The following is a 144179-nucleotide window of genomic DNA, read 5'->3' as shown; positions in this document are numbered from 1 at the left end:
TGGGCAGAAGCAGAGAGAAGGACTGGAGCTCATCCCATCACATGGCACTCAGGTTTCAAACCTGGGCTACCAACTTTCCATCCAACAAGCCCAGTATCTTAACCGCTGAGCCACTGAGTTGTAAATACATGTCTTCTGTCTTTTTATGTGATGTTGAATAATTCCTAAAGTTTGTAAAATCAGCTGTGTGACAATCAACTGTGCCTGATTGTCTGTGAAGTTCCTACTTGTTGCAGGGGCCATTTTGTGTGAAGTCCAACTGCTTTTACATTGCGTGTGAGTCAGTTTTGCAGCTTTTGTGTTATTTTTGTGTAAAGTGTGATAGTTGGTTTTTGAGCTCTCTGTGACTCTGTGAGGTTCTTGCTTGTTGCAGGGGACATTTTGTCCAGGTGCTTTACATTGTGTGTGAGTCAGTTGTGCAGCCACGCCTGTCGGTCACATGACCACCAAGCCATGCCCATCCGGTCATGTGACCATGAAGCCATGCCCATGACCACCATGCCCACCAAGCCACGCCCACCAAGCCATGCCCACAGAATCAGTAGGGAAAAGTTTTGAATTTCACCACTGAATAAAATAAATAAACTTGTGGGGGGGGAATTGTCTATTTACTGCACCTATGTATGTTTGCAAGCCCTATTTAGTAAAGAAAAAAATACATCACTTTTCAATATTTGTATGTGTGCTTGACTTGGGACAGGAGGGTTTATCTCAAAGTATTGCTCTATGTAAAAATGTTCAACAAATCTAATTATTACACATTTAACTTAAATAACTTTTCTACAGGGCTTGATTTTATATCCCTTAAACTTGTAGATCAAGAGTATTCCTGAATACCAATCATGCCTATTTCTTGACCTTACAGTATCTCAAAGGGCTGACAGGAGCCTTACTGCCTACCATACTGTTAATATATAGGAGAAGTATTCTGGCATTTGTTCTGCTTTACTGATCCAATTAGGATATACTTAAAGAAAGCAGTTTCAAGTTAAAGAACACCGTTGTCCAGTACATTCACATTTGTTAATCTGCTAAGCTGTATTTTATCTTTGTGTGCCATGCAAATTGCCTTCTGCCAGCAATTTGCTTCAAGATCACTAAGGAGAGTGTTTGACATGTAGAATTTGGTTCAGCTGCTGACATCTCTCTTTTTGTACATTTGCGGTCATAGATTGAGGTGTCTCGTAACGTAACTAATTGGCTTGGCATGTAGGTGTCAAAAGGCAAGTAAAGCCAAGGACCCTTGTTAGAAATAAAAGGTTTACTTTTAGAATAATAGCTACATGAAGTGTGCATAAGTTTGCTGTACTTTATTTATTTTCCTTTTTTTTTACTAGACTTTCATTTTGGGTATTTAAGTGATGAATTTAAGCATGGCAGCCTAGAGATGTGCATACTGATGAGAAGACACCAATGTTGTTAATTAAAGCTTTGCTATGTATCCAGACATGAATAGAAGAAAATGAATTAACAAGGATATTCTTTATATTGTACTTTAAACCTCAACGATTGCCAGAGAATGCTTCACGATACATGAAGAGCAAGCATAACATTCTGAAGAATATCTTATTAGCATCCTTAACATGCCAGACCTCACAGAGTTATACAAACTTTAGATCCCATCAATTATACACACAGTGTGTCACACTCTTCCTCTAAAAGCTCAATGACTGTATCCCATTGTTTTATTCTTAAAACAACAATATTTGGTAGAATAGGTAAAGAGTGATTGGCTCATTCAAAGCTATCCAAAGGTATACACCTTCTAGAAAAATACCCAGAGATTGCAATGTGGAAATAGGCTGCTAAGAACTGTAGGGTAGAGAGATCATATTATTTCTTTATTGAAAGAACTGTACGTATCTCCTATGTACAATGGAAGAAGTTGATTTTTATATCTAAAAACCTTAACAGCTTATGATCTAAGAGACTGATCCCTGATCAGCAAGAGAAGCTTTTCTGAAGATTTTCTTACTTGTCAGAAGCCTGACCATCTAGTAAATAGGGCAGGTCCTTGTCTTATAAGGTTCCACAACAATGAATTGCTTAGGTTAATTGCAATGCACAGTTCCTACTTTTCCAGAATTTCAAAAATCAGCAAAACAAGAAGGAGCTTTAATTTTCATTGATTTGAATGATACTGGTTTTAATTTTACATGGGATTTTTTTCTCTTTGTGTTCTACATTTTCAATTTTGTTTCAACTATTGATAGCTCCTTTGAGAGCTTTTTGAAGCATAAAGGTGAAATATATCCCTTAGCTAAAAAGACTAGGGAATTTCTGGAAGTTTGACCTTGAGTCAAATTATACATCAACAGACACATACTATATCGCTAACCCATAATTACATACCATTCAAAAGAGACAATAAAAAGCTAATGAAACAAAAAGACCACAACGTATCATCTCCAGCAACTCACACTGAGAAAACGAGGGTTTACACTAGACAAAGAATCAAGGAGAAAACAATACTCCAAGCAAGAAACTACTAAAGAGAAAAACCCCACCAGCACTAGTAGGACAAACCTTGGAGTCTTCTTTCATTGGGGGTATCACTTGGAACCGTGACATTAGTTACTGTATATAAACAGGGTGTGAAGTTCCCAGAAGATGACCTAATTAATTTACGAGCCTCAAGACAAAGTTCAAAAGAAATCCATTCATTTATTAGGATCAACATTCTGGCATGTACTCCTGCGGAGCCAAAACTGGCTTCAGCTTAATTGCATTTGAACTTTACCCTTCTATCTCCTCCCTTCTGTCATGCGCCATAGATCATATTCATGAACTAGGTTGTAGAAATATGAGATCCAACTCTGGCCGAAGGTATGCATGGAATCCTCCTTTGAATGCCAATCTGATAATAATCATGGCAACGCTTTGCAAGTTGATACAGGGAACAAACCTTACATTCACTAGTACTGATATTACCTAGTTGGGTAATGAAATTTTTACAAGCAAATAGCTAAACTCAGAGATTATAAAGGCCTTCCACAGCTTAACCCCAAGTTACATATGTTCTTTTCTACTGAAATATACATTTCATAAAAACAAATATTAAGAACTGTGAGTCCCATCAGAGCATTCAATACAGGTCATACTCATCAGAGGGAGATCCAGGTTCAACTACACAGCCAGTTATGGAACTGATTGGGCAACATTTTCTTCTTCTTTCTGTCCCTCTTTCTGATCCACATTGGTTGCTATAGTTTGTCTGAGAAAATATCTGGAGAAGCAAGTCCTATTCACTCACCTTCAGTTCTTGACAGAAATATAAAACTAACAAAGTAGAAAATAAAATTAGCCCTTATATCTCATAGAATGAATCCAGCTGTATTGATGCATTTTTGAAAGTGATTGTCAGGCTTGGAAGCCATCTTTTACAATCAGCCTCAAGCCTGCCACATATACTATTGTGGGAAACTGGGAGGGGGGATTGTATGGAGCATGGGAGGTATGTAGTCAAAATAACATTCTTTCTAAGTGAGTCAAGGTCAACTTGCCCCTGTACCTTGAGTGGAGTGACTGGGAGGAATCTTTCTTTGGACAGTGACTGATTGAACCATGTGATGGATGTATGGGTGATGGAGCAGGATCTTGAACTTTCAACTGGGTGGGGAAAACCTGGAAGCTTTCAGATTCGGGTTTCCCCAGATGTGCCAACATGGCTCTTCTAATAAATTGGAACTAGCCTCAGATTCTTATTTCATGGAGGATGGTATTTAGAACCCTAACAGTGTTGACTTCAACATGCAAGAGGGAGTCCAATTCAGTAGTGTTTCTTTGGAATCTTTTAATCCTTCTTCTGGTAGCTATAGTCAATGGCTTCCATTCAAGTTTACAAATCTGTTCTGACCCCCACCTTGCCCGTTCAGAAACCACAGCCACACAAAGCTTGCAAAGGAATGTTTTAATCAGTCCCAGTCCCAGCTCTTGCTGGCTGCAAGCCCAAAATAAACAGAGATAAATTCTCTGGCAAAAGTAAACTACAGCAAAACAGGTTTATATAAAGCAAATCATTTATCCAAGTGCTTCTTCTCAATGATTGCAAACAAACAGAGACTTGACTAGGACAGGCATGGAACGGAATGGAACGAACGTTGACTTCTGCAACTAGGGCGTGGCACCATCAGTCTTTTATCTGCAGGAAGAGATCCTAATGAGCCACAGCTGCTCATTATCCTTTCCTGTGAGTCGGTCAGCCCTGCCTCCCGAAACAACTCACAGGAGGTTTGTGCTGAGTCACAACACAAATCCATACATTAAAATGCATGCATATGTTTCTCCCCCTGGAGATCTTTGAGAAATTTTATGTATTTAATGAGTGACATAACAGTTTTAGAATTGTGAATCGGGTAATTTCATATCAAAATTTTTTTCATTTCTTATGTACCCCTGTTGAAAAACAGAAGCTAGAGTCTATTATCAAGTCAAAGATACCCTTCCTTGCTTTAAATTGTGTTTATTAATTTGCTTTGCATTCCACCTTTTTCTAGGAAAAAGCAATTTCCACAAGGATCTATCTTCAGTTTAACTCTATAACAACATCCCTGAGAAATGCATTAGACTGAAAAAAAGATTCATGGTCCCAAATTACTCAATAGATCCATGGTTGAGAATAGATTCTCCCCAGTTCTCAAACCACAAAACTGTACTGCCTTTAAGATCCATGCATATTTCAAAAGTAATGTAACTAAACTAATCACTACAAATATCCCCAAAGTATGTCAAGCAATAGTAAACACCCATTAAAATCCTATGGCAATTTCAGATTTCAAGTCATAGAAACCAAAAAAAGCAGCAAGTGAACAAATAAAATGCTTTTCATTCCAATAGTTTTACTGACCTTTAAAAAGCAAATTTAAAAAATCATGGCTCTGTAAATTAAGGGAAAGAACAGTATGTGGCCACAAACCAAAAGTACAATGAACTTCAATCCTCCAATCAACATTTCCTGATGGTAAATGCTGATGCACAGTTATCTGCTGAAGCTGTCAGTATTTGGTGCCTCTGTTTTTGTTCAACAAGACTTCTGTTATGATGATTAATAAAGTAGAAAGTCCAAAACATCTGCTTTTAATCTACATCATTCACTTTTCCTTATTATTCATAGAGCTTTCTAAACATCATTGAGGGTTTTCTTTTTGTTGTAATTAAAAGTAATATTACTAAGCCTGTTTTAGCACCTATTTTATTTTCTGAAAACAAAAAATCGTAGGCATAATTCCAGATATTGAACATGATCCATAGACCATCCTGATTTAGGAACTTTAATTTTATGTTAGTAAAAGTAATGCTAAATAGTGTACCAAATCAGGAGCCTGTATTGTATTGTATAGTATAGTATTGTATTGTATTGTATTGTATTGCATTGCATTGCATTGCATTGCATTGCATTGCATTGCATTGCATTGCATTGCTGTGCTGTGCTGTGCTGTGCTGTGCTGTGCTGTGCTGTGCTGTGCTGTGCTGTGCTATGCTATGCTATGCTATGCTATGCTATGCTATGCTATGCTATGTTATGTTATGCTGGCAAAACTTGGACTGTGAGAAAGGCAGATAGGAGAAAGGTAGACACTTTTGAACTATAGAGATGGAGGTATCCCATAAACTGCAAAAATAACAAACAAATAAGTGCTAGACTGAACCTTACCAAAATATCACTTGAAATCCAGATTGTCCAACAGAGGTTATCACTCTTTGGTCATGTCATGAGAGCTGGTTCATGCCAGTATAGTGTGCAATATTATTATTATTATTATTATTATTATTATTATTATTATTATTATATGTTGCATTTGTGCTGATAAATAAATAAAGGGAGATTACTATAGATCTATTTCAAGCTATTTAGCTCTCAACAGCTAGCCATACCCTTACTGGGATTTGAACCTGTGCTGTATTACATATTAGGCAGTTGTGTTAGTCACTCAGCCACAGGCTCTCCTCCTTTATCAGCTAAGCCAGGGAAATAGGTATGTATTATGTTACAACCCCTGGTATGCCCAAATATGGGAGGAAGTTCACTGCTTCCTTTCTCTGTCTATCGGCTCAACACAAGAGACCATCCAGACAGAAAGCCATTATTTTTACTGTTGCCTTAGTTACATTTGTGTTGCATTTGTGCTGATAAATAAATAAAGGGAGACTAGTATAGATCTATTTCAAGCTATTTAGCTCTCATCAGCTAGCCATACCCTTACTGGGATTAGAACCTGCGCTGTATTACATATTAGGCAGTTGGGTTAGTCACTCAGCCACAGGCTCTCCTCCTTTATCAGCTAAGCCAGGGAAATAGGTATGTATTATGTTACAACCCCTGGTATGCACAAATGCAACACAAATGTAACAAAGGCAATAGTAAAAATAATGGCTTTCTGTCTGGATTGTCTCTTGTGATGAGCCAAAAGACATATATATGCATGCATGCATGCATGCATGCATGCATACATACATACATACATACATACATACATATTAATACACCAGAGTAATATACATGCTTCACAGAATATGATGTACATATGGAAACGTACAACTAGGTCGTCCCCCCCCCTAACTACTTGTATAAGGATTATTCTTTATATTATTCATGTTGTCTTGTATTCTTGTATGGACTGCACCAGTAGAGGCGAAACCAATTTCATTGACATGATGTACAATGACAATAAAGGCTTTGAACTTGAACTTGAAAAGTGAATCATACTAAGAATGATCAGTGAAAAATGGAGAAAGGGCTGCCCTAGTACTTTCTGGCTGGACACTGGACAGCATTAAACCATATCATGTGTTCATAAGTCTTAAAAGCTTATAGCTGATAGGAAGAGAGCCCTAGGCCATGGTGAACATGTAAATAGCATTGAAAATATACTCATTGCTACATAGATATTTAATAAAACAATACAGGTGTCAGGCCTGCAATCATATTCCTTTTAGGATCTTTGGCCTGCCTCCCTCCCCTCCCTCCCCCCCTCTCTTCCTTTATTATGCTGTTTCATTAGTGGGGAATTGGGAGGGGGTAGAATGTGTTTGTTTTCAAAATTAAAAAAAATCCTTTCTAGAAATCAAGGTCATTCTTTCTCTGCACCTCTGCATCTGACCGGAACTAGATGGGTGGAAATGCCATCATGGCAGAGGAAGATTGGACCATGTGATGGGCTTGTGGGTGTGGGGACAAGTTCATAGAACTTTAAACTGGGTGGGAACCCTAGGAAGCCTTCAGATTCGGGTTTCCACAGATGTGCCAACATGTCTGTCTTATTAAATTGGAACTTTGATGAAAGTTATGTCTTGAACTCTGATTTAATTCTGGATGATATTTGGAATGCTGACAACAGGCATTTATTCTTATTCATTTTTTTACTTCTACTTTCATATTAACCTGTTCTATATAAATAGCTGGAACAAATGGGAAGGAAATGAAAGATCCAATACAGGTTTTTTTTTTGTTATTAGACTAATAAATACTTTAATTCAACAGAAGAAAAGACCAGAGAACACTGATTGAATGTTGAGTCCACTGCCCTATGATAGCTGACTATCAATTTCCCAATTTCTACAGAAGAAAAAATACAGAACAAATGTTGAACAATCATTGGACATTTTGGCCAGGGATTTAAAGTACTTGAAAGAAAATATCAAATACACAATGTGCAAGCAATCTCAAGGGGAACTCAGTGTTCTCCATTGTTACTCCTGAATTACTACCAACTTCATCACTAAGAAAGGAGAGGTTGAAGAGTAAGGCAGCCATGACCAGGTTCCTGTAATAGCATTTAGATGGAATTCTCCTGTCAAAGAAAAAGTAACAAAGGAAGTAGCTGAATGAGAGAAATTCAAAGTGAGGGTTTCTGTAACAGAGCAGTAATAACACTTTTCCAATGGGGTTGCCATAACAGAAAATGCCTCCCAGAGAATTTTAGAAGCCAATGGAATCAAGGGTAACTTTTTCAAATGAGAAAATATACTAGGGTGGACAAAAGGGTTAGAGTTGAAACTACAAATATACAGTAGGAGATCGACACAAAGGAAGCAAAAGTAATCCAAAGATATTTTTAGGAATCCATGTTCACAAATTTCATTTGAGCAAGAATGAAAAAACAGAAAGAAAGCTGGGTGCATGTAGTTCTGCTAAGATATAGGTCCACATCAAATTCTAGTTCTAATAGAACTTCCAAGCAATATCTAGAAATCTTGCCTGCAATACAGGACAGTTCAAGAATGGTTGGAAGGGACAGCTTGTTGTTGGTGGGGGGTGGGATACAGCAAAGTATTGATTGACCTTAGATTGTCTTCCTAGTCAGATAAGCCAAGTGACCTGTTTATAACACAGATAGATAGCATAACTACATACTCTGAATGAACATTTATTTAACCTTCAAATCGTATACACTACATGTTTTGAGAAACTGAATTACTGGCTGAAAACAGTTGTGTCCAAAATAATGGACTATTAGTCAGATCTTATAAGTAACTTTCCCAAAGGATTTTTTTCTTCTAAACTGCCTTTTCCCCTCCTTTTGAGGATACAAGAAAGAGATCTAATTAAAGTCTACTAGACAATAAGTTGTTTTAAGGAAAACAATCCCTAGGATGGACTTGGAACACAGTTTGTTGTATTCCTCCTTGGTCCCTTTTTCCAAATGGAGTTTTTTTTTTAAATGACTGCTTTTCAGCCCTTAAGTATAGAGGCTAATTTTGATTACAACTGAATTTCTTAAGGAACTGTAGTTACCATCTGGATGCAGTCAATTAGTTATAACTAATTTCTAAAAGGCAATTATTGCTGGCACACTCTTGGCCAGAAGGCAACTTGCCCTTGCCTTTTATACTGTTGAAAACATGTACAACATACATGTATAACACCTTGGGAGGATGTACCCTGTTGTTATTCTCCCTTGAATATTGTTATCTGTCTTATGTGTTGGAATTTATAACATGTATACACTATCGAAACAGTGACATCTACACTGGCTTGGGCATGTCATGAGAATGGCTGATGATCGGATTCCGAAAGATCTCCTGTATGGAGAATTAGTGCAGGGAAAGTGCCCCAGAGAGAGACCACAGCTGTGATATAAGGATATCTGCAGAGGGATATGAAGGCCTTGGGGATGGACATTGACAGTTGGGAAACCTTGACCTCTGATCGTTCTGCTTGGAGGCTAAAGACACAGCCTGGCCTTCTCCAAATCAAAGAGACACTTGTTCGACAGGCTGAGTCAAAGAGGCAGTCCTGGAACCAGTGAAATCTGGGGGCTGGGCAGGGGACAGAATGTATCTGCCCTCAGTGTGGAAGGGATTGCCACTCTCGCATTGGTCTTTTTAGCACCTTCAGATGCTGCTTTAGGACCTCTTTCCAGAGCACGATACCATAGTCTTTTGAGCCTGCAGGATGCCAATGACTTACCCCTTTCAAACTGTTTGCTTATCTAACTATCTTTTTAGACAATAATAGACACACTTGCACACTCAGTTCCCCAAAAGTGGCAATGAATGAAGGAGTTGTTTTCCTTACCCCTACTACCACTTTTCTACTGCCCTATGTCTGTCCGGGAGGCAGGAAACCAAGGCAAAAAGAATAATAAATAGTCACTGCAGCCATTCTTCCTTTTGGTCACATTTTAAGATCAATATCACTCAGAATTAAGGGAAAGTTGGGTTCTGTTGTTTAAACCAACCACTAAAACCAGTGTAGTTTAGATCATTAGAATTATCCATTATAGTTCCTTTAGCATTTTTGTAATGAATGCATTTGTTTTTTTTAAACAAAGTTTCCAAAGCATTTCTTATCATACTTTGTGAAAATTTATATTCTTTTACAATTTTTGTAGCATTGATATTGTCCTTATATAGAAAACTTGGATGACCTGAGCTTTTTCTGAGCCAGCCAGCAAACAATATTCAGCACTTTTTTAAAAAAGAAAATGCTCATAAATAAAACAACTGATTTTGTGAATTTCAAAGTCATCCAAATATAATTAAATTACTACTCACCCCATCAAGCAGTAAAGAAATCAAGAATCGTTCAATTTGAATGAACATTACTTGATTTCAGAGTGACAAAAGCAAAGTCAGAAGAAGTTAGAATAAGAAAAAAAGATGCTGATTTGGTGTTAAACATTTAATGAAATTATTATTTGACAATATTGTACATGAATGCTGGAAATATTACAAGTTTAAAGGATATTGTTGAAGTGAAATTATTGTTTAACTTCTAAAACAATACAATTTACTGTCAAAAAGACATCTTGTTGAAAAAACATTGAAGCAGAACAACTGCATCACAACAGAAAAAATGCAGTAACTGGCACTATGGATTAAAACAGAGAAGGAAAAGCTGTAGCCTTGGATACAATATATAATCCTCATACTTTTTTTTTTGATAAAGAGAAAAGTGATTCTAATTGCTTCTATATTTTTACCAATAAAAGCAGAAGGTTCCTTAAAGGATAAATAATATCTCCTTTTCTTTTAACTTTCTTCCTCTTTTAAAGATAGGTATTGATAAAGCTTAAAGAGCATTATCTCTTCCATTTATGAGTATCAGAAATTTTTTAAAGGGTTCTATGGTCATTTCACCCTTCTCTAAGATGACCTGATTTTGAAAAGCAGAAACACTGGTAGCCCTTTACTTCCTCGTATCAAGTCATCTCAATGGCTTAAGCAGATAGAGAGGAACACAGAAGAATTCTTTGCTGCCTTCAAAAGTCTTCCTTGTGGGCATATAAATAGTGATCACTAACCAAAAAGGGAATTTAACAGCTTACAAAATTGTTTTGTGTAAGACACAAGGAAGTAGTTTTTTGAGTGATGGGGGCTCAGAATTGCATTCTTAGTCTGTGCACCAAAGGCCACCACAGTAAAAAAAAATGGACAGAGCCAAAATGAGAAAAGAGTAAAAGCAGTTTTTTAAAAAAGAGATATATATTATTAATATTTAATGAATTAAATATATGAGTAAATAAAATAAACTTTCTGTCCTAGCAGGGTGTATCTAGATGGGGTATAAATATATACCAACATAATATATAAAGGCAGAGCAGCCTAGCTTCATGTATAACATATCTGAGTCAAAGTCATATACTAGTGACTTTTTGGAGATGTTCATGCAGTTTTCTGCCTACCCAGTTTGTTCCAGCAGACTGGATACATTCCAGGTCTCTGCCATTAAACATTGCCATATTATGGGACCAAAGAAGCATGACCTGTCTGTTGTAGACACTACTGTCTGGAACAGGATTCCCAGAGATAAGGATGGTGCCCTTTCATTAAGGGTTAACAGAATAACAGAGTTGGAAGGGACCTTGGAAGTCTTCTAGTCCAACTGCCTACTCAAGCAGGAGACCCTATATCATTTCAGACAATTGGTTGTCAATCTCTCGTCTTCAAAATATCCAGTGATGGAGCATCCAGAATTTCTGGAGGCAAGTTATTCCACTGATTAATTGTTCTAACAGTTAGAAAATTTCTTCTTAGTTCTGGATTGGTTGGCTCCTTGATTAGTTTATATCAATTACTTCTTGTCCTGCCTTAAGCTACTTTGGAGAATAGGTTGACTCCCTTTTCTTTGTGACAGCCCATGAGATATTGGAATACTGCTATCATGTCATTCTTTTCATCAAATTAGACATACCTAATTCCAGCCATTGTTTTTTATATGTTTTAGCCTCTAATCCCCTAATCTGTCACACTTTCTAGATTCTCAATATCTTTTTTTATATTGTGGGACCAAAATAGATTCAATATTCCAAGTGTGGTCTTATCAGGGAATTATAAAGTGGTACTAATACGTCATGTGATCTTGATTCTATCCCTCTATTAATGCAGCCCTGGACTGTGTTGGCTTTTTTTGTGGTTGTAGTACCCTGCTGGCTCATATTTAAGTGATTGTCAGCTAGGATTACAAGATCGTTTCCGGCTTCTGGAAAGTCTTGAAAATCTGGCTTTCCCAACCTGGGGATGATGTTTAGAATTTGTTCAATGGTTCCTGTTTTATTCTGTTCTTTTTGCTGTCTAGTAGATTATTTTAATCTGGCCTGTCAGTGTGATTCAATGTGTTTAGCTGTTTTTATATTTTCCTTAATTTTGTATACCATCCAGAGTCTACTGAACTTGAGGTGCCAATAAATCAACTATATGAAACTAATTTATCATGTCCTTCTTTCATGTAGGTATTGGCTAGGTGCTATATTCTTCCTATTATTGGCCAATTTCCCCTTTAAACAGAGCTGTTTTAAATCACTCATTTTAAAGCACTTAAATGTCTGTCTTATTTTCTCTTTAAGCAAGGCATCTGGAAGAAATGAGGGGTAGAATTTTTTAAACTATATTAAATCTATTCTATTCCATTCTGAATATTGTGATTTTTTTAAAATAATCAATCTAATTTATTCATCTCTGACCTCATTTTTTCAGGTAGCTAGAGATAATGTCCTAGTTGGGGCAAATGAGAATGGGGTACCAGGGGAGATCTTTCAACTTCAGTGGCAGATTGAATAAGGGGGCCTAGGGACGTGCATCAAAGATATGAAGAATATACATTTGGTTTGCAGTTTATCATGCACTGCAAAAGTATCTATTGTATGAAAAGTCATAGCCTAAATCTTTGGTTCAGCCACATAAATATGGAGTAAGAGTCTTCTACTTGGATTTTGTTGTCAAACAGAAGACCTACCTCTAAATGTCAAAGAGAATAGATTCTGCTTCTAATCATGGCTATTATAATTAGAATAACAGGGTTGTTGGACCAATTGAACTTAAGCCAATGTCCAATGTTTTATTCCAGTGGTGACACTAGCATAACAAGATGCATTTCAACAATAGTTGCACTGATTTATTGAATCAAATTCCCAATACAATCCTTTAATACACTTCTTAATTTTTCCTCAAGCTGCTTGAAGATATTCACAGTTCAACACACAGCTTTCTCAGCAGGATAAACAGTATGTTTTCTGTTCTGTTCTTGTTCTAGGGAGGCTGCGTGTTACTACAGAGATTGAGCACAAAAAATCAATTTGGAGTGACAAATACTTAAAAATTACTTCATCTCGTCAATCTCCCTCCATATTGTGTTTCTCCTGTCCTCCACATAATAATTTGCCATCAGTGGGGCAATCCATAGGACTGTCACAAGCAATCCTGCCCATTGACTATTATACTGCAAAGCCAAGGCCAAAAAGCCACTACTGATACCAAAGCAGAACTGCAGTAGACCCTCTGATACCCCCAAACTCAGCATACTATACAAAATCTGTGTTAAAATTCTAACATCCAACATTTACTGATCCCTCAATCTCATTGACCATTATAAAGAGTCTAATTCCCTGGTTCTCATTTCTCCTGCTTACACTCATGCTTTACATTCTTCATTCACACCAGCAATGTACAACTTATAAAACTTTTGCTTGAGTAACATTTTTTACTTACAAGTCATTAAATCTATAATCATAAATTCTCTGCAAGTTTGGACTCCAGTATGATTAAACTATCAGTATCTATAAGGTAATTCAACCTTATGTTCACGCATAAGAAGACTTGGCAACAAGTCAAAGTCCCTTTCTGTTGAGTTGAAGGCTAGTGGGAAGATATTAGGAACTGGAGTATATCACTGGAAAGAATTTAGAATGTGGAGCTAGATGAAGAACTCAACTACTGGTAATTAGTCCCTTTACCTCCTTTTTAATATACAGTACCAGAAGAACCAGTATCTACTCAGCCTTAGCTTAAAGTTGGTCCTGGACTGGATCTTTTTTATTCTTTCATTAGTCATGTCTGCAAATGAATGGATAATTCTGTTTTAATTTTTTACTAAACTGATTGTCAGTGTTCCAAATATCATCCAAAATTAAATCAGAGTCCAAGGCAGAGCTTTCCTCAAACTTCCAATTTATTAAGAGAGACATGTTGGCACATCTGTGGAAACCCGAATCTGAAAACTTCCTGGGGTTCCCACCCAGTTGAAAGTTCATGATCTTACCCCCACACCCACAAGTCCATCACATAGTCCAATCTTCCACTGCCACCCTGGCATTTCCACCCATCTAGTTCCAATGTGGTGCAGAGGTTCCGAGTCAAAGAATGACCTTGGGCTTCTAGAAAAGAATGTTTTATTTTGACAACAACACATTCTACTCCTTAGTATTCCCCCTCCCAATTACCCCACTAATGAAACAGCATAGTAAAATAATAGAGAGTGTGGCAGGCTAAAGATCCTAAAAGAAATATGACTGCAGGCCTGACACTGATTCTTAGTCATGGTCTTAAACAATAACTTAATAAAGTTATTTTTTTTTGTCTCAGATATGGTTCCTTTCTCGTGCTTGTTCAGGCTCTGTATGCCCTTCCATATTTTGTTTAATAATCCAAAGCCCAATCAAACCATGCCCACAAACACCCCATAATAATGGATGGATACATTTTATTTTATTATTCTATTTTATTTTGCTTTAAATTAGTTTTGATTTCTATGGCTGCCCATCTTCGAGTACAATGTTGAAAGTGTCAGATATGTCCTCTGGCATCTCCAGATGTTCTACTAGTCTGAAACCGTGAAGAGGTCGTGTTCTCTAGTGCAGTTATAGATAACATTGACATGCAAAAAGAATCTTCTTCTGATTCAAGTCATGGATGCTGTATATGGGACCCAAGAGGCCAGTATAAAATGTCGTTTAAACATTTTTATTTAAATGGTGGCTTTATAATGGTAATGCCACTTTTCACCTATATGGTTTATAATGTTCTTTTAGAACTGATAAAAATGTGATATATCAAGTAGTTAATACAGATTGTAATTCATTGGTTTTGGCTTCATTTTACTTCAATCAAAACTACGACAATATCCTGGGTTTTTCAAAGCAACTGAAATAATCCACTGTGCAACATATACATAAAGAATGCCTATTTATCAAATCTGCAACCTCTGCAGTGCAATATCCCCCAAATATGTGGATCAGGGCAATTATTTCATCATAGACATTGACTCCTAGTTTCTCTGCAATGCTTCCTTATCCATTCACAAACTTCCTTGCACTCTCCTATTGCTTTATTTTTTCAAGGCTCTGATTCTATGCCTTACCTTCATTCTCCAGGGGGAAAAAAAACTAAAAAAAACCCTTCTTCAATCAAATACTTCTGTAGGAAGTTAGCATCCAACCAGCTCCTAGAAGAATGAAACATTCTGGGAAATATTAAAAAGACAGAATACTATATTTCCCTGGATGAGAAAAGAAGAAACATTTTTTAAGCAAAGCAGCATCCTGCAGCTCCCTGCCCCTTCTTCAGCTCCAGGATGATGGGATTAAGATATGGCCCTCAGGACATGATAGGCCTTCTACCCATCTCACCACCTCATTACATCACCCAGCAAGGCTCAACCAAGCCTGGGACTCAGGACAGCCTACAGAGTTGCCCCAAAAGCCCAGACAGGGGATAAAACTCAGGTGCTTTCAGCATCTCTGCCCTTTTTTTTCTTCACCCTACATCTTCAAGGCATTAAATGCTGTCCAGCATTAAAACCATCTTTCCAAACAACCACCATGTTTCTAGTGTCTTTCTCCCCACTTGGAACTGAACCCAGAAGGATATTTTTTCCAACACTTCCTTTCACTAGAAGAGAATATTTGCAGATCGAGGCTAAACTGTGGAGTCTTCGGTTTTCTGTGAGCTTGGATGTTTGCTTGCACACCTCTCATTACCCAACATCAGCAGTGTTAGGCCTGATGATGTTACCTAGTTGTGTAATAAAACATCTGCAAGAAGACAAACTCAGAGAGCACCAAGGACTCCACTTCCTTCTACTATCCCAGATTTTCAAGTAGCCTCCCTTATTATCAATGGAGCTTCTTTTAAGGATCCACTCCTGTGCTCGGGAACATTTTCCATAGAGTTCCTGGTAGGAAGGGAGAGAAGGAACATTGTTATTAAACACTGCCAATCCTGGTGGGGAAAAAGGGATTATTTTAAAACCATACCACATATGGGTGAAAGTGAGTGAATGCAGAATACATGAAAGAAAATACATTAAGTTCTGGCCAGTTGAAGTCTGAAAATAAATAGAATGTGTGTGCATATGAAAGAGAAAGGGAATACACATGGAATCATGATGATACATCAATAATCAAGTAACTCCACCTAATTTGAGTTGAAGTCACACCCATCCTCTTTAACTGTTCAAACAAACCTGCATTTTGTTTCAAAAGACATGTTGCTCTATCACAACACATAGATGCCCGTTCAATTTTTTAGTATTTTTCCCTAAAGTAACAGTTGAGTTTGTACAAGTCTCATGAGAAAAATTCTAATGAGTTCCGACTTCATCGTTGCTATAGTTACAAGCAGAAGTTAGTGAAGACTTTTGCCCTGTATTGCAACAAATATCTGGGAAAGCTAAAAAACCAATTAAATTACAGCTAATAAATATCTTGCACAATGAGCAGGGCAGGGAGATGGCATAAAGGTTTTCAACAGTAAGTTTCATTTTCTTACTGCTGTCATCATTGAAAAGGGAAGATTTTCTGAAGTACACAATCCATTACTAATTGATGCATTTACTTTTAGGGTCAGAACTAATATCTCCTGCATGGAAACTTTTGTAAGGGCGATTTCACTTTGGAGAAAGAGAGCTTTGCAGAAGAAAAATGGAGTTCACAAAGTGCATAAGTAGACACAATCAGTGCTTGAGCTTCAAGCTCATTCAAATATAATGTGATATTTGTCATTTATCTAACACAGCATGAAACAAAGTCTATTGGGATATAGTAGCAGGATCCTTGAAGGTTGTTATTAGATCAGCAAAGATTTCTGCAAACCAATCATATAAAATAGCTTTAAAGACTTGCATTATGTTTCAGGTATGGTGGGGAGTACAGGATATGGTGGCATAAGGTAGAAAATGATTATAATCAGGAGTGGGATTCTACCAGTTTGGACCAGCTTGGGTGAACCAGTAGCTCTGACTATCATCTGGGAGCAAACCAATTCGCCCCTACTTTGAAGTGGGCCTGCTCACCTGCCCGTCCCTGCGCTATACTCACCTGTATTTCCTTTTCCGAAGCCCAGCTGATCGGTGCGGCAGAGTGCTGCATCTCAGCTGTTTTCCTCACCAGCTGTAATCCTGAAGGTGAGTTTTCTGTAAACTATGTGAGTGCAAACATGAACTCAGCGAACTGGTTGTTAAACTGGTTGGATCCCACCCCTGATTATAATGTGAAAGAACATTTGACTTTGTGTCTAATAGTGATCTTAAATTCCTTAAACTGTTTCTATGTTCAGAGAGGCTTTATTTACAGTTTCATTCTAGATTTATAGGAAAAATCAGAACCAATGCTCAGTCATATTACAGAACATGTTTCAGAAAGGTTTCATAATATCTTAAATTAACCCAATCAGATTTAATACACACATTAAAAAAACCTACATAATCATCACTGGATTGTAGTACTATGCAAATAAAACAATTAAAGTTGTATTGTTCTTGCTGTAATTGATTTAGCACATATTTTTATTTAATTATAGTTTTATGAAAGAAGAATAAAGAAGTATAACACAAGTGAACAGAATATTAATGAGACAAAGTTGGAACTGAGGGAATACACACACACACACAAACACACACACACACACACACTCTTTGCTCCAATCTGGCACAAAAACTTTCTATATTTTGGTCCAGCTATTAACTAGATTTCATCCTTCTTAGCAGGCAATTGAGCCCCATTGCTTTGCAAACATGTTCTCTTGCATGAATTGGAAACTGACAATGATACTGATATTACAGTGAATTGCAGCACTCTTTCAGATAAAAACAGGTTTGATCATGAAACAGTGTTTATGATATACTGTGAATTAAACTCACAATAATTGAATTGGGATACATCTCATGAAGTTTAATGTGAAAAAAACATTTCCCTTTTTCCAAAAGATTGCTTTAACAGAATAACAGAGTTGGAAAGGACCTTGGAGATCTTCTAGTCCAACCCCCTGCTCAGGCAGGGGAGCCTATATCATTTCAGAGAAATGGTAATCCAATCTCTTCTTAAAATCTTCCAGTGTTGGAGTGCTCCCAACTTCTGGAGGCAAATTCTTCCATTGATTAATTGTTCTATTAGGAAATTTTTCCTTAGTTCTATGTTGCTTCTCTCCTTGATTAGTTTCTATCCATTGCTTCTTGTCCTGCTCTCCAGTGCTTTGGAGAATAGCTTGACTCCCTCTTCTTTGTGGCAGCCCCTGAGATATTGGAACACTGCTATCATGTCACCCCTAGTTCTTCTCTTTATTAAACTAAACATACCCAATTCATTCTTTGTATGTTTTAGTTTCCAGTCCCCAAATAATCTTTGTTCTTCTTCTCTGTACTCTTTCTAGAGTCTCAACAGATTTTTTTTTAAATTTTGGCAACAAAACCGGATGCAGTATTCCAAGTGTGGTCTAACCAAGGCATTATAAAGTCTTAACTACAGCAGAATTGTTGAGTTCTTCTAACCATCCAATGTTGTTAGGTGAGAAAAATAATGAGAATGATTAGTGGACATCGTTCACTCTCATTTCATCTGCAAAGTCTCAAAAAGATTACGTTCTTTTGATGATATTATCTAGTTTTGGTAATGAAACATCTGCAAGAAAACAAGCTCAGTGAGCACCAGGGACCACTTAGAATATGTTCTTCACATATTTAAGTGATTAGCAATGACAGTTTGACTATAGACATAATGATGCCTAGCTATTGTCTATTCACCTTACTGAAACTATACGTTATGGTGTTGCTGAGTAGCTCTTCTTCAAACAGAACTAACATCATTGCAAAATCTGCAATTGAGCTGAATATGTATTAGAAGATTTGTGAAGATTAGGTCGAGATCTAAAGCACACTATAGTATTTATGCACATTTTAGGGGTACTGTCAAAATAGTAATTGGTAGGAAATTGGTATCAAAATCACAATTACTGTTAAGGTGTTACATAGTGAGAATCTCATATCCATTGAATTACAGTACAACAAACTATAGATGCCTGGACATTTAAAAATGCATTGAACTAGAAACACTTGCAAAAGAAAGAAAAAGTCCCTAGCCTATAATTTTGCTTATCAGTAATAAGAATGGAAGAGAATAAATTCACAAAGACTGTAATCTAAGAATATAGAATATAGTGTCTTCATTGCAGCAAATTAGCAATTGCTGTTAAAGAGAATTAGACCTAGTCTTTCTCAGGAATGGAATTGGAGAATGGTGTTACACATAGAAGCCGTTTGAATGTAGAACTATTGCATTATGGAAAAATTCACAACCAACAATTATTTTCTATGCAGGGAGGTTAAAAACAAAATGCCCCATAACACTGGTAATGAACACCTATTCCAGTGTAATTTCTTCCTAAGAATTTTAAATGCTTATTATATTTTCAATTTTTCTGGCAGGTTCAGCATTAAGGGGTTAAAATTAAAGAGCAAAAATCAAAGTGTTTGAACTTAGGTGTAAAATGTGACTTATAATGTGGAATCCCACTTGTGAAGAAGGCTGAAGATCTCAATTTTCATTTTTACACATGCCATCCCTGAAGGTAATGGAAAACAACAGATAACAATTGTAGATTTAGGGCTCAATTGGACCTGCTGTGAAATATGTCATTTGAAGTGCTAGCTGTCAGGGGATAATAGCTACCATTGTGGGTTAGTTTGTCAGGCCGATAGCAGGGAGAGAGACCTTCTCACCTTGCAGCATGTTGCTGATGAAAATTGTCCTGTCCACAGCAACAACTTTAGCAGAGAATTGCAGTAATTCAGTGATGTATTTAGTACCATATTTGGTGTGGCTTTTAGTTTTTAGAAAATACAGCTCAAACTGGGTGCAATTTGTATGTATACTCCTTTTATTCACTCTCCCCAGTGGACCTGAATCTCTTGGTTATCGGATTGGGAGTTATTCTTCCAATTGTTGTTATTCAGGAAAGTCCACTGAACATTAGTATCCATTAGTATTGTGACTAATTAGTATTATGACTGGATGACTGAGAATCGCCATAGACATCATGCCTAATTTGAATTCATAATGATGGAGAAATTTGATGTGGTTGACTTGAATCTTGTGCATTTATAAATGGGATACAGAAAATGATCTGTCATAAAATGAACTATATTAGAGAAATGCATGTATGAAAATCTTTTAAAATCAATGATTTTTTAAATTCTATTTTCCATTTTTACAATTACAGAATGATATTCAGTTATGACAGTGTCTGAATGTTACAGACACTACTATACATGATAATTATTCTAATGTTTTCCCAACATGCCACTGAATTGCCAAATAGAACCAGAGGTAGTATTCATCAGGTTCTGACCAGTTCTGGAGAACCGGAAGCAGAAATTTTGAGTAGTTCAGTGAACCAATAAATACCACTTCTGACTGGCCCTGCCCCCATCTATTCTCTGCCTCCTGAGTCCTAGCTGATCAGGAGGAATAGCAATAGCAATAGGAGTTAAACTTATATACCGCTTCATAGGGCTTTCAGCCCTCTCTAAGCGGTTTACAGAGTCAGCATATTGCCCCCAACAATCCGGGTCCTCATTTTACCCACCTCGGAAGGATGGAAGGTTGAGTCAACCTTGAGCCGGTTAGATTTGAACAGCCGAACTGCAGAACTGCAGTCAGCTGAAGTAGCCTGCAGTGCTGCACTCTAACACTGCGCCAGCTGTGGGGATTTTGCAGTATCCTTCCCCTAGAGTGGGAAGGGAATTAAGATTTTACAGTATCCTTCCCGCCACACCCACCAAGCCACACCCACCAAGCCACACTATGTGCACCATGTCACGCCCACAGAACTGGTAGTAAAAAATTTTGAATCCCACCACTGACCAGAATTATGCTGATGTTACCTAATTTCCATTCACTATATGGGGTGGGGGGATGAACATTGCTGGAAGAAAAGAAACCCCACACAACTTTAGCAAAGGAGCATAGTAGAAGCATTATCCACATAAGTGGACCTATATGGTGCTTCTATACCATAAAATCCCCACTTAGATTGAGTTGCTCTGTAACACAGCCATGTAGACAGCATGCAAAGGACAGGAATGGGTTTCCACTTATGCAGACAATATTTCGTTTTGTCTAGAATGCAGATAGAAAATCAGCCAAAATATGTCCATAAAAGGTAGCTTAATTCTTGAGGCTTAGTTTTTAGTCAGGTGGTTTATAAAATGCAACCCAATCATCAAGCTTGGCAAAATCTGTGCAAATATTAGAAGCATAATTTATCATGGTCAAATAATATTCAATTTAGATACATGTCAAATATGGAATCAGTGTAAATATCTTCTCTTCCAACTAATCCAGTAGCATTTGTCTAAAGAAACAAGTCCTGAACAAGTAGGACCCAATTGTGTAATATTATAGACTATAACCCAGTTATTCCAGTGGTATTGATATAAGTGTTTGGAATGAAAAGAAGGAAATAGAAAATGCTTGCAGGAGAGGATGTAATTTGTTACATGCGTATTTGAATAACCTTGAGTTAAAGCCCTAACCCAGAATCCTTAGAAAATTGGGCTAGTATTTTTCAGAATTCATATTGGCTAAGAATTATGGTATTTGCCATTTAAAGGATATTATGTCAATATTTCTAGAATATACAAACTTCCCCCTTCCTAACTGATTTCATTTATATGGCTTTTATATGATTTACATATTCTCAAATTGTAAATTTGACTGGTTCTTTCCTTAATCCAACTTTTCTATATAGGCACAATTGTAGAAATATTATGATGCAGAAATACCTTTTAGGGAATAAAATCAGTTTCTTTTCTTTTCTTTTGAAACAGTAAAATATTCATAAGCAAAAAGTTATAACATAAGGTCCAATTAACAAAAGACCCCCAATCTCCCAACTGCATATAAGACATAAAATCTTCAAACATCAAACTAGTCAATGATTTATTCCAAACCGAAAACAAGAGCTAAATAAACCCTACCTCTGAGCCAGATGAAACCACCTCTTTAGAGCTATCCCAGAGGAAAAACTCTTCAGAGAGAATTCCCTAAATGAGCAACCAGCCCTGAAAATACTCTGTTGTGCATTCTTGTCAGTTTAATGATATCTAAGTTAGACTGGGGTAGGGAATCTGATTTATAAGAATGCTTGACAACAGTCTTTGAATTTGACTCAGAAGCAAACAGGCAATCCAGTTCAGCTCATCTAATATCAAGGAGAGAAGCAACTTAGAACTAAGGAGAAATTTCTTGACAGTTAGAAACAATTAATCATTGGAACAACTTGCCCCAGACATTGTGAATCCTCCACTGGAAGTTTTAAGAAGATGTTGGATAACCATTTGTCTGAAGTGGTGTAGGGTTTCCTGCCTAAGCAGTCGGTTGGAATACATGACCTTTGAGGTCCCTTCACTCCACTCCATTCCATTCATATTTTTCTTGACTGTATGATATTAATGACTCCTTGAGACAGTGAAGAAGGTGTGCTTTGAGATAAATATATCCCAAAGATGACATTTCAGGCCTTTTTAATGACCTTTGATGCTTCATCTCTATATATCTTAATACTTATAAGTAAACCAAAATTATGGATTAGGAGCTCCTGTAAGAACATTTGCTGCTGGGAGAAGAAACTCAATGCTTAATAGGTTTTCAGCTCCAAAAAGAGTGCTAGAATTCCATCTGAGGACATCTTCAATATCAAAGATCAATACTTAGCCATCATTCTAAGCCCACCTTTTTCCATGTAAGAGGTTACAGGAAATACTAAGTAAAATAATTTGCTTTCAGACTATTACTGTACCTTGTCTAAGATATAAAGAGGGGGAAATTGCATTAAGAATGTATTAGGAAGCTCTTTTAGTCACATCATCCTATTGCCTGATTGCTTCTGATGGGTTTCCTAAATGACAGAGGCTGATATCATCTTTTCTTTTAGTACACTGAGATATTACTCATTTACTTTGAGCAAAAAAATAACCACATAAAAAGTAAGTTTCTCTCTTTCTCCTCCTCCTTCCTTAATGCATTTTCATCCTGTCACTTTTTTAAAAAAATTTAAAGTAAAGATAAAGATTTCCCCATTCAGTCATGTCCAACTCTAGGGGGAGGTGCTCATCTCCATTTCTTAGCCGAGAGAGCCAGTGTTGTCCACAGACATTTTCTTGTTCTTGTTGCTAGCATGTCTATATGCCAAGGCCCACAGAGTGCTGTTACCTTCCCACCAAAGTGGTACCTATTTAACAACATACATTTGCATGCTATTGAACTGCTAGGTTGGCAGGAGCTGAGGCAAGTAATGGGAGCTCACTCCATTCTGTGGTGCTCGGGTCTTGAACCTGGGCTGTTCAGCTTTTCAGCTGAAATGTTCAGCATCTCTGATCGCTGAGCCATCATCTCTGCCCTTTTTTATTATTTTATTTTATTTATTCCATCTTATTTATCTGAGCAAAACTAAATCAAATGGAGAATGATGGATTCAGTCTATACTTCTTTTAAGTTTCTATATTCTCCATATTATTACTACATCTTAATAGAGCTGATTATTTTCTGCAGAAAACCATGTATCCAGAATTGCTATAAATCACACATATAATTTAGATATATTCAAAATAGGACTTATTAAGGAAACACAAATCATCATTTCAATGATATTTGCTTATTTAAACAGAGTAACCACAGGTGGGGGCAAGTGAGATATTTGACTTCCTACTGACTTTCCCACTGACTTTGCTTGTGGGAGCTTACAATGGAGAAGTCGGCAAGGAAGGTTGCAAGTCGCTCTGGTAACATGCACCTTCCCCCAGTCCCTTTGTGCTGGTCCTACAACCAGCCATTTGTCCATCTCTTCATACCTTCCCCAACCTGTACCAGACATTTTCTATATATCATGCTCATCTCTTCTTGAGTAGATTTTTAATGTTTGCTTTCTATCTCACATTCTAGTAGATAAAGCCATTTTCAGAAGGAGACAGTTTGGAGAAGAACTTGGTATGGACCTCAGACATTTAATTGGAATAAAAGATAAAATGAGTATCGGCTGCAAGTCACATGGTGCTTGTTTGGCTGCTGATTACTGAAAAGGCTTCAGATGTCCACATTGCCTTTTATGGTGTGGGGTTTTTAAAAATTAAAAACCAGCTTACTAAAGTTGGGGAAATTTGTCTTGTTAACCAACCACTTCAGAATTTTTTGCATATTATTATGAGGTTGGCAGGAGAACAAGGTGAGAGAATTGTCAAATAGCCAGATGAATGAGCAGAACTCACATTCTGCACTCTGAGGCTTCATAATGGCTGTTTTATCATCTATTTTCTAAGGGAGATTTGTTTAGATATCAGCCTTTCTGTCACTTGCATCCTTATCCATACAATCTGGGAATTCTGGACACCACAATCAAGTGGTGGGATATGACCGGTACGCCCTGGTATGGGCGTACCAGTGCCTGCTGGGAGCACCAGGTACCATTCCTGTATGGTGCTCCGGAAGGCCCACCCACCCGCCCGTCCTCCTTAATGGTATTTGAGCTGATCGGGACTTCTGCGCATGTGCACGGAGCATATGGCTCCTGCGAGACACTGCGCCGAGAAGCTGGAGCATCACAGAGCACCGCGAATGGTAAGTATGCATGCATGTGCTCCATGCGTGCTGCATGTGTGCATGTGGCAGATGCTCGACCCCATTGCACCGTACTGGTGCACTGGGATCCGGAACTCACCACTGCTGCAATCCAATAAATTAAGAGGATGGCAAGTTAGGGACATTCTGTGGACTCTATGTATAACAGAACCCATAAGTGCCAAGCTTCAAACTTGCAATTTCTACCCCGATGTAACCTTTTTTGAACCATTCATAGCCTTTCAGCCATCTCAAAAATTTAACATCAATAGTTTTTAATTATCAAATTCTGTCATGAAAATAAAATGACAAAAGGGAAACTTACTCACTGTAACTCTTTGTTACTAGTAACCTATGCACAGAAAAATAATTCAACACATAATAAATTAATCTACTGAAGGAGTAGCTGTTCTTTTTAGGCATACCTGTCACAAGCCATCCTTAATCGTAGCAGCAAATCCTTTACATATTATATGACCATATCCCACATGTCATGTAATCAATTAGAAGTTTTGTTTGAGATTGCAAGTGGCCTAAATAATGCAGGAATAGTAGAAAGATCATACTTTTATAATGCCATATAGTTAGACTTTAAAACTATTTTAGGCAATGCCAGATAAGCTGGGAATTAACTAATTACATCAGGAACATTTATATGTTATAGAGCCTGTTGGTCTAATGAGTAAGGCACCAGAACAGAAAGTGGGAGACCAGGAGTTCTAGTCCCGCCTTATGCATGGAAGCCAGCTTGGTGATCTTGTCACTGTCTCAGCCCAATTCAACTCACAGGGTTGTTGTGTGGAGGAAGCTGTGCTGGATATATTCATCACCTCCAGTTATATTTGTAAAAATAATAAAGGCAGGATACAAATAAAAAATAAAAAAAATATTAATCCCTCAGACATTAAGGCACCAATAAGAAATCAATAGCTAATTTTCCCCAGGGCCAGTAGAATAGACCACCTTAGACAATCTTGATAGGCATTATTAGGAACAGTTGGGTATGGTTAACCTCACTTTTCTAATCAAGGCTGTTTTCTTTCTTTTTCCTCCTTGTCTTTTATCAGATTACTAGGAATGGGTGAGGTTATAGCTAATCCAACCTCCCTTTTTTTGACCACATCAAAGTCATGGAAATGGGAAAAGCATAAATTTTGTTCCTCATCTCACCCCGGCTGTTGGAATAGTTTCTCCATACCCACTCCTGTATTGAGAATAGATACTCCACCTATTTTTAACCTCTCCCAAAAAGTTTGCCTCCCTGCTTATTTTAAATTCACCCAGCTCAGAATGTCAAGCTCCTTTAAACAAATTCATAACAGTCCATGTCTTATTAATAGAAAAGAAACAGCTCATAATCCTCTACCTCATCTTTGTAGTCTTTGGGATATAGCAGAAAGCACTTTATTGAACCAGTGATGTATGAGGCAAATAGTACCATTCAGTGGTGGGTTGCAGGTGGTACGCCCTTGTATGGGCGTACCGGAGCCAGCCCGGAGCACTGGATACCATTCCGGTACGGTGCTCCGGAGGGCCCACCTGCACGGCCAAGCGCCTTACCTGTGTTTTAAAGCTTCTCCACTGCCGCTCATGTGCATGGTGTATAGAGCACCTGTGTGACACTCTGCGGAGCAGTTGGAGCATCGCGAACCATCGCGGAGGTGCTAAGACGCATGTGTGCACTGCATGCGTCTATGAGGATGCCACCGGCTCCGTTCCAACCATACCAGTTGGAACGGGATTTGAAACCCACCACTGGTACCGTTCCAAATATATAAGTATATTTTCCATCACACCCTAAAATCATAAATGTTTTGGATCAATTACAATGATGAGTTACATGCCAGAACCAATATCTTTCCAGACTGCCCATATATTGCAGACTCCTGCAAGAACACAATCTAATTTTTTCAACAAATATTCTTTGACTGCAGGATTCAAGAAAACATATGTAATTATATTATTCTATCAGTGTCTGTAGAGATTCTCAGTCATCCAGATCATGGTTTTCCCAAAGGTGCTTTTTCTAGAGACAACTGAACTTCCTTGTTTTTTTTTCCTTTGAAGATGTTTTGCTGCTCATTCAAGAAGCTTCTTCAGCTCTGACAGGATAGTGGGGAATGGAAGAATTTATATTCCTTGAAGACAGCTGGTCATTTGCATCATTTTAGATGATCATTAAAGCACTTGGAGGTTTCTCTGTGTCCTCAGGGTCACCTGAGTAGTGCTAATGGTTCCTGTAGTCTGCACTTTTTCCCCTGGAAATCCATTCCTAGTCCCACACCATTCAAAGGATGTTCATCCCAAATTGTATAATATTAATACATGAATAAATTGCACATAAACACATAAATAGCAGGAACAAAGTGATGTTCACTCCAGCCATGGGAATAATAACACCATGTGAAAGGTTTCAAAAGAGTCTACAAGAGCTTTGCAATATGTGGAAGGAAAGTCTTGCAGGGCCCAGCAAAAATTCTGCTTTTCCTTTGTTTTCTCCTCTGGGACACTGAGGCAACCTGAAGAAAATTGCACCACACCTGATTTATAATATAACAGGAAAACACAGATAAGTGCCTGAACGTGGGTGGGTGTTGGAGGCTGATTTGTGTTGTGTGGGTGAGCAGAGATGAAGAATTTGCAATTGAGAGAGTAGAGCAGCAGAAGAACATATCTGGACTTCAGCAAATCAACAGCAGACAAACTGAAAGTAGCAGAGCTCAGCAGAGACACGGAGAGCCTACAACCAGACAGCAGCTGGTCAAGCTATTTTCTTTCCCACCCTACCCCAGACTAACAAACTGCAAAGCCAACAGAAAGTAACAAAAGCCATCTGACTAAGGCTGAAGTTTTTTGTTGCAAAATCGTGGGGGGGGAGGGAGAACATAAATCTTTAAAATTCCACAATTATTGAGGAATTAAATATTAAACTGCAAACTAGACCAATTCTTGAATATAGCTCATCTCTCTGGAACCCGCACTGCATATCAGACATAAATACAATCAAACAAGTCCAGAGATATTTCACGAGAAGAGTCATCCACTCCTCTGTTAACAACAGAGTACCTTATGCCACCAGACTTGAAATTTTGGTCTTAGACAACTTAGAACTTCACCGTCTTTGATCTGACCTAAGCGAGTTACATAAAATTATCTGCTACAATGTCTTACCACTCAATGAATACTTCAGCTTCAACCACAACAGCATACAAACACACAATAGATACAAACCCATGATAAACAGCTCCAAACTTGATTGCAGAAAATATGACTTCAGCAACAAAGTGGTCAATGCATGGAATGCACTACCTGACACTGTGGTTTCATCCCCAAACCCCCATAACTTTAACATTAGACTGTCTACTGTTGACCTCACCCCATTCCTAAGAGGTCTTTAAGGGGGTGCATAACAAGTGCACCAATGTGCCTATCATCTCTGTCCTAATGTTCCCTTTTATTCGTATGTATTTCACGTATTCAGAATCATGTTTATACTTATATCTGTTATCTAATTCATGCTTGATGAAATAAATAAAAAATAAAAATAAAGAAATACAAATAAATGAACATATAGAAATAGGTGTGCAGGTAATTATATATACTTACACTAATATAAGTACAGTTTAGTACAGCATAGGTTTAATGATAAATTTTGAGTTAGAGGTTAGGAAAGTTTTTTTCTGTAATAAAAGCTTTCTTGGAAATACGGGGAAGATAAAACAGCCTCTTTGCTGATGGTCTGCACCATTTCCCCAAAGAATCCCTTCAAATAGTGACCTGAGTTGATTCATGACTTTAAAGAAGGCTTCTCTACCCACCCAGCCTGTTTCAGTTCCAAATCTGCTTTGATGGGGTGATTTCAGCAAAGCTTAGTTGAATCAAAGTATCCCTTTGAAACTGATTTCTTTCCCCCCTTTTTTTCTCTATAAAACATTCAATTTTAAATATGTATGTAGCTGAGAGTCCCTTTCAAGGCTGAAAATGGGACTAATAGGCTTCCCTTGAAGATTCAGACATGTATATGGACATGAGAGCCAACTGGAAAGGCTATTAATCTGCCTACTTCCGCTCTCTTTTCCCACTGTGGCCAACCAAAGACCTCTTGGAAGCCCACATCTTATAATAGCATTCCAACTATGAGAATAATAGCCTTTTTACTGCCTCTGTTACTGGAGGTAATATAGAGCATTATGTCAAGTAGTCATCCTTTCCCATAACTTCAATTTTAATGGATGTGAATAGGTTAGCATATTCTATTCTGGTTGGGCATCAGCTAGGTCATACTGTTTTAATAAGAGTTTTATTAGAATTTTTATATTCTCAACATGTCTCTGAGAACAATCTGTTAACTAATTATAGCTTTCAGTCTAGCTCTTTGGGTGGGGGAATCAGAAAGTTGCCCATTTGGCTAGGATTTGTAATTTGTATAGTTTGTGGAAGATTGGGAAGAGATCTTGGGACAAAATGAAGTTTAGATCAGAGAATATTTCAGAATCATAATTTTCTCCAAAAGTAGAGGGAGATCACAAATCTTAGAAAGGGGAACACTTCTGTTCCTATAAGCCTTGGTGAAGTATTCCCTGAAGGAATGAGACAGGAGGCTCCTAAGTTAAGTCAACAGCAGTTTATTAGAACAGATCTGTACAGTAGACAGGTTAGCGATAGACAGGGACCCACCCTGCTTGACAGCTATTTATACGGAGCTATCAAGCAGGGAGGCCAATAAGTATGTGTCTGACAGCCCACTCTCAGCCATGCCGCGCCTTAGCCAATCAGGCGCGACCTGGCTGTTGCTGACTGTCAGTCGTAGTGATGAGGACTAAACACTTGGGGTACAGCTTTCGCCAAGGTCAGAAATGTTCAAAAGTAAAGCAAAGCAGGCTACAGATTAAGGAGATGAAACATTTCTACCTTCCTTAAGTAGAAAGTGAAAGAGATTTGAGGAACTTAAGGCAAAACAAATCTACGGTTGTGAACAGATTTCACTTAAAGCAAAGAACAGCTGTTTGTTGATATCAAATGTAAAATAGTCAGGTCAAACCTCAAGAAGACCTCAAGAAGACCTCAAGTTCTACAGAGGAATTATTGAGTCTGTCATCTGCACCTCTATGACTGTCTGGTTTGGTTCTGCAACTCAACAAGACAGACACAGACTTCAGAGGATAAGCAGAACTACAGAAAAAATAATTACTGCCTTCCACCGAGGACCTGAATACTGCACGAGTCAAAAAGAGGGCCGTGAAAATATTTACAGACCCCTGTGCATAAATTATTTCAACTCCTACCCTCAAAATGACACTATAGAGCACTGCACACCGGAACACCTACACATTAGGACAGTTTTTCCCTGAATGTCATCACTTTGCTAAACAATTCCCTCACCACTGTCAAGCCATTCACTAAGGCTGCATTACTATTACTATTAGTCTTCTCATCGTTCCTATCCTCCATTTCCTCCCACTTATGACTGCAGGACTGTAACTTTGTGGCTTGTATCCTTACGATTTATATTGAAATTGATTGTTTCCTGATTGTTTATTTGTACCCCATGGCTATCATTAAATGTTGTACCTTATGATTCTTGACGAATGTATCTTGTCTTTTTATGTACATTGAGAGCCTATGCACCAAAGACAAATTCCTTGTGTGCCCAATTACATTTGGCCAAAAGAGAACTCTATTCTATTCTATAAGTAGTGATGGCCAAAATATGATCCCAAATAAATGCTTGTTGTCGAAAACATGAAATCCAGCAATTTTAAGGCACCAGATAGAAAGAATTTGATGTGAGTTCTGAATCTGTTTTTGTTTTTGTTTTTTTGAGGCACAAGATGAGGTGTGAGATTGATTGTACAGACACAGGTTGTAGACCTCCCTGTCCTGAGCCTCTGATTGTGATGTGAAATAAATATTTGTATTCTGATCAAGACAGGAGGGATTTCCTCTTTGCCAACAGTACCTCATGAACAGAAGAGGCCTGTCATTTCAGGCTTCCTGCAGGAGAGTGAAAAATGACTCTGATGCCAATCAGGAAGATGGCTGCTCCTTCACTTTCCAGAGCAGAAGAGAAAGAAATAGATTTGTGCTGTTCAACAAACTGAGAGGGACACTGCAACACAGAGAGCAAAGTGCAAGAAAGAGCACAAATGGGCCTTGCACGATCTTGCCTGCACTTGCCGCAGGGAAAGCACTCATAAAGAAAACACTCCTGGAGGCTGAACAAATTGATTCACATTTTTTTCTTTACCCAAGAGAGGAGCTTCCAATAAGTACAGAGTCCTGGACAGATTTCTCATTTTCTGTCACCAATAACTATGTCCTCTCAAGGCTACCATACCAATAATCTATGAAATGTTCTTTCTATTGCCAGGAGGTTTCTGGAAAAGTAGCGCATCAGGAAGGTATATGTGTTTCCTCCACCTTACAAGGTCCCTGCAAATGATAAAATTGAACTCACAAATGGTTGTTTGAATCAGTAGTACAATGTTTTCAGAAAGACCAATTCACTTGGCTTTTCTCCCAACTAATCTAAACCTCTGGAGAATGCTCTAATTACCTACACGTTTCGTGTAAGTTCCTTTTTCCGGAGGCACTTGGATTTTCATCAATTGCAACATATTTAATATAGAAACTAGGTCTTTCCCCTCAAGGTTTCACTATTCTGACACCAACTCTTTTTTTTTTTTTAGAAAAACAGTGCAGCAGCCAACAGTAGAAAGTATCAGAAAAAACATTATATATATATAAAAAAATCACCTGCTTCCCTATTTCATCCGAGAGATCAATTGTTAAATTTATTTTCTCATACAATGTATTGATCGGCTATATACAAAGAGCTCAAAACATTGCAAGGAGTAGAAATATAGTCCAGTTACTTTAAATATACATCTAAGTAGATTTGAATTAATTGCACAGCATATGTAGTAGGAAGCAAAAGGGAGGAATTGTTATTGAGAATTTCATGCAAGCTGCCAATCTCTTTCAGAATCTGAAAATGCATGCTGGGGGTTCTCAGGAGTTGGAGAATCTCTAGCTAAGATTCTGTGCAGTTTGGAGAACCCCCAAATCACACTCCTGGCTGGCCCTGCCTACCCCTCCCCTTCCAGGAGTCCCCATGAGGCCCGTTTTGGATGCAGGTAAGTGCAGGGCATGAACAGAGGCTCAGGGAAGGTGAAAAATGGGCCTACTGGAAATTCAGGCCTCCAGATGGCCTCTGGAGAATAGGCCATTTTCACCCTCCCAAAGACTTGAGAAAAGTTTCCGGAGCCCAGGGAGGGCAAAAATGCCCCCCACTGTAGTGTAGGAGGCCGACTAGGCCATGCCCACCAGCAACCAGGCAGAGAATGTCTTGCTAACATTTTTGAATCCCACCCCTGAGAATACTCTATCTGGCAGGTTTTCCCAGTCTTGCCAATTTAAGTGTGGACTTTAACTCTCAGAATTCACCAACCAGCCATGCTGCCATATTTGTATAACATGACCCCCAATCTTGCCACCACCGTGCTTCACTGGGGGTATGGTGTACTTTTGACGAAGCACAGTTTTGTTATTGCACCAAACACATTGTTTTTGGAATTATGGCCAGAGTTGAACCTTGGTATCATCAGGCCATAATACATTTTCCCACATGCTTTTGTCAGACATGATGTAAGTTTTTGCAAAATGTAGTTGGACTTAGATGTTTTCTTTGTAAGAAAAGGCTTCCATCTTACCACTCTATCCATAGCCCAGACACAACCAATGCCTGTCAGAAATTCCTGCAGCTCTTTTAATGTTGCTGAAGGCCCTTGGCAGCCTCTCTGACCAGTTTTCTTCCTTTATTTTCATCAATTTTGGAGAGACATCCAGTTCCATGGTGGGATTCAATTTTTTTACTACTGGTTCTGTGGGTGTGGCTTGGTAGGCATAGCATGGCTTGGTGGGCATGGCAAGGGAAGGATACTGTAAAATCCCCATTTCCTCCCTATCAGCTAGGACTCAGGAGGCAGAGAATAGATGGGGGCAGGGCCAGTCAGAGGTAGTATTTATTGGTTCACTGAAATACTCAAAATTTCTGCTACCAGTTCTCCAGAACTGGTCAGAACCTGCTGAATTCCACCTCTGATCCAGTCCTTGGAAATTTTACTGCTGCACCATATTTTCTACACTTGTTGACTGCCTTCACTGTGTTCCATGGTATATTCAATGCCTTGGAAATTTTTTCACACCCTTCTACTGATGGATAACTTCCAACAATGAGATCCCTTTGATGTAAGCATTTTGAAGACCATGGCTTTTGCTGTAACAGGAAGTTTTGTAAATATTGGACAAGTCCTATTAGAACTGCTGAACTTTATGTGGGCTTGATCAGAGTCACTTTAATTGATGGCAGGTATGTACTGACTGCTATTTAACATTTGTTTGAATGGATTAATTCTGAACACAGTGACAGCATGAGATAAATGAGTGGACACACTATGTTATTGTATGTGTTTTTTTATTTTTTATTGCTATTTTTCCCCTAAAAGATTTGAGTTTATTTTTCAATTAAATAGTACAACTTGTATCTATATTAAAGGTAGAAGTGATTTACCTTAGTCTGACTTTTTTACATCTTAAAAAAAACTGGCCTTTTAACAAGGGGTGTGGACTTTCTATATCCATTGTACATGTCATGGCCTTCTTGGCTTTTGGATTGTCCACCCCATGCCATGAACTCCCCTGCCCAGAGATCTCTCAAATTGTCCTGCTTGAAGTCAACAAATCACCAACTAGTAATGGAGAATTTCCACCTGTTTTCTAAAGGAAAACTAAGAAAAGAAAATGTTCTACATCTTCAGATCAGCCAAATCAAAAGAAAATACAATTAGACAAGCAAATGGACAAAAAAAATGTTCTGCCATACCCACATGGCATCATAACATCATTCTCAATCATGTGATAGCTGAAAGAACCTCTCTAAAGGTGAAGGTTCTGGCTACCCATAAGCCATAATCTCTTCTATTCATCACTACCACGATTTCTGCCTTTTTCACCATTCGGCATTCTGCAAATATTGAGCATACTCTATTTCAGCAATGGCGAATCTGACATGCATGTCACAGTTTTGTTGACACATTAGGACTACAGACTCTCTGGAAGTTGCATGAGAAGGTTTGCATTCACACAACCACTGCAGTGTGTGGAAATCATGAAAGCCTTCTCCTGCAGTTTGGTGGAGCTCCAGAAGACCCATTAGAGTATGATCCTCTAGTGCAACTTCCAGAAAACCTGGAGAGTAGAGTCCAGAGCTCCAGAACTCTATAGAGGCATCTTTTGTCCTCTGTGTGTGTGTGAGTGTGAAATACCTGAAGAGTCAAGGTAGGCAGTTTCTGAATTTTTGAGATGCCAAGCCCAAAAGGCTCACCATCACTGCTTTATCCTCATTATTTTGTTTCTTACGATAATCCTCTTTACTTTCCCATCCCACTACTTGGAGAAGTCAGCTGATGCTTCCAGCTGATCTTTCCTTCTCCTATGCTGCTCATTACACAAAGTTCTGCACTTGAGATATTGAAAGGTGCTTCTTACCTGATGACTGCATTTTGTACTAGAAAGGCAGCAGTTGCAATGCTTTGATCTAAATAGAGGTGGCCCAATATTTATTTGGTGTACTTTATTTTTATCTATGACAACTCTTATTACATTTTTGGGTCACTTTGCTCTCATTCATTCTGGATGGCTCACAGATCAAAACACATGTAACAATAAAATGCAATGGTAAAAGCAAAGAAGGAGAGATAACACACACTGGACAACAACCATAACCCACAGTACTCAGAAGGGACTTTAATACACATTTGCAAAAATAAATAATGAGCACCAGTGTTGTTGTATTGCCAGTTTTCTATCACTAAAGTGCTGTCTCTTGATTAACAGTCCTGAGATTCCTTTTTTTTAATTTACAGGTTTTGTAGCTGATAAAACTTTGAAAATCCCTGTTCGAGGCAGGAATTTATAATACTCCATGGGACCTTGATATACTAGGAGAGATCTGTAAGTCATTTCTTGCTTGGGGAACATTATTTTTATCCCACTGCCTACTCAGAGCATCCCTGTATGGTTCTTACAAGCACTGATAATGTGCAAGAGAAGTGAGAAGGACAACAAGCCAGGACACAACCTATTTTTTTTTTAAAAAAGATCATTTCTGTTATGTCAATATTTCATACTGAATTCTAGTGGGAGAAATAACTATCCACCAGACATGCAGACAATCCTGGGAAAACCATCATAGTTAACTTTTCTGATATATTTCCTATTGATTACAAAAAGAATGTTGTCGCCAAAGTGTAGGTCACAACTGTCACAAGAAGTTATTTTATTTCTGAGTAATATTCCTCTAAAGGTTAAAGCTAGCTTGTCAAAGGACTCCAATATAATGGTATACCATTGGTAACTGCTAAATAATTAATTTTAAGATACAGGCCAATGTCATGTATTGTAATATTTTTTCACTGTATTCTTATAAAGTGCACAAAAACAGACAAATCACAGCAGTTCCATTTCTTTGGGGAGAGGTGAGGTATCATTATTCTCCATATATGTTTGGAGTTTGCTATGGAGAATGATTGAGATATTTAGATGTTAGCCCCACTCCCACACCAATGTATTCAGATTACTCTCTTGTGGATTTTCATGGTTTGGCTTCACTTTTCATTTCTAAAATGCTGTCCTAGTAAAATAAATGCCAAAACAGTTATAGGAGGGAGCCAATCAGAGGGAAGCAAGATTTCCAGGGAAGTAATAGCAGAGTGAAGCAGATGGCTCAAAATGCAGAGACCATGATTACAGCAGAATAAAGAACTGGTGAATAGAATTGATCCTTAATATTTCCTCTCTGGACAAGAAGAGAATTTAAGATCACCTACAAGTACTCCAGATAGTTGTTCACAAGAGGTGGCCACAAGGCCAAAGTCTCCAGTAGATTTAGTCCTCTGGCATATGAAGAAATAACCAACTTGCTCAAACCACAGTCCATTCTTTTGACAGGACACTAAGTTTGCATATTTCCTTTTTAAATCAGTTTCAGAAATTGCTAGTTAACTGCTTTTCAGCTATTAGGAACCTTTGTATCATCAAATCTGAAAATGCTGGATACGTTTCTTTCAGTCTTTAGCAAAAGAAGTTTTAATTACAAGCTTAGAGCCGAGGTGGTGCAGTGGTTAAATGCAGCACTGCAGGCTACTTCAGCTGACTGCAGTTCTGCAGTTCGGCTGTTCAAATCTCACCGGCTCAGGGTTGACTCAGCCTTCCATCCTTCCGAGGTGGGTAAAATGAGGACCCGGATTGTTGTTGGGGGCAATATGGTGACTCTGTAAACTGCTTAGAGAGGGCTGAAAGCCCTATGAAGTGGTATATAAGTCTAACTGCTATTGCTATTGCTTAAGTACTTAATTCTTTTTAATAAACATCAGAAGGGTGATTAAAACTTTGATTTTAAAAAGTTACTAATGGACTAGAGGTCCATATAAATTTGAAATAAGATTTTGGGATTGACCAAAGAATAATTCCTATGGGAAAATGCTTTTGCTTTGAATTCTGATAAAATAAAATAATAATAACAATTTTTTTAAAAGAAAAGAGAAAGACAAGATTGCACAAAACCATGTTTTTAGGGCCCAGGATATTTCAAATGAAATCCTTTTTCCAGAGACATTATTAATTACATTTATGTTGAATCTTCTCTTTCCAACTCTGTTACAAATGATTTTAGATGACTGATTTGAAACTTGTGACCCTCCAGATGTTACTAAGCTACAATTTTGCTGGTCTTAACCAACAGCCATGTGAATTCAGATTGCTGGGAGCAATGTTCCCTCTAATTTTTTTCAGTGTGCGCTGAAAAGTATAGTGTTTGAGCGGCACATTTTCATGCCTGAGCACCTGATTTTTTTTCACAGATGTCACCCAAGACAACAACGAAATCAGTGTTATTTGAAATTCAAAGTTATGTTTATTCAAAGTATCCGCTTAATTAAAAGTGTTATATAATATCAGTATCACTTATAATATTGCAAGTCTGCAATATTAAAATACTTGTTTAGTGTTTATGGTAATGTACACTGTTATTCACTGAAAGTCTGTCTCATTTTATAGTTTCTCACATCTGTCTTTCTTTAATGACCATTCTGAATACACTTTGTCCTGATCAATCTGCGCCACTGAAGTCTGGTAAGATCGGATTTGCATCAACATATCCAAGTGCTCAGTTTGCAGCCAATTGCGGGCTTTGGTTTTGATGGCATTCATCAGGCTGAAACCTCACTCACAATCGGCGCTTGATGCTTGGAACGTTGCGCAAAAGTCCAGCAGACGTAGCTACATCTAGTCTCCACTCTCCAGACTAAAGTCCAGAATCCAGCAGCTTGATTTCCATCAAATGTACATTATGCTGTGACATTAAAAATCACTGTGTGGCAGTTGGAAACTGCTGCACGTCATTTTCTTGTCATGTGTGCAGCCGCACAGCCACGCAGCTTAGAGGGAACATTGGCTGGGAGTTGAAATTGTAGGCAATAAAGAGAGCTATCAGTTCCCTACCTCTATTCTAATTTCTGACAATGTAGCTTTATGCAGTTGGAATATTAGTCTCTTTTCTCCTTGTGCATGGTTTTATTGAACAGAAGTGATAGCAGGGCAAAGTCAAAGCAAGCTCTGAGGGCTTGCAGGTCATATAGTTAAAATAAAAGGAATTAGAATCCCCTACCAACAGTCCAGTGTGGATTCAGCCAATCTGCCATTGTGAAGAGGTTATTGTACCGACCGCTCTGAGAAAGTGATAAGGGAAGTTTCTCAGGGTCATCCTCTGCCAGCTTTTGAGTGATACATGGCTCTCCCTCCCCTTATATTCCCCAAAAGGTAAGACAATGCCAGAGCACCTAGGTTCTGGGCTAAAGGTTATAAATCAATGATTACAGGATGCAGGATATATAGGAGCCAGAATAATAAAATATAAACATATAAAAAAGTACAATGAAGATGCATAATGAATCAGAGTCCCCCACTTCCTCTGAAGAATGGCAGATTCACAGATCTGACACTCTTCCAGGTGGGCTAGACAACAGATGTTTGACCTGATTATAAAATGAAGAGCCACAGGAAGGTGAGGAATAGTTGACCTTTGCTTCTGTGTAGGATTTAAGAAAGAAAAGTGAAATGGAGAAAATTGCCATTGGGACGCAATGACCAGAAAGATCTTTAGGGAAAAAAAAAAGATAGAAATTGAAATGAATGAAGGGACGGATAGAGAGTGAAAGCAACAGGAAGCACACAAAAATTACACTGTAGGAATAAAAGCAGTGGACAAGCCATGAGAAGAGATGAAAAATAGAGTGCATGAGTCATGGAACAAACAAAACAAGGAAACAGTAAGAGAACGATAATGGAAAATAGGAAAGGGAGAACATTGGCAAAGATATAGGATAAGATGAAAGATTTGCATCATGATAACTGGCAGGACAAGAGCGTTTCTAGCTTGAATTGGCTGCGGCAGAAAAATTCAGCTGTGCTTGACTTCCACTGATTTCTGAGGAAAAAATTGAATTGAATTGATTGAATTGATGGTATAGCAATGTGCTTATGAAAGTTATTCAGGAAAGTGGATGTCTGATATCCTTGGAATTATATATTCCGTTCGAATAATCATTGAATTCAAAAGAATGGTTTTGTGTTTAGGGGAGTCAGAGATTACTTCTATGTTATATCCAGATTGTTGAATAATCTTCTGATCCCTTGGAATGTTGAACAAATTGCAACCATAAATTTTATTTTATATTTTAAATTTATATTCCACCTACATCAAAAAAACTGAATGGTTTAGCATCTAACAACAAAACATATACAATACTAAATATAAAATATGGAAAAATAACTTAATCATATTCAGTTATCCTCACCAAAAGCCTAGATAAAGTCATAACCAAAGCCCAATATGGGTTTGTCAAAAATAGATCATGCCAGACAAATATTATTGCATTCATTGACGAAGTGGCAAAATTAGTGGACCAGAGGAATGCTGTATATATAATTTGATAAAATAGACCACAGCCTACTACTTGTTAAGATATAAAAATGTGGGTTAGACAGCATCACCACCAAATGGATTTATAACTGGCTAACCAACCACGCTCAATATGTAGTCCTCAATAGAATTGCATCTACTGGAAGGAGGTATGTAGTGGGGTACCCCAAGGCTCTGCTTTAGGCCAAAAATCTTCATCAATGATTTGGATGAAGGGATAGAAGGGGAACTCATCAAATTTGCAGATGACACCAAGCTAGCAGGAATAGTCAACACTCCAGAAGTTAAGCTTAAGATACAAACATTGGGCGCTACCATTGAATGAAATTCAATGGTGAAAAAAGTAAGGTTCTACATTTAGGCATGAAAAACAAAATGCACAGGTACAGTATATATGGTATGTAGCTCAATAGTAGTAACTGTGAGAGGGAGGCCATGTTGCAAGGATACCAGACCATCACATCCCTAAACAGCTGCTCTATGGTGAGCTATCTCAAGGAAATGATCACACGGGGGATAAAGGAAGCAATACAAAGACATGCTGAAAGCCTCCTTCAGCTCCCTGAAAATTGACACCACTTCCTGGGAACCCCTGGCCCAGGATCAATCATCATGATTGATCTACCAAGGCTGCTAGACATCTGAGGATAGAAGAACAACCATAGCATGAGAGAAGTGAGCACACTCCAAAGCCAGAGCTGTAAAAGCTGCAACAATGGTGCTGTACATGTGGCAGAACATTTCATGCCTGTATGAAATGCGGATACATCTTGGACAGCCGACAACCTGATAGATGTGAAGATCCTCTTTGAACACGATGGATGAACATCGTTAGTAACTGTGAGAGGGACCTTGGAGTCCCAGTGGACAATCATTTAGGAGTCAGAAGTATGCTGCAAACACTCCTGGCTCAAAAAAGCCAACAGAGTTCTAGGCTGCATAAATATAGGGATAGAATCAAGGTCACTTGAAGTATTAATACCACCTTATAATCCCTTGGTGCAACCACACAGGGAAGATCACGTCCAGTTTTGGTCACCACAATCTAAAAAAGATGTTGAGAATCTAGAAAGAGTGCAGAGAAGAGCAATAAAGATGATTAGGGGACTGGAGGCTACAACATATGAAGAATGTTCTGAAGCCAGCAGTAATGGAAGTAATCAAGCAGAGAAGTAACCTAGAACTAAGGAGAAATTTCCTGACAGAGCAATTAATCAGTGGAACAACTTGCCTCCAAAAGTTGTGAATGTTCCAACACTGGAAGAAGTGATTGGACAACCATTTGTCTGAAATGGTATAGGGTTTCCTGGGCAATGGGACAGCAGGCTTCCTGAGCAGGTGGTTGGACTAGAAGACCTACAAGGTCCCTTCCAACTCTGTTATTCTGTTTTTCCGAATCTCCAAAACATCTTTGAATTTCTCCAAGGCATTCAAAGTCATTTGATTGTATTTGATTTGATGCTGCAAATAGATTTAAAATACCCAGTTTCAAAGCATGATTAAATTAAATCTCCTCTGAGATGCAAAGAATAACCATTTTTGAAACTTCACGTGAACCTAATGAGCTTAATTTTATGAGGAAAGTTAGAAATACCTGCAGAGGGGAACAGGTGCAACTGTTTAGACTGAATAAATGTAAATCAACATCAGATTTCACAGTGGAATAGAAGACTTGTAATATATCTGAAACATTCTTCAGATATAGCTGAGTTTTGAGCAAGCTCTGCAATCAGAAGAGAGATATTGTACCTGGTCTTCTATGTTATGTCTTCTGCATTTTGGAGCATCTTGTCCCTGGCAGTTTGAACAGTAGCTTTCCTCCTGGCATTTCATTAAATTATTCAACACAATTCCATCATGACTGTAACCAAGAGGATTTTTTTCTGATGGTCCTCTTCAATTTTCCATTAATTGTATGCCTTTCTCTTTGCTTCTGTTCTCTATTTTTACTTCACTGCCTGTTATTCAGAGACCATAAATATAGATGGATTACAAAAAGGATGGAATACACACATAAAGGTATAAATAAACCCTTGAAGTTGGAGGGCCAAAGACCTCTTAAAAATGCTAAGCAACCAGAGATAAACAGGGAAATGATAACATTCGTCCCTGATGAGAAGGAACCAAACATATCTAATAAGTGAGGAAGTTCATATTGCAGGGAATAAAACTAGCTCAAGAATTCTGGATTGGAATCCTAACAAGCATTTGCTGTCTTTAGCTTGTCAAGATCCATATTCCAGCAATTAATCCATCATTAGTAAATGTGCAGGTGGCCAGGCAGCCACAAGCATAAAAGAAACTCATTTCTTCTGTTTATATGATTGGTATGCATTTGCAATCAGGCAAATGACAGAACCTATAATAAGCCTACCTACTGCGATGTATGGTTTAATCTTTGTCACTGATTCATCACCAACCTATAAAATAATAATAATAAAAAATGCATTCTTTGATGAAAGTGAAATGGCTGCAATTATGGCTGATTCTCAGATGCTTTGTTAAAACTGTTTATGTTAGCATTTGTAGAATAGGCAGGGAAACAAAGAAGCTGGCATGTTGCAGGAGAGTAGAACTGTGTATTTTCTATTTGAGAGCTTCTTCCATTTTTAACTTCCCGTGGGAGGTGTTGAAGCATGAAGGGGGAGACAGAAGCCTCTTCAAATATGAAATACTTCACTGTGAGCTTTCCAGAATTTATTTTATGAGGTAAAAAGAGAGATTCTCATAAATAAGTGCCTGATGAAAACTCTCCCTCCCTCCTGCTTTGGGCACTTCTCCAAAAAAAATGGAGCAGTCTAAGATCGGGAAATATAAGTGCAAGAAAAATAGTCTGAAATTATAGGTGCAAGCACACATTTTGGCAAGGGAAAAAATGTATGTTTGCATTTAAAATGACATGTTAATAATCTCATTGCCACATGGGTTATTTATGGCACTGTCCTACCGGTGCCCTGTCTTCTGTGATGTTATACATTGCATGGGAAACGTGCTTCATTCCATAACGTGTGAAAATGAAATTACAGCACTCTAATTCTGCTCCTTAATCTTTTCCTCCAGAGATTTTCTGGTTCTATCTCAAGTCCTAGGGAACTCTCTGTTCAGTTTTGTGCTCTAGAACAGGGGTCACCAACCTTTCAGACCTCAGGGACCACTAAATTCACAATTTTAAATCCCGTGGACTGTTAATATGATCTGCCTAATGATTGGCTGGGTGGGGGTGGCCTTTGCCTAAAGCCCTGCACTAAGGTCATGTGATGGGTGGGCATGGCCAACTCGATATCACTCACATCAAGGGGCACCTCGCCAGCCTCTACTCGCCCCTCCCCTCCCAACTACTTCTTGCCTGCCTGCTCAGGCTCTTTAGGGCCCCAACAGGAAGCAGTTGCTGGAGCTAATCAGCCACCATGAGAAAGAGTTGGCAAAACAACTTGCTCAGTTCAAATTGGATCTGATTGAGAAGGAGGCTCAGCAGAAGCATCTCACTGAGGACTACAAGCATAGGCTTTCCAAGCAGAGGGAAGACCTGCGGGAGTGCAAGGCCAGGTACCAGTGCCTGGATGTTCACTGGGCTGAGATGGTCAGCCAGTTCCAGGCCATGATGCAGTCCCACTGGAAGAAGGCTTTTCACCACCAGCGGTGCTTCCCTCCAGCCTTTGCCTAAAGCCCTGCACCAGGAGGCTACAGCAGGCCCCGAGTCAGAAGGGGGAGACTCTCTGGGGCCATAGTTTGAGGACCCATGATTTAATGCAAATTTAAAAATGCAAATAATTTTTCTGCAAACCATCAAAATTTTCTCGTGGACCACCAGTGGTCCACGGACTACCGATTGGTTACTGCTGCTCTAGAATGTGACCCAGTTCTCCCACAGATTCTTGTACTCTGGTCTATACTATCAAACCCTGGTAGTGGAAAGAGACTCCTGTAAAAGTCTCTGCACCTGAGCCCCACAGATGCATAAAACAAACCTTCCACAAAGCCCCTGTCTAAGAAAGACTAAGAAAGACTATAAAATTGAAGTGAAGGCTTTATTTTTCTTCAGGCAGTACATTTTTCAGAGTTGTACCTGTGATTTATTCAATCTTGACTTCTGGAAGTTCCAGTGCTTGCAGTTTTCTTGGCCAGATTTTCATAAGACTTGCTTTCCTCTTGAAGCTGACAGTGATTAGGACAAGGTCACTCAGATGGTTTTATACCTAAGGTGGGACTAGAACTCAAAGTCTCCCTGGTTCTAGGCTTTAACTATTCTAACTGTGATATGCTGTGTCTAACGTGGCACTTATTTCTTACTCATAAAATAATAGAATGGAATGGTTAGAATAATATTAGAAGAAAAGTGCCTATCCATTCAAGCACAAGCGTAGTTCTTTTTAATTTCTAAGGCACCTCCAAGCAAAAGGGGAAGCAAACAGTTCTAACTAGAACACTATCTCTAATTAGGTCCCTTAAACCTACAGCTTCTAGCAAGCTATCATTATCAACTGTCAGTGACAGCTTTATCTGCCACTAAATAACCCTCTTTTGCAGTAATCTAGCCAGCAGCTATTAAGGTTGTGTGATGTAATGTTTGGAACTGTTTTTCATAACGGAAAGAGAAAAGGCTACATGCAACCCCTAGAAATACTGATCTAGCCATCCTATTTAACTAGTGTACTAATTCTGAGTTTTTGTGTGAGAATTAATTGGACTATTCAAATATCTCTGTGGATATGATTCTAGTCTTTTAGATCACATTCATCCTTTTAAATTAGATCCATACACATAAGATTTGATGTAGTAAGCTGCATTCAAATAGACTGACCCACTCTTGTTTAAAGGCATGGAAAGGCATGCTGACTTCATGCAGGGACCTAGATCAGTCTAAACTAACTCACACTAAATTTGGCATTAAATAGAGGTCTTCAGTCTTTTTTCAGTTCCTAATCAAATAGGTGAAGAGGAAGGACAAAAGACTGTCTCTGTATATGATCTGAACAATAACACACATTTACTATTAGGTAAAGGTTCCTCTCACACATATGTGCTAGTCATTCCCAACTCTAGGGGGTGGTGCTCATCTCTGTTTCAAAGCTGAAGAGCCAGCGCTGTCCGAAGACATCTCCATGGTCATGTGGCCGGCATGACTAAATGCCGAAGGTGCATGGAATGCTGTTACCTTCCCACCAAAGGTGATTCCTATTTTTCTACTTGCATTTCTACATCAGTTTTTGAACTACTAGGTTGGCAGAAGCTGGGACAAGTAATGGGAGCTCACTCAATTACGCAGCCCTAGGGATTCGAACTGTCAACCTTTCTGATCAATAAGCTCAGTGTTTTAGCCACTGAACCACCACAGTCCCTAACTTTAGTAAGTTTATTATTAGCATTTGCTAGCTATTTAAACTCTTTTGTGGTAACTAAAATTGTTTTAACATAATAGAAACAATTCTGCCAGGCAGCATCTAACTAACTTTGGCTCTTTTCATAAGCTAAGGGTCATATACTTAATTCTTGGTGAAAAAACAATGAGGAATACCATAAAAAAATCTGGATTCAGTCATCAGAGGCTGACCATGTCTTAAAGGTAACTTTTTAAAAGTATTTGGATGGGAAAAAGAGAAAAAGTTTACTGTAGAGGTTAAGGCACCAGGCTGCAAACCATGAGACCGTGAGTTCTAGTCCAGCCTTAGGCACAAAGTCAATTGGAATCACTTCCAAAATCTTGCCAAGGAAACTGCAGGAAACTGTCCAGGCAATTGCCAGGAGTCAATGCTGACTTGAAAGGATTAAAAAAAGGCAATAGAATTGGAACAAATAGGTGTTTTAAGAAATACAGGGATATCAGTATGTAAAGGCAGAGAAAAGAGAAGTCAATGGACCAATGAGGGAACTAACAAATTACAGGCACAATGTAATATAAAATATGGAATCTTCCCTGTCATTCTAACTGATTATTCCATGGCAATTTAAAAATTTGTTGGCCTTTATCTTGTAAAATGTGGGATTCTGTAATAGAAGCTTGTGCCTCTTTTCTCTCATATAATCTTAATATTATTGACTGCTATTCCTTGCTGATTACTAAATCTTCTTTATGGAATTCATTAATATATCCTATGGCTAGTTCTCAAATAATTTGCACTTATAGATAGTTCTCAGTTACCACAAAATATACTGGCAGGTATATCACTAAACAAAGTTTAATGGGAAATCATGTAATTTTGTCTATACTTTCTTTTTATCCACTCTTCTACACTTTTGAATCTCCAACCCATTGTTGGGATAATGACTAAAAAGGAAATTAATGTTTGTATTTGCTTTCACTGGAGAAAAAGGAATTACTAGAGAGTAAACAGGCACAAAATGGGGAATACACATTGAAAAGAATACAGGTGAAACTCAAAAAATTAGAATATCGTGCAAAAGTTCATTTATTTCAGTAATGTAACTTAAAAGGTGAAACTAATATATGAGATAGACTCATTACATGCAAAACAAGATAGTTCAAGCCGTGATTTGTCATAATTATGATGATTACAGTGATACCAGCAGTTTAGGCTGGTATCAATTGGGGAAGAAAAGAAAAGTAATTTCTGTACAATCTCTCCTATGGCAATCTTGTCCCCCTCTCACAAAGAAAAAAGCATGAGAGGAAGGGATTATAAGAGAGTAAGCAGACACATAATGAAGAATACATATTGAAAAGAATGCAACAACAATAAACAACTAAGGCTAAAATATTTCCAATAATATTGACCATGGTCATTTATAAGAAAGATTTTTATATATAATTACTTTATATTCAATTCATTGGGAGGTTACTATTACTAAAACAATGAATTCTCCAATTGTACTTTAGAATTTTATACTGAAGTGTAGAAATAGATCAATTTATTATTTTAGATTTGTATATTAAAGTTTCAGTATGACTTTTCCAAAGGAAAAAAAAATTATAAACAAAAACATAGTTATTTTGAATGTAATGAGACATAATACTTGAATCTCTTCACTAAGTATTATTTTTTTATTATTTCAAATATTTTAAAATTAAAAAATTGTTAGAGGTGTTATATAAATAATTGTCATACGTTTAATATATAATAATAATGTTAATATTCTTATAATCAATAGTTAGCTATCTGCATAGGGACTAATTTATTAAAATATTTAACCTTTCTGGATATGTTAATTATTCATTGTTTACTGCTATGACAGATCTATTTTCTGAAGTACAGCTACCTTAGAGAGAAATGTTCTGCGATCATGTCCAATCATTGCTATTTTGTCTTGAGATTGGTCAGATAATTTAAATATTATATGATAAGGACCTTTCAAATAGGGGAAGGGAACTCTTAACTATAGTCTTAGCTGCATAAAGAATCTTCTTCTCAAAGATCAATGATGTAAACTAGGCAAACTTGATATAATAAACTTGGAAATATTACAATGTGTGGACATCAACTCCCAAAATGCTCTTGTTTGTTGGGAAATTCTGGGAGTTGGCATCCATACCGTAAGTTTGGGGGGGGGACATTGATGTAAACACATACTATGTATTACTGCTCAAACATATCTTAAACCTCCAAGAAATAGGGATCAAGAAGGTATAAAGAAGCCGTGCATGCTCAGGAGATTCTACTTCCTGAGGTAGAGAGTGGAGAAATATCTCTGCTTCATAGATACAATCTATAACAGATTGAAAGGTCAGTGAGAAATAAAATGAAACCAGCAAAATGTCTTTTCACATATTGTGGAGATAATTAGCCATAAACAGCACCTTCCCTAATGTTTTAGTGGATGGAAATGTTGGTATTCTACATGGCAGGCTTCCAACAACATATCTATGCTTCTTGACTATTAGCAGCAGAAAATTTCTTCCCTATTGCAGCATCAAGTAGCAGAACACATGAATAGATGCTTTTATTACTGAAATCTTCAAAACGCTTTAATATTATCATATTTATTTGAAACACTTGGCAGTACAATGGAGGCAATAAGAAACTAGGAAAAAGATTTATTTCCTGTGCTGTCTAGGTCAGGAAATCTTATTTTATGGCTTGCCTGCAAACTGCTTACTAACATGCCAAATCTGGATAAATAAGTCACAATGCTGGGGGTCACCAGTGGATTTGCCTGCTGAAGCTAAATTACTTTAATCTCTCCATTATGTTAGCATTATTACTGTGAAGCAGACCAGGCAATATGCATGCCGAATCTCTCCTAGGCCCTGATATAATAAACAGAATGGCTCGCGCTGAAACATAGCTGCCAGAAAAGGAAGGCAGGCTTTATTACCCCCTTCAGTAATGAAAAGGAATGGCCTATATACGAACTGACTTAAGAAAGGTATATATCTGCCATATATTTAATTCTATAAATTGGTCCTGGGTAGAATAAACAGTAAGAAGTACTGATGGGGGATGTACTTATTCTTTGCAGGCAGAGGCTTTTTTTTTCATTCAAAAAAGTGCAATAATGACTATGTTCCACTGACTGTTATTTAGAGGAGTGAAATGGGGATAGTTGGGCTGAAACAATAACTTATAAGTGGTCAAAGATCACCAACAACAATAACCCTACCACTGTATCACCAAGAGACGAGTCTGTTTTCTTCCGTCCCAACAGCACAGCAAAATAACAAACAGGCTAAGGGTTTAGAGAGGTTGCATATTCTTTCTAGGAATGTTTGGCTGTTTATCACTCTAATTTCCTTTTTTCTTTGTCTCTGTATTGTAGTGCTTTCATCTGAAGATAATGGCCTTGACCCGACTTCACTCATGGGCATCTAATGGTGGTTGAGTGATACACTGGTGGGTGCTATACATTTCCATGCGTATCATCTACAAAATGCATCATTCCAGTTTTGCGAAGCAGAATTCAATGGTGCCATAACAATCAGAATGCATGTATAAAATCCATTTTCAGTTTTAAAATTGCATCAAGCGCAGGCAGTGTGGCCAAAAAGAATTTGCTGTAGTCTCCATGAAGCAGCAACAGGAGCAATTTTCTTCATGTATCAATAGACGTGTGTATTGAACAGAACTGAAGCTACTACCGTAGAGTCCCCAGATGTGCTCCTGAATCTCTAAGAGACTCAAACACTGTTCACAGTTTTCCAGAAATAGAAAGCACATTGTTGGTTAAAAGCAGGACCATGTAGCTTTTGGGTGGATAAGGGCAAGGCTGGATTGGCCTTAAACACAATCCAACAATGGTACCTCTCAACTCTTTCACTGCTTAACTTATACAATATTAGGTTTCAATAAGTGATGAGAATTAATGTTGAGCATGGCAGTGAATGAGTTAAAGCAGAAATTGGCTTTATGACAAATTACCACCTGTGCACTTCAACTCCTAGAATTCCGGAACCAGCATGGGTCAGGCCATAAAGCCCACTCCTGAATTAAAGGGATGATTGATAGCCAGGGAAGAAAGCTTTGTGCTGCCTCCCTCCTTCCCTTAGTGCATTAAGCACCTGCTTATTTTGTTGAATGGTTAATTCAGGGGCTGACTAAAAACCAGTTTTTAGCTGGGTGCCGCCCTCCCCACACTGAGCAGAGAAGTGGGTAGGCCAAAGCAAAGACAAAATTTCTGTAATTAGTTGATTAAATACAATTTCAATGATTCTGCCTAGTGTAGATAATATCGGTTTCCATTTTGTCACATTGAACCTTGCAGTTCAGCACAGCACTTATCATAACTCTGGGATGTGCAGACCACTCTGGGCCGCAGGTTGTGAATGACTGTATTAAAACAAAAGGAAAGCCTTGTTGAATAAGTTTCAAAGGCCCCTTTAATTAAGCATTCTGTTTCCATGACTGGGGAACCCAAGATCAGGATATGAGTTCAATGGTTCTCCCACATTCAAATTATTCATTAGCTACAGGTAGTCCTCAACTTACAACCACAATTGACCTCAAAATTTCCATTGCTAAGGAAGAGAGTTGTTAAGTAAGTTTTGACTCACTTTACAACCTTTCTTGCCAGAGTTGTAAGGGAATCAATGCAGTTGTTAAGTTTCTAACAGGGTTGTTAAATGAATCTCATCAGAAAATTGCAAAAACTGTTCACGTGATGGTGGGGCACTGCAACCATCACAAATGCATCAGTGGTGGGTTGCCAATTTTTTTTACTACCAGTTCGGCTGCATTCATGTGTGACATTTCTGCGCATGTGCAGAAGCATTTGCGCGGGTGGGTGAAGCCTCCCGCTGCCACTATTACCATTTTGCCTGATCCGATCCGAACCAATCCGAACCGGGAGCAACCCACCTTGAAATATGTGTCAGTTGCCAAGTGTCCAAATTTTGATCATGTAACCATGGGGATACTGCAACAGTAGTAAGTGTGAAAAACAGTCATAAGTCACTTTTTTCAGTACTGTAGTAACTCTGAATTGCCGCTAAACAAATGGTTGTAACTCGATGACTACTGGTAGCCATCAGGACAGGCCTCTGGACAAGTGAGATCCTACATATCATGAAATCATTACATAAATAATATAATTAGGTAAACTGACTCAAGTAATTATTTTGTTCTAGGGTGCAATTATGTGTTTATCATTATTGAGTCTTCAATTAAATGCCCATGGCCTTACCCTATATGAATTTAATCATCTTTCTTTTCCTAAGTTAAATCGCTCCAAATTCTCTAAAGGGGAAACTGTTCTATGCATTTAATCAAACTGTTTGCCATTTTCTTCAACATGTCAAATATTACAGATCATTCTGAGCTCTGTGTGTGTGTAATTATTAACAAATCATGCAACTCAAAAATTTGCTTAAAAGCATTTCAATATTGTTTTATTTTCCAGAAATAACTTTCCCCATGAATGGGCCTTTTAGATGATTAGGAAACAGAAGGCTAAAACATATGAAGAATGGTTACAGGAATTGGGTATGTCTAATTTAATGAAAAGAAGGACTAGGGGAGACATGATAGCAGTGTTCTGATATCTCAGGGGTTGCCACAAAGAAGAGGGAGTCAAACTATTCTCCAAGGCATCTGAGGGTAGAACAAGAAGCCATGGGTGGAAACTAATCAAGGAGAGAAGCAACCTCTAGAACTAAGGAGAGAAAGTTAGTTAGAACAATTATTCTGGAAAGAAGTGAAATGACTTGCCTCCAGAAATTGAGGGTGCTTTTAAGTTTGGGAAGTTTTTAAGAAGTGATTGGACAACCATTTGTCTGAAATTGTATAGGGTCTTTTGCTTGAGCAGAGGATTGGACTAGAAGATCTCCAAGATCCCTTACAATTGAAGAATAACAAATAACACTTTGTTATCCTTCAGTTGAATTAATTGAGAAAAACAGAAATATGGGGAACAACAGAAATAAGATCAATTCGACCACTCTGGATGTCCACCTCTATTTTGGGTCCATTTCTTATTATGCTGGTTCAATGGTAGTGTTGCCAGTTATTTGAGAGAGGGACTAACACAGTAGAATGACAGAATACATCAGTTAAGGCCAGAGGGCTGTAATGAATGGCAGCATTCTTCTAGCTTTTCAAACAATAATACTTTCTAGCTTTATTTGAAGATGTCAGAGATCTAACCTAAGGCTTTTGCAGACAATTCTTGGGCTCAGCCCAAGAGATATGGCTCTGCTCTATACATCCATAGTAGCACATTCAAGAAAAGAAAATATGTTACTCATACTATCTTTACTAAAGTAAAAGCTACAAAAGCAACCAACAGAGAATTTGGTGCCACCCCAAAGACTAATAAATACCTTATTATATAAACTCTCATGACTCAATTTACCCAACTCAATTTACCCAATGTCAAACAGAATAATATAATTAAATATCTAAGTTATTTGTTATTAGAAAGAGATCTACATTACAAAGTAGACCGAAACAGCATTTGTTGCTTGTAGATTCTAATACAAAAGTTCACTGTCTGGAAGTCACACCGGATTATTGCACCACAACAGGTTATTTATCAGAGTCAATATCAGACAACAGACAGTCAGGAACCAGTGCCATGGGTGCAAAGATTAGAGCACAACAGTGAACCCTTGATAGTTAACAAAAACAAGATATCTAATCAAGTCAAGCCAAGCATATGATGACCGAACCCTGAGGATTAAATAGAAAAACCACAGTTAGAAATGATAATTGGAAAATGTCTGATACAAATGGATATAGAATGTCAGAATATCTTTGGTTAGGATGGGTGACCCATACTTTGCAATCTTCAAATCCTAGGTTTCTTATAACCTGGAAGCACTAACAATGAAGATCTCTATCACCTACAAATGAATCAAGCAAAATCCAGCTTAATAAAAGAGGAGTCCGATGGTATAATCAGCTCGAATCAAGATAAATAGGCTTTCCACAAAAGTTGTTCCAAATATGGTCATGACAGGTACACCTGCCGTTAGGCATGACTACACAAACCTATAGAAAATGGAATGTCTCCATAGGCATAAATAGAATAGAATAAAGTAGAGTAGAGTAGAGTAGAGTAGAGTAGAGTAGAGTAGAGTAGAGTAGAGTAGAGTAGAATAGAATAGAATAGAATAGAATAGAATAGAATTCTTTATTGGCCAAGTGTGATTGGACACACAAGGAATTTGTCTTTGGTGCATGTGCATGTACTCTTAGTATACATAAAAAGAAAAAAATACATTCATCAAGAATCATGACATAACACTTATAGTCATAGGTTACTAAGAAGCAATCAAATCATTCTAGGAAACAAATAAAAACAATATAAATCATAAATATACAAGCAATATGGTTATAGTCATAAGTGGGAGGAGATAGATAATAGGAACAATGAGAAGAATAATAGTAATATAGTTTTAGTAAATAGTTTGTCAGTGTAATTAGTTATTTAGCAGGGTGATGGCATTCAGGAAAAATCTGTCCTTATGTCTAGTTGTTCTGGTGTGCAGTGCCCTATAGCATCGTTTTGAGGGTAGAAGTTGAAACAATTTATGTCCAGGATGTGAAGGGTCTGCAGATATTTTCCCAGATTCTATTTCCTATTTGTCTGTCCAAACTCCAGCCACTCCTTGACTTTATATACAGTACACTGCCTCTCAGCTGTATTCCAAAACCAAAAAGATAAGGAAATACTCTTGAAGGATTGCAAAATCACTTGTGACAGGCTGGATCGATGGCAGGCGCATCAAGATATTTCCCTTCAGTAATCACAGTAGTTCTTTTCAAGAAGCAACTGCATTTTCTCTTTTTTTTTCTTTGAAGAAGTTTCACTTCTCATCCAAGAAGCTTCTTCAGCTCTGACTGGATGGTGGGGAATGGAAGGGTTTATTTATTAATTCCATTAAATCTTTTTATTTCCCCACCATCCAGTCATTGCTGAAGAAGCTTCTTGGGTGAAAAGCGAAACTGTATGGTCTGTTTCTGTTGCTCCCCTTCTGGGAGGAGATTTTGAAGTATTTCTTGCAGTACTAGTAGATCAGAGGTGGGTTCCTACCAGTTCGCACCTATTCGGTAGAACCGGTTCATCAAATCTACCGAACCAGTTAGAAGAGGTTCCACCAGTGGACCCGGAAAGCAGGCCACACCTACAGAAGAGGTTCCAAAAATTTTTGAAACCCGCCACTGGCAAGGATGTTGCAACTTGACAGCTTTAAGACTTGCATGCTTCAATGCCAGAGTTTCTGAATAGCTACTTGGACCGACCTAAGTACTAATTCATAATTTCATATCTGGTCACTTGGGCGGCAAGCCACTCCCACAAAGGAGGCCACACCCACAGAGTAGGTTCCAACAATTTTTGAAACCCACCACTGTAGCAGATTCTGTAACAGCTTTGTCCCCTATGCCATCTGCCTGGTAAACTAGCAAGATTCATTTTTCTCACCATGTACATGTCTAGATCTGAACTAGATTGTGTTGTTTCTCTGTGTCATATAATATATGTGGGTATATGCATAATTTTGTATCTATCTATTTATTTATTTTGCCTTGTTTATGTAGTGTCTGTTGGAGGTGGTAACCCTTTGAGAGCTGTATGCAATGAAATTTCATTTTAATATCTGCCAATTAGTGTACATTCAAAGTGACAATACAGTTATTCTATCTATCTATTCTATCTATCTAAAACACCTTCAAAGAATAATCAGAAAGTCCAGTCGCCTTTTGCAAAAAGCACCTTTGGGACAACCATGACCTGAATGACTGACAACAGGAATGCAGACTGTTAGATCTCAGTACCTAATATGGTCTCTAGACAGTGGTGGGATTCAAATAGTTTAACAACCAGTTCTCTGCCCTAATGACCAGCTGGGTAGACATGGCTTGGTGGTCATGTGATTGGGTGGGCATGGCCAACTCAACGTCACTCACATCGATGGGTGCTTCGCCTTAGCTCAGCTTACAATGTAATAAGTGTTAACTGGAGAGGCAGTTTCTGTAAGTAGGGCAATAAAGATTAGGCTTCTTGCCTTCCTTACAGGAGTAGCCCTGTAAATTTGGAAAAAAAAAACCACAAAATAAGATTTCTTCCAACAACTGGTTCTCCAAACTGCTTAGAAAGTTAACAACTGGTTCTCCCGAATAGGTGTGAACTGGCTGAATTCCACCACTGTCTCTAGAATTTCCAGATCTTGCCTGTAAGAAGTTATGCCTTTTTCCAAAGCATCTGCCCTCTCCTAAGGGGATGAGAAATGCCACTAAAAATACAGGGTACCCCTGCCAGTATCAAAAAGAAGCTTTTGAAGCTTTCAGCTCATTATTCAGAGCATTTTTTTTCCTGCTCTAATGCTGCTCTGTAAGCCATATCTGGATGCTTTGTACATGAAAAAAGGTCATTTTAATTGAAAGTTTTTTAAGTGAGCTCCCTTTTTCTTTTTCTTTGCTAAGAGGGTTGTAGGCAACTGCTTTCAATACTCCAGCCCCCTGGGCTGTTAAATCTACGTTTTTTCCTGTGCTTTGGCCAGGCAAAGCACAATGATTATAGAGCTGCTGATTTTGAAACATCTAAGAAGGAAAGTCAACATGTTATAAATCAGGGGTGCAATCAAGACAGGGAAGGAAAGGTTTAAAGTGTAGAACAACCTGACAAACCACTTCAGCTGAGCCACAACATTGCAGGACTGAAATATAGAATGATTTGGTTGTTCCTGGCTTTATACAAAACAAAACAGAGCAAAGCTGGTAGAGATAGTCATCCACTTATGACCTCTTGCTTAGCAGCCATTTGAAGTTATGATGGATCTCCATAGGGCTACTTACAATCTGAATTCGAAGTTTTGATAGCCACCCTAACCTCCTGGTCATGTGATTTTATTTCGGTGCTTGGTAACCAGCCTACATTCACAGCCATTTGCAGTAGACTGCTGATTTAGGACACTTTTTTTTAGCAGAATCTAGTGTTTATTTCTGGCTTCGGGGGGGTGGGTGGACACTTATGTATTTGCTTAATGACCACGGTGCTCACTTTTTAACCCCCACATTTATTTAAGAACCATCGTAAAATTTTTTGTAAAATCAGGCACTGTCATGTGGTGACCTTCTTAATGACTGGCCCAACTTACCACCCTATTCTGGGCACATTTACAGTTGTAGGTCAAAGACTACTTGTATGTGTTGCCCCCCTCTTTCCCCTCAGCAAGTCCAACTGAAGCATAGCCCACTCATTCTATCATTCTCCATCTTCTGTCTCTCCATTTCTATGGTCCCAGATCAGCATATTCCATCAACCACATCAATTTTTGTTACAAATATGTATATATGTGTATATGTGTGTGTGTGTGTGTGTACTTAAGTATATGTGTGTGTGTATGTGTGTATGTGTGTGTGTATATATACATATACATATATGTGTGTGTATGTGTGTATGTGTACATACACACACCCAGTGGTGGGTTTCAAAATTTTTAGAATCTCTTCTGTAGGTGTGGCCTGCTTTGTGAGAATGGCTTGCCAGCCACATGACTGGGTGGGAGTGGCTTGCCAGTCACGTGACTGGGTGGGAGTGGCTTGGCACTTAGCAACCAAAATGTTGGCTCAGAAACTCTTGGCATTTGAAGCATGCAAGTCTTAAAACTGTTAAGTTACAAGACCCTTGCACCCCTAACCCTTTAGGGAAAAAATCCCAGTGGTGTTCAAACTTGACAGCTTTAAGACTTATGGATTTCAACTCCCAGAATTCCTCCTCTTGCTCTTCATCTTGATGATGTGTGGATGGGCAGGGGGAGGGAGCTGGAACCGGTTCTAAACGGCACTGTAGTATGACCGCCTACGTTTGTGGGTCTTTTGGTGGCTAATTATGTTTTCTTAATCCTAATCAAGACACATATTGTTTTGGAACGGTATGTATATTATGGACAGTTTGTCCTATTGAAAATTTTGAAAGGCTGTCAAAATCGGGATTTAGGCAAACGTTAATTGTACTTCATTTAGTCACATTTCAGTCATGTGGCAGATGAAAACCAAGAGTTTTGTTAAGTATATTTACAAAAATTATGCTTGCTTGTTTTCATAAAATAATCTTCAGGGAAATACTTACTTTATACATAATATTTATAATCAGCATTTCAAAGAATTTGGATTTAATTGTAAGGGTCAAAATGAAATGAAAGAATTTTGAATTAGTGGGCAAGAGTAGAGCAGAACGCAATTGTTGATTTCCAGGATGAAAAAGACTTTCTGCTTGCATAATTGAAAGGGAACTCTTATTTCAAGATAGGAGAGTTGGTTTTGTCAAAGAAACATAAAAAGAAGTTGAATGCAATAGCAGTAGACTTATATACCGCTTCATAGGGCTTTCAGCACTCTCTAAGCGGTTTACAGAGAGTCAGCATATTGCCCCCAACAATCTGGGTCCTCATTTTACCCACCTCGAAAGGATGGAAGGCTGAGTCAACCCTGAACCGGTGAGATTTGAACCGCTGAACTGCTGATCTAGCAGTAGCCTGCAGTGCTGCATTTAACCACTGCGCCACCTCGGCTCTTATAATGCAGTGGGAAAGATGAGTATAGATGATGTTTGTATAGCAAAAGAAGAAGAAAGTTATAAATGAGTGTTGGATAAATGCATAATGAATACAAAAGTGAATGAACAATGAAAATAGAATAGAATAGAATAGTGGGAAGGGACCTTGGAGGTCTTCTAATCCAACCCCCTGCTCAGCCAACCCACTGCTCAACCATTTCAAACAAATGGTTGTCCAATCTCTTCTTTAAAATCTCCAATGTTGGAGCATCCACAACTTCTGTAGGCATGTTGGACCACTGATTAATTGTTCTAACTGTCAAGAAATTTCTTCTTAGTTCTAGGTTGCTTCTCTCCTCTCTGGGGATAATTATAATATTAATTTATTAAATGTATATGCCAGTGACTACCGGCATCTAGTAGTTTGATTAGCACAAAATGAATGAATATTGAATTGGAAAGCAAATATATGATGGGAGAGGGAGTGAGTAGAGGGTAAGAGAAGGTTTAGAGGGTAAGAGAAGAGAACCTTATGCTTTGCATAAGGTTGCTTAACCTCAAAATGAATACTATGATGAGTAGGTATGTATCTATGTCTGTAATGGACTATTTCTATGTATCTATGTTTCCCTTTTTTTAAACTTGAGGCAATTCTTAAATTTCTCCCACCATCTCCAGATTAGTGATAGACAGATTTCATCAAGAGTAATTCATTTTAAAGTTTCATGAATTTGAAAAAAAAACAAACCTTCCATCCTCAGTAATTGAATTAAATAAAACCTGCCTCTTTTTTTTTCTGCTATATTCCCTTCTGAGAGACTGTGTAGGCCAGGGGCGTCAAACAGGTTACCTTAGATTAGATTAGATTTGTTTTATTTATATGCCGCCCTATTCCCAGAGGGACTCAGGGCGACGAACAACTCAAGGGGGAAAAGGGACACAAAATACAATACAAATAATTAAAATAAAAAGAATCACACAACCACACAGGTCGAGGGGCAAGGGAACTCATCAATCCCAGGCCTGCCGGCAAAGCCAGGTTTTAACGGCTTTTCGGAAGGCCTGGAGAGAGGTGAGGGTCCAAATCTCTGTGGGGAGTTCATTCCAAAGGGCCGGAGCTGCCACAGAGAAGACCCTCCCCCGGGTAGTAGCCAGATGGCATTGGCTGGTAGACGGAACCTGGAGGAGGCCAACCCTGTGTGATCTAATGGGTCTTTGGGAGGTAATTGGCAGCAGGCGGTCTCTCAAGTACCCAGGTCCAATACCATGAAGGGCTTTATAAGTTACGACTAGCACCTTGAAGCGTATCCGGAGACCGATCGGTAACCAGTGCAGCTCGCGGAGGATAGGTGTAACGTGGGTGTACTGAGGTGCACCCACAATCGCTTGCGCGGCTGCATTCTGGAAGAGTTGCAGTCTCCGAATGTTCTTCAAGGGCTGCCGCATGTAGAGCGCATTGCAGTAGTCCTATCTTGAGGTCACGAGGGCATGAGTGACTGTTGTGAGTGCCTCTTGGTTCAGGTAGGGATGCAACTGGTGCACCAGGTGAACCTGGGCAAATGCCCCCCTGGTCACAGCTGACAAATGATGTTCTAAGGTCAGCTGTGGATCCAGGAGGACTCCCAAGTTGCGAGCCCTGTCTGAGGGGCGTAAAATTTCACCCCCCAGCCTAAGTGATGGAATACTAACCAAATTCTTGGGAGGGAAACACAACACAACAGCCACTTGGTCTTGTCTGGCTTGAGCACAAGCTTGTTAACCCCCATCCAGACCCATGCCAGCCTCCAGGCACTGGCACATCATGTCAACCGCTTCACTGAGTTAGCACGGAGCGGACAGATACAGCTGGGTATCGTCCGCATATTGATGGTATTTTATCCCGTGCCGTCGAATGATCTCACCCAGTGGCTTCATGTAGCTGTTAAACAGGAGGGGGGATAGGACCGAACCCTGAGGAACCCCATATTTCAGGGGCCTAGGGATCGGCCTCTCCCCCCCAACCAACACCAATTGAGCCTGTGAGCTGGATGTGTCACACACTGGCCACGCCCATGCCTGATTTAGTGAAGGCGGAAAAGTCATGATATATCATGTGACGATACCATAATGATGCTGTGATGATGTGAATTTGACACACCTGGTGTAGGCAGTCAAATAAAATGTTTGACTAGCAAAATCAATGGAATTTACTTATTAGTTAATACAAAGAGGTTTGCACTGTGACCATTCACCCAGAATTGTCATGTTCTCTATATTTTTGCATCTCTCTTTCTCTCTAAATATAAATCCTCTTAGTATAAAAAAACATGCTACCAAAGGAGCACGTACTTCCTTATAGAAAAACAGATAAGGGCATTTTCTTTGGTCATGGCAGTTATATTTGTTCTATAAAATGATGGCAATGTATTCAAATAGCACTTGCTGTACAAAGCAGCTAATTTTATACTGCCTATCAACCAGATATAAACTTTTTATTTTTACTGTACTCCTACCATACTAATTTCCTAAATCTAGGGGGAAAAGAAAGAAATATCCCTCTGACAGATGGGATTTAACATTCTGTAAAGAGGATAAGCTGACACTTAACTCTTTGCAAAAATATAAAATAAAAAAGTATCCTATCCCTCATGCCGAATGTCAACCCACATGCAATTTTTATTTGTCCCTAGACAACTTGTGGCAAGATTCTATATCTGTTATCTGAAGTACTGGTTTATTAAAATGCATCTCTCTACCCTGTAAAATATGGCAATTGCTCAGCTTCCTAGTTTAACCACGAAGGTCTTCCAGTTCAAATATTCTAAATGTCTTTTGCATTTTGCTGCTTTCCAAAGATTATCCCCTAAGGTAATTTCTGTCTCTTCTTCAGAAAAGTAACTTTTCTGCAAGTTTTTAATATATTCTTTTTACAATAGAATTATTCTAAAATTTGGAAAGTTTCTGAAACTTGGAAAAATAACAAGAATAAAAAATGAGATGATGTCACTCTGTCAAGGCAGGCCAGGTCAGGAAGCACAATCTACAAGAAGTAATAGAAGTCTATGGATAAAGGCCAACCTAACAGAACCTTGAAAGCCTGACACCATTTTCCCCTTTCTCTTTCTTGTATCAAATAAAGTTAAATCAGAGTCACCAAAGAGATTTATGACACCTTTCTAATGCCTTCTTATTTTCTTGGGTTTAATTTAATTTTTAGCTAACTGCCACATTCCTTCTCCAAGGTCCACTGTGTGGCTCTCTACAGATGGAACATGGTTATTCATATCATTAATAGTTGATATTAATAGTTAATATTAAAACAATTTAATAGTTACCTAAATAATTATAACAATATCTATTTCCAATATCCTGAGAAGGATGGCCAAGAAGCAATAGATTCATACTTAAAAAAAAAGGTTTGTAAGATAAGTCGGAAAATCTTACGATAAGAGCAATAGAGAAAGTTACTTTATATTAAAAATGCACACATCCCACTCTAAATTCCAAAGAGGATGAACTTGGCAATACTGTAGAAGGCTTTTGATATGTAAGAACTAAAATAATGAATCAAAGCCATATGCTTGTCAGTATCTACTACCACCATTCAAAGTAAGGACAAGATTACATAATGCCACATAAAGCAAACTGTCTTTCAAAGAAAGATGACATGAGGTATTTTAATTATTCCACAATAGTTTGGCAGGCAAGCAAACAAGGATGCTCCTTCCAGCAAAATTTTGACCTGTCTTTCTTACCTACAACATTCTTCTTCAAAGGATGTAAAAATAGAATAACTTTCTTTTACTTGATAGCTCCTAATGGAGAGAAAAAAAATGGAAATACTGATAACATTACTGGAGCATTTGATTTTGAAAACTGAATTATTTAACAGCTTAATTACTGAATAACTTAAGCTGAATGCAGTCAAATACATATCTTGAACATTAAAAAAAGAGATTTTAATGAACTCAGAATAAAGATAAGTAGGGGAAACTAATGGAAAATGAAGTCCAAGAAGAGTGAAATTTTCTAAAAAGGGAGATATTAAAAAACCATTGCAAGAAAAAGTAAGTACAATAAAAGCCAATATGATTGAATGGTGACCAACTCAGATTGAATCCTGCAACATTATCCTGGGATATGCATATTTTCCTTGGTTCACCTCCGTAACATTGAATATTAAGCTTAGTGAATATTCGAAAGCAAAAGAAACAGACCATATAGGATGAATGTAAACAGGTAGCCCACAAATGTGGAGCAATTGTAGAATAAATAGTCACAAAGAGCTGAGATGCTGAAGGCTGCTTCATTAAATAAAAATGGCTACAAAGGCAGAAAAGGGAAAACAAAGAAAAGGTAGAACTACTTCCCTTGTATGTTGTTTTCATCTTCCCCAGTAAGAGGGCATGTGATCCCCAGGCAACTGTGAAAAACAGAACTGAAGCTTGACATGGAATATAAATTTATGAGATTCAGCCTTCTGGATCACACAAATTCTATCACAACATACTAAAGGAGCCTGTGGATGGTTGGCTGAAACTCTATATAGTATCATCCAGAAACCCCAAGGATCGAGTGAAGATATGGCCAGATTTACAAAGGAGAAAAATAAGGTTCAGGTGAATTAAAGACCACTTAAAAAAACATTGAGAGCCCAAATTCTCTTGCTGAATTTTTAAAAAACCTGGACTGTTCTGCATATACAATAAATGCTATGACCATAATGCTAATGAGGAAGACTTGTTAGTAACAGAAGCAATTGAGAAAAGCAAGGAACATGAGGAAGAGTCCCTGCCTCTAGCAGTAATCAATGAAATGCAGGGTTGACCCAGAATAAAGTTTCTTGGCAAAGGGTATGTGATAATGCTATCTATTCACACCCACCATAAATGGTTGCTGGCTCATACTGATTACAGAGTGACCTGGCAATATCAGTAAGCCTTCCGACTTTGACAGTATTAACACTGTTCCCTTAAGCCACTCTTCTATGCTCATGCAGGCTTAAGTTTAAAGTGATTTAAGAAAAATCTGACTTCACTAAGATGCTTTGACAATAGAACAGAACAGAATAACAGAGTTGGAAGGGACCTTGGAGGTCTTTAGTCCAACCCCCTGCTCAGGTAAAAGACCCTGTACCATTTCAGACAAATAGTTATTCAATCTCTTCTTAAAAACTTCCAGTGTTGGAATATTCACAACTTATGGAGGCAAATTTTTCAAATGGCTTGCACAGGAAATTTCAGACTATGTCTACCCTAACTCCCAATTTCCTATTCCAGAAAAACAATTGCCAGTCATTTTTTCCCAAGTTTTCCTGGACTTATACATATGCATACCGAGTTGTATTATATTTAAATAGGCAAAGTGAAAGAGGCAAGTACAACAGCAAGTATTTTAACTGGAATTGTGAGTTTAACATTATAACTGTGCAGAATGTTCCCTGTTCAAAATGCAGTAGGGTTTCTTTGAAGGAAAAAATAATAATTTTGCTTTTGTGAACTGTCTACTCTTCCTCTAGCTTTTTTGTTGTTATTAATGAAGTCCACAGTGTACTATTTCATCATTTTGCCGGTCACTTGAGGTAAAAGGTTTTCAGCCACAATTCTCAAATATCCCAAATGAACCAAAGTGATAATAGGAGATGTCAATTATCCTGATATCTGTTGGGAATCTGGTATGCTAAGACTCAGAGATTCAGCAGATTCCTTGTCCTCAGTAGCTGCCTCCTTATCAGAAAGTGGAAATAAAAAGTGGATGATGTGTGGGTTTGTGTGTGCACAATATGAACCAAGAGGGGGGAATTGGTGAAGACTGAAGGTAACTGACCCCTTGGGGTGGGGGAATGTTCATGTTATATTTCAGCTTTGGGTGTTAAGAGGTTGAGGAATTGAGACAAGGCAGGCTGAATGCTGGATTTCAGAAGAAAGGATTTTTACCTCTCAGGGAAATTAAACTGAATCCAACAGCCTAAAACTGTGAAGGAGAAAAAGTCCAAGAAGGAGGGGAGCATTCTACAAAATGAAAGACTATAGTCACAAACAATTCCTCAGGAGAAAGAGAGACAGACAAAAAGGGAGGGAGGGAAGGCAGGAGAGAGAGAATTGGTAGGCCTGCCTTAAATGTCCTTAAAAGCATTAAAAAGGAAAAGGGCCATGCAGAGAAATTGGAAAGAGGGAAACATAACCAAAAAATAAAATAAAACATGGGGTAGTTTCCAGATATTATAGGAGCTCTGTCAAAAAGGTTAATGCTTAAAACACTCTGGGGCTTGGAGAGATGCCATAAAGAGGATTATTTGGGTATCAGAAAGAAAATGAAAGGCAAAGAGAACATAGGTCCACTGAGGAAAGAAAGTAGCAAAGTGGTAATGGATGGTGTGAAGAAGGCAGAACTCCTTCACTCCTATTTTGTTCTATATTTTTCTTCAGAAGGCCTCATGATTATGCCAGTGAAGGGATGAGGAAGAGGCAGTTGATGATGAAGAGAGGGTAAGGTAAAGGTTCTCCTTGCACATATGGGCTAGTCATTCCTGACTCTGGGGGGTGGTGCTTGCACATATGGGCTAGTCATTCCTGACTCTAGGGGGTGGTGCTCATCTCTGCTTCAAAGCTGAAGAGCCAGTGCTGTCCGAAGATGTCTCCATGATCATGTGGCCGGCATGACTAAATGCTGAAGGTGCACGGAACGCTGTTACCGTCCCACCAAAGGTGGTCCCTATTTTTCTACTTGCACTTTTACATGTTTTCGAACTGCTAGGTTGGCAGAAGCTGGGACAAGTAACAGGAGCTCACTCCATTACTTGGCACTAGAGATATAGAGAAAATAACTACTAATTTAAATGAATTCAAGTCTCTGTGGCAAGATGGATTAGATCCCAGAAAGTTAAAAGAACTAAGAGAGGTAATTATAGAATCATTCTTCGTAATCTATTAGAATTCATGAAGAACCCGAGGAAAATGAATGTGACAGAACATGACAGTGTGAAAGGGATAGGAGTATCTTGGCCGACCATAGGTTTAATATCAGTCAATAGTTTGATTGATCTGCTAAAAATAGTAAATCTATTTTGGGATCCACTATCATGGGATCCATTAACAAGAATTTATAGGGTTATAACAACAGATTGCGGGAAGTAATCCCACATATTGTGCTCTGATCAAATCCCAAATGCAATATTGCAATTCAAAAAGGGCAATGACAATTTGGAGTGAGTCCATAGTAAGACTACCCAAGATGAAGATTCTGGAAACTAAGCCTTATGAGAAAAGGTTCAGGAGATATGAAGAAGCAGACTTTATATATCTGAAAGGCTGACAAGAACACAAGAGACCAGAGTTATTTTTCATGGTGTAAGGGCTCCTCTCCTAACTTAAGAAAGTGAAGATTCTTGAAATGGAATATTTCAAAAGGAACCTTTTATTAAGTAGAATGGCAGCTATTGAATTCAAAGCAACATCTGAATTCCCTTAGGCAATGCAAGTAGAATTAAAGTAGTAGAGACCCCTCCCATTAGTTAGAATGCATATTTAGCCAATACACAAGTGTGAAGATGTTTCCTTTATCAACTGCCCTGAGAGCCAAATAAATATACATTCCCATGGCTATCTTCCATTAAACATTAAAGTGAAATGTCCAACATGGCCATCATAAACAGCCCCGCAAAAGGTGAGGGCATCTCAAGGCACTTTGACACCAGGAGACCAGTTGTAAAATATCAGTTGTCACAGGCACTGCTAATAAATTGACTCCAAGGGCCCCCTCTTCCCAATTGAATGGCAGTATCACTTTTAGAGATCTGACACATGGTCTAGAAAGCAGGGCCAGACCCATTGGGCTAAAGCTACAAGGAAAGTGGTTCAAGGGAGATATCAGGAACAAATTCCTGATTTTATGACTTGCCAATCAGTGGAAAATGTACATGGCATGTTGAGTTGTCTCATTGTTAGAGATCTTGAAAAAGAAACTAGATATATCGAATGGATCCTTATCTAAACAGGAGCTAAGCTCATATGACTTTTGTGATATTTTTCAATTATTTAAAAAAATATTTAGTTGTTTCAAGATGCAAAGATATAATATCCATAAGTACACAAAGAAGTCCTGAAACTTGCTCAATATAATTGTTGATAATCTTTATTGTAATCCAACCAATCTACAATATCAATAAATATTTACATTTTTCATGTATTTCTGATTTCAGTTATTTGGACAATTATTTTTCTTCTTATAAATCATACTCCAAATGCTTCACTTTGCCATGCTGCATAATACACCATGTAAAAGGAAACCATTCTTCATTAAATTTAGTCAAATTTATGCTATGTATATAGGTTCTTAATTTTGCCATTGCTATATATTTCTCAAGTTAAAGTTTCCAATCTGATATAGTCATTAACATATATCATTTTTGGTATTATATCAGGTTTATTTTCATAGCCATGAAAGTGTATCTTAGTAAATTGTTGCTGTTGATAATGTCCTGTAATAATGCTTGGTTAAAAAAGGTGGTATCATTTCAAATTTGTTTTGTAAGAATCACATACTAGGGCTGTATATTTCTTTCTGGGACTTTAAAAAAATTAAAATTATTACATTCCAACACATTTTATGAGTGTTTTTATGTTTCTTATATGTCAACCATTGTCTGATAAATCCCCTCCACTTTTGTTTTTTTTTTTTGCTGTATGGCCATTCTTTGATGCACCTTGTTATTTCTTCTCTAAGACTTACTACAGATAGTACTTCCTGTCGCGAGTGATTGTGGGCGCACCGCGGTTCGCCCACATAACACCTATCCTCCGTGAGCTGCGCTGGCTACCTGTTGATCTCCGGGTGCGCTTCAAGGTGCTACTCACCATCCATAAATCTCTCCATGGTAGTGGATCTGAGTACTTGAGAGACCGCCTCCTGCCGATTACCTCCCTTCGACCGATTAGATCGCACAGATTAGGCCTCCTCCGAGTTCCATCCGCCAGTCAGTGCCGACTGGCGACTACGCGGAGGAGAGCCTTCTCAGTAGCAGCTCCGACCCTTTGGAACGATCTCCCCATGGAGATTCGCACCCTCACCACCGTCCAGACCTTCCGCACAGCCCTTAGGATCTGGCTATCCCATCAGGCCTGGGGATAAGATTCTAATTTGCCCCACCCGAATGTTGAATGAAAGTTGTGATTTTATTGTTTTATTTTTATTTATGCACTGTCTTGTGTTTTTGTTTTGCAACCCCCTTCCCATGTATTGTAAGCCGCCCTGAGTCCCCTCAGGGAAAAGCGCGGCCTATAAATCATAATAAACTAAACTACAAACTACAAACTGTCAATCTAGGCCAGTTTGTTTTTTAAGCAGGAGTAAAAACCTGCCACAAGCACTGCCTATCATTACCTCAGAGTTGGGCCCATTCATTTTTACCTTTGTTTATAAGGCATTGCCAATAAAACAGTATCATGTATTTTTCTTTCCTTTTCAGAGTTTCAGCTGTTAAACTCTATGACCCAACTCCTGTTAACTTTCCCACATTACATATAATTATATATAATTTATGTAGTTATATGGACCTCTGCTGGCTGTTCCCAAGAGCTCTTAAGCCTCTTATAAGAGCATAAAATTGTTATTATTATATTCCATTCTCTACACCCCACCCCCCCACCCCAATCTCAATCTATTAATATGCAACAATCCATCTTTGAAAAATCTGGACAGAATTCAATGTAACTGATATGAATTTTAAAACAGCCAGCTCTTTAATCTAACTCTTCAAACAGGCAGATAAAGGGCAATCTTTCATTCTCACTAGCTATCTTTTTATTTCTTTCTGTAGTGTTTGTTCCTATTTAAATTTATGCTTCATAAGAACAGCTCTTGTGAGGAAATGATTAAATAATTGGACATCTATACGTATCTGAAAGGAACTCAATGTCCTCTTATCCTTCTATCTCTTAGCAACCTAATAATACTCAGAAATAACTGCTGGATGAAAATAGATGAAGAAAAATGTGCATCCCTGCCATCTAGTTCAGTGCGGTTGCTATTAGGTGCTGCTTCAGATTGCAGGTAATCCTTGATTTATGGCAACAATGGGGACAAGAATTTCCACTGCTAAACAAGGTAGTCATTCAATGAGCCAGCCCCGATTTTACAACCTTTTTTCCCACAGTTGTTTAGCAAATTACTGCAGTATTAAATGAAATCACATAGTCAGTAAGTGAATTCTGCTTTCCCATTGACTTTTCTGGTCAGAAGATGGCTCAGAATGTTACAAACTGCAATCACATGACTCCAGGACACTGCAACCATCATAAATACATGCTGATTGCCAAGTACTCAAATGTTGATCATGTGACCGTGGGAATTCTGCAAATAGTAAGTAGTAAGTGCAAGGACAAATTATAAGTCACTTTTTCAATGCCATTTTAACTTTCAAAAGTCACTAAATGAAAGGTTGTAAATTGAAAACTATCTGTATCTTCATGCCTAATATTTAGTCTGGAACACCGTTTGTAACCTTCCTCCTCTTCTTCCTCCTCTTTTCTTTTAAGTATTGCAAAGTAAAAAGGATGAAAAAAGCAAAATCATGAATCCACTTGTCAGAAATTTTGATTGCCCTTTCTAATTTGAGATCATTGGCTACTAACAAGTTATGAGTGTCGATTATCAATAGATTTCCACTTTCCATCTTTAGATGTGACTAGACATCTCTGCATCCTCATTTCTCCCTCATTACCCAACCGCAGTAAAATTGATGCTCCTATCTGACAATGATATTCTGCATATCTAATGAAGCAAGTACAATCCACACAAGTGTGTAACACATTTTAGTTGTTATTAAGCTGTTACAAACTTGAATTTACTAACCAATCTAGCTGAGGATAACATGCATGGAAATACAATATTGTTTAAAACAATGCATTAAAACAATGTATTATATTAAATAGTATAAATAGTTCATTGCCCTCTTTAAGATATATGTCTTTGTGGGGGGTTGAATAAAGTCTCTCTGTTTCATTAGAATTATTCAATATAGTAGTTATTATCACATTTAATATGTTACTGTATGTCATACGAGGAGCCTTCAGTAGAAAACCTCCTCAGTTCTAATGCTTGGATTAGAATTGAGGAGGTTCTAATCTAATGAGTAGGAAAGTTTAGCACAAACTCTAGCAGGCAATCTAGATAGATAAAATACTTTATTGGCCAACTACAATTAGGCACACAAGGAACTTGTCTATGATGCATAAGCTCTCACTGTACAAGCAAAACATCAAAGTAATAATCATAATATCAGAGAAATAATAATCATAATAATGATACAATAAGAGAAGGTAGTGGACAGGGGTGGGTTTCTCGCCCCGTTCCAACCGGTTTGGTTGGAACGGGGCCGGCGGCGTCCTCGTGCATGTGCGCGGTGCATGCATGCGCACTAGCGTCTGCGTGATGCTCCAGCTGCTCCTGGAGGATCACGCAGGCGCTGTATGCATCCTGCGCATGCGTAGAAGCGCAGAACTCGTCAAAACCAGGTAAGGACCGCGGGCGGGCGGGCGCGCCCTTCGCCGTTCCCGGAAGTTACTTACTTCCGGGTTCGCCAACCAACCGGTTCGCAGGGACTGCCGCGAATCGGTTGAAACCCACCCCTGGTAGTGGAACAGGTAAGAAGGATATAAGTAATACAGCCATATTATATGGCTAATTATACTTAGACATAAGACAAAATTATGGTAATTAGGTGTTCAATAGAGTGATAGCATGAGGAAACAAAGTATCTCTGTGTCTAGTTGTTTTGACATCCAATGCCCTATAGCGGCATCCTGGGGGGAGGAGTTGAAACAATTTATGGCCAGGAAATGAGGAGTAGCTGTTTCCAGCCTTCGTTCTGACCCATGCAGTATACAGGTCTCAATGGAAGGCAGGCTGGTTGCTATAGTTTTTTTCTGCAGTCCTAATTATCCATTGAAGTCTGTACCTGTCCTCTTTGGTAGTAGTACCAAACCAGGCAGTTATAGAAGTACAAATGACAGACTCAATAATTCTTCTGAAGAACTGTATCAACAGCTCCTTGGGCCGTTTGAGCTTTCTGAGTTGGCACAGGAATAACATTCTTTGTTTTGTTGTGAAAAGAGCAGAAACACTGCTGCAGGAAGAACTCAAGTTTGCCATTGCTCTTTCACCGAATCTCATTATTATTTGGTAATAGTTACATAGTTGTAAGCATGCTCTTAGTCTGAAATTATTGGACTACTTACTAACACAATCTAAGTTCAAAAAACCATTGGTACAATTGGTGGTTTAGATATTGCAATTATATAAATCTTAGCCCTGGAAAATAGATATCTATGCTTCCCCATTCCAGGTAAGGGTGTGTGGCCTCCCTGTTATAAAAAAGTATTTACACCTTAGTTCTTGATTTCTCATGGAGTTGTGAATAAAACCTCCAGAACTCAGAAAACCGAAGTTAGAAGATTACAGAAAATGATCTGGTAGAATAATATTCTATGTTTGTGATAGACAACTCTGCTAGAGAAATATTACATAATCCTGTTTGATGTAAAATATAAAATATGTTCCTAAAAAATTGAACTGGGACTCCTGTGAAGAATATTCCCAATATCCAAGCAAACCATTTCTATGGTTATCAGGTACAGATTTCTTCCAAGAATTTTCGTACTTCAGGTAGTCTCCTCAATTCTGTTAAGTAGAAACTGGAGCTCAGTAGTTTAGTGCTCATACTTTGAATGCACATTCATAAGATTCCGATCTAGTCAATCTCTTTTTGAACTGAAACTTGAACTAAAAGTTTTAAGAATATTCTATTGGATCAGTCATAGGCTAAAGTTAGTTTCTTTTTCAAACCAACCTTCTAACCCTGTATCCTATCTTTGAAGTTGAACACTGAATAATCAATTGTGAAATGGTTTGCTTTTCAGCACTCAGGAAATGCAAGGATTGGAGCACAGGTGTCAAATTTGCCGTGTCACATTGTCATCACATGACATTTGTGACTATTTCCAATTCATGGAACTGGGATGGGTGTGGTCTATGTGTGATGTATCTGGCCCATTGGCCACCAGTTTGACACCTTTGGGTTAGAGCATAAGCACCTACTTATTTCAATGACAAAAAATATTGTAGAATTTAAAAGCTGTACGATACTTTCAGATCGACTCTACAGCAGAATCTTCCTGACCCTAATATCCTCTAAATTATTAGTCTGTGTAATAGAAAAATATAGTCTGAGGTACTCCCTACAAGGAAGAAGTGAAAGGGATCCAAATATACCATACTTGAGCTTCTAAAGGTTGAACTAAAGCCACAGCTCCCAGAGGAGATTATAGAAAATGCTTCCTTTAGCATTATTCACACCCCAGCAGGCCCATTTTTCTATTTCTGAGTGAAATTGTTACTTGTCAGGCAAAGAAGCTCACACATCTTGTGCACCTAGTTACAGTTTTGCCATAAATTAATTACTGTCAGCACATGAAACTTAAGCTATTTCTATTCCTGAGGCGCATAGGGTAAGTTTACCTCATTAATGATCTCCGAGTAGGGGAGATAAATTCACATAGATGATGTAAAAGGGTTGATGAAAATTGCTAATTTTTGATGTGGTATTGTTTTAATACAGATGCAGTCAACAAATCTTAGAACTGCAGCAGAATGGAATCATAGAAAACAGTCTGAAAATGTAGAAGAGAAAAAAATAATGCAAGGAAAGAAAAGTACAAGAATCAATGTTAGTGATTTCCTTGATGTAAGCTCCACGTACACATTCTCCCTCACATTTTGCATATCATATGGGTGATTTATTTGCATCTGATCTTATAGAAATGCTTCTAAACATAGAAGCATAATATAGCATGTACACTGAAAAATATCTTCTTGAACATCATTTACATCATTTACAATGGCAGTTTCCTAATGTGTGAATGTATGGGGAAAGATGTATCCGGTCCAAAAGCTGCTGTGTTGATTAATGTTGCTTTTAAAAATAAAGATCATTTTGTCCACTCAAATTGGGATAATAAATTGAGGGCTTTCCAAATTCTGATTTGGACAACAACGTAGATATTGAATTAAAGTAGGCTCTTCTGACACAGCTCTCTGAACAAAGAGCATTTCACAGCAAATAAAGGAGAGAGGAGGAAGAGAGAAGGAAACAGACTATTGTGTAAATGATAATGTTTCCTAATCTTAGTAAGTAGTTAAACAGGACTGTCCAAAAACATGCAGCAATATTAAGGCTTGAAATATATTCCAATTTTCAATACTTTTTACTAGTCATCTTTTCTTAAAGCAGGAAAGAGAACTAATTTGTGTGAGATCTTTCTGCGCTCAGTGAACTATAACACTGAATGATTGTTTAGAATATCCAGTATATTAATGTACTACTGTCAATGATAGTTTCATTGCCATTCTGTTTTACTCAACAATGAGAAAGGAATTTGTATTGTCGCCAACAGAATGTGATTTTACCAGATTTCACATTTTGCAACTAGTATATCATCTTAAACTTAATTAGCAATAGCAATAGCAGTTAGACTTATATACCACTTCATAGGGCTTTCAGCCCCCTCTAAGCGGTTTACAGAGCCAGCATATTGCCCCCACAGTCTGGGTCCTCATTTCACCCACCTCGAAAGGATGGAAGGCTGAGTCAACCTTGAGCCAGTGAGATTAGAACCACTGAACTGCAGATAACAGTCAGCTGAAGTGGCCTGCAGTACTGCACCCTAACCACTGCACCATCTCGGCTCTTACCATTTATCATTTCAAACATTCACTTCTCTAAATTTTGCAATGCCAGCTTTATAAGAATGATGTAATGTATTATTATTAATAATGTAACATGTTCAGCATAGCTACAATTATAACCAAATACCTTGCATGCAAAATTAACAAACAAGGCAAGAACAAACAAACAGTGTATCACCAAAGTGGAAGATCAGGTGGGAAAATAAAATTAGTATGCTAAAATAAGATGCAAACAAGCTAGAAGAGGTGAAATAAACGAAGCTGAAGAATAAGAAGATCAAAGAATACACATAGTCCTCAACTTTTAACCCCAATTGAGTCTAAAATTACTGTTGCTAAATAAAACATATATTAATAGCAATAGCAATAGCAATAGTAGTTAGACTTATATACCGCTTCATAGGGCTTTCAGCCCTCTCTAAGCGGTTTACAGAGTCAGCATATTGCCCCCAACAACAATCCGGGTCCTCATTTTACCCACCTCGGAAGGATTGAAGGCTGAGTCAACTCTGAGCTGGTGAGATTTGAACAGCCGAACTGCAGAACTGCAGTCAGCTGAAGTAGCCTGAAGTGCTGCATTTAACCACTGCGCCACCTTGGCTCTGTTAAGTGAATTTTGCCCCATTTTGCAATCTTTCTTACCACAGTTGTTAAGTGAACCACTGCAGAAAGTTCGATCACATGACTATGAGGATGTTGCAATGGCTGTAATGGTCACATCATTTTTTAAAGTTCTATTGTAACTTTGAACAGTCACTAAATGAACTGTTGTAAGTCAAGAACTACCTGTACCTGATCAAGGAATGTCACCTAGAAACAAGGAAAATTAAAGAAGCACTAGGAAATAATAAAATATACTGTACAGCTACAGTATAGTTCCTAACTGACAAGATGATTTTGAAAACTGCAAGGGAAGGAAGATCAACTTGAATGAAGTTTGGATTGATTACAGAAAGGCATTTGGCACCCAGCCACATGATTTTATAATCAAGTACTTGGAAATAACAAGAGTAAGTGGAAATGTCAGGTGCTTTGTGCAAAGATCAATCGCACAATGGAAGACACAATTGCTGGCCAGTGGTGATAGACTGGCACAGGTTAATATCAAGAAAGGAATATTTCAAGAAGACTCACTATCACCATTATGGTTTGTCATTGCATTGATTCCTCTGCCAACAGTATTGAACCAGGCAAGCCATGGCTATCAAACATCAAAAGTATCTGTCAGGCTATCCTTTCTTCTTTACATGGACAATTTGAAGCTGTACGGAAAAACACAATTTGAAGTAAAATCACTGCTCAATACTGTCTGTATATAAAGTCAAGACATTGCAGTTGAGTTTGGACTGGAGAGCAAACAGTAAAAACTGAAGGGATCAAAATGTCCTATAGAAATAATACCAAGAGTCTGGATCAAGAAGTTTGCTACAATACCTAGACATCCTTCAGGTTGACAACGCCAAGCCCACAAAGTCAAGAAGAAAGTTAATAGTGAATATATCATGAAAGTGAAACCAAACTCAATGGATGAAATATTATCAAGCAATTAACACCTGGGCAATCCCAGTCATTAGATATATAGCTGGAATAGTGGACTGGACTCAAGCAAAACTAAAACCAGAAAAATAATGAGAATGAAACATCTTTCATCCATGCAGTGATGTTGACAGACTCTACTTACCAAGGAATATAGATGAGTATGAAATGTTGCAAGTGCACCAGACAGTTGGAGAAGAAGAGAAAAAAAGGCATTGGAAGAATTTTTGAAGGACAGTAAAGAAAATGCTCTGAAGATAATACACCATGAAGGCTTCTCGAGTACTGGCAAAATCAAACTGGCCTACAAGAAAAACTAAATTAAGAACAGAAAAGAAGCATAGGAAGAGAAAGTATCACATGGGCAGTACATGAAATATATATGGACAAAGCAGATAACAATAAGACCTGGCAATATATAAGATTGAAAAATAAATGAAAAAACAAACAGAAGGGCTAAATCTGCTGCACAAATTCAAGCCTTAACAACAAATGCATGAAAGCCATTATTGGGAAGATAGCAACTGAGAGCAAATGCTATCTCTGCAAAGAAGATGAAAAAAACAAACAGTGGACCACCTAATTAGCAAGAAGATTGTACAGACTGATTACAAAAGATATGGCATGACAAAGTAGCAGCAGTGATACACTGGAAGATCTGCAAGAAATACCATTTGCCTGTAAGCAAGAACATGTGAAAACACAAAATAGACAAAGTAATAGAAAATAAAGATGCTAAAGTGCTCCGGGACTTTAGAATGCAAACAGACAAGCATCTACCACACAATACCCCAGCCTTAACAATTGTTGATAGGAAGGACAAAAAAGTTGGATAGTGGATTTGGCGGTACCTGGAGAAAGCGGAATAGAAGAGAAAGAAGTAAATAAAATAAAAAAGTTCTTCAAACAGAAGTAGAACAATTGTAGTTTAAAAAAAGAGGAAAGATAGTACCTTTGTATTAATACATAAATTGTCTTGGGTGCAATCCCAAAGCAACAGGAGAACTATTTCAATACCACCAGCATTGACAAAATCGTCATTAGTAAATTGTAAAAGGCAGCTCTATTTTGAACAGTTTATATCCTGCAACAGTACCTTTAACATCATCAAACAACAACAGCTGCTTATTCCAGAACCTTGGGAAGGAGTTGATAGGGGGATAAATATGCCAGACCCAGTGTAAACCACTGGCTTACTGTATAACCAACCATAATAATAAAAGCATCTGTACTGATATTTTAATGAAGTAATAAAAAGCATTACATTAAATTCTTCTTAAAGCAATCTCTACCTGACAAAATTCCAGATGAAAATGCATTTGACTGGAAAAGTATCACCCCAAATACATACATACATATATACTTACATACATACATAATATATACATAATACATACACATACAGAGAGAGAGAGAGGGAGAGGGAGGGGGAGGGGGAGAAGGAGAGGGAGAGGGAGAGAGGGAGAGGGAGAAAGAGAGAAGGAGGAGGAGGAGGAGGAGGAGGAGGAGGAGGAGGAAGACACTATACACACGTCCAAAGAATGTAATTATCTTTCTGTGTTGAAAAATTATGAAATTGCTACTTTCAGTTAATACCAAAAACCTAGCTGCTTTTAAAACTTACTTTCCAAATGTCTGGTTCAATATTTTGGGTTTTGTCACAAAAGATATTTCTATTATTTCAACTTGAATGAAGGTATAAAAAGGTGAAGATAATGTCCTTTTAACTCTTGGTGACTTAATAATCGTATTCTTTGCAAGTAACATTGAAGAATGTTGCTGCTGAACTGATCTTGCTTATCTTCTAAGCTTAGAAAGAGTTGGCAAATTCTTGAAACAGATATTTTCAGAATTTGGTTATATTTCCCTCACAATCACAGGATACAAGGTTCTTAAAACTCACCAGGCATCTGATATGAAACTATGCAGAAATGTTACCAATTAAAACAGCATATCAAATTCAAGTAGTAAGTTCTCATTAAGCTATAGTAGACTAGAACAAATGAGCTAATCAGAAGTACCTTAATCTCTTCAGCACCTCATCATTCCCATTTCAAGAACTCAGACAAGCAGCTAATCTGCTGGAAAGACTAAACATGAACTACTGGTAATAATATATTAAATCAACATAGTCCATAGTTTAAAAAAGGGGTCTTACCATGAGATAAAACGTTTCAAAATCGCTCACCATTCTTTTCGGCAATGTGATTCCAACTTTAATAGAAAATAACCGAATCCTAGGAATTAATTAATTATAGATAGATAAATGGATAGAGATAGAGACAGGCATAGATGATATAATACTAGAACAATATGATCCAAATTCATATTTTTATTCCCTCAACGCAGGGAAATTTGGACTTCCTAGTTTTGGGACCAAAAATACTTTAAAAGAAAATAAGTAATTTTCTTTTTTAAAAATGCATTCTGAGCTCAACAAGCCACTGAGTAACTAGCAATAACTAGCAACAACATCAGCAAGTATAGCCTATATAATATTTTACTTATATATGACACATGGATAGAACAAATAAAATACTGTATGATAAAATGTATGCGAAACTCTAAAGAAACAGTTACAGCACAGCAATGGGAAGAGTTATGGACTAAATCTATAAAATTTATACCAAGTTTTAACCTAAGGAAAATGGGTACAAAATGTTTTACAGATGGTATACAACTCCATCAATTGTATCTAAGATAGACAAGTCATAAAGTAATAAATGTTGGAAATGTCATGAAATACATGGAGTGTTTTATTACATACAAAGAAAAAAACCCAACTATTGGAAAGACATATATAATATATGGCAGAAAATTAGGGAATTTAAATTGAAACCACAACTTTTCTTATTAGGTATAATCTTAGGAAAAAATCAACAAGAAACATCATAATTTGATAAGATATATGCTTATAGCAGAAAAAATTTTCTTTAACTCTAGAAGAAAGACAATTCTGACAATATCTGCTTGGGAGCTTGAATTTAGAAAATATGCAGCAATGGCAAAATAACAGTATATATAAAAATAGATGTTTAATTAAATTTAAGCAAGAGTTATTCCCATACATACTACTCATCACACAGCATGGCAAATATAATCACTTATAGTCTGGTTCCCAATGATACCCATATGCCTACAAATATTGCAAATTAACAGATGGGTAATAGGTTTTTCTCCCCTTTTTATGATGTTTATTATTTGATATAGTTAAATTTTCTGTATACATCTATGTTTTATTTTCATTAATATAAATTTTGTGTGTGTGTGTCTGTGTCTGTGTGTGATATTCAGTGATTGTCTTAACACCAAAATGTTAAGCCAATTTTAATGCTTGTAATATTGATATTCTAAATTGTAATTAATATTGATAAACAAGATTCTTGTTTTATTCTTTTTCTATTTATAATATTCTTAGTTATCTAAATAATAGAATGTCAACAATTTTAATGATATTATATAAACATCACTATTGAAATAATGCAATACATTAAGATTTGTAATAACACAATAAAAAGAAAAAAAACTTACAATAATGATAGCAGGGTAAATGCCTGAACAAAATGGAGTCCCAATGCATAAAGAATTAGCAGTTTTCAAACACAAATCTGAACATATTTGTATATTATATTATATTGTATATTATACTTGTATAATTTTGAACCTAAAAATAAAAAAAATTACAATAGGAATACAGTCAAATATTACTCACATACAGTGGTGGGATTCAACATTTTTTACTACTGGTTCTGTGGGCATGGCTTGGTGGGTGTGGCATGGCATTGTTTGGTGGGTATGGCAGGGGAAGGATACTGTAAAATCTCCATTCACTCCCCACTCCAGGGGAAGGTTAATGCAAAATTCCCATTCCCTCCTGATCACCTGGGACTCGGGAGGCAGAGAATAGATGGGGGTGGGGCCAGTCAGAGGTGGTATTTACTGGTTCTCTGAACTACTCAAAATTTCCCTGGTCAGCACCTGCTGAATACCACCTCTGCAAAAGACCCAGTAGCCCATGTGAAACAACTACAACAAAAACCCAGGAGTCATCTACAGCCATTAAGGGCAGAAGATTAGCAGAGCATATCCATGATTACTATCTAGCAGTTAGAAGATGCAATGAAAACTTCTTAATCTCAAAACACATGGATAGATATAATCATAGTTTCAATTTGAACATCGTAGATCAAACTAAATTAAAAATACTGGAAAATTCCTGAAGGCTTAGTGTTTAGACAAATTGGCTAACAACAGACACATAGAAATAATCCATTTTTAAATGCCATTCAATAGAGAAAATAAAAAAAACCTAAAAGTGCAGAACACATCCTCTGGAACCTACACAAGATAAACAGGAATCAACACTAGACAAACAATCATGAAACTACTAAGGATAAAACCACATCCCCACTAACACTGGCAGTGCAAGCCTCAATATAATATAAGGAACAAACCCCACACTCACTATCACTGATGCTAGTTGGGGAATGAAACATCTGCAAAGAAACCACCAAATTTAGAGAGCACCAAGGACTCAACAGTTCAACCAGTGTTTGTGTGTGTGTGTGTGTGTGTGTGTGTGTGTGTGTGTGTGTGTGAGAGAGAGAGAGAGAGAGAGAGAGAGAGAGAGAGAGAGAGAGAGAGAGAGAGAGAGAGAGAGAGAGAGAGAGAGAGAGAGAGAGAGAGAGAGAGATCCTAATCCTAATCCTTGAATCTAAGACCCTTTTGTCAAATTAAGATGTTTAATGAATAAGAGGTTTGGTATTTGGAGAGCAGAGATTTATTACTGCGTTCTGGACTGAAGCCTGACAGTTACTATAGCAGAGCACTTGAGTTTTGGTAGATGTTTAAAGATGCTTTGTCGAATCTGATCCTAATTATCATTTTTTTTATTTGAATTAATGCTACCCTGTTCTGCTGAGAAGGGATTTTTCATCCCCCTCTATAATTCAGAATTCCTTTTCCATGCATCAGTTCTGCCCTGCATTAAAGATTGGGTTATTTGGAATATAGTCCATTTATCTTACTGCAAATCCTTTTAAATAGGCCACAGCTAGCAAGGTAACAGTGCGCTAGTTTCCATCCCAAAAGGCCTCAGGTCAAAGTGCTTTTTGCCTGACTAACCTTTCAGATCTCTTTGACCTATTGAAATCAAAAGTGGCACGCACCTTGAAGGATTCCTGGAGGAATGGCCCATTGGCTAGGGGATGATAGATGTGCTGCTTTTATTGTTCCATAGAGTCATAAGCTTGGAAGGACTTTGGAATTATTCTATTCCATTAGACACTGAATTGCATTTTGTTGGAAAAGACCCTATGTTCAACTAGGTCAACTAAGAGCCGAGGTCAACTAAGAGCCAAGGTGGCACAGTGGTTAGGGTGCAGTACTGCAGGCCACTTCAGCTGACTGTTATCTGCAGTTCAGCGGTTCAAATCTCACTGGCTCAAGGTTGACTCAGCCTTCCATCCTTCCGAGGTGGGTGAAATGAGGACCCAGACTGTGGGGGCAATATGCTGACTCTGTAAACCGCTTAGAGAGGGCTGAAAGCCCTATAAGTCTAAATGCTATTGCTATTGCTAAAATCCTTCTAGATCTTGAGCCCATCTTCTAAACTGTTGCCTATTTTCCCCAGCTTGTCATCATCTGCAAATTTTGTTTCCTTCTATCGTTTCATCTAAATTATTCATGAAAACTTTGAACAGTAGTGAAATTAAGACATAACTTTATGGTACCCCACTGCATGTTTCCTTCAATATCAATGTAGCTTCATTGAGGACTACATGTTCAATTTGGTTGGTCAGCCAGTTATGAATCAATTGGGTAGTGATGCTGTCTATTCCACACTTTTCTATTTTACCAAGGAGTAAGCTGTGGTATACTTCATCAAATGCCTTATTTAAATCCTGTAGGTGGATACAGTTTATAATTTTGTCATAAACTAATAGTAACAGAATCTTGGAAGTTGGAATGCACCTCCCTCCCTTTATTTGTATGTGCACTGTAAAGTAGCCTGTCTGATTAGACTCAGGTTTCTTTGATTTGACTGTTAACTTGGCAGTCAAATAACTTGGTTAACTTTCTCCTGTCCTTTAAGACCATTCCCTCTGCTTTCTAAACAAACAGAGGTAGCCTCAAAACATCTGGAGCAGTCAAATGACAAAATGCAGAACAGAGAAATAGAAGAGAACAAAAGAAAAGACTTTAATAGCAATAATAGCAGTAGACTTATATACCGCTTCATAGGCCTTTCAGGCCTCTCTAAGCGGTTTACAGAGAGTCAGCATATTGTCCCCAACAATCTGGGTCCTCATTTTACCCACCTCGGAAGGATGGAAGGCTGAGTCAACCCTGAGCCGGTGAGATTTGAACCGCTGACCTGCTGATCTAGCAGTAGCCTGCAGTGCTGCATTTAACCACTGCGCCACCTTGGCTCTATAGCCAAGACTATCTTGCCTTAACTGAAAACCGCTGACTGTAGCTTTATTTAAGACATAGTGCTGACCCACATTCCCTTGCTGGAAACAACCATTTGACCTCCCGTGTATTGCTGCTTCCCATTTGAGTAAAAAACTTGACCTCTGACCTTGGAGTGGCTAATGAATCTTGACAAACTCCAGATTAAACTTTGAGTATTCTTCAGTCTGCCTTTGTGGAAACTGAAATCTGTTCAGGCAAGCCTTATCTCCAGAGTCTCTGATTTATGCTTCATTACTTGTTGGCCCTTTGTCTACTTAGCTTTGAGTAAATTGCTTGCTGTCTCCTAACAACTATGTATATGTTTGAAATCTGAAAGAGGACAGCAAGGGTGTCTGAAGGGTGTGGTTAAAGTAGTGAAGATGGTAGCCACAAGCATCATTTTGATTGCATCATCACAGACACCATCTTGACTTTTCTGCCAATACCCTGCAGATACCCTGAGTGATAATGATAGGAGGAACAGTTCAGGTGATGTGCTGAGAAAAGGGGTGGGGGAAGAGAATGTATAAAGTTGCCAGTCATATCAGTCGGCACTGAGCTTATTCGGAGGTTGTAGTAGGAGAGATGTTTACAACAAAGCATTGACTGAAGAGTGATATACTCCTTTCTGATGGGGTTGTCCTATTCTTCTAAACACACCATTGATGAATGGGCACACTTAGCAGTGAGGAAGAAAGAGGACACCCATCTGGCCAGCTAGATCAGCCAAATAAAATCTCCTAAACAATAGGACATCTGTCACAGTCGCATCAACTTCATTGATAGTTGATGGTCAGCACTATCTGAAGGTCTGAGGGGAAAGAATTACATTTATGTACATGGAGGGATTATTTTCGGTCCATTAAGAAGCTAGTTTTCCAAATGGCATAGCAAAAGGTGGTGGGAAGGAAGGAAAGAAGAAAATAAGCGAATAGTTCACCAATCTTTGTTTCTTACAAAACAAACATTTTAAAGGGTGGCAGGAAGGAGGGGGAGTAGAAGCCTAAGCATTTACCACACTTTCTATTCTCTTTTTTTCTCTATTGGCAAGGGAAATGAGTTATATTACAATCCCTCATCTGTGGTAATGTGATTGTTACTAGAACTAAGGCAGTCAGGCCACCACAGTTTTATAGTTCATTGGAGATGCTGCAGGTAATTGCAATTGGTATGTCTGCAAGCCACCATTTGTCACCTGATTGTAAGAAGGCAGCACCAATGGTGACATAAACATAACAGATAGCATGGGGCCAGCGAATTAGAAATAATACAAAATTAATATTTCTGGAGACAATGCATTTTGACCAGCAAATATGCTAGAGAAGTTATAAAATATAACAATATCTCCATAAGCATAATGGAGATTGGACAGAATGTCTAGACAGTGTATAAAATCCTCTTGCGATGTGCACTTTCTTTAAGGCGTATTGGCATGAACACAGAGTGGCACAATGGCACAAACAAATTTAGAGAACATTCAGCATGAAATCTAAAGTCTGCTCATGAGCTGAGCTGTCCCAGCCATGATACAGCACTTTTGTTTGGCGTAGGATTTTTGGAGTGAATCTGGACGCCCTAACTTTTTTGAAGTGTAAGTTGGACCTACTATTTGGTTACTGCATCTCTGGCAATCTTTTTTTTCCTCTTTGATGGGACTTTTAGCGGCAATTAAGACAAACAGGAGTAAATGAACTAACAATTGAAGACGGATTTACATTATAAAGAGTCGTTGAAGGCGGCTTAGGTTAGTGGAAACAGAGAAGAGGGAAGCTTTTTTTTCTACCCAGAGGCATAGCTGACAGTACTCAGCGAATCTGCTTAACTTGCTATCAAGACCTGTGGAAAACTTTTGTGCTGAGTAACCAGCGAACTTGCCCTGCTTGCTACTAAGACCTTTGGAAAACTTTTGCGCTGAGGCTCCACGTGAGACAGTCAATATTATATCCACCGTGTGCATTGTTTTCTCTTTTCTCCTTTTGGAACTGGCGTTGGATACTTGAACCTTTTTTCTTTTTTATTCTCTTCTCTTTGAGGTCTGTGTTTTCTTTTTTTTCTTTTTGTGTTGATGTATTTGCCTCCCCCTCCTTCCTCTCTTCCTGATATGAGCCCCTTCCTGTACCTTTTTTAGACCTTTCTATGGGACTATATTTATATATATTTTTCTGTATAGATAGCAGCAAAATAAGTTGGAACATTGCTCAAACTGGCAGCAGATAGCTTATGAAGCAGTGGGATATTCTTAACTTAATTGATATGAGCTGGGCAAAGGGGGGGAAAAAAACCTCGACATTACCTACTCAGCCGTCCCCATCTTCAACTCCTCCAATAACACACAGAACTTTAGACAATATGGCAGGGGTAGAGAAGGCACCCACATTGCAAAGTATACAGACAACTTTGCTATCGATACAAAATAGTATTGCTAGGAATCAAGAGATCACCGAAAAATCTCTGGCCGATATCAAAAATGAAATGGGAGACATGAGGGGTGAACTGAAACAGTTGAATTTACAGCAAAAGGAGATTTGGGCAAAAATGGAGAAACACGAGGGTCAAATTCAAGAGTTAGGAGTAAAAATGAAGGAAAGTGAAGAGAATATGGCGAGGTGGGAAATGAGGCAGCTACATACTAACAGAAGGTTGGAGGATGAGATTGCTATGTTGGAATTAGAAAAGTCAGCCTTCTTTCTCAGATTTCAAAATATCCCAGAGGAAAGGGGGGAGAAACTGAAAGAAATCATGGTGGAGATGATAGCAGGGATCGCCCAGAGAGATAAATTGTTGATACAGAGTGACATCGATGACGTATATAGAGTCTATACTTCTTATACTAGGAGACAGAAACTGCCACGTGAAGTGCACGTGAGGTTTACTAAGCGATCCCTGAGGGAAGAAATTTACCAGAAGGCACGTGATCAGAATACCATGTATGCGGGGGAGATGGTCATTGTACTAAAACAGATACCAAGAAGAGTGAGGGAAAGGAGGCAGAAATATCAGGATCTAACAACACAATTGAGGAAACTTCAGGTGATGTATAGGTGGCTTTTCCCAGAAGGGTTATCTTTTCTCTGGCAAGGCCAGAGGTTTCGGATTGAATCATTGCAAGATGCGCAAGACTTTATCGAAAGCCAGTTGAAGAAGGGAACTCAGAATAACGAGGGAGAACTGGACAATAAGAGCCAAGGAGAAGAGCGAAAGAGTAGTGTCCCGGGAGATGAGAAAGGGGAAAATGAGAAACAAAGCAGAGATGAGAGACCGCAAACGAGGCAGACAACAAAAGCTAAAGCCTTAAACAAATAAACATGGCGGATGAACTTCGCTTCATCTCCTTAAATATAAATGGTTTGAATTCACCAAGAAAGAGAAATAAATTACTGAATGCTTTACGGAAAAAGAATTGTGATTTGACATGCTTGCAAGAAGTACATATAGCGAACCACCAGCAAAATGTATTGTATTATCCCCGGCTGGGTATAATGTATACAAGCTTAGCAGATGAAAAGAAAAGGGGCATTGTGTTGTATGTTAAAGACCATATTGATTCTAAATTGGTGTATACGGATGGGGAGGGTAGAATCTTAATGGTCGAATTGAAATTTTGTCGATATAAAATCTTGCTGGTGGCCATATACGCACTGAATGACAACCAAAGTACCTTCTTTAGAAGGTTGCATTTAAAAATTGCAGAGTTAGGCTATGATCATATTTGTGTGGTGGGTGACTATAATGCGGTGGCAGATAGGACAATGGATTACAACCCAGGAAACATCCAAAAGGGGGGGAAATTAAGAGAAAGGAGGAGAGTTCTCCCCAAAACCTTTGAAGACATGAGGGAGGAATATGAATTAAAGGATGTATGGCGTAAACTCCACCCACAGAAACAACAATTTACTTTTTTTTCACATAGACACCAATCCTGTTCTAGGATCGACATGGCCTGGTTGACACCAGAAATTGGGGACTTGATTAAGGAAGCAGCAATTGAGGTCAACACCTGGGCCGATCACAATCCACTCTTATTGGTGTGGAAAGGAGTAAGGCAGGGGAGGAAGAGAAGGTGGATGATGAATACAGAGATAGTGAAAGAACAAGAATTTCAGCAAATGTTTAAAAGGGAAATGAGGTTTTTTTTTGAAGAAAATAGGAAAGGAGTAACCCCACAAATACTTTGGGATACGGCCAAGGCTTATATGAGAGGCCTAGCTATTAAACATACAATAGGTACCCACAAGAAAAAATTAGAAGAGAGGGCAAAATGGGTAACTAAACTGGAGGTGGTAGAAAAAGCCTTGCAACAGAACCCACTAGACGATAGGAAAAAAGAAGAAATGGCTAGAATTAAGCATGGGATCTCTCTTTTAGACCAGGAGGATGTCGCTCGAAAACTTAGGGGGATTAAGCAAAACTTTTTTGAGCATGCCAACAAACCGGGTCGCTGGCTCTCTTATAGACTTCGAAAAGAAAGAGAGAGCAGACGTATAGCTCAACTGCAGAATAGTAAAGGGGAATTAGTAGAAACCAAGGGGGAGAAACACGAAATTATCCAAGGCTTTTTTCAGCAACTATATAGTAGGGAAGAAGTTTCTGAGGTCCAAATTAAGGAATTTTTAGATAATGCAAATCTACCCAAGATCTCAAATGAAGCGAAAGGGGTACTGAACCGAAAGATAACATTAGAGGAACTAGAAAAGGCAGTTAAAAAAATGGGAAACAACAAAACTCCTGGCATGGATGGTTTGCCAGTTGAAATCTATAAATCTTTTTTGGAAATTTTAGGACAAGAGATGATAGCAATATTTAATGCTGTCTTGACGGATTCTATTGCACCGAAATCATGGGCCGAGGCCTATATAACCCTTTTGCCTAAAGTTGGAGCTGACCGTACCCAAATTAAAAACTATAGGCCCATTTCACTTTTGAATGTGGATTATAAAATCTTTGCAGCTATATTGGCAGATAGACTCAAATTTTTCCTTAACAAATTTATACACTCTGATCAGAACGGCTTCCTGCCGTCAAGGCATTTGAAAGACAATGTCAGAATTATTTTGGATGCCTTAGAATATTATGAAGCTCGGCCAGATAAACAAGTGGCCTTTATGTTTCTTGACGCACAAAAGGCTTTTGATCGGGTAAATTGGAATTTTATGTTGTCACAACTAGAAAACATGAAGTTTGGAGAAAGTTTCTTAAATGCAATTCGGGCAATTTATGTACGACAAACCGCGACAATATTGATAAACGGAGAAGAGGCGGGTGACATTGTGATTGGTAAAGGCACAAGACAAGGATGCCCGCTATCCCCCCTACTGTTTATCCTCACATTAGAACCCCTTCTTAGAATAGTGAGAAGCGATACACAAATTAAAGGGCTACGAGCTAAAGCTCAGGAATTTAAGGTCCAGGCTTTCGCCGATGACCTTGTTTTTATCCTGGAGGACCCTATGGCGTCTGGGATACAACTTTTACATAAAATAGAGGAGTACGGTAGGATAGCGGGGCTATGTATAAACAAAGAGAAGACAAAACTGTTAATTAAAAATATGACTCTGAACCAGAAAAGGGAAGTACAAAGCCTGTTAGGGATCAACATGGCCCACAAAGTACAATATTTGGGAATTTGGCTGACGGAGAGATGTTCCTCTATCAAGGTAGATAACTATATGAAATTGCTACAACAGGTATCCAAAGATATGACTAATTGGAGTAGCAAACAATTGTCTCTGATGGGCAGGATTGCGACAGTCAAGACATATGTATTACCAAAATTTTTGTTTTTGTTTCAAACGGCACCAACTAAATTAGACAAAAAATTTTTTAAATCCTTGGAGACAATAGTGACACAGTTTATATGGCAAGGCAAGAAAGCATGAATCAAAGCCCAAACTTTGCAAAAACGCAGAGAACTGGGAGGCTTCGGAGTACCCAACTGGGAAGCATACTATAACGCAGCAATCATGACATGGGTGAAAGATTGGGTGATGTTGAATAGAAGGCGCCTATTGGCTATAGAGGGACATGACCTCCCCCAGGGATGGCATGCCTCCCTCTGGCAAGAAAGAGACACCCCCCATAGGTACTTCATGGGACATTATATTCGGAATATTTTGATGGGGGTCTGGGAAAAAATGAAGAAAAAATATTATCTTAGGGTTCCGTGTTGGTTGGCACCATTAGAGGCCTTAACGCATCCGAGTCTATTTAATTGGACAAGAAACATAACATATAAAGATATCATGACAGAAGATGGCAACATGAAAACAAAAATGGAATTAGAGCAACAGGGAAGGAATTTGGAATGGTGGGAATATTTACAGGTTAGAAACAGGTTTAAAAGTGATAAGGCACGTTTCGGGATCTACCCAAACCCTCAGGGGCTAGATAAGATCTTGTTTGGTGGAGACAAGAAAATGTTATCGAAGATCTACCAATTTTTGACCTGCCAAGATACTAATGAAGAGATGGACAAAAGCCTTCTAATAGTATGGGAGAGAAACCTAGGTTATGAAATTGAAATGGGCAAATGGTGGGATCTATGGAGTAAGACCATTAAACTTACAACATCTACTGCATTCAAAAAAAACATATACAAGATGGTTTATAGGTGGCACTTCCCCCCAACGAGGTTAGCCAAGATGTTTCCTGGGTTATCTCCATTGTGTTGGAAATGTGGAAGAAAGGATGGCACATTCTATCATATTTGGTGGTCCTGTACTGAGGCCACGAAATATTGGAAAAGGATTAAAAAATGGTTAAAAGAGGTTACCGGGGCAAACATTGAATGGAGACCTGAGAACTTGTTACTAAGCATCAAACCAGATAACATAAGCAGTTCAATATGGCATTTGAGCCTGCATATAATTGTGGCCGCAAGAATAACCTATGCACAATTTTGGAAATCCACCACTATTCCGTCGGAAGATGCTATAGTTAAAAAGATCTACGAATGTGCAGAAATGGACAGAATGACGGGTTGGCTGAGGGACAAAGGAGAAACAGAACATTATCTTAGCTGGAACCTATGGTATATGTGGGCGACTAGGAGAACAGCAGGGACTTAAAATGGGGAAAGTTAACATAGGTACCGTAATAGATCCCTGAATCTTGCAATGAGAAGATGTGGCTTAGAGACCTAATAATGAGGAAAGAAAGAAAAAACTGGGCTGTGAATGACTGTCACCGTGGGGGGGGAGGGGGGGGTTGTATGTTTAAAATGGCATTTGTATCTGTATGTTTTACTTTATATTGTTATGTATGATTTGTTTTGCTTATGTCGTTGTATTTATGTCGTTGTATTTTTCTTCCTGTTTTTTAAAGGTAATAATGTTTAATAAAAATTATATTAAAAAAATATATAAAAAAAAATATCAAAAAAAATAAAATAAAGTCTGCTCATTAAATATGTGAACACTTTCACTCATATCGCCATTAACATATTTACAGCAACACACAACCTATTCTCTCTATACAGCAATCCCTAATTCTTTATATAACTCTGAGTACCATTGGGAACCCTATAGTTATTGGATGTTGCAATATGGATTTATACGTGCAGCATTTGTGTGTTAATTCTCTGCTACAATGTTAGGTCAAATTTTCAATTGAGTTTATTTTCTGATTACATTTATATACTGTATACTATATACTATATAGTATTGTTGTATTCGGATCTTTTCCCATTTAAGATTGAGATTGTCTTGACAACATTTCAGCGAGGCCTCACTTGCCATCTTCAGGCTGGGTTTTGGGCTCAAAGCGTGATCGGAGATGCCGTCGTTCCATAAATCTTGGTGGGGGGGTATGGATTGCTGGCTTTGTTTCAGTAAGTGGAATGATTGGTTGTGTGGTTGTATCATGATTGGTAGATTGGCGCTGATTGGTGCTGGCTGTGTGTCCGTTGTTGTTTCATGTTGTAACAGCCTGGGTGGTGGGTGGGGCTCGTTTGTTGACTAAGACTGGTTTCCAGATGTTTGGTAGGTGGGAGGTATCATCACTTTTATTCATGTACGGGGGTGTTTCTCTATTTCAATAGCTTCCATAATTATTCTCTTGTTGAAGTGTACAGTTTTGGATATTAACCTGGTTACTTCAAAATTAATTTAATGCCCTGTAGCTTTAAGGTGCTGGAAAAGGGAGGAAGTTTTTTCTTTTTTTCTTATTGCGTACTTGTGTTCTGAGATTTTGTCTTTGGGATTTCTTAAGACGTTGGCTATTTTTTGGTCAGTGTTGAAGGCCAGCCCTCAACACTCCCCCACCAAGATTTATAGAAAGTCGGCAGCTCCGACCACGCTTTAAGCCCAAAACCCAGCCTGAAGATGGTGAGTGAGACCTCGCCGAAACGTTGCCAAGACAATCTCAATCTTACATGGGAAAAGATCCGAATACAACAAGACCAACATACCTACACCCGTGAAAATCTACGAAAATAGATAGATACATAGATGATAGATAGATAGATGATAGATAGATAGATAGATAGATAGATAGATAGATAGATAGATAGATAGATAGATGATAGATGATAGATAGATAGATAGATAGATAGATAGATAGATAGATAGATAGATAGATAGATAGATGATAGATAGATAGATAAAAGGGGTACGACAGGGTTGCATCCTGTCCCCCTCCCTCTTTAACTTCTATATTAATCCCCTGATTGATCTCTTACATAACCCTGATTTTCATCCTCCTAACCTAGCACAGTCCAAAGTGCCAATTCTCTTATATGCTGCTGCTGCTGCTATCATTTCACAAACCCCTGTAGGACTGAAGAGAGCAATTATGGCATCACTCGGCTATTGCAGGCAAAACAAGCTGGTCCTTAATTTTGATAAATCCAAAATTTTAGTTTTTGCTAAAAGATCAAGCCAATACTCCTGGAAAATAGGACATAGTTTGGAACAGGTTAGAACATTTAGATACCTTGGGGTGGTTTTCTACTCTCAAGGGACATGGAAGGCACACCTGGATCACACATTGCAAGTAGCCAATAGGTCCTCAAATGCAATTAAACATTTCTTTTATACAGGTGGAGGTTAGTTAGTACCTGCTGCCTTAAAACTTTTTGAGGCCAAAACATTGGCACAAATTCTATATGGGGCACAAACTGGAATCCTTGCAAAGAGAGACTTGCATACAAACCAAATTCCTGCGAGCCATCTTAGCTGCACCCAATGGAACTCCAAATGCCCAGTTAAAAATTGAGACAGGCATGCTTCAATTTCCGGTAAGATCCTGGAAGATGATGATCATTCATTGGCTTAAAATGCATTTCTTTCCAGAGGGGCTGTCCCCACTAGTGTTGACTGACAATTTCCCCTCCCCCAGGAAACAGGCAATTGATCACAAGCTGGGCTTTTATAGGCTCTCATTGGTATTCTCAATGTCCCTAGGCTTTGATCAAGCAAAGCAAGTAGTAATTAATAGAATGAGGGACATGGAGTTCCAAGAAGAACTAAACAGGTTGCCTCTCCACAGTAGGGACAAAATCAAACAGGGTGTGTGGGAATCGGCAAGATATCTAAATGACCTGATCTTCCCAAAACAAAAAATAGCTTTCTTCAGAGCCAGATTTAACATTCTTCCTTCAGCACTCCTCCAGGGCAGGAATAAGAGAACACCTATAGCAGAACGGGTTTGTCTATGTGGTAAAGAAGAAGTGGAAGATAATTCACATGTTCTATTATACTGCAAGCTATACAGACCTTGTAGGTCTGCACATATTCTCCCCTTATTAGAAAGATTGCCAGGGAAGGCAGACAATTTTTATCTAGACTTCTCCTCCAGGACACTAACCCAGTTACCACGTATGCAGTGGCAAAGTTCTGTGCTGCTGCAATGTTCATAAGAAAAAAATTGGAAGTATAGTTGTCATCTTGTACCAATTATCTGGACATATCCCTAACAATCTTTGGACCATTGTATTTACTCCTATACTTAACAGCGTTGCACTCAGGTAAACTAGGGAGTGATCCGAACAATCTGAGAACATGCATGTTATTTTCCATTTTTAACGTCAATATCTTTTAATTATATCTTAATGTCAGTATTTTTTAACATAGTGTAAAAACTAATGTGTATTGCTGATCTTTGACAGTAATAAAGATTTACTTACTATATATATATATAGACTCCCCCAAAAAACCAAGACACAGAACAGGACAACAGCATCACCCTCCTCCCTTACATCAAAGGCACCACAGATAAAATTAGCAAAATTCTCCACAAACACAATATCAAGACAGCCTTCAACACTGACCAAAAAATAGCCAACATCTTAAGAAACCCTAAAGACAAGATCCAGCTAGAAAACCAAGGATACGAAATACCAGGCAAAATCTGCCCTGCAACATACATAGGACAAACAAACAGGAGAATAAATGCACCCATCGCAGAACACAAGAATGCAGTAAGAAAAAAAGAAAAAAACTTCCTCCCTTTTCCAGCACCTTAAAGCTACAGGACATGAAATTAATTTTGAAGGAGCCAGGTTAATCTCCAAAACAGAACACTTCAACAAGAGAATAATTATGGAAGTTATCGAAATAGAGAAACACCACCACAACATGAATAAATGTGATGATATCTCCCACCTACCAGACAACTGGAAACCAGCCCTAGTCAACAAACGAGCTCCACCCACAACCCAGGCTGTTACAACATGAAACAATAATGTACACACAGCCACCAATCAGCACCAATGTACCAATCATGATACAACCACACAACCAATCACTCCACTTACTGAAACAAAGCCAGCGATCCATAACCCCCCACATCAAGATAGAAAGACGGCAGGTCGGATCACACTTTAAGCCCAAAACCCAGCCTGAAGATGGTGAGTAAGACCAGCATATGTATGTAAGTATGTATGTATGTATGTATGTATGTATGTACGTACGTACGTACAGTAATGTTTTTGTAGATTTTCACGGGTGTAGGTATGCTAGTCTTGTTGTGTAATAGCACCATAAGTATTTTTCTTTCATACAGGGAAATTTATGTAACCAAATAAAATATAGATATAGAAAAATGAACAAATCAAATATAATGTCTCCATAATGTATTCTGGCAATGCATGCAGCATGTTCATATTTTAAACCTGATGTTTATGACTCATAAAGTGTAACAATGGTCCACTGAGCTCACATATACAGGAAATGGCTATAATCAGCTAGCAAATAACAAATCTACTATACAAACCACATAAAAACAGTCCGTAGGTATAGTTCTGGGCAACTGGAACATAGCCATGAATTCCCTATGTACATTTCTGATAAATGATTTTCATTATGATATCCTTTTGTTTAATACTTTTTTCCCCAACAGAAAAAATATAAAATCTCGAACGACTGTGTCAATATTATTTTTTCCTTGTAACACTCATTTCTGAATTGTGCCTGTGTGCAAACAAACTTAAATACATGAATAATTCTTCATCAGTATTTAGCTCTTTTCCTATAGATTTGTGTCCATTTTTAATGTATCTGGTTTAAGGTAATTTAAATTAGAAACTAAAGAGTTAATGACAGGATACTGGGTTTCTTCAGTTTTACAGATTATCCCTCTACCCTCATCATACACATGAAGACTAATGATGTTGGAAGAAGGGACCTTGAAGCAATCAGCAAGACTATGAATACCTAAGCAAGAAGGTAAAGAATTGGGATGTATAGGTTGTTCCAATGAAAAGATGTGGCTCAAGAAGAGAAAGCAATATTCCAGAGGTAAACAGATGGCTATTTGGATGGGGTCATTGAGAAGAATTTGACTTTCTCAACCAAGGATAGATTTACCTACAAGAAAACTACTAGCAAGAAATGGGTTGCATCTTACAAGGACATGAAAAAACATGTTTAGCAAGTGCTTTGCCATGCTTGTCAAAAGAGCTTTAAACTAATTATAAATATGAAACTGTTATATAAAGTATTAAAGTTGTACTGACTTACTGAGATACTTCTCTGGGGGCCAGTCTGGATGAAAAGAGCTGGTTCCAGGGATGTTGTTGAACATGTGAAGGAACATCTGGAGGCTCTGAGACAAGGGCTGCAAGGCTTCAGTCAGCAGACTGGCCACAGAAGAATGACTGGGACAGGTGAGGCACAATTACAGCTGGAAAGCCCAGAGGCTTCAGGTGGAGAGGGAGGACAGTGCAGCTGGCCAGCAGAGATTAGGAAGAACTGCCTTCTCCTCCTGATCTGAGAGCAAGTAGGGCCTGAGAGGATGAGCAATGAAGGTCATCCAGGCTACCTGTGAGATGTAAGTTTCATCCCTCTTGATGGGATGCCCCAGGGAGCAGCTATTTAGCACATAGAGGAAAATGATGTTGGGAACAACTTGCCTATTTCCCTGCTGTGCATTTTTTCAGCCTCCGTGAATTTTGCTTTGCTCCTGGACCTGGATTCTGTACCTCAGACTTTGGATCATACCTCTTGAACTTTGGATGTGTCTTGTGGACATACCCTTTGGCCGTGTGGATTTGTGCTGGGTATTTCCTGCAATCCTTGGGGTTTGCACTAGAGTTAGTATGGGGAATTTCTGGAGAAGACTATACAGGGTATGGGAAGCCTCAATAAAGATTTCTAAAACCTGTGGTGTGTGCGTGTGTGAGTGGGACAGGACAGAAACACTGGAATTTATGGAACTTGGGAGGCATTCTTTTCTGTAGTTATCAATCTTCCCACCATGCCCATACATCATACAGTTAGACCCACCCTACAGACCTTTAAAAGGGTAGTGAAAAATCTGACTCATTCCTCAGCTGTTTGGGGCAGAATGAATAGAGCTCCAATTTGGAAGTGTGCAATAAATCTCTATATCCAATAGCTGATCTTCTATAGTTGATAGTGTTTGTATTGGTTTTGACATCTTTGTTCACTTGATTATTCTATGCTGCCCAGATATAGAAACTGGGCAGCCACAGAAATGGTGTCTTTCAATCTATCTGATGTCCAAAAGCAGGGTTTCATATATATTTTATTGTATACATATGTCAGCCTTTAAACATAGAAAAGTGAAGCTGGAAGTAGAGCTAGCACTAACTTATTATAGCAATAGCAATAGCAGTAGACTTATATACCGCTTCATAGGGCTTTCAGCCCTGTCTAAGCGGTTTACAGAGAGTCAGCATATTGCCCCCAACAATCTGGGTCCTCATTTTACCCACCTCGGAAGGATGGAAGGCTGAGTCAACCCTGAGCCGGTGAGATTTGAACCGCTGAACTGCTGATCTAGCAGTAGCCTGCAGTGCTGCATTTAACCACTGCGCCACCTTGGCTCTTAGTGCTTGATTTGACCATTTATTAAAGATTTGACCATTTATTAAAAGATTGTTTGGTATACCATTGAAAAGAGAGCATTAAGATTTGCATGCATATAACAGTAATATCAAGTAGCATTTAGCAATTGGAGAAATTTTTACAGAAAAATTGGTATTTAGGTCTTGAAAATATTTAAAGCACATATTTCATACCTTGTGGCTCTCCCAAACCTCCAAAAATAGGTACTGTTTCCATTCACTTTGGAGATAGCACTCTTGGCATAAAATCTCATGTGACCTTCAAGCCGAAGAAAATGTACACTCCTGAATTAAGACATATTATCCTATTTGTCTTTCATTTGATGCATATTAGGGCATGTTTTAAGTTTAGGAACTGAAGTATTATGTTTCTTTTAAAAGATCAAATGAAAATAAAGTGCTTTGACACCTTAGTCATTAATAAATAAAAATGGACTGGAATTGGAAAGGCAGAAGATCATATTGTTTCACTAAATTTAAAAAAACAAGAAGAACTAATGTTGCTTTCAAAGTCAGGGATGATATAACAGGAAGAGGTATAGCAATGTACTATAAGCAATGTACTATAATTGATCAATAACCAAATAAGATCAATTAGACTTTGCAGATAATTATGCTTCAGCCACTGATGTAGAAGAAGGGAAGATTAATAAGTATTATAGTCAAATTAATCTGAAATCAACAGAACATGGAAGCAAGAGATTGGAATTCAAAAATTGGAAATACTAAAGAGGAAAATGGACTTGACTTTTATAAGCTAGGAAATGGAAATGAAGCAAGAGAATAAGTTAGCAATTTCTGCCACTCAAATGATTTATTCATTGCTAGTACAATCTTCCAATTACCAAAATGACAGCTATATACATGGATCTCACAGGATGAAGTACATAGAAATCAGTTTGACTACCTTATTGATGCAAAGATTGGAAGAACTCGGTAATAACAGCAAAAACATGGTCTGTACCTGTTTGTGGATCAGATCAAAAACTGTCTCTATGCAAGTTCCAAATCAAACTAAAGTGCAAGAACAAAGCCAGCCAGTTTCCACCATATGTTCTTGAACATCTAACCACCATTTCCCAGGAGAGTATTAGGAAGCACTTTGAAGTCCTGAATCTGATTGATAAGGAGCCAGAGGAACCGAAGAGTGAAATAAATGGGCTGTTAAAGATGAATGTGAAAGAGACTGTCAAAGATCAAGAAACAGAAGAAAGTAAGCTGGATGTCAGAAAAAATGTAGACTTGCCAAGAAAAGAAAAGTAGTTAAAACCAAGAAAGGCAAAAATTTCAGGAAAGAACATAACAAATTGCTGGGGATATTATCCTAATCCTAGAATTAGCCACAAACTGCATTTAATGAACAGTGATTAAATCAGATTCTGAAATTTTTATTTTATTTTTATGTTTGAACAGGTAATTTGGTTTTTATATTTTTAAAGGCAGCATATGTGAAACATGTTATTTTTTTTATTAAACTACAATAAATACATCAAAAAATATTGCAATGCAAAATCAACAACAAAAGACTTGTTTAACTGTCCTGATTGGAGTTGATGGAACCAAAGCAAATTAAAAACCTGAGTTCCTCAGAAAAATAACATTCTTGCTCAACATTTTGGTTTGTGGACAGCAACAACACCTATCCTTTCTGACTATTGAAATTATATCTTAATATTACAATATTTAAATGTAGATCTGTAAGCGCCCTTGAATGATCTGTTGGATTTTGTGGCACAAGTAAAATTATATACAATACTGTTCTGACCCCCTCCTCTGTCCAGTAACGAATGCCGAGACAAGCTTAACTGGAATGTACTTTAATAGCAAGACACCAAAACCTCGGTGGCTGAAAGCCAAGCAGAACAAACAGATAAGGACCTTGGCAGCAATTCAGACAAACCCTGGCAGCAATCCAGCCTGCCAAGCTAAGTACAAAAGTTCTCCCACTTTTAATCACTGTGTTGACTTCTGCAAAGAGGTGTGTGTGCACAGGTAGTCTTTTTATAGTCTGGAGAGGAGCCTAATGACCACCAGCTGAGTGCAATTACCTCCTGTAATTGCGTAATTGTTCCTGATGCCTACTAGCTCTTTGATGGCGTGCATCCAGGAACAACTCACTACTGGCAACCGGCTCATTCTCCCTTGTCTCCTCCCCACTGGTCCAAGTCTCAGGTGCCTCCTGGTGGCCAACCAGCCTCTCTGCACCCTGCTTGGAGTCAGAACTCTGTCCAGGGACTTCCACATCCTCCAGAGCTGACTCATAGGGCCCCTCGCTGTCGGAGGCTGGTGGCAGCTCCAACGGCTCCTGCTGGGCCACAACACAATATGAAAAGTTGATAGATTTCCCAAGTATCTTTAGCTTTAGCTCTTTAGATCTTTAGCTCTTGGTTCTTTAACTCATGGTACTGTAATTGACAATATTTGCGATAAAATCCCTCCCAGTTGGATAGTTTGATTTTAATCACTCTTCAGATGAACACTAAACTTTTAAACTTGTCACCAAAAATATTTTTATATTATTCCTTACTGCATTTGGATTTAGAGAATATGTCTAAGAAACATTATCAACAATCCAGTTAGTATAATGTACTGATAACCTGACATTTTTATGCCATCCAATTACACTACCCATGTAAAGAATCTTTTTCTAGTCTCTACCAATCTTCCAAGTATTAGTGCTTAAGCACCACATAAATAAAACATCACTTCACCATCTTTGTTTCTTCTAGGACTCTATTGTTTAAGAAAAGAAATGGAAATGTGCCAAACCAGCACAGTAAAAATTGTATGCTATGATTTATCAATTTCTTAAATATATTTGCTGATGTTAATGCAAGCTGGATGAAACTGATTCAGGTCATTAGTAAACCAGCAGAGGAGAAACATTAAAAGGTAATATTTGGGTTGTATGGAGCTTTGGAATTAATACAAATTGTTCTTGCTTTTTCCATTTAGAAATTAAAACACAGCACAGCTACATTTTTTAATTTTAAAATTCTGGGCAATGTAATCAGCTACTAAATATGTTTATATCATCATTTTAGATTTCACAATATATAGAAGAAATGATATGTAGTTCATGGTTGAACAGTGGAGTGTTTGGTGCTCTAGCATTGACATACATACCACTTCATAGTGTTTACAGCTCTCTCTACGCAGTTTACAGATTCAGGATATTTCTCCCAACAATCTGAGTCTTCATTTTAATGATCTCAGAAGGTTGGAAGACAGAAGATCATATTGTTTACTACACTGGATTTAAAAAAATCAAACTCTTGGCAGTGGACAGAGTGAACTTGCAATACTACATTCTAACCACTGTGCCACAATGGCTCCTTAGGACATCTCATTCCATAATGTGTAAAATCCATATATATAGTTATCAGTAATTTCAATTTAATCATTTTCTCTACTTTGAACAGTAAGAAATACAATAAACCTGAATGACCTTTTTTCCCTGCCAATATTTTTATTTTCTTGCATTATTCTTGATTGAGATTAACATGCTTAAATAGTTCTTGATCTCTTTTTTCTTCTCATCTTACCCAAATGCAGAATTTCACAAGAATACAATTTGAAATGAAAAAGAAGAGCAACACATTGCTCTTCTGGTGTTATCGGTAACAGCTGTTCACCATTCATCAGAAGGAGTTTGTGAATTGGAAGCATGTGCAATACAGAACTAATTAGAAATGTTCATCCTCTGTAAAATTCTGGTAATTAGTGACACGAGGGTTACTAATTTAATTGGCAGGACTGAATTCAACAGAGACATTGGACAAATCAGATTTCAGAAGTTTAATTACATGGGAAAAGCTGGTATTTTGATTAACTGAGTTATATTACTTTATCTTTACCTTTGTATCATTTATTGACATTGATATATAGCAATATATATTTATTAAGGCTGCATTCTGATTTGATAAAGATCTTTCCCTTAGAGTGTATTAAAGTAGCTGACATGGAAACAATTGCATTAATTTCTCTTGCCCAGAATTCAAAATTTTCCCTGCCTCTGATATATACTTTAAGTACTCTGAAGCTCATTGTTTCCCTTGCATCACGACTGAATTTGGATGGCTATATGTCATATCTGTATAGTTTTCTTATTAAACATAGAAGTGGATTGCCATTAGTTTTTGGAATTTTTCTGACAGTAAAGCCACAACCCTGGAAAGTTCAACTAAATTCCCACCAGAGTTACAACAGGCTCAAGTAGGAATGGATGTTGAACAGAAGTGAATTGAATGGCATAATAGGTGACTATTCTAAATGAAATATGTTAAATCGGATTGGAGGTATATATGTGTGTGTGTGTGGTGTGTGTGTGTTTGTTTGTGTGTGTGTATGTATATGTATATGTGTGAGGAGAGAGAGAGAATGAATGAATAAAATGCAGAATAAACAAACTGAAATCTTGAAGTACCAGATTATAGTAAAATGTGCAGGGATTTACAATCCTATGCAAATAACATCAATAACTGTGATGAATACTTCCAAATGAAATGGTCAGTCACAAAAATCAGACACTCCTTCCCTAAAATTAGCGTTTTGCTTGTATTTTGAAGAGTGAACAGATCAAGGACATGACAAGGAGAGGGAAAAAAAACATGGTTGAAAGAAACTGATGTCATCATCACAAAAAAAGGTGTGAGACATCTAAAGAAAAACAGGCAATGTACAAAGTGGTTTATGGACATTGTGGGAGTAAGATAGTTTGTAATAGCAGTATCACTTAGACTTATATACTGCTTGACAGTGCTTTACAGAGTTCAGCATATTGGCCCCAACAATTTGGGTCCTCATTTTACCGACCTCGAAAGGATGGAAGGCTGAGTCAACCTTGAATCTTGTGAGATTCGAACTGCCAAACTGATGGCAGCCAGCAGTCCGCAGAAGTAGCCTGCAGTACTGCATTTCAACCACTGCACCACCAGGTAAATGATATTGTTATAAACTAGTTTTAGTCGTGGTTCCTTTTTTTTAATCTTATGATTTAATTTATTTCTAGGGCTATTTCTTACTCCCTTTATGCATTGCTGAGCTCAACAGTTAGAAGTGTCATGGCCATGCACATATTATAGGTGATGGTGTTTCATTTCCTAAAATGTGCTCATTTTTCTGAAATTGTCATTCATTTTAATTTTAAATCAAAAGCTTTAGCTTTTTATTCATTTGTTTCTCACATTCTAAATAATGGTGAATCCTCTCCAAGGCCAATCAAAATCCAAATTCATACCAATTGAGCTAGCAGGGAAAAATGACAGAAGTTCTGTCAAAGGACCTAACCTCCTATTAGATGGTAGCAAAAATGTTTAAATTTTGTGTTGTTATCTAAGGGTCAGCTAGGTTTCTGCAGCTTGGATATGGTGGTCCCCTTCTGCACTATAGTATCTGAGATGTAGAGTGAAGTGACAAACAGATGCAGTATTAGCATCTCAAATGTTTTGAGATACAATAGGCAACAGATCACTGCTGGATGTTTCAGAACCACAGTTTCTTCTCAGCTGAATCAGCACCTCCACCCTTACAAACATTTGCCTAATTGATTGTCACAGAGCTGTTTTTTTTTAAATATAATTTTTATTAAACATTATTACCTTTAAAAAAAACGGAAAAAACAATACAGCGACATAAATACAACGACATAAGCAAGACAAATCATACATAACAATATAAAGTAGAACATACAGATACAAATGCCGTTTTAAACATACAACCCCCCTCCCCCCCCCACGGTGACAGTCATTCACAGCCCGGTTTTTCTTTCTTTCCTCATTATTAGGTCTCTAAGCCACATCTTCTCATTGCAAGATTCAGGGATCTATTACGGTACCTATGTTAACTTTCCCCATTTTAAGTCCCTGCTGTTCTCCTAGTCGCCCACATATACCATAGGTTCCAGCTAAGATAATGTTCTGTTTCTCCTTTGTCCCTCAGACAACCCGTCATTCTGTCCATTTCTGCACATTCGTAGATCTTTTTAATTAAAGCATCTTCCGGCGGTATAGTGGTGGATTTCCAAAGTTGTGCATAGGTTATTCTTGCGGCGACAATTATATGCAGGCTCAAATGCCATATTGAACTGCTTATGTTATCTGGTTTGATGCTTAGTAACAGGTTCTCAGGTCTCCATTCAATGTTTGCCCCGGTAACCTCTTTTAACCATTTTTTAATCCTTTTCCAATATTTCGTGGCCTCAGTACAGGACCACCAAATATGGTAGAATGTGCCATCCTTTCTTCCACATTTCCAACACAATGGAGATAACCCAGGAAACATCTTAGCTAATCTCATTGGGGGGAAGTGCCACCTATAAACCATCTTGTATATGTTTTCTTTGAATGCAGTAGAAGTTGTAAGTTTAATGGTCTTACTCCATAGATCCCACCATTTGCCCATTTCAATTTCATAACCTAGGTTTCTCTCCCATACTGTTAGAAGGCTTTTGTCCATCTCTTCATTAGTATCTTGGCAGGTCAAAAATTGGTAGATCTTCGATAACATTTTTTTGTCTCCACCAAACAAGATCTTATCTAGCCCCTGAGGGTTTGGGTAGATCCCGAAACGTGCCTTATCACTTTTAAACCTGTTTCTAACCTGTAAATATTCCCACCATTCCAAATTCCTGCCCTGTTGCTCTAATTCCATTTTTGTTTTCATGTTGCCATCTTCTGTCATGATATCTTTATATGTTATGTTTCTTGTCCAATTAAATAGACTCGGATGCGTTAAGGCCTCTAATGGTGCCAACCAACACGGAACCCTAAGATAATATTTTTTCCTCATTTTTTCCCAGACCCCCATCAAAATATTCCGAATATAATGTCCCATGAAGTACCTATGGGGGGTGTCTCTTTCTTGCCAGAGGGAGGCATGCCATCCCTGGGGGAGGTCATGTCCCTCTATAGCCAATAGGCGCCTTCTATTCAACATCACCCAATCTTTCACCCATGTCATGATTGCTGCGTTATAGTATGCTTCCCAGTTGGGTACTCCGAAGCCTCCCAGTTCTCTGCGTTTTTGTAAAGTTTGGGCTTTGATTCGTGCTTTCTTGCCTTGCCATATAAACTGTGTCACTATTGTCTCCAAGGATTTAAAAAATATTTTGTCCAATTTAGTTGGTGCCGTTTGAAACAAAAACAAAAATTTTGATAATACATATGTCTTGACTGTCGCGATCCTGCCCATCAGAGACAATTGTTTGCTACTCCAATTAGTCATATCTTTGGATACCTGTTGTAGCAATTTCATATAGTTATCTACCTTGATAGAGGAACATCTCTCCGTCAGCCAAATTCCCAAATATTGTACTTTGTGGGCTATGTTGATCCCTAACAGGCTTTGTACTTCCCTTTTCTGGTTCAGAGTCATATTTTTAATTAACAGTTTTGTCTTCTCTTTGTTTATACATAGCCCCGCTATCCTACCGTGCTCCTCTATTTTACATAAAAGTTGTATCCCAGACGCCATAGGGTCCTCCAGGATAAAAACAAGGTCATCGGCGAAAGCCTGGACCTTGAATTCCTGAGCTTTAACTCGTAACCCTTTAATTTGTGTATCGCTTCTCACTATTCTAAGAAGGGGTTCTAATGTGAGGATAAACAGTAGGGGGGATAGCGGGCATCCTTGTCTTGTGCCTTTACCAATCACAATGTCACCCGCCTCTTCTCCGTTTACCAATATTGTCGCGGTTTGTCGTACATAAATTGCCCGAATTGCATTTAAAAAACTTTCTCCAAACTTCATGTTTTCTAGTTGTGACAACATAAAATTCCAATTTACCCGATCAAAAGCCTTTTGTGCGTCAAGAAACATAAAGGCCACTTGTTTATCTGGCCGAGCTTCATAATATTCTAAGGCATCCAAAATAATTCTGACATTGTCTTTCAAATGCCTTGACGGCAGGAAGCCATTCTGATCAGAGTGTATAAATTTGTTAAGGAAAAATTTGAGTCTATCTGCCAATATAGCTGCAAAGATTTTATAATCCACATTCAAAAGTGAAATGGGTCACAGAGCTTTAAGACACCCTCTGATAACCACAATAGTTATTCTTTTTTAATGACAAATAGCTAGCTTAGGCCTTCTCAGTCTCAAAGATGTGACACAAATCCACCAAGCTTTTATTGGGAAGAGGATTTGCAATAAAGAGTCTCTACTGAGTGAGGCTGTGTATGTGTGTCAAAAAGCACTTCTAAATAAAATGAAGGGCTGAATTACCTGTTACTTTATTCTCTTTGTGTTGGCGAAAACCCAGATCACCTAAAGCAACCAAATCTCTTTGAAAATACAACATAATTTCATTTGCTTGCATGCAAGCAGTAATACAGTAGATACTGGACTCCCAGAAAAGCTTTAATACTTTATTTAGGAGCCAATAGCAAAAGCAGAAGAAGAGCTTATATACCTTTGTCCTATTACATGGCAAGGCACAGAAAAGTAAAGGCGAAAAACCAAAGGCAGACATTAAAGAAACTACAGTATGATGTCAGAATATTTTAGACATATTCACCCTTGTAACCTTAGTGTTATTTATCACTTTTTACTAGGATAGCATGTTATCCATACTATCTCTGATATATTATCAATGCTTACCTGGGCCACACATTTTTGACTGAGTCTTCTCCCTGTTGCCCTTCAGGGTCAATTCAGTTTGATATGTCACAAGAGTGTATGTAGTACATATATTTCATATGTATTAGGTCGGAGTGGGAGAATCTCATAAGTTTGGTAGTGCACTTTAAATGTGTATGGGTGGTACATTTACATTTGAAATGTTCTCTATATTTATTTATGTATCTATGAACTTTCTCCACTAATAGAAACTAACTAGAGTTTAGGTAGCTTACAGCACTTAGAACGTAAAACTGCAGCAAACATTCAGAGTAATAATTAATTTACAATTTATCCAGATAAATTATCATTTTAATTAATAAGCAAAGTAAAAATCTAAAATTATAGAAGATTTTTAACCATTTTATTCCCATTTACAACAGGACATCTGGGAAAGAACATTCTTTTTCTTTACTTTTCTAAAGAAAATTCCTGTGAATTTTCTTTAACATTTAGACAATATTTGTGGAGTATTGGTGAGAAGAATAACAGATTGAATATGAAATATAGGTCACTGAACAGGAGGACACAAAATGAGTAATATGTGGTTCAGAAGATCAATAAGGCTGTAAAGAATTTATGGAAAAAAACCTTACAGTTACAAATTGTTCTTAAAAAGAGTTTCAGAGGACAAACAATGAGCCAGTCACTGCTGCATGTGGTGCTTTGTCTTCTCACTGAAGATGTAATTGAAGATTCAGTATCAATTTTGTTGAGTTATTTTTAATTGGGCTAATTTACTGGAGCAAATTAGGTGTAGCATTGTTCTCAGCAGGAGATATACATATATCAGTGTGAATAAATATGAAAATATACATTCTTAATAAATGTCAAAGGCATTCAGTACACTGTAAATTAATTAGCGTTTCCAGCCTTTTGAAATTAGATGTGAATTTAAAACCATAATATATCACAATTACAAAAAAAATTACACCAAAATATCCCTACCTACACCAGTCCAACCTTTATACTGATGAATGGAATGGAATGGTTTATTGGCCAAGTGTGATTGGACATATAAGGAATTTGTGTCTGGTACATAAGTTCTCAATGAACATGCAAACATCAAAGTAAATATAATCATAAGATTCCAATAGTAAATACTATAAGATACCAAAAGTAGAAGGTAATAAGAAACATGAGATTGAAAGAAGTTGGGAAAGCATGCAGGGCATAGACATTCTTTATGACTGGCATGATGAAGCCTTTGCATTTTCCTCTGGGTAACCAAATAGGTTGTTTATGTATACCATCTGTCTCTGTTTCCCCTCAAGGTGTCTCTGTGTGTTTAGATAGATAGATAGATAGATAGATAGATAGATAGATAGATAGATAGATAGATAGATAGATAGATAGATAGATAGATAGATAGATAGACAGACAGACAGACAGACAGACAGACAGACAGACAGACAGACAGACAGACCGACCGACCGACCGACCGACCAGCTAATATGATTAAGGGCCTGAGACTAAAACATATGTAGAATGGCTGCAGGAATTGGGTATATCTAGTCTAAAGAAGGACCACAGGGATGACATGATAGCAGTGTTCCAATATTTGAGGAGCTGCCATATAGAAAAAGGGGGTGAAACTAATCAAGGAGAAAAGCAACCTAGAACTAATGAGAAATTTCCTAACTAAGAACAATTAACCAGTGAAACAACTTGTCTTCAGAAGTTGTGGGTGCTTCATCACTGGGGACTTTTAAGAAGAGACTGGCAGCCACTTGTCTGAAATGGTATTTCCTGCTTGAGTAGCGGTTTGGATTAGAAGACCTCCAAGACCCTTTCTGACTCTATTAATCTGTATTCTGCAATCCTAACCAAGGCTCAAATTCTTGGTTATCAATATTGGTTCAAGCAAGAAAACTAGAGGGGGAAAAATAAGATATGAAAATATGCACTAAAGACACTGCTTTCTAAAATTTGCCTTTTTCTGCATTTTGCCTACCCCTTCTGAAGATCAATAGGTTTCCATTCCTCACCCAACAGCTGTTTATGTCTTAGGTTTTTTTCATTTTCCTTTGGCTCCAAAGAACTTTAGACACTTCTAACTTTGAACAAGAAGCATTTCGTGTGCCTGAAACTTTTTTGAGATGGCAAGAATAACAAAGGAGACGAGTCCCTTTATATAACTGGCTCCATATTCTCCTCAATAATGTCTTGGTTTCCAAATTCTTCTGTAGCTTCATGTCAAAAAGGAAGACATGAGCTAAAGTCCTCCACTATATACTAACTTATTAAGTTAAATTTTGCCCAGTAAAAATTATATTGTTGTACAGCACACTTAGAAATGGACACAAATATTTTATAAAAAGTCTTGACTTGATAACAGGGCAAGAGTGAAGAGAAATTTCTGAATCAAGGTGGTTCATTTAACTGTACTACAGCTATATTGATTTTTAACAACTCTGCACATGTCAAGATTTGTTTTTCACATGTTCTTATAATCCTTCATACTTTAAGAAAATAATTGCTTTTGAGTTGGTGTATGGATTTTTCACAGAAATGAAAGATGCAGTCTAGGCCTCAGATAGAATTTCAGTAGTGATTTTTTTTAAATTCTCTAATGCAGGAGGAAAATATTTCCTGAATACCATGCTTTTAATAATCCTGTTCATTATTCAGCTGAATTTATTAGCACAAACTCTGAATTATGTTGCATCCAGGATAATGAAATCATGAAACTATGGAAAATTTTATGTACATTATGTATAGGCAATACATTGAATGTAAAAGATATTAAACATTATATAACTGTGCCACATTCTCAGCATGAACAAAACTTATTCATAGTTTTGAAACTAAGAACATGTTTTAATAGGGCTGTTAACATTAAAAAAAAGGTTCTGAACTCAAAATATTGACTCATGTTTCATCTCCTTTTACTTTACATTTTTGACAATGTAGATTATATTTTACATGCCAATCTCTTGCATGATTAAGACACTTATGCTGCTCTGGTTGTAAAACTATGACATTTGGTAAAAGGCCACAATTTTGGCTGTTATAAACTCTCGTTATTCTTAAAATCACATTTAAATAAAGTACAAGAGTATGCACTGGGAAAATGAACAGAAGACCTTGGAGAAATAAGCTATGTAAAGCAGAGTATTCTTAGCTCATAAGTTGGTTGCATTCCCCCGAGATGAAACTCGGAAGCTAATATTGGCATTTTTCCAACTGAAATGAAAATAAATGTTACTATATCTCTGGACTGATCACTGTATTTTAAGATACATCAGTTTTCTTGACCTGATTCTTGGTATTTGAAATATACCAAGGCATCAGAAATTAAAGATTTTTCAGGCATGAGGCTTACCATATCCTTACAGAAAGTGAAAGCTACACTTGATTGTTGGAGAAGAGATTGTACTGCTGTCAACATTCAAATTAGGTGCTTATTGCTAAAATAATGATGTCTTTCAAGCAGGAATTTAAAAAAAAACATTTTCCAAGCAAATACGGGCAAAATTTAGGGAGTTCTCCACCTTATAACATATTTTCTTTTTTAAAAAAAATATTATAAATGAGATACAATAGACCAGGGGTTTCAAACTCACGTTATCACATCATCATTGCCTGATGTATCATGACTTTTTCCACCTCCGCTAAACTTGTGGTGGGCATGGCACATCCGGCCCATGGGCCATCAGTTTGACACCCCTGCAATAGACAGTTAATATTAATGTATATATTATTTTGTTAGCTTATTGAAAACTTCTGCTAGTATATTAAAAATGTATGTATTCTTAATTTGTAAAGAATGATACTTTGATTTATATATATATATATATATATATATATATATATATATATATATATATATATATATATATATATATATATATATATATATATATATATAGTATATAAAATCTTTGGTCGCTATCAATTTGTACCTGCCTAGTCTTTTAGTGGATGTAGTGTGTCCATTGCTGATTCAGTTATCCATACTCTGGCTTTTGTATGGGAAACCCCACTTGGTTCCATTCTGAGTTCTTGAGATGGAAGATAGGAATAATTGAAGAAAGGGTTAATTGGTTTGGAGACAAGACAAGGAAATGAAGAAAGCAACAACAAAGGGAGTGGAGATACCATTTTGCCACAACTGTTGGAACAAGATCTTCAATAAAGTAGCAGCAACCTTGCTTGGAGCCCAGCTAGGAGCTCACCAGCAGCTCAAAGGCAGCTGCCAATGAAACAGAAGTGTCAGTGGCCCCCAAGACAAAGAGCAAATAATGGACTTGGGTAAGCTAAGAAGGGATAAATAGAAGGAAGCTAGGATAGGGCAATAGTGTTTAAGAAGTAAAGGAACCAGAAGAAGCTATGTAATATTTTCTGGGTGGCCAACAGGAGCTACCAAAACCAAAATATTTGAGAAATTTTAGTTTAATACTTTTTTTTTTGAAAAATCAAACATTGTCCATAACTGCATAACTCAATTATTTCCAAAAGCAACTTCAAGCAGGTCCTTATGGCGAGGTAGACTATAGCATATTCTGTGTGGATGAGAAGTACAAGGCATTGTCCATTGAATTTGGACAGTTATAAAAAGTGAATGTATAAATAAATAAAATTTTAACTTATGTATTACTGGTGTTGCTTTGCTATATTCCTTTTCAGTAGATTTCATTGCATCATTCAAAATACTGTTTTGGGGTTTTAAATCTTCAAATGGTTTATTGCCCACATAAATGTAGGTAGAACCAACTACCTGCACTTGTCCTGTTTAGTTTTCCTGGTTGGGAATGCTGCAGGTACATAAAATTGAAGTGAAATATATGGGGATCCAGAGATTATGCTTTATTATATAGAATTTATAGATGGTGGAATTATCCCTAACTGGAGATCAGATTGACATCAATTCAAATGTCTCTTTAGAAATCCTCCAGAATGAGTAATTATGTAGACCTTTTGAGAGCTGATGTTGCCCACTGAGTAGGTACTATTGTTGTATGTCTTGATTAGTGTTACTTTCTCTTTGGCTGTGCAAAAAGTGTAGTGGTGTTTTTAACTGGTTTGGTTTTTTAAAAAAATCTTTCATGGCTACAACTGCTGCGAGTCTTGTGATTTGAAAGTATAGAAATGAAGTAAAATAATCAAATACATATTTAAAATGGGCAAATTGTACTATAAGAGACATGGCAAGTGAACGTAATTCCTTTACCTATCATTTGTTTATTGCAACTGCTTGCAAATATTGTCTGAAGATGCTATCCCCTAATGACATTTTTTTAAAAAAATGGAAAAAAAAAACACAATACAATTCAACCCAGAAAAATGGTGTACACTTTCCAGCTAATGAAGGTTGTCATGCTACATAAAACATAGTAAAAGAGGGTAACGAGCAAATGAGAATGAATTTTTAAAAGGACATATTGAAAACAATATCATGCTCACAGGTAGAATTTGCAACATATAATAATCCCAGAAGAACTGTTAGGTTCAATCTCAAGACAGATCAATGGCTATTTGTACAAATGTCAGTTTATACTATTGCTATTAAAGATAGCAATGAAGAACATGTAGAAAAGCAGAACAGCTTTCCTGATTCTGAGTGTCCTCCAGAAGTGTGGCAGTCCCCACCCAATATGACAATTTCTGAGTAGTCTGTTGTGGCCTCGCGGCTGCCAGGAAACCTAGCTGCAAAGTTAGATGAGGAGATGGTGGAAGGAGAAGCCTGAGCCAGCTTCAGAGCCTTTGGAAGACTCTGATAAGGAAACAGTATAGACACAGAGGCTGAGACGGGCCCTTCTGTCCTCCCCCAGATGGAGAGGCAGCTGCCTTTGGGCTCTGAGCTGAGTGAGGCAGAGGAACAGATGGCCCCATCCCCGATACGCATATGTGCAGAGAGCAAAAGAGAGGAGAGCAAAGGAAAGCATTAAGCTGGCTCTCAGGGAGAGGCAGACACAGATGATACCCAGCCACTCCCTGGCTGGGAAATAAATAGGAGGGGTTTGGGAGTGGCCAGTTGTCAAAGACAAATGTTCATTTCTAGTATACAGCAAGCAATTCAGATTTCTTGGATAAACCCAGGTTTGTTGGGACTAATTACATTTGGTTTTTGTTTGTCCACGTGAATTTAAAAAACAATTATTGCTACCCTGTTTGGAAAGGGGTTAGTTTTTACTCATGAGTCAGTGGCTTATCATTACTTGCTAAGGCTGGGTCAGAACCCAGGACATGAAATCCAGACATTTGAACCCTTCACAGGAGCAGGAAGGTTGACTTACCATATACAAAATCATGAACGGTAAAATAACCAGCAATTTGATTTTAATTGCTCGGTGAAAACTCGGAGGGGGCGCAGGAGTTCATGGCTTCCATGACAGCCATGGGCTTGACCCAAGTAATTCGAGGCCCAACCCATTCGGCGGGACACATGCTTGACCTTGTATTTCTCTCGGAGCAGTGGATTTGTGATCTTGGTCTGAGGGGGAACGACATCATACCCCTGTCGTGGTCAGACCACTGCCTACTGAGGCTCGACTTTCGGAGACCAAACCCCCACTGTAGGGAGGAGGAACCGACCAGGTGGTTCCGCCCCAGGCGTCTTATGGAACCGTCAAGGTTCCAGACAGAGCTTGGGGCTATTCCTGACACTTTCGCCCACAGTCCGGTGGAGACTCTGGTTGCTGCGTGGCACTCGGCAGCATCGGAGACCCTCGACCGGATTGCGCCACTGCGGCCCCTCCGAGGCGGCGGATCCCGGAGACCTCCTTGGTTCACCGAGGAACTCCGGGAGATGAAGCGCCGGAGGAGATGCCTAGAGCACCGTTGGAGGTCCGATAAGTCCGAAGCGAACCGAGCAATGGTAACCACCTGCACCAAGGAATACACCAGGGCACTTAGGGCTGCAAAAAGATCCCATATAGCCACCTTGGTTGCGTCCGCTGAGTCCCGCCCGGCCGCCCTGTTTAGGATAACCTGCTCCCTACTGAACAAAAGGGAAGCGGGGGAACCCTTGAGGGCAGAGCCGAAGAGTATGCCCAATTCTTAGCGGACAAAATTGCTCGGTTTCGGTCGGACTTGGACTCCACCCCTGCAGCTCCAGCCGAGGCACAGGAGGATCAATTTGAACAACTCTGGGTTGAGTTTCAAGACGTTACCCCCGGGGATGTGGACAAGGCCATGAGGGCTGTAAGTACCTCCACCTGTGTACTGGATCCGTGTCCCTCATGGTTAGTTACTAACTGCAGTGAGGTGACACGAGGCTGGATCCAGGCGGTTGTCACCGCCTCACTTCGGGAGGGGAACTTCCCCGCCGCACTGAAAGCGGCGGTGGTGAGACCCCTCCTGAAGAAGCCATCTTTGGATCCAGCTATCCTTAATAATTATCGTCCAGTCTCCAACCTCCCCTTTCTGGGGAAGGTTGTTGAGAAGGTGGTGGCCTTCCAGCTCCAGCGGTCCTTGGAGGAAGCAAACTATCTAGACCCCTTCCAGTCAGGCTTCAGACCCGGTTACAGCACAGAAACCGCTTTGGTCGCATTGACCGATGATCTCTGGAGGGCCAGAGATGGAGGACATTCCTCCATCCTGGTTCTCCTCGACCTCTCAGCGGCTTTCGATACCATCGACCATGGTATCCTTCTGCGACGACTGCGGGAGGTGGGAGTGGGAGGCGCCGTGTTGCGGTGGTTCTCCTCCTACCTCTCGGACAGGTCGCAGTCGGTGTTAGTGGGGGGGCAGAGATCGTCCCCTAGGCCCCTAACTTATGGGGTGCCTCAGGGCTCGGTCTTATCCCCCCTACTATTCAACATCTACATGAAACCGCTGGGTGAGATCATTCGCAGGCACGGGATTAGATACCATCAATATGCGGACGATACTCAACTGTATCTGTCCGCCCCGTGCCAACTCAATGAAGCGGCAGACGTGATGAACCGCGGCCTCGAAGCTGTTATGGACTGGATGAGGGTTAACAAGCTCGTGCTCAACCCAGAAAAGACCGAGTGGCTGTTGTGTTTCCCTCCCAGAGATTCGACCAATATTCCATCACTCAGGCTGGGGGGTCAAATTCTACACCCCTCAGAGAGGGTTCGCAACTTGGGAGTCCTCCTGGACTCACAGCTATCGTTTGACCACCATTTAATGGCTGTGACCAGGGGGGCATTCGCCCAGGTTCGCCTGGTGCGCCAGTTGCGACCCTACCTGAATCGGGAGGCTCTCACAACAGTCACCCGGGCCCTTGTGACCTCTAGGCTGGAATACTGCAACGTGCTCTACATGGGGCTGCCCTTGAAGAGCATCCGGCGACTTCAGCTAGTACAGAATGCGGCCGCGCGAGTGATTGTGGGTGCACCTCGGTTCACCCGCATAACACCTATCCTCCGCGAGCTGCGCTGGCTACCTGTCGATCTCCGGATGCGCTTCAAGGTGCTATTAGTCACCCATAAAGCCCTACATGGCAGTGGATCTGGATACTTGAGAGACCGCCTTCTGCCAATTACATCCCTGCGACCAATAAGATCACATAGATTAGGCCTCCTCCGTATACCATCGGCCAGCCAGTGTCGGCTGGCAACTACAAGGAGGAGGGCCTTCTCAGTAGTAGCCCCGACCCTTTGGAACGAGCTCCCCGTAGAGATTCGCACCCTCGCCACCGTCCAGGCCTTCCGCACAGCCTTGAAGAACTGGCTCGCCCGTCAGGCCTGGGGACAAGGATAATTCCCCTCCCGAATGATGAATGTATGTTGTTTATTATTTTATTATATGTCTTACCTTAATGTCTGTATCTCCCCTTCCCCTATTTTATGTGAGCCGCCCTGAGTCCCCTCAGGGAAAAGGGCGGCCTACAAATATTAATAAATCTCTCTAAATCTCTAAATCTCTCTAAATCATGCTCACAGGTAGAATTTGCAACATATAATAATCCCAGAAGAACTGTTAGGTTCAATCTCAAGACAGATCAATGGCTATTTGTACAAATGTCAGTTTATACTATTGCTATTAAAGATAGCAATGAAGAACATGTAGAAAAGCAGAACAGCTTTCCTGATTCTGAGTGTCCTCCAGAAGTGTGGCAGTCCCCACCCAATATGACAATTTCTGAGTAGTCTGTTGTGGCCTCGCGGCTGCCAGGAAACCTAGCTGCAAAGTTAGATGAGGAGATGGTGGAAGGAGAAGCCTGAGCCAGCTTCAGAGCCTTTGGAAGACTCTGATAAGGAAACAGTATAGACACAGAGGCTGAGACGGGCCCTTCTGTCCTCCCCCAGATGGAGAGGCAGCTGCCTTTGGGCTCTGAGCTGAGTGAGGCAGAGGAACAGATGGCCCCATCCCCGATACGCATATGTGCAGAGAGCAAAAGAGAGGAGAGCAAAGGAAAGCATTAAGCCGGCTCTCAGGGAGAGGCAGACACAGATGATACCCAGCCACTCCCTGGCTGGGAAATAAATAGGAGGGGTTTGGGAGTGGCCAGTTGTCAAAGACAAATGTTCATTTCTAGTATACAGCAAGCAATTCAGATTTCTTGGATAAACCCAGGTTTGTTGGGACTAATTACATTTGGTTTTTGTTTGTCCACGTGAATTTAAAAAACAATTATTGCTACCCTGTTTGGAAAGGGGTTAGTTTTTACTCATGAGTCAGTGGCTTATCATTACTTGCTAAGGCTGGGTCAGAACCCAGGACATGAAATCCAGACATTTGAACCCTTCACAGGAGCAGGAAGGTTGACTTACCATATACAAAATCATGAACGGTAAAATAACCAGCAATTTGATTTTAATTGATATTTTACTTTATCTTCATTCCCTCTATGATTTTACCAGCTAAGTTGATCTAGTTGAATGCTAAACTTTACACATTTTCAGATCTATAATAGCATACCAAAAATAGCATGAACAAAATAAAATCTATACTACTGCAACCATCAGGTTTCTCTGGGAAGATCCAGATAGAAACAGATTAATTCAGGAGGAAGTGCCAGATAAGAAGAGACTACAGAGGACTGGTTTTTTTAAAAAAACAGATAAAAATAAGTGCAATTTTAAAACAACCTAAGGCTATGCTTTTGCTTTAGATTCAAAGCAAAGAAAACTCTGTTGCATCTTTACCTGGGGTCATGCGGCTGCCCTCCATAGATGTGCCAAGAAAAGATACGTTTGGTTGAAAGAGCTGCTGACAGATCTCACATAAAAGCCCAAACAGTCAGGTGCAAACCATGCTTTTGCTGTTATAATCGAGTTCTTCCATCTCCTTGTACGGTAATATTGTCGGCTTGATTTCTGTGTATTCTATCTGATGATATCGATGTATATCGGCCTTCTTTGGGTTGCTGAGAGGCTCAGCAAGGAAGATATCCTTGGATTGGTAGAAAGTGATCATTCTTTTTCCTGCTTCATTTCTGTTATTTAGGTTGTACAGTCAAAATTTGCTTTTCTTCTTATTTCTAACTTTAGCTTGTCTGTCTTCAGACACAAGCAGAGTACTGTGCGTGCATATTCTATTGATTTTGGATTCAGCTTGATCATAAAAATCATTAACTTTCCCTTCTTATGCAGAGATTAAAGAATAACTTGGTCTGAATGTAATATTAAAGGATTTCCCATGAAATCTAATTAATAATATTCAGTTTTTGATTACATAGTACCTAGGTACTTGCTTGATGACCACAAAGGCAACACTATTTCCTTTTTGGCTTCACATCTTTGGTTTAACAGTTTTTCATTGATTTATAAGATTTAATAAGATACAAGTTTTCACATCTTGAGTAGTAAATAATATTATCTTCTTCTTGACAGTGTCCAAGTCTTCTCTATTTTTATTCAACAATGCCTAAGCTATTAACGTGTAGTAGGTCCATTTCATCTTTAACTGGGTTGGTTTTTTCTTTTTTTAAATAGCAACATCAGAAACGAAGGTTTCTGAAGTTTTTAATCGAGCCACATTATACGCACCATTAATATTCTTGTTCCACAAAAATCACTTAAGAAGAAAAGGAGGAAGAGCAGAGGAAATGTAAGATTTGGTCTACAACTGTCCAGTTGTTTTACCTGGAAGTTAGCAGTGGGCATAACAAAGAAAACAATTTTGGGTTTTTCAGCAAATGCTTAGCGTTCTGCAGAACTGATGTCCTATAGCTCTGCTCATTGACTCTTTTCAACAAATAGAATTTTTTTTTCAAGATTTAAAATAAATAAATAAAAAGAACAATTATGCTGTAAGAGTAATAGAACTTTGCTACACACCTTTGAACAGGTTACATTCCTTTTAGTATTTGAGGAAGAATGGCAACTATTCTCTGAATAATAAAACTAATTGGTGCACCTTAACAACTGAAACTGAATTTATACATTCACTGAACACAGTGATTAGGCACACTGTCTCTTAAAATCAACTGAGATATACTTTAGCAGATTATTAAAAAGTACATGAAGAGAATATGAAAGGTATTGCTATTTTATTCTCATTGTGGGTGTATTAATAAATTGCCTTTCTACAGTTTGTTTTAAGGCACACTAATGACATTTTTAAATTTATATTTTGTACATTACATCTTTTTGCTCTTTCTTGTCAGCATTTATTGCAATCCTAGGACGAGGGTCCCAGAAAATTGCATTATATCAAGCCAGAACATTTACCCTTGATTCAAAGATAATCCCATAATCAACATTGCCAACTCTGCAAGGCACTAAATTTGCAGTCTCTCAAGCAGAGAACTTCCCAGTCAACCTTTGCTGGATGCTTAGTTGGAGATTCCCGAGTCCCCTTTGGCATACTTAGTCATGTCTGCCTGGCCCCAACGAGTTTTCAGAGGTGCACCAAAACACAGAAAATTATATGTAAGAAGACACACTTGTCCTTTAGTAATCCCTGTTGATTAATTTAGTTATAGTTTGGTTGTTGAATCAACAGAAAATATATCAATTTTTTGGCATGGCCCAATGGCAGGAGAAGTCGATGAATGAAACTATGAATGTCATCCTTAATTGTACAAGTTGCAACAGAGTCTCACTAGCAGCTGAGTTCCACCTGGAAGACCAAGTTTCATTTTCATTGGATTATGATTTATTTCATGAATGATTATGATTCTGCTTCTCTTATGGCCACAACTGCAGAGAAAGTAATCTGAAAAACAGATTACTTGAATTTTGAAAATTTGAATTTTACGTATAATAATGGAGATATGAAAGCAACCCTAGAACTCACTTTTCAAGAATAATGTATTCCAAAATCCATAGTATTTATTCTTTTTATATAGGAGAGCTGATACTCCGGTGTTGCCGGGGTATTTATTTATAGGAGAAAAATTTCTGGACCAAACGTAATTTCTAATGTTAGATTTTCTCCCTCACCAGAGGGAGTCCCCTTGTGGAGTACTGTGAAGCCATTACCATGGCAACTCCACTGCGCTGTACAGTAGAAGCTATTTTATGGCAGTACAGTCGAAGGCATTTTAAGGCACAACAGTCTGTATCTTAACAGAACACATACACCCTGTTAGAGTTGTCTTACCCCCACAGTATTTTTTTTCCAGAGAGTAAGTCATCTGTGTACCATGTTTGATTGAAATTGCTCAAGGCATTCCAGAGTTATGCTGGAACACACATGCACACACATACACACAAACACACACAATTTACAATCTTCTACAAACATCTGTGGTAGTTGAGTGAATGAATATTTCATAGAATTTGCTCACTTCTTTTCAGTTAATGTGCCGCAAGGAAAAGACATAGATCTATTGTAAATTAAGGTAGCTAAATAATTAACCCCATTAAGGAGTCTCAGAGGGCAAGTTAATAAACTACTTACTGGGACCTCTACACAATGAATGATATCCCACCCTACCGTGTCTATATAGGTACCAGCATCAATTTTATATTATCATTGCACTCCAGGGCATGTCTACTAGTGATTTTGAAATGGGGTGACATTGCTCTGATACTGAAAATAATAAATATTTTTGCACAAGGGAAATTAAAAGAAATGAGCTTCTGAAATGCATTTCCTGAAGATGAATTTATACTACTCATCTGTTCCAAAGTGCAGGCATATAAAAGAACAATAAAGCTATTATTATTTAATTATTTCTATCCAAAGGTAAATTATATTGTAGCCAAACATTGAAAAGAATATGATTCAAAATGTTATGCAATTGATCATCTATCCTTAACATTTTCATTTGATGCTACCATTGGAGCATCTCAAAACGGCCTACAAAATAAATAAAGAATGTTTTTCTATAAAACATAAACTTCCCAAAAATAAAATATCCATCTGTAAGACCACAGAAAGATGAAATCAAAAATTCATTTAAAAAAAAATGCTCTAGCATCCTGAGACTTTGTTATTCTACAATAACGGAGGAGCCGAGGTGGCGCAGTGGCTAAATGTAGCACTGCAGGCTACTTCAGCTGACTGCAGTTCTGCAGTTCAGCTGTTCAAATCTCACCGGCTCAGGGTTGACTCAGCCTTCCATCCTTCCGAGGTGGGTAAAATGAGGACCCAGATTGTTGGGGGCAATATGCTGACTCTGTAAACTGCTTAGAGAGGGCTGAAAGCCCTAGGAAGCGGTATATAAGTCTAACTGCTATTGCTATTACAAAAAACTGGTTTAAAAAAATGTCTGAGAGAGGGAAAAAGTGTGAGTACTAGCCATTTTTCCCTTGGAGGAAAATTCCCTTGGGAGAAAGTTCCATGATCCAGTGGTATATTGTCTCGGCCTTCATCCTGTGGGAATCTCCCAAATGAAATTGATGTACATGTTACATTGAATGACATAAATGAAGGTGATCTTTTAAATACTGGGACTTAAATAGGCTTCATCAACTAACATGTAAGGCTGAAAGTGCATTGCTTCCAGAACTAGCCTTATCCATTTTCTTTACAATTGTACAACTACACTCAATGCCATTTTCAGTTCCCAAACTGTCTTCAAGAATAGCCCACTGCAGTAATCCAACTGTGAAGTTATTTGGATGTGGTATGGTGAGATAAGATTGTTCTGTTCTGATAGAGTTGCCATTTTAAAGGGTCCAACTGTAAATCTAGTGATAGATTGTACTCCAAGAAAGTCTTCATGTTAGGTATCTATTCATCCAATTTCTCATTATCCAAAGCAACTATCAAAATTCTCTCTATTGAGACTGAAAACAGAGACAGGACACGCCAAATCCCTAAATGATGGGACAGATTGGAAGAGAATTATAGAACCCTCAGTATCCCCATGACGCCAGTACCGTGAGACTGAATGCAAACCTCCACATCAATGGAAGGACTGCAACACTGTTTTCTAATATCCCAACCAAACTTCAGCAATATCCTACAATGATTACTGTTAAAATACTTAATAGTGAACAATGTAGGAGGATCAGCATAGTAGCACTCCCGCTGCCTCTCTCCCAGTACAGTCCATCAGTACAAGGCTGCAGACAGAGTCAAATTACTTCAAGGATAAATGTAGTTGCATAGTTACATCCAAGTATGTTGGCTAATATTTTTAACTAGATTAAAAGCATGACTTCCTTATATATTGCCCATTCGGTGGGTCCAGCAATCAAGGAAACAGATCCAGTTACAGATGGGATGTGCAATAGATTCTGCAATCCTTGTGGTCTTTAATTCACTTTACTCTCAAAGTGTTTCACAAACCAATTACTGTAAGGTACCGAATTGGTTTTAAGACTAGTCTTTCAGGAGTCTACTGACTGAGAAAATCTCTGCTGGGTGATTTAATGAGGAAGTAATGATGATGGAAAAGAAAATTATCTTGCTTCCATTGCTGGAGATACACAATAGATACAGTTATAGGCTCTGACCTGTGCTCTGCTGTATTCATTGCAAGATTTATACAGACTATGTTCCAGCAATATAATAGTTTGCTTCATTCCCGAGTTATTCATAAAACATGGAGCTTGCCTTCTCGCAACCGTAAAGTTACTCAGGAGCGATAGTATCAAAGCCATTCTCATCTCATTATTCCACAGAACCAGAGCCTCAGCAGATCACCACCTAAATCATTCAAAAGTCATTGATTCTGCAAGCCTTCAAAGGAGGGTGATTTGAATTCGTCCTCCTCCCTGATAGAAGGGATCATCCAGAGCCAGTTCAAATCACAGCCGCAGGTGACTCTCAAGGTAATGGGATGATTCTCAGCCTATCAATCATTGGTGCATTTTCCTTCTGTCAGAGATTAATTCTCAGCTGTATGCATTTTGTCTGCATTGTTCTATGACAGGGCTGTGAAATTCCCAGCCTGTCGACCGGATGCGTCATACATTGACCATGCCCATGCCCGGTTTAGTGAAGGGGAAAAAAGTTCTGATATGTCACATGACACTGCCATGATGACATGAGTTTGACACCCCTCTTCTAAGATTTTCCCCATGGTTATCATAGGAATCATGAAGTCTTAAACTATATGTTCTGACCTAGGCTTCCTGATACAGTAAAACACACATGATTAAGTCCAAAAACCCTCTTTTTATTTCAAAGGCTACGAATTATATTCATTCACAGCCTGTAATGAGTTCCAAATATTAGTAAAGAATTCTACAGCAGGCTGCCAAACTCCTTCGGGGTAAGGCTGATAAGCACCCACCTTTATCTTCTTTGAAAATGCTTCCAAAGACTTAATTGGCAATTAGCTTGGCAAGGCCACATGGAGCAGAGTCCAAACATACTTTCAAGAAGGTAAACTGACCATCATGAATGAAGTTGCTTCCTGCAAAGGCTCATGTGCCTTTGCTCCTCCTTTATGTCCTATGGGAGGGGCCAATAACCTCAAAACCTTACTCCCGAGTCATCCCTTTTGCTTTAACTGTTCTTACCTTCTTGCAGCTCTGCAATGCACACACTGGGAACAGTGGAAGCCTGTTCCTCTGCCTCACTGTTGTCTGACTCTGGAGGCTCCAGAGGCAGCACGTAACTCCCATATGGCCCTGGCCCTCTCTCTGATTCCAATGCAGAGCCGTCATCTGAGCCTTCCCCAGACTCCAAAACTGGCCCATGTTCCTCCCCGACCTCCTCGCTGTCCAACTCTGCTGCAACTCCACAGGCTGCTGATGGACCATAACACTCTGTTTGAGTGAAGAATTCTGACCCAGATTTGGATTACTCAAAGATGATATACTTTTAGGCAGAAAGACATTAGTATTGCACTAATAAGACCCCATGTATGTCTGTGCAGTCCAATACCAGGAACAAAATCCTTTGGGTAACACCTCAATAGATGAGTGTCTTGGTGAGACAAACAGTATGTTGATAGAATGCCATGCAAACTCTCAACTCTACCCTTCTATAGTTTTTCTGGGATTACACCCAATATCTGTCCAAGATGAGATGAATAAATGTTGCCCCTGCTACACATCATACCCAGACAGATCTCAGTGACATAAAGGAAGATAGCCTTTTCTTTCTATACAATTTTTTTAAAGGAAATTCTTCAAATAAAGAACAGCTTAGGGTGACTTTATAGACACATTCATGCAGGTTTGGGTGGAACAGTATAGTTGTAATTTCCCATTGCCTTCTTTATTTTTATTTTTTTCAAATTCCCTTGAGTCTACAGCCTTGGCGTTGCATGGTGTTTTCTTATTCCAGTATCAGGCTGGTCTAGATTTTACTGGTTCCATTAGACGCTGCCACCTATGTGAGTTTATCCTACATAAACAATATTTTATTCTGGGTTGTCATGGGCATTTGAGTATTTGGGGACTACAATGCATGAGAATTGAGAGCTACTACTTTTCTAATGATTGAAGTCCTGTTCTACACACCTCTGGCCTCCCATGAGCATTAATTCAGACAGGCATCTGGACTCTTCCCCATGCAGAAAGGCCATCAAGCAGAGGACCATTTATGAACAGCAAATGTGTAAATAAGTGTAGCAACACATTTTGCTCTGCCTCAATCCTGTTCTCAGCATAAGCTTGCCTTAACATGCTCCCTTTCCCTATAGTACCTCCTCTAAATAAACTTCTTTCAGAGTGTTGGCAATGTTTCCACTTTTATTGTTTGTGGAGGACTCTTATGGGTCCTGATCAAAGCCATCTACAAGGCCCCCTTGAAATGACTTACCTTCAGACATTGTTAGTTCTCAGGATTTTCTCAGGTTAAATGACTGATAAGAAAGCCAACTCCAGAGAGTTCACTGTCCTCTGGCTGGGCTTCATTTTTTTTATCTCAAAAAAGATGTTTGGAGGTAGCATCTATTCAGCAGATTGCCTTTGCTTTTTTCTAGTCCACAAAAAGAAATAATTGATAAATAAATTAAATCTACAGATAAATTCAATCTAGGATATGATATCTATTGATGTATTTCTATTAATCTCCAGTGTCATTAATGATAGTTTCTTTGATTTGCATATATATATACATCTACATCTACACATATACATACATACATACATACATACATACGTGTGTGTGTGTGTGTGTGTATCATTTTTGCTGATACTTGGGCTATTTTTACATATTAGGCAGTTGTATTAACCTCTAAGCCCAAATATTTGGGCACACCAGGTGTTTTGACAAAAGAAAAAAAAAACACCTAATCATTCCCCTGGCTCAGCTGATAAGGGAGGAGAGCTTGTGGCTTAGAGGTTAATACAACTGCCTAATACTGCATGAATGTGTGTGTGTGTGTGCGCACACACGCAAATCAAAGAAACTATCATTAATGACATTGGAGATTAATAGAAATACACCAATATATATCATATTCTAGACTGAACACATCTATAGATTTAATTTATCAATGTATATATGTATGTATGTATGTATGTATGTATGTATGTATGTATGTATGTATGTATGTATGTATATCTTGCATATAACTCTATTTAAAAGGTAAGCAGCATTTTAGAGTATTAAAAAATATAAAATAATAACCCTAAAAGAAATATTTCAAAAAAAGGAAATGTAGCTAAATCTAGTTTATACCAACACCATATCTTTTATAAAATTCTATTATTTGTGAAGCATACTTGCTTTCTACCATGTCTACTCTTTAAACTTTTCACCTCATTGTTTTTTTAAGGATAATATCAAATAAATATTGTCTTTGTTTCCCTCAGTTGAAATGGTATTTGCTTTGTTATCTTTGTTGCATGTCTACAGTTCAAGACTGAGTGTTGAATTCCAATTCATAGGAATGGATTCTATTTCCAGATCTTTGTCTTCAAAATACAGCATGACTTTTCATTCTAAAATGATAACATCTCGCATCACAAAAATAAAAGATCTAATTTCCTACAGCATATAATTTAATAAAGGAAATCAATAGAGATTTGGAAGGAAATGAGGATAAACAAAGTAGAAATAAAAGAGGTTATGTTGCACCAACCTGATGTACTTTGCTCATTAAAAATCATTCTACCATGCATACCCATAATGCTATTTTATTTCAGGATAAGCCATTGTTTTACAAAATGCAGAAAGAGAATAAGAAATACTATGCCAAGACATGAGATAACAAACTAAATCTAATTTAATTTTTGTTTCCTTCTGACCTATTCACTCTTCCTTCATAGAGGTGTTTTATCATTTCCATATGAGTTACATGCATTCACTACCTATTCATTCTATGCATATTTAAATATTTTTTACTACTACATGCAACTCATTGTAAAATTTATTTCATTTTTATTCCCATATAGCCAACTGGATAAAACACACTCTTCTACAGTACACTTTTTTTAAAATTCAGCAAACACAGGTGCCTCTTAAAAGGAATTCACTACCTTTCTGCTAGTATTTGAACAGTATTTAAAATTTCTCTTATCAATTTTTTTCTTATTTTTAGTAAATATTCTACAAAGGAAAATACATTTATCTGCTTGCTGTATTTTTAACTATCTGATTTATACTTAATGATTCACTATTGGTCCTTTGAGTTGAGTCAGGTTAAGAAACACCTCACAAATTTGACTAAAACATTATTTGTATAGGCTACAATAACAGGATTTTGAAAACCTTCCTTCTCTCCCTGTCCTTTTCTACTCCAATAAAATCTTAGGATAAGATGAAGGCATTCTGTGCTGCTTCTCGGCTACTTAAATCTTCAGTAAAGATTTAAGATCCATTCTTTTTTATTAAACCTGTATTAAAATCGTATTATGCTATATCCAAATATGCTAACTTATTTCCTTGTATGAATTTTTTTCTTTTTTGCCATTTGTGTATAACCTACTACATATTCTTAGACTAAACCATCTTTGCCTTTGATATACTAATTTGTAACTCACTTGTTGCATGATACAGTCTAACGCCAATTCTGATCATTCGAACTCCATTCTCAGCCAACAATAACTATTGTGTTTATTTTACAACATTTCTAAACAGGTCCCATTCCTGACAGACTCTTGGGACAACAACAGAATAAAAACATTACCACAAATATTAGAATAGAATTTCTGTGAAAAACCATATTGATACTTCTAATCACTTGGGCCAAAGGCCTGATGGAACAAAGCAATTTTAGTCTGCTTATGAAAAGGCAGAATGGTAGGATCTGTGAGTACCTCTGGAGGGAGAGAAAGGAATAATATGGAAAAGAAATCCTAGCTACCTTTGCAGATTTGCCATTGCTTTCCCTTCTCCTCCTCTTCTCTTCTTCTGTAGGGAGATGGTAGGAGCCAGCCTGTTTCTAATTATTCCCCTCCCCTTTCTGGGTTTAATGAATGCTTCTTTTTTTGTCCACATGCTTCTGGATGCCTTCTCCAAGGTAATTTTGATAATTTCTCATACACTCATTCAGAAAGCTATTAAAATTGGAGGGGGGAGGTGCTAAGAACAGATCATTCTGATTTGTAGGGGTAGGTAACTTTGTCAACTAGAGACTGTCTCATCATAATTATTTTAAATATGTTTTGCTCTAATTCTTCAGAGGAGACAGCATTGATATAAAAAGTGATTTTCTCACAGACAACTTTAATTTCTCTTCAGCAACAAGACTGGTCATTGATGTTGCACTCACACAAGAGAGCACAACATAGTTTCAGGAAATGTGATTGACTGATTGCTGTTCTCTCTATCTCTCTATATATCTGTCTCTTTCTCTCTCCCCCTCCCTCCCTCCCTCCCTCCCTCCCTCTCCTTTGTACTATTAGTACCATACTTGTGGTGAGAAAGTATATTTATTACTGGGAGAGTGGGCCACTATTGTTAGGTTTAGGTTTAATTTATTTGTATGCCGCCCTTTTCCCTGAAGGGACTCAGGGCGGCTCACAACTCAAAAAGGCAGGGGAAATACAAACAGGGTAACAAAAAACATAAAAACCATACATAGTTAAAAGTACAACAATCATACCATTCGAAGTGGGGCAGCAAGTCTTTAGCCCCAGGCCTGTCGGAACAGCCAGGTTTTAAGGGCTATGCGGAAGGCCTGGAGAGTGGTGAGGGTACGGATCTCCACAGGGAGTTCGTTCCAGAGGGTCGGAGCAGCCACAGAGAAGGCTCTCCTTCGGGTAGTCGCCAGTCGACACTGGCCGGCTGATGGAATTCGGAGGAGGCCTAGTCTGTGGGATCTAATTGGTCTAGTGGAGGTAATTGGCAGTAGGCGGTCTCTCAAGTACCCATACCATGAAGGGCTTTGTAGGTGACAACTAGCACCTTGAAGCATACCCGGAGATCAACAGGCAGCCAGTGCAGCTCGCGGAGGATAGGTGTTACGTGGGTGAACCGAGGCGCACCCACGATCGCTCGCGCGGCTGCATTCTGGACAAGCTGGAGTCGCCGAATACTCTTCAAGGGCTGCCCCATGTGGAGCACGTTGCAGTAATTAATTCTGGAGGTCACAAGGGCACGAGTGACTGTTGTGAGAGCCTCCCGGTTCAGGTAGGGACGCAACTGGTGCACCAGGCGAACCTGGGCAAATGCCCCCCTGGTCACAGCTGACAAATGATGTTCAAAAGTCAGCTGTGGGTCCAGGAGGACTCCCAAGTTGCGGACCCTGTCTGAGGGGCGTACTGTTTGACCCCCCCAGCCTGAGAGGTGGAACACTTGGCCAATTAATAGGAGGGAAGCACAGCAGCCACTCGGTCTTATCTGGATTGAGTACAAGCTTGTTAACCCCCATCCAGTCCCTAACAGCCTCGAGGCCCTGGCACATCACGTCAATCGCTTGTTCTTGCAAGGGTGGAGTTATTATGGGGGGAAAAGGAAGGGAAGAGTATATGAATACTGACTTCTGAATCTTTTGGAAGATTTATATTTCTATAATTAGGTGAATACAAAAGCATTCATTTGCCTTTCCCATTTCCATGCAGCTCTCCAAGGAACCAAATGAATCAAACAACTAAATAGAGTTACACACTATTGTATGCTCATAGGAGTGTAGTCATAGGAGAGATTAATCAGTTGGTACAACAACTGCATCAGAGGTCGTATTGAGCAAGTTCTGACCAGTTCAGGAGAACCAGTAGTGGAAATTTTAAGTAGTTGGAGAACCAATAAATACCACCTCTGACTGGCCCTGCTCCCATCTATTCTCTGTCTCTCAAGTCCCAGCTGATCGGCAAGAAATGGGGATTTTCCAGTATTCTTTCCCTGCCACTCCCACCAAGTAAACTTTTTTTGAATCCCACCACTGAACTGCATGTGCATTGGGATGGTGATGGAAGGGAGAGAGAGGGAGGGAGGGAGGGACAGACAGACAGACAGACCCAGGTAGAGAAACCTAAATCTGTGGGGAGAGAGAGAAGCAATTGAAGGAGATTTCTGATAGCGAGAATAATCAACCAATGGAACAGCTTGCCTTCAGAAGTTGTGGGAACTTTATCACTTGAGACTTTCAAGAAGAGATTGGACTGCCATTTGTCGGAAATGGTGTTGAGTCTCCTGCTTGAGCAGAGGGTTGAACTAGATGACCTATAAAGTCCTTTCCAATTCTGTTAATCTGCTAATCTGAGAAGCATCTAAGATTAATGTTCTTTAAAGCCGAATGAAAATTATGTGAATGAATGAGCTGGTGGAATTGCTTTATACTTATAAACACAAATATCAAGGATTTATCCCATCTGTGTGAATGATGTTGTTGTTCGGTGCAACAAATGAAGGTTAATGTACTGCTTGATAGGGCAAGTTGTACCAATAGAGGAAAATATTTGTAGCTCAGGGTTGACATGTGGGGTTCTTGGTGCTCTCTGAGCTTGGTTGTTTTCTTGCAGATGTTTCATTACCCAAACTAGGTAACATCATCATGGCAAACTATAATGTCATGTGGGATGAGAGTTGTCATGCAAATATTATATGTAAAAAAGGTAAAGGAGTCCCTGTGGATTTTATTCCGTTAGTCGTTGCCAACTATAAGTATTATAACTGAAAAAACCAAGCAGGTCCTTTAAAACACTGTAACCTTTATTCAGTAGCTGAAGGAGTGTAACAAAACTCGCAACAATGTATTAAATGAAAGCCGGCTAGGCGGCTGCAGGAACAGCTGAAACAATATAGCAATCAGCAAGGTTGTTGCTCTAACAAGACAGTTAACTGTTTAAACGGCTTGCCTTTTATACTGCAAGCACCTGGCTCGTGTTACAGCTCGCGCAGATGACAGCTCGGCAACTGACAGGTGCGTCTGATTGGCTAAGACGCGCCTGGCTGCTTCCGAGCTGTCATTCGTAACAGCGAGGACTTTCTTCAATACACAACACTTCTTCCCCCCCAGCTGTGCGCAAGCACGCGTAGTCTTTTAAATAAGCAGGGGAACGACGGATTCGCTCAGACCGCCTTAATTCTATTGCAGGCGGATCCTGGCAACGATGTCCTTGTGGTAATTGTGGAGGAATTGCATAACTAAAAGGTGAAGTGTGTGGATGAGACATGGTGGCAGATGATGCTGGAGGGGCATGAGGCTGGTAGTCTGCCTCTGAGGGGTTTGGGCTATGTATATAAGGATCTGGAACCCTTGGAATGGGAGGAGCATTTACACCGGCTAGATTTTGTTGAACTTGCAGTTGAAACCCTTGAACATCCGCTTGAGAAGCTACGGCTGCTGTCTTCCGTTTCCTCAATTGATCCAGGTGTCTTCGCCATGAGGATCCATCGGATAAGTCAACCCTATAGGAAACGGGTCCTGTTATTTGTGATATAACTGCTGGAACCCATCTCAAGTCCCCTCCATAATTTCTAGCCCAAACTAGATCCCCCAGTTGGAAAGAACGGGATGGGGTTGGAGGCCCCAGGTTGCCAGACTGAATTCCTGAATAGACGGGATGCAATCTATCCAGGGTGGTCCGCAGGCGCCTGCCCATCAACATCTCCGCGGGGCTCTTCTGTGTCAGAGGGCAAGGTGTGGAATGCTGTGCCAATAAGTAAGCATCCACCCTAGCCTGCCAGTCACCACGGTTTAGCCGGCCCAAAGCCTCCTTGGCCGATCTAACCGCCCTTTCCGCTCGGCCATTGCTTGCCGGGTGGTAAGGGGCAACCAGCGCATGTCGTACCCCTAGTTCGGCCAGGAAAGTTTGAAAAGTTGTGGCTGTAAATTGCGGGCCGTTGTCAGACACCACTGTGTCTGGCAACCCATGGGTTGCGAACAACCGTCACAAAGCTCGCACCGTGCTGTCAGATGTGGTGGAGTGCATTAGCAATACTTCCACCCATCGAGAGTACGCATCCACAACTATAAGGAAAACCTGCCCATGGAATGGACCAGCGAAATCAATATGTAACCTAGACCAAGGCCCTCGAGGCATCTCCCATTCCCGGGAGGGAGAGGAAGGAGGAGAAGGCCGGGACTGTTGGCATGTCTCACATTTGGCAACCCAGGCTTCAATGTCGGCATCTAACCCTGGCCACCAAACAAAACTGCGAGCAAGAGCTTTCATTCTACTGACCCCAGGATGACTTTCATGAAGGCGTTGCAAAATCTGTTGTTGCAGGACCGTTGGGATGACCACACGGTCGCCCCACAACAGGCAGCCGGAATGAATTGAAAGCTCTGCTTGTCTGTTTTTAAAATGTTTGAATTGAGGTGGTAATGTACCAGAAGGCCAACCTCTCAGGACCCAATTAAGAAGTTTTGCCAAAGTAGGGTCAGACCGAGAGTGGGCTGCTATGTCTGTAGCAGACAAAGGCAATTCTAGCTCTGCAATTGCCAAAACTGAAAGGCAAGGAACTGGTTTAACTTCCTTCAATGGAAGTGGGCAGCGACTCAGGGCATCTGCATGCCCTATCTGCTTGCCCGGATGGTATCGTAAGGCGTAGGAGTACGCCGCTAAGAATTCCGTCCATCGTCATTCTTGGGGATAGAATAGGAGGGGTCGGCTTATCACCTGCCAAAAGCCCAAGGAGTGGCTTATGGTCTGTAAACAAGGTGAAATGCCGCCCGTATAAGTAATCGTGGAATTTTTTAATTCCTGACACTGCAGCTAGAGCCTCCTTGTCAATTTGGCTGTAATTCCTTTCTGCTGATGACAGTGTCCGGGAGTAAAAAGCTATGGGAGCTTCTGAACCATTGGGCAGGACATGGCTCAGAACGGCTCCCAAACCCACAGGCGAGGCATCACATGCTAGAGTCAGAGGCATCTTGTCACTGTATTGGACTAAGACTGCATCTGACGTCAGCAGGGATTTGACAGCTGCGAACGCTTGTGCTTCGCGGCTGCCCCATTGCCAAGGTGCTGATCGGTCCAGCAACCGATGCAGGGGCTCGGCCAGTGATGCCTTGTGTGGAATTAAAGGTGCATAAAAATTTAAAAGCCCCAGGAACGATTGTAGCTGCGCCTTGGAAGTTGGAGCAGGTGCGTCCCTGATAGCTGCCAATTTTGAAGGGGTAGGGTGAATTCCCTGGGCGTCAATTGTGAAGCCCAGAAATTCCACTTGAATAAGGGGCAATGCTCATCTCCAATTGAAGACCATTGAGCCGGTGCTGTTCAAAGACATTTCTGCAGTTATGTGGCCAACATGACATCATGCAATGCAATTTTAACTGGCAAATATTTCTATTCATCCATGATAAGACAAATCCCATTGAAGCCTTATACTTGGTCTTCCAGGGGGTTGGACTAGATGACCTACAAGGTCCCTTCCAACTCTGTTCCTATTTCCAGCCTCTTCAACCTTCCTGCCACAAAAACAAAAAGAAAACTAATTTGTGCAAGTGAGAGGTTGGGTCTCTCTCACAGCTCTCTCTCTAAATGACTGAGCGGGTGAAGAATTTAGTGAAGGAAAGGAGAAGTCATCCCACAGCAGACATATTAGGTCAGGGGTGTCAAACGGATGGCCTGTGGGCCAGATGGGTAACATGCAGTCCACTCCCACCCCAGCTCCACAAATGGGAAAACAATCATGAAATGTCACATGACAAAAACATGACACCTGTGCATTAAGTCAAAAGAACTTATGTTAATCATTGACTCCGATGGCATCAACCAAGGCTCATTCTTCAAGCACTTTAGATTGTTCACATGGAAAGTATTTCGTTGGAATAAAAGGAAAAATACCACTTCCATACTTTAGGAACACCTAAAGTTAATTTAAGGCTACTTCAGCATCAGGCAAGCAATTGATTCTGGGAGAACATGTTCTCCACCAACTGTCAGTGGGGCATCATTGGACTGCAGCAAACAGGATGAAAAGACAAGTTGCTCAGTTTTATATTTTCAAAAAATTCCCATAAACGTTTTCCTAATGTTTTGGGTGTACTTTTAATATATAAAGAAATTTCCCCATCTAAAGTTTAAGGCATACTTTTTCCCAACAGTGGGCCCACTTTTTACTACTATACACATTTTTGTAGGCCTTTTTTGAAGATGCAAGTATAGTACCACATTTGGTGGGGGGAAACCACTGGGTATTTTACTTTAGGTTGGGAAAGTGCAAAGATGATATAGTTGTAAATCACACATGTAAAAATGGATTCAATTGATTTCACATCCCTTTTCATTAAAAGATGATATATTCTAAGGGATTTTTTTTAGTATTAAGTACAATGATAAAATAAGAACATTCTTTGGCTAGCTTTCTAATTTAAGATAAAAGATGTGAAATAAATTCCAATTTGTTTTTGGATAATCTTTATATATATATATATATATATATATATATATATATATATATATATATATATATATATATATATATATATATATATATATATATATAATTTATCCACCTCATAGTCTTAACTGCATAAATAAGAAGGTACATCAAATGCCTAAAAGAAATAATGAAACTATATTTATAAATACCTTCTTGTAAAACAAACAAGTTACTGACATAGCAGCCTTGATTCCTTCGTGAGATGATTTTGTGTAACGATGGTTTTATTTTTGGCAGAAGAAATCTGTCCAAGAAAATGCATCTTCATATCTCTGAGGTATATTTAGACCATTGCAAAAAGTCATGAAGACAAGATAATTTCCCATTACTGGAACCTTTGACAAGATTAGATAAAAATCTGTTAGAGATATGGTGAAGACTTAATGAATTGTGGCTCATTGCTTGAGGGAATTAGAAAAGAAGGTTGAACCACACAGACGTCTCTGAGGGTAACTCCTATTGGGTTCAACAGGGCTTCATTCTAAGTAAATTTTAATGACACTATACTGTTGGCTCACTTCCATCTACAGCAATTTATATCTCTAAGTGGTTGTGAAATATATAACTTGTTCTGCAACTTAGAACATTCCAGTTGCAGATCTCATTCACTATAGGTTAAAAAAATCTCATTTGGAACTAATTACATCCATTTTACCTCTAAAAATGAGGTGGAGAGGTGGAATCTGTTCTTGCCTCAAGGTGATACTCCTTCTGGGTTATAAGTGATTCAGAGAGACATCTGTTGGCAGTGGCTATTGGCCAACTCTCAATTTAATTGGAAAAGCATTTGGGCTCACCATATCTATGACAATCCCAATTAGTGCATATTACATGACCACTTTAATGTTGCTGCTCCTAAGAAGCAGAATTTCAGCCAGATTCTTATTAGCTAAGAGAGACTGAGAGGAAAAAGAAGAAAAAACAAACCCATGGCCTTATACTTGACTTGTTTTTACCTCTGAAGAGTTTTACTCGTAAGCGTCAAAACATAACCACATTTAGAAGTTGGGGGACATGATTAGTTAATAGAATTTATATAGCTTATTTTGATTGCAGGAATGCTAAACCCCAAGGACTAGCAGGTACCGATTCAATATTTTGTATTCTTGCAAGGATGCATCTGCAGGTGTTTTTCAGGGAGGAAAAAAACATGCAGTATACCATGTGTTTGCCCTTTAGGCTCACATCTGTCTCATTTGCCAGCATGTTCCAAACAATCTCATTATAATTTACCCAGTTGTCTCATCCTCTAATAATGCCTTGAGAGATTCCTGCAAATCCTAAATATACAATATAGGATGCAGAGGAATTTATCTTGAGGTTTGCTGGGGGGGAAATATAATAAGAGTCAGTGAGGTTGATTTATTTCTCAGAACCACCGTTTTTCTTCTTTTGCACATTCATAAACTCAGTGACATGCTGAAAATAAAAAAGCTACAGGGCATACCTGATCAAAATACATTTAGATTTTACCTGGTACCAAGGGGGAAAAGATAGGTATACAAAGGATATTCATCATCTTTCCCACTGAAATTATTAATCAATGTATTTTAATTTATTTTTCCATAGTGTTCTCCATTTCCCTTAGAGATTTCAATAGATTCTGCCCCACAAGTATTGAATATAAAAGTTATAACTATGTGAAGGACTTGGAAAGGAAGCATGGGAAAAAGAATTTTAGGGAGATGACACCCCGAAGCTCAATTGTGACAGCTGTTGGAAGTGTTTCAAAGGGAATCCCTCATCATTAATTCACTGTATAACTCTGGCTGGAAATTCAGTTCTGTACTTTTGAAGATTATGCGTTCACCCCATACTAGCCTTAAAGATACCTTCTGAGATTTATGTTCTCCTTGATTTACCAGTACTTTGCTCTTCACAAAATAAACTCTTATCATTATTTTCAAGGAAAGTTAAAGGACATAATTTTATTTGCTACAGTTTAGGTGCCTTACATCCAACAAGGACCTAAGCGGCTTCCCAAAACAGATTAAAATAACAGTAATAAACAATAACAAAGTAACAGCACCCTGAGACTTCAAACGGCAACAACATCTAAGTCCTCCTGGTCAAAAATCAGTTTGCAAGGCTTTTTAGAAAAGCCCTGTTTTAACAGCTTTCTGAAAAATCAGTAGGGTAAAAGGAAAGGGAAGGGGGAATCACAACTGAGATGGATGCTAACTATTATGTATTGAATAAATATAGTTATAGTTGCTAAAGTGAAACTAACCTTTAGATGACCCTAACTGTTAACTCCAACTCTTTTGGAGGGAAACCTAAAACATTCATATTTGGGCAGGCTTTTTCAAGTATTGTGATTGGTTAAGACCCAGTGCACCCAGAGCAGGGGTGAAATTCAGCAGGTTTTGACAGGTTCTGGAGAACCGGTAGTGGAAATTTTGAGTAGTTTGAAGAACCAGCAAACACTACACCTAGCTGGCCCCAGAGTGGGGTGGGAATGGGGATTTTGCAGTATCCTTCCCCTGGAATGGGTGGGAATGGATGTTTTGCATTATCCTACCCCTGCCACACCCACCAAGCCATGCCCACAAAACTGAAGGTAAAAAAAATGAATTTCGCCACTGGCCCACAGTATAAATTACAGGCATTTGCCTGGTGTTCCTCAGTTTAGTTTTGAGTCAATAAAAGCTGTTGTAACTAAGTTGGTCTGGTTCTTGCCTACTGAAATGCACTACACAATATTAGCAGAGTGGACAAGTTAGAATGAATGGATTCTTTCATGTCCATTATTCTCCACTCTAAAATCTACAAACCAGCTAGAATAAGGAAAGCAAATATTTACATTTTACTTTTACATTTAGAAAATATGTATGTCTAGTTTAATGTAAAGAAGGACATGATACCAGTGTTCCAATATTTGAGGGGATCCCACAAAGATGAAGGGGATCAAATTATTTTTCAAAGCACCAAGAAGCAAAACAATGATTGCACATTAACCAAGGAAGAAGCAACCTAGAAATAAGAGAAATTTCCTAATGGTGAGAGTAATTAACTAATGGAATAGTTTGCCTTCAGAAGTTGTGAGTGTGCCACCACTGAAGGCTTTCAAAAAGAGACTAGATAACCATTTGTCTGAAATGATTTACGGTCTCCTGCTCAAGTGGGAAGTTGGACTAGAAGACCTCTGAGGTCTGTTCAAACTCTATCATTCTATCCCAAAGGTGCTTTTTTAAACCATCGCCTTGTTCCAGAATTGATAAGAAACAAAAGCCTAAATTGTTTTTAGCCTACTTACCTCCCCAATATGCAAAAGATCACTTGGAGTTAAGTAACACCTTTAAATGATATTTGCTTCAAAATGCTTAAGAAACTTGGTTTCCCTACCTTTCAAGGCAGGCTTGGCGTTTAACTAGTTCTAATCCATCTCAGTAACAGATAATATTTTTTCAGGCAACCGGCAGGTTTAAGGATTAGATTCTGAAACGTTTTGCTAAGATGGCATATCTGCCAAATCAAGGAACAAAATCATGCCCCCTCCCCAAAACAATTTTGTCCTGTTTAGTTTTGTTCTGTTCTTGGTTATTTTCTGTGAGTTTGTATTTTATCCCTTGAATAAAAAAAATGGAAAAAATATGTGAAGTTACTTAGCTTAATATATTAATGTAACACATCTTCTTTACACATCATGATCAGTTGTAAACTATAGATTTATAGATCACAATTGCTGTGTTCATACAATAGGTTAAGCCAAAAACAAATCATAGATTAGTTGACTGAGCCAAACCAATATGTCTCTTGATTTATACTTTATAACAAAATGAAGCCCCTTTGCCTTAGTACATGTTTATACATCTTATTCAGCCTTAGGCAAATGAAAGATTATTTCACTACTTGATATATGGAAAAAAGGAAGTCGCCATAAAGTTTTAAGACACATTAACTTGCTGTCAGGAATCTTTCCAATATCCCACAAAGAAGACATGATTTTTTGTTAATTTGTTTAAGCAAACAGTTGAAGTTCCTTCAAGTGTTTTGGAATAGATTCTTCTACATATAACTCACATTTCTTATTTAGCTGATGATACTTCTGTTAACATTAACCCATTGTAAAAATAACAGCAATTGAATGTTGTACCACAATCAATGCATTACATGACTGGAGTAAAGTTAGTGGCAGGGCAGTTTTTGCCTCTTGAAAGCGGGCAAAAGCCGCCCTGCCGCCCCGGCGCTATGCCGGACATAGCGCCAGGGCGGCTTTTGCCCGCTTGCCTCACCAGCCATAAACCTCATCGCACGTCACTGGTACATACATCTAACATATAGTATCAGATGCAAGATGCTTCTGGGAGAAATCATCTTGCGGAAAATAAGGAGGCTGTCCAAGAATAGCAGAGATAGATGAGAAAGTGTGGTGTAGTTTGTCCACCACAGCCATTGCTTAGATATAATTCATTTTCATTGTTCAGTCTGAGTTAAAAAAAAAAAAACTTCAGAAGACTCACCTTACTTCTAACTTCAAAGAATGTGAGTTTTAAGGTTTTTTTAACTTTATAAAATCAAAAGACTATCCAATTAATCTTAATTAAAATTAAAAGAAAAGCCACTTTAACATTTCTGCTCCATGGGAGTCTAATGAGGCCTGTTGATTCCTGTAGTTTTAGCACAGTTGGAGGGATTTGGAGATAATTTACTTCATTAATATTCATTGAATGCAGATCATCAAAATTATTCTATAATGGTAGAGCTGAAATATGTCAAAAGGAAAGTTTTATGTTTGATAGACAAACTAAGTAGATATTGTGACAGATGGCAGGGGGCTATAAACAGGTTAAGTATGCTACTTTTTCTGGAATATCTCAGAAGTACCATCTATGATAATTATCAGATGGGGACTATGACTGAATCGTCTAAACTAGTAGTCCACTTCCAAATTTAGTTGGGTTGCCAAAAGATCATCTGGCAATTGTCTTTACCTTACTTAGGTATTAATGTTATATCCACTAAACTGGATACAGTGTCCTACTGAACACAAATACTGTGTAGGAGATTACTAGGCTGAGCCCAAGGGAGGGTCAAACACATCCAGTCATAAATTACAAGTCTCTGTGTGGCCACAAGAGATCTAAGTCCAGCCCACCTTGAATGCCTCTCTTATCTCCCACTATTGACCTCTAGTTTGGTCAGATTCTTGTAGAGAGCTTAAGCTCTCTACAAGAATCCTTGCACTCATCTAAACATCCTGAATCTCCTGATTTCCCTGGTGCTTGACAGGTTGATCTATATATCTTGTTAAGCTGTACCATAAAACCCTATTTTATAAAACAAAGTTATTGGGTTTGTTTATTTATAAATATATTTATGTATTTATATTTCATATTTCTTCACTGCCCATCTCCTCAGAGAGGTGCTCAGGGCAATATGTAATGTAATCAATACAATTAACATTGAAATTGGAATAATTTAAGATTAAAATGTTTAAAATTATAAAATAACATTATAAAATTTCAAGAGGTGAAAAATTCCAAGATGGGAGAAGGGTTGTTAACAGGTCCCTTCCACATCCAGTCCAAATCAGACTACCCATACACGGTCAATGTAGATATTCAAGTACATCTAATGACCCTACAATTCTAAATCCAATTTGGAGAGAGCCAGTTTGGTCTAGTTATGAAGACATCAAGCTAGAAGTCAGGAGTCTGTGAATTGTAATCCCTCCTTAGATATGAAAGCCAGATGGGTGACTTTGGGCCAGTCACTTTCTCTCAGCCCAACTCCCCTCATAGGATTGATGTTATGGGTAAAACAGGAGAAGTGAGTATTGTGTGTGTTAGCCTCTTTGAGTTATTTATAAACTAATAAAAATAGGCTATAAATCATTCAATTATTCTATATGTGCAGCTCTCATGTGTGTCTGTAAGACTGGCAGCAACTGCTTCCTTTTTTTAGTTACAGCTGATTTTTCATCTGAAGACAAATCAGTGTTTAAAATTAAACTTATGAACAACAAATTGTAAAGAATTTAGGATTTCAAACTTGGATATTTAACTTGGACACATTTGTCACTTTTGGATTTAGTGATAACCATAATGAATGGAAAGTAAAAATTGCCTTAGGAATACATTGAAAGGCAAACGGTAAAATAAAGTGGGATTTGTTTATATAAACAGAACATATTTCCAAATGTCTTCGTTACTGACAAGGATTTTAAAGTAGTTTTTAAAGGGTTCACTACAAGAAAAAGTATTTTCAACAATTCATCTTTCCCATTTAATACTTATGTCTTAAACTGTGGGTTTTGAATTAGAGACATATGAAGAATCCAACACATCAGTCAAAAGAACAAAAAGAACATCATAATGATGTAACATGTGTTCCATTCCTTTCATGCATGCATGCAACAACACAATGCACCTACAAAGGGAGCTGAGCCAGGGCTTCAAGACTCTCCAAAAGGCCAATAGGTAGGGGTCATCCTAATCTGAGGAGGATATTCCAGAGAGCAGGGGCTACACAGTGGTGGGTTTCAAATTTTTTTTAGAACCTCTTCTGTAGGTGTGGCCTGCTTTGTGGGAGTGGCTTGCCGGCCATGTGATCAGGTGGGAATGGCTTGCCAGCCATGTGACTGAGTGGGAGTGGTTGGCAGTCATGTGACTGGATGGGCGTGGCCACCTTGTAAAATGTGGTGAAACTCACTTAACAACGCTCTTGCTTAGCAACCAAAATGTTGGCTCAGAAACTCGTGCATTTGAAGCATGCAAGTCTTAAAGCTGTCAAGTTACAAAATCCTTGCACCACTAAACCTTTAGAAAAAAAACCCAGGGGTGTTCAAACTTGACAGCTTTAAGACTTGTGGACTTCAGCTCCCAGAATTCTTTCTCCAGTCATGTTGGCTCAGGAACTCTGGCACTGAAGCACACAAGTCTTAAAGTTGTCAAGTTACAAGACCCTTGCACCCCTAACCCTTTAGAAAAAAACCCAGGGGTGTTCAAACTTGATAGCTTTAAGACTTGTGGACTTCAACTCCCAGAATTCCTCCTCATTTTGATGATGTGCAGATGGGCGGGGGAAGGGAGATGGAACTGGTTCTAAACAACACTGTAGATTTGTGGAACCTCTTCTATAGAAGAGGTTAGAACTGGCAGGAACCCACCCCTGGTGCTGCAGCAGAAAAGGATCATCTCCTGGACCCTAATATTATGATATTGATATTATGATACTACTTGGCTGACAAGATCTAGAGCATGCCCATCAACCAGATAGGATTGGGCAAGAAGAAACAACTGTGAGATGGCAGTCCCTCAGGTAACCTGGTTCCAAGCCGTAAAGGTTTGTACCTGAATATCCACTGGCAGCCTATGCAGTCCATGAAGCAGAGGTGTTACATGTGCTGAATAATGGACATTTTAAAACCAGTTCAACTCCATTCCACACCAGCTGAAGCCTCCTGCTCTAGGAATGATTAAAATTGTTGTACAACCTGAAGTATGCAAAAGTCCTCTTAACTATGGCTGCTCTTCCAGCAAATGCTATGGGTCCAAGAGGATCCTCAGATTCTAGTCTGGATCTATCTGTAGAAGTGCTACCCATATCCATCACCAAAGTTGGAAAAAAACTTATTATTGGAAAGCCCAAGCACCCAAAACTACACTATCTTGCTTGGGTTAAGCTGAAGCCTCTTCGACTTCCAGTCACTGCGATAGGACATCCACAACATCTTTCAAGCAGGCAGGATGGAGATATAAAGTATTATACTGATAATTCCCTTATCCCAAACTGTCAGATCCCCTCACTGAGATGCCTCATATAGAGTTAAATAAGAGAGAGAATAAACTGGGCCCTGCAGCACCCTACAAAGTAGGGCCTGTTGATTGGACCTCTTTCATCCTATCAATCCTGATTTGAACCAATCAGGAAGGAAAACCAGAACAACACAATGTCACTCATCCCCACCTCTCAAAGCCAGTTCAGAAAAATACCTTGGTTGATGGTATTGAAGGTCACTGAGAGATAAAAAAGAACAAGGATGGACGCACTATCTCCATCTTGCTCCTGCAGTGGTCATCCAACAGCACAATCAATATTGTCTCAATCCCACATCCTGGCCTATTTTTTTTAAAGTTCCTTAGACATTTTATATACTTTAGAAATTTGTTTTCTGAAAAAAAAAACAATATAAAAAATTGAATGGCATGCATTTCCCCCCCCCAAAAAATGTTCTGGATTACCATGTGTTGGATGGAGCTGATGCCACTATCAATCAAGCATCTTTTTCGTTTCAGCTCATTAATATTTTTAGTTAAGTATTTTAAGATTTTATTAGGAAGCATCTGCCTGTTTGACAAATAGGTTGTGATAGATGAAGACATATGGCAATTACCACAAAAACCTCAGTCTGAGGTTTATAATAATTCTTCAGAATGTATATGTCATTGAACATATCACCAACCTACATTGTGCCTTAAAAGTTGCCTTAAAGTAAAAGACGTTACAGAAATGTAACTGTAAAAATGTAATCCAGTACATTTCTGGACAGCCACTTGTCAGAAATGGCATTTCTGCTCGAGCAGGTGGTTGAACTATATGATCTCCAAGGTCCCTTCCAGCACTGTTATTTGTTTAATAAAAATGGAGCATGGGGATAAAATGTAACAGAAAATGCAGCACTGAAGACAAATGGTGGGTTACAATCTACTCAGTGTTAAGTAGGAGTAGAATCCCCTGCACTTACTGTAAATCAAAATTGTACAAACTTTTACTTACATTTTTTTCAATATACTTAATTTAATTTCTTTCCTGAAAAGAAACGTCTTCACCAACTTAGGGGTCCAGTGTTAGACTTGCGGGTGGAATATAACACTCTTGGAGAATGCTGGAAGTTTGAAATTCATTGCCACGTGTTTATTGTTGTTGCTTTTCAGTGCCAAGGTCATCGCCACCCTCTTTTGTCACTGAATTAAAAAGACAAAAAGGAAAGAAGCTTGGGTTGTAAACACAGCTGTGCGGCAGGTGGCAGTTATAATTGAAGTCATGTTCATTGTAGCAAAACCCCAGTTAATCTGTAGTTTGTTGTGACTCTGCAATCTTTCTTATAAAACCTGTCTCCTAAACTTACTGCAGTAGGGGAGCTTTTCCCAACAATGGGGAAGTCATTTTCCAGGGATTTTCATTGGAAAAGACAACAGAACAGAGAACTGTCATAATGAACACAATGATCAAGGTGCATGCACTTGCCACTGCAAGGGGATATGAGAATATGGGCATAATGGAAGGTGGTTAGTATGCTATACTCTCATCTCTTATAAGAGTGCTAATCCTTTGTTTGGGCTTCCTGCCTAAGCAGAGCCAATCTGAGGAAGCAAACAAAGATTTCATCTTTATGTCAACAAGCACATATGATTCCCCTGGTGTTATCTTCAAATATTGTAATGTGCTCCTGTTTTGAATTTCCAACCAACCTTTTCCTCTGTGACAATGCCAATAATTGTTCGGATAGCTTCTCTGAGGATGATGTCAAGAGAAGAGCAGATAGAATAATAATTGAAGACTCATAATGGGCAAGTAGTACTTATAGTAGCAGCAATAGAAACATGGTCCAGAGGTGGGTTGCTCCCGGTTTAGCCCGGTTTGGCCGAACCGGTAGTGATAATCTGACCTGGTCGCAGAAACAGCAGCGACCCAGGCTGGCCATGCCCCCCAAACTGGTTCTCTGGTCTCCATTGGCATTCCTGGCATCTTGCTTATTAGCTTTTAATGGTCTTCACACATGCGCACAACTAGTTACAATGAACTGTGCTTGTGCAAGCAACGCATGTAAAGCACATACATGAGAGAACCGGTACCAATTTGTGTAGGAGTCCACCCCTGACATGGTCATAATAAACCATACATTTTTTATAAAAAAAAATAGAAACATAAACCACTACCTATCCTTAACAAAGATAAATGGAATAAATAAATAAATAAACCCTACAAATTTCAAGGAACTTGAAAGTTGGAAGGGTTTGTCCTAAAAACCTTAAGCTACTAAGGCAAGTCTGGGGACTCTTAAAAGAGTGTGCATTTATTTTTTAGGGTCATTCTGATGATTCACCAAATGCAGGAAACAATAAGGTAAGAACATGTGAAGCATTGTCAGGTGTTTGTTTGTTTAAAAAACATTTATATGACCACTCATTTTGTCTATGAAGATTCTCAGTCATCCAGGTCATGGTTGGCCCAAAGTTGCCTCTTGAAAAAGCACTTTTGGGACAACCACCCATTTTCTAACCAACTCTGAAGGGTTCCCAATCAAAAGCTAAAACAACATATAAACACATATTAAAACTGTAACACTTAACATATTAAAACATTGAGAGTAATAAAAACCTGGTCTCAAGTCAATCTTCTAATATGTGGTTGTTTAATCTTATGCCCGTGCCTAAAGCAAAAACAAGATTTTCAAAGCTTTACAGAAGGCCAGGAGGGTAGAGGCCTGCTGAACCTCACGGGGCAAAATGTTCCATAGGGGCAGGGCTGACACAAAAAAGGTATGGTTCCTAGCTCTGATCGAATGGCAATATTTAGGGGAAGAGCCTAGAAGTATGCCTATCCTATCAGACCTGGTAGGAAAGGTAGGTCATCCTAGAGACAGAATGGGACATTTAGGCACCGATCCTAGGGAAAGGTGGCCCTGAAGATAGCCTGGCTTGTGCCATATAGGGCTTTAAAGCTGATGAACAGCACCTGGAATTGCATCTGAAAAAGCTAACATAACAAAAGTGGCAAAATCTAATGGCCCCCTTTGGCACTATGGAAGTAATGTGCTTATTTTAATGCTTTAATTCAAAGTACTGGAAGGGAGCTCTCTGTTCTGGTTTCTCCTTGCTGAGAAAGCTGTGCCTTCTACAGATGCCCAGACAAAACTTTTCTTCAGTGATGCAATGTAGCCACGCCAAGAGTCTTCTCTCAGTTAGATCAAAGCATGCCTTCAAAATTTTGCACAGCCTCATACCTGGTAGCTTAGCCTCTATACTTTGTTGTTGTTATTAGTTGCAAAGTCATGTCTGACCAATCACAACCCCATGGACAAATTCCTCCAGGCCTTCCTGTCCTCTACGGTCCTCTGGAGTCCATTTAAGCTCGCGCCTACTACTTCTATGACTCCATCCAGCCACCTCATTCTCTGTAGTCTTTATTCTTTAGAGATGCAGAACTTTGTAAGAACAGTTTAGAAATACATTGTCATGGAGACAATCTATCTACATGGTTGCTAGGAGCCAAGAACAGCTTGATGGCACATAATCAATTACTCAATTAACATACCAAAGTAATAGCCAAGGACACCTGGATTGGAATCCACACTTAGTGCTGAAGTCCATGGAGTAATTTCAAATCCTAACCATCTTTCAACCTATCCTACCTTACAGTGCAAGAGGAGAGAAGAAATAAAAAGAAATATATACAATTCCTTTCCCTTAGCAATTTATTTTTGAAGCATCAAATTCATTTTACATTTCTATGCTTATTTCGGCTCTACTTCTGAAAGAGATTTCCTCACTATCCAGCGTGAACAACAACCAGGTTTCTCAGAATCATCTACAAATATCAAAGCCTATTTTATTATACAAGAAGTGTTTTTCTTTTGTCAAAGCACCTGGTATGCCCAAATATGGGAGGGAGCATACTGCTTCCCTTTTGCCCTTCAGCCCCACTCCAGGAGCTTTCCAGGCAGACAGACCATTTTGTGTTGCAGTATGCTCCCTCCTATATTTGGGCACACTAGGTGCTTTGACAAAAGGAAAAAAAAAACATTTAATCATTCCCCTGGCTCAGCTGATAAGGGAGGAGAGCTTGTGGCTTAGAGATTAATATAACTGCCTAATATTTAAAAACAGCCCAAGTTCGAATTCCAGCAAGGGTATGGCTAGCTGATGAGAGCTAAATAGCTTGAAAATATATATATATATATATATATATATATATATATATATATATATATATATATATGTGTGTGTGTGTGTGTGTGTGTGTGTGTGTGTGTGTGTGTGTGTGTGTGTATGTATATATGTGTGTGTGTGTGTATGTGTGTGTGTGTGTGTGTGTGTATATATATATATATATATATATATTTATCAGCACAAATACAACAAAATGTAACACACACACACACACATATATATATATCCATTTATTTATCAGCAAAAATGCAATATATACATATGTATGTACTGTATGTGTATAGATATGTTTGTGTGTATGGAAATCCTGTCCATCTACTCCACAGAACAGAAGGTAAAGCTTTTTTCTCCATGTGTAGGCTGAAGCCCAGAGTTGATACCGTGAAGTCCAATTTTCAATCTTTTATTTGTTGAATCTAATTGACAGAACCTTGACAAACTAAACTACAACCATCTAAGCTGTTTGATACAGTATATTCTGAGAAATTTTACCTGTAACTGCCCTGAACCTCTTCTTTCCCATCCAGCTCAGGACTGCATAATCTCTTAATTTTCAGTTTTCTCAGAGAAGCTCTGTGTTATCAAAACTCTCCCCCACTGTTCCTCCAGGTTCTCATTTCATCATCTGCTCTGGACTTTCTCTTCTGACTAAATTTCCATGTGGGAATGCTGAGGGGAAAAAATTCTGGAAAAGTGGTAGGAGTAGGAATTATGTATGCTTAGGTCCAGACTTGGTATTCCAGTGGTTCACACCGGTTCGCCTGAACTGGTAGCAGAAATCTTGGGTGACCCCGCCCACCCGTCCCGGCTCTACGGCATCCCATTTAGGCCCTTTTTTTCACCCAAAAGCACATGCACGGTACACATGTGTTCACATTTGTGAACCCGTAGGGAAGGTAAGTGTATACCACCCCTGCTTATGTCTAGATATTGTCTTTTGTATTATGGAGTGCATTCCACCATCAAGGAGATCTTTTCAATGGCTGTTTCAAGACTTAGAATCCCTTCCAAAAATGATTAAATATATCTTTTAGAAGATGCTATGAAGTTTTCATTCTAGGAAAGCCTTTGGATATGATGGGTTTGTTTTATTGGATTAACTAAACATTCAAATGTAATTTTATTACCTCTATGGTCCATGTTATCTTTGGCTCATTTTTCTCTGTGTGTTAATACATGAGTTTTAATCTTGTTAGATTATGATTTTATCTCTGATGCTTGTCACAGTGGGCTTATCTAAAGAAAGGCAGAATATAAATATTTGCCATGACTAACTACATCCCCTGTGAGCAAGATGAACTCTTTTCCAAAATAGTCAATTATACAATCCTTGTTTAATAGTGGCAATGATGTATTTTTTCTCTGTAATTAGTATTTGGCTATTCAGCCCAATGCCGTTTTTTTTTCTCATTTGCAAAGATTTCTCAGATTTTTTTTTCATCGAACAAATATATATGATATGATAATAACAAATTGTGAAAGCAAGACCCTCTTACACAGGCCTGTCAACTGGTGGGCTGTGGGCCAGATACATTCATTTCATTTCATTTCATTTATTGGATTTTTATGCCACCCAATCCCGGAGGATTCTGGGCGGCTTACAGAAATGAAAAAAAAAATTAAAAGGAATTATTAAAAACAATGGGACACAACAAAGTTAAAAAGGAACACAACAGACACCCAATCGGGAGGGGGCTGGACCTCAATCAAGGGTCAACAGCCCCAAGCCTGCGGGAAAAGCCAGGTTTTAATGGCTTTGCGAAAGGCCATGAGAGTGGGGAGGGCCCAGATCTCTGGGGGCAGCTCATTCCACAGGGCCGGAGCGGCAACAGAGAAGGCCCTACTCCTAGGCGCTGCCAGCCGGCATTGTCCCGCTGAAGGCACCTGGAGAAGGCCCATGCTGTGCGATCTTATTGGTCTGAGGGAGGTATGTGGCAGAAGACGGTCTCGGAGATACCCAGGTCCTAGGCCATCACAGGCATGCCACACCTAACACAGCTTCATAAAGGCAAAAAATGTCATGATACATCGTGATCCGTCCTGTGAGGCAATCAAGTTTGACACCTGTGTTCTAACACATTTGGTTGCATCACTCACAGACTTTTAAAATCCTTTTTATATTCCATTTATTGGACAACATATACACTCCTACAATTCTCTGGCTTCTTCTCTAATCTTGATGGTTTCTTTAAGTAGTAGTAGAATCAATTTTGTTGTCAGGAAAGTTAGTGCTTGTTATCATATTTGTCAGATTCCAGAATTTCATAGTTGATTTTTTTTTGTAATCAGCACATTTGAAATGGTTTGACAACTTTAAAACTCTTTAAACTGAACACACACACACACACCACTCTAAATCTCACTACAGTAATTTTTCAAAAATATTGGAATACAAGAAACGCCAAATTTCATCTGGGAATAGAAAGGAAATTGCTGCTGGGGAAGACCAGTAGACATTAGTGTCAAAGAAGTGCATTTGGGAGTGCTTGAGGATGCAGCAAGAGTCGGGATGAAAAAATTCATTGCAAAAACCTTGGCATATTTTAGGCTGACAACATCAAGCACACTGAAGTCAAGGAGAAGATTAGAAGTGAATATGTTATGAGAGTGAAGATAACCTTAAAGTCCAAACTCAGTGGAAGAAATACCATCAAGGTAGTTAACATATGGGTAATTCTAGTTATTAGCTACATTGTTGGAATAGTGGACTAGATTCAAGCAGAAGTAAAACTCCTAGGTAGGAAGATAAGAAAAATAATGCCAATGAATCATGTCCTTCATCCATGCAGCAACATTGATAGACTCCACTTATCCAGAATCATATGTAGGCAGGGGTGGGTTTCAACCAGTTGGCGGCGGTCCCTGCAAACCGGTTGGTCGCCGAACCCGGAAGTAAGTAACTTCCGGGAATGGCGAAGGGCGCGCCCGCCCGCCCGCCTGCGGTCCTTACCCGGTTTTGACGAGTTCTGTGCTTCCACACATGCGCAGGACGCATACAGCGCCTGCGCGATCATCCAGGAGCAGCTGGAGCGTCGCGCAGATGCTAGTACGCATGTGTGCACCGCGCACGTGCACGAGGATGCCGCCGGCCCCGTTCCAACCGAACCGGTTGGAACGGGGCGAGAAACCCACCCCTGTATATAGGTATGGATGTTGCAAGTACATCAGACAGATGAAGAAGAAAAATGGACACTGGAAAAGTATCTGAAGAAAAGTGAAGAAGATGCATTGAAACTAGTATAAGATGAAGGCTTCCTGGATACTGAAGAAACAAAATGAATTTGCAAGAAAATGAAGAATAGAAAAGAAACATGTATTATATGGCCAATACACACACACACACACACACACACACACCCCATACATACATACCCAAACCCTAGCAGGCAAAGCAAACAACCACAAGACATGGCTAATAGCAGAAAAGTGAAAGAAAGTGGCAGGGTAGCTAATTCTATGTTCTAAGATTTAAGAACAACACATGAAAAGCCAGAAGTGAAAAGACAAAAACAGACAGCAAATGCAGCCTCTGCAAAGAAACTGACAAAACAGTGGGCCACCTAATTAGCTACTTCAAGAGGATCACACAGACTGACTGCAAATAACTACAGACACAGTAGCAATCATGGTGCATTGGGATATCTGCAAGAAATACCATTGGCTTGCAAGCCAAAACTGGTAGAACCACCAAATAGGCAAAGTGACTGAAACTGACAAAGCTAAATTGCTTTGGGATATTAGAATTCAAACAGACAAGCACTTGCTACACAACACTCCAAACTTAACAACTAACTGTTGATTTAAAAGACAAAAACAGTCTGGGTAGTGGATGTTACAGTATCTGGAGACAGCAAGTATCAAATGATGTTATTAAACATCAATATCTGCCTACTGTATGCCAGGTACTTGGGAAAGACTCCATTGATGAGTAAAAATGCCAAATCAAGTCTAAATATCTGGATGACTATGTGACCAATCATAATAATGAGAGATAGAGAAAGCAAGGGAGAGAAAATGAATGAATGAGAGAGGGCTGGCAATGGAAGATTGGTCTACTCTAGAGCTGTGAGGGCGCAATGGTTAGAGTGCAGTACTGCAGGATACTTCTGCTGACTGCCAGCTGGCAGTTTGACTCTCACCAGGCTCAAGGTTGACTCAGCCTTCCATCCTTTCAAGGTCAGTAAAATGAAGACCAATGAGATTGTTGGGGGCAATATGCTGATTCTGTAAACTGCCTAGAGAGGGCTGTAAAAGCACTATGAAGTGGTATATAAGTCTAAGAGCTATTGCTACTCAGAAGGCAGCCAACAAGGTGGGAACAATCACACAATCTGTGTGGGCCACAGCCCAGGCTAAGTACCAATTTAATCCTATTTTCAAATTCTCTTCAACTGAAATTTGTCTTAAGAAGCTGTCAAGAGCAATTCAGTCTTTTTCTTTGGCTGCAATTGTTGAATTGACCAGCATCTTCTATAAAGCTGACTCTAAACCAAATTGCACACCAGGAATGAGGCATCCCTTTTCCTGAATCTCTTTTAATCATTTAGCTTTGACTATATTCTTTTTTTATTACATTTGTCACCTATTTCATAATTAATAATTCAAAACATGCATATATTATCCATTCATTCCATATAAAGTGATTAATATGTTGTCACGGATACAGACACAATGACTCCCCACATGCACACAAATATACAGTGTTTGGGAGGGGGAGAGGAGAGAAAAGAGTGAGAGAGATATAAATACACCCTGCTTATCAAAGTGGTTGTTGTAAATTTCCTCATGAATATGAAAACAGTTGATGCAGTGCTAGCATGATAGGTCAGTGTAGCCAATTTTACAAGATGTACTGTTTATATTATTTTTGTTTTGGTGCTGAATGGATAAATAATTTATTGAAGATTCCTCAAAGGAGGAATAGCGATTGGAAAAGCAACTTTAGTGTGTCAGGTAGGGGTGGTTGAAATCTGGCAATTGGATCAGGGGTATATTGAATCAATCTCTCTCACACCCTAAAATTCAAGACTTTAGTTCTGTGGATAAAATAAGGAAGAACCCCATGTAAATGACCTTGAGCATCCTGAGACTATAAATGCAACATATGAATATTACTGCCCAGTTCCATGTTACTGGGAGGAATTTGAACAGGAAAAATACATGGATGATCTTTGATAGCACCTTCCATACTATTGACCTACCAAAAGCTGGGCTATGCAGTACCAATAAATAAATAACTCTTACATCCCCACCAAATTTAAAAGTAGAGTTCTGACCAAGTTCTCCTTCTAAGCATCTTAGATTATGTTCAATAAACATTGCTGGTAGAATTAACTAGGGAGGAACAGATGTACAATTTTCATTTCTGTAATTTCTCTCACAGGATAAGCTGAGAACATTATTATAATTAAATTTTTATTTTGAGGAAGAATACACGCATAAACCGACCTTGCGCTGAAAAGAAACAAGAAAACAATCACACATACATAGTATAGTTCACTTACAAACTGATTATGTCTGGATGAAACTTTTATTAAGGAAAGAAAGGCGGTTGATTTCTCTCTAGCTTAGGTAATATAAAATTGGATTTATGCCTCTTCATTCCAGTCTTGCCCCTTGCATGTTGGTTTAAATCATAACAAAGCAGCAAATCAAAAATCTTTGATACATATATTGCCTTACTACATCGAACAGTTAGATATAATACAATGTGTGCTGCTTCCCACCTACAGTGCAAATAGAAAGTACGTAGAAGATTATGTAAAAGGTAAATTCCTAATTATTATGCAGTATTCATTTGCCATCTTGGAAGAGACATAATACAGAGTACAGGTAGACTTGACTTACAGCAATTCATTTAGTGACTGACTGAAGTTACAACAGGACTAAAAAAATGACTTATGAACCATTTTTCACACAACCACTGTAGCATCCCCATGGTCAAATGATCAAAATTCAGATGCTTGGAACTGACTCATATTTATGATGTCTCATGGTTATCTGATCACCTTTTGTGACCTTCTGACAAGCAAAGTCAATGGGAAAGCCAGATTCACTTAACAATCATGTTATTAATTTAACAATTGCAGTGATTCGCTTAACAACTGTGGCAAGAAAGGTTGTAAAATGGT

The sequence above is a fragment of the Thamnophis elegans genome, chromosome 2 (genome assembly GCF_009769535.1).
Source record: "Thamnophis elegans isolate rThaEle1 chromosome 2, rThaEle1.pri, whole genome shotgun sequence".
NCBI classification, from domain to species: Eukaryota; Metazoa; Chordata; class Lepidosauria; order Squamata; family Colubridae; genus Thamnophis; species Thamnophis elegans.
This window is presented reverse-complemented; position numbering follows the sequence as displayed.